The 139,094-nt window shown below is 47.3% G+C and overlaps 2 protein-coding genes and 1 non-coding gene across 3 annotated transcripts; 1 reads left to right on the top strand and 2 right to left on the bottom strand.

Annotated features, from left to right (window-relative positions):
• Positions 1–58,794: 58,794 nt before the first annotated feature.
• Positions 58,795–109,024, bottom strand: LOC144511464 (calpain-9). The gene is made up of 20 exons (XM_078241848.1): positions 108,707–109,024; positions 106,454–106,523; positions 105,160–105,278; positions 102,443–102,576; positions 99,904–100,072; positions 98,010–98,081; positions 96,513–96,598; positions 93,389–93,460; positions 91,806–91,972; positions 88,751–88,923; positions 87,376–87,584; positions 84,185–84,224; positions 81,860–81,937; positions 81,125–81,185; positions 78,940–79,004; positions 74,504–74,572; positions 72,015–72,093; positions 69,602–69,718; positions 62,659–62,717; positions 58,795–61,842 (listed from the first exon to the last, which is right to left on the bottom strand). The coding sequence occupies exons 1-20, from the start codon at positions 108,929–108,931 to the stop codon at positions 61,816–61,818; spliced, it is 2,091 nt and encodes a 696-aa protein (XP_078097974.1). The 5' UTR covers positions 108,932–109,024; the 3' UTR covers positions 58,795–61,815.
• A 2,967-nt stretch (positions 109,025–111,991) lies between these two features.
• Positions 111,992–132,386, bottom strand: LOC144511473 (eukaryotic translation initiation factor 3 subunit K). Its single transcript, XM_078241861.1, has 8 exons — positions 132,223–132,386; positions 127,912–128,010; positions 125,541–125,661; positions 122,785–122,859; positions 121,469–121,535; positions 119,880–119,957; positions 115,741–115,866; positions 111,992–113,673 (listed from the first exon to the last, which is right to left on the bottom strand). Exons 1-8 carry the CDS (start codon positions 132,279–132,281, stop codon positions 113,642–113,644), a joined length of 657 nt encoding a protein of 218 aa, XP_078097987.1. The 5' UTR covers positions 132,282–132,386; the 3' UTR covers positions 111,992–113,641.
• A 2,621-nt stretch (positions 132,387–135,007) lies between these two features.
• Positions 135,008–135,134, top strand: LOC144511614 (U6atac minor spliceosomal RNA). The gene has a single exon (XR_013500862.1). It is a non-coding gene; the product is annotated as a U6atac minor spliceosomal RNA (small nuclear RNA).
• Positions 135,135–139,094: the final 3,960 nt, after the last annotated feature.

Genomic DNA, 139,094 nt, shown 5'->3' with positions numbered 1-139,094 from the left:
ACCCTAGCCCAACAACAACATTAGAACAACCCCACAGTGGTAACCAACGATGGTTCACCACAGGGAGGGAACCGGCGCTCGAGTGGTTCGTGCTGGCCGCCCTCCACGCTGCGAAAAGGAAAATCGTCCCTTTGCGAAACAGGTTTGGAGCTAAAGCAAGATCAATTTGAAGGTGACAGTTGGGCAGGAGGCCATTCGGCCCATTGTGTCTGTGCCTGCTCTGCGAGAACAACGCCCACCCGCCCTTTCCACCTATCCCAGCAATTTGCTTCCCTCTTCAGATAGTTATCCAATTCTCTTTTGAGTGAATCCACCGCCCTCCCTCAACACTCTCAGGCAACACATTTCAGATACTAACCACTCGCTGCCTAAAAGGGTTTTTTCCCACGCCGCCATTGCTTCTTTTGACAATCATCTTCAATCGCTGTCCTCTGGTTCTCGATCCTCCTGCCATGGGGAACGGTTTCTCGCAATCTAATCTGTCCAGCTCCCTCATGATTTTGAACACCTCTATCAGATCTTCTCTCAGTCTTCTCCTTTCCAAGGAGAGCACTCCCAGCTTGTCCAATCTGTCCATCTTCCAACCTTCCTCTCAAGGCTGAGGAGGGAGATCGACGTCTTGAGTGGTTTGTTCTTGCCTTGTGAAAGATGAGAATAAATTCACTTTGCAAAACAAGTTTGGAACAAAACAGGACAACTTTGGTGGGGCAAGTTGGTAAACATGTATCTTTATCACAAAAAAGTACATGGCATTCTTGGCTTTATAAGTGGAAACAAAAAATACGAAAGCAAGGAAGTTGGTGCTAAACTTGTAAAATTATTTTTGGACCATTGTATCCAATTTTGCACACCAGGATGTCAAAGCCTTGGAGAGGGTTCAGGGAAGGTTTATAGAATGGTACCAGGTGGGAGGGACTTCAGATATGTGGAGACTGGAAAATATGGGATTTTTATTTCATTCCATCATGGAATGTGGGTACCTCGGGCAAGGCCAGTATTTATTGCACATCCCTAATTGCCCATGAAAAGGTGGGGTTGTCACCTTCTTGAACTGTGCTGACTTGGAAATATATCGCCATTCCGTTGAAGTCGCGAGTTCAAAATTCTGGAATTCACTACCTAACGGCATTGTGGGTCAGCCCACAGAACATGGGCTGCAGCGATTCAAGAAGGCAGCTCACCACCACCTTCTCAAAGGGCAACTAGGGATGGGCAATAAATGCTGGCCCAGCCAGCGATGCCCATGTCCCACGAATGAATAAGAAAAACCTGCTGCAACCCATGTGGTGTAGCTTTACCCATGTTGCTGTTGGGGAATTCCAGGATTTTTACATAGCAACTATGAAGGGATATAATTTTCAAAAATCTTTTTGAAAAGAAGAAAGCCTGTTGAGTCTTTCCAATATCTGTGATCTCTCACGTCTGGTACTATCTTGTAGCTCTTTGGGCAGGGTCTCTATTGCTTCTGTGTCCTTTCTATAATGTAGAGACCAGCACATAATTCCTTTGATTCAGCAGAAGTGGGCAAATTCTTACATTCAGAGCTCAGCCATTCAGGAGTGAAATCAATAAACACATTTTTGTGCGAAGTGTGGTGAAAATTTTGAAATCTCTTCCCCAATAGGGTGTGGATGCTGGATCAATTTCAATTTTAAGTCTGATCGACTTTTGTAATGAATCAGCAATGATCCAATTGAAATATGTCAGGACAGTCTAGAACATGTCCTTGGCATGTGCCTTTGTAAAGGCTGCATGTTATTTAATTGTTGTTGTTTATCATCCAAGACCATGCTCATGCATGCCTTTGTCACTTCTAAATTTGACTGTTCCAGCACATCCTGGCAGGTCTTTCACATTCTACCCTCCATAAACCTGGAGCATTCATGTCGAGAGGGCTAGAATACAAAAGCAGGGATGTACTTCTGAGGCTGTATAAGGCTCTGGTCAGACCTCATTTGGAATATTATGAGCAGTTTTGGGCCCTGTAGCTAAGGAAGGATGTGCTGGCCTTGGCAAGGGTCCAGAGGAGTTTCACAAGAATGATCCCTGGAATGAAGAACTTGTCGTATGAGGAACGGTTGAGGACTCTGGGTCTGTACTCATTGGAGTTTAGAAGGATGAGGGGGGGGGGTCTTATTGAAACTTACAGGATACTGCGAGGCCTGGATAGAGTGGATGTGGAGGGGATGTTTCCACTAGTAGGAAAAACTAGAACCAGAGGGCACAACCTCAGACTAAAGGGAAGATCCTTTAAAACAGAGATGAGGAGGAATTTCTTCAGCCAGAGAGTGGTGAATCTGTGGAACTCTTTGCCGCAGAAGGCTGTGGAGGCCAGGTCATTGAGTGTCTTTAAGACAGAGATAGATAGGTTCTTGATTAATAATGGGATCAGGGGTTATGGGGAAAAGGCAGGAGAATGGGGATGAGAGAAATATCAGCTATGAGTGAATGATGGAGCAGACTCGATGGACCAAGTGGCCTAATTCTGCTCCTATGTCTTATGATCTAAACTTGACATCATCCAAAACCCTGCTATCCAGATCCTTACACCAAATCTAGTTTACTCAGCTGCATTGGCTCCCAGTCAAGTGATATCTCGATTTCAAAGTTCTCAACCTTATTATTAGTTCCCTCCATGGCCTTCCCCTCCCTTTCCCTAGAATTGCCCCACCCTCCAAGATACCTGCGCTCACTTAATTCTGGCTTCTTGTGCTTCACTGACTTTAATTGCTAAGATGTGGAGATGCCGGCGTTGGACTGGGGTAAACACAGTAAGAAGTTTAACAACACCAGGTTAAAGTCCAACAGGTTTATTTGGTAGCAAAAGCCACACAAGCTTTCGGAGCTGCAAGCCCCTTCTTCAGGTGAGTGGGAATTCTGTTCACAAACAGAGCATATAAAGACACAAACTCAATTTACATGAATAATGGTTGGAATGCGAATACTTACAACTAATCAAGTCTTTAAGAAACAAAACAATGTGAGTGGAGAGAGCATCAAGACAGGCTAAAAAGATGTGTATTGTCTCCAGACAAGACAGCCAGTGAAACTCTGTGGGGGTTACAAATAGTGTGCCATGAACCCAATATCCCGGTTGAGGCCGTCCTCGTGTGTGCGGAACTTGGCTATCAGTTTCTGCTCAGCGACTCTGCGCCGTCATGTGTCGCGAAGGCCGCCTTGGAGAACGCTTACCCGAATATCAGAGGCCGAATGCCCGTGACCGCTGAAGTGCTCCCCAACAGGAAGAGAACAGTCTTGCCTGGTGATTGTCGAGCGGTGTTCATTCATCCGTTGTCGCAGCGTCTGCATAGTTTCCCCAATGTACCATGCCTCGGGACATCCTTTCTTGCAGCGTATCAGGTAGACAACGTTGGCCGAGTTGCAAGAGTATGTACCGTGTACCTGGTGGATGGTGTTCTCACGTGAGATGATGGCATCTGTGTCGATGATCCGGCACGTCTTGCAGAGGTTGCTGTGGCAGGGTTGTGTGGTGTCATGGTCACTGTTCTCCTGAAGGTTGGGTAGTTTGCTGCGGACAATGGTCTGTTTGAGGTTGTGCGGTTGTTTGAAGGCAAGAAGTGGGGGTGTGGGGATGGCCTTGGCGAGATGTTCATCTTCATCAATGACATGTTGAAGGCTCCGGAGGAGATGCCGTAGCTTCTCCGCTCCGGGGAAGTACTGGACATTGAAGGGTACTCTGTCCACTGTGTCCCGTGTTTGTCTTCTGAGGAGGTCGGTGCGGTTTTTCGCTGTGGCGCGTTGGAACTGTTGATCAATGAGTCGAGCGCCATATCCTGTTCTTATGAGGGCATCTTTCAGCGTCTGGAGGTGTCTGTTGCGATCCTCCTCATCCGAGCAGATCCTGTGTATACGGAGGGCTTGTCCGTAGAGGATGGCTTCTTTAACGTGTTTAGGGTGGAAGCTAGAGAAGTGGAGCATCGTGAGGTTATCCGTGGGCTTGCGGTACAGTGAGGTGCTGAGGTGACCGTCCTTAATGGAGATGCGTGTGTCCAAGAATGCAACCGATTCCGGAGAGTAGTCTATGGTGAGTCTGATGGTGGGATGGAACTTGTTGATGTCATCATAGAGTTGTTTCAGTGATTGTTCACCATGAGTCCAAAGGAAGAAAATGTCATCGATGTATCTAGTGTATAGCATCGGTTGAAGGTCCCGTGCGGTGAAGAAGTCTTGTTCGAACCTGTGCATGAAGATGTTGGCATATTGAGGTGCGAATTTGGTCCCCATGGCTGTTCCGTGTGTCTGGATGAAGAACTGGTTGTTGAAGGTGAAGATATTGTGGTCCAGGATGAAGCGGATGAGATGTAAAATTGCATCTGGAAACTGGCAGTTATTGGCGCTGAGCACTGAGGCCGTTGCAGCAATGCCATCGTCATGGGGGATGCTGGTGTAGAGTGCCGAGACATCCATTGTGACGAGGAGCGCTCCTGGTTCAACTGCTCCATGTGTGCCGAGTTTCTGTAGGAAGTCCGTCGTGTCGCGACAAAAGCTGGGGGTTCTTTGTACAATGGGTTTCAGGATGCCCTCGACATAGCCGGAGAGGTTCTCGCACAGGGTCCCATTGCCCGATACGATGGGACGGCCGGGTGTGTTTGCCTTGTGTATCTTCGGGAGGCAGTAGAGATCTCCAACGCGGGGAGTACATGGGATGAGAGCACGGAGGGTGTTCTGAAGGTCTGGACAGCCAATGAACCGGAACAGCCGACAGAGAGATCCGCAGTGCATCCGAAGAGGAAAGAGTCGAATTGGACTCCTCTGGAAGGCCACTGCCCTCGACTTGACATGTATGCCCAAGCCATCAGGAGGTGCGTCAACACCAAATTCATCAGCCGCACTCACAAGACAGCCCCGAACATCACCCAAGCACAACGTAACGCCATCCACGCTCTCAAGACCAACTGCAACATTGTCATCAAACCAGCAGACAAAGGAGGGGCCATCGTCATACTGAACAGAACGGATTACTGCAAAGAAGTGTACCGACAACTAAACAACCAGGAACACTACAGACAGTTACCTGCAGATCCGACCAAAGAACACACCCGTCAACTCAACACTCCGATCAAGACCTTTGATCCGGACCTTCAGAACACCCTCCGTGCTCTCATCCCACGTACTCCCCGCATTGGAGATCTCTACTGCCTCCCGAAGATACACAAGGCAAACACACCCGGCCGTCCCATCGTATCGGGCAATGGGACCCTGTGCGAGAACCTCTCCGGCTATGTCGAGGGCATCCTGAAACCCAGTATAATTTAGATACATCGATGACATTTTCTTCCTTTGGACTCATGGTGAACAATCACTGAAACAACTCTATGATGACATCAACAAGTTCCATCCCACCATCAGACTCACCATAGACTACTCTCCGGAATCGGTTGCATTCTTGGACACACGCATCTCCATTAAGGACGGTCACCTCAGCACCTCACTGTACCGCAAGCCCACGGATAACCTCACGATGCTCCACTTCTCTAGCTTCCACCCTAAACACGTTAAAGAAGCCATCCTCTACGGACAAGCCCTCTGTATACACAGGATCTGCTCGGATGAGGAGGATCGCAACAGACACCTCCAGACGCTGAAAGATGCCCTCATAAGAACAGGATATGGCGCTCGACTCATTGATCAACAGTTCCAACGCGCCACAGCGAAAAACCGCACCGACCTCCTCAGAAGACAAACACGGGACACAGTGGACAGAGTACCCTTCATTGTCCAGTACTTCCCCGGAGCGGAGAAGCTACGGCATCTCCTCCGGAGCCTTCAACATGTCATTGATGAAGATGAACATCTCGCCAAGGCCATCCCCACACCCCCACTTCTTGCCTTCAAACAACCGCACAACCTCAAACAGACCATTGTCCGCAGCAAACTACCCAACCTTCAGGAGAACAGTGACCATGACACCACACAACCCTGCCACAGCAACCTCTGCAAGACGTGCCGGATCATCGACACAGATGCCATCATCTCACGTGAGAACACCATCCACCAGGTACACGGTACATACTCTTGCAACTCGGCCAACGTTGTCTACCTGATACGCTGCAAGAAAGGATGTCCCGAGGCATGGTACATTGGGGAAACTATGCAGACGCTGCGACAACGGATGAATGAACACCGCTCGACAATCACCAGGCAAGACTGTTCTCTTCCTGTTGGGGAGCACTTCAGCGGTCACGGGCATTCGGCCTCTGATATTCGGGTAAGCGTTCTCCAAGGCGGCCTTCGCGACACACGACGGCGCAGAGTCGCTGAGCAGAAACTGATAGCCAAGTTCCGCACACACGAGGACGGCCTCAACCGGGATATTGGGTTCATGGCACACTATTTGTAACCCCCACAGAGTTTCACTGGCTGTCTTGTCTGGAGACAATACACATCTTTTTAGCCTGTCTTGATGCTCTCTCCACTCACATTGTTTTGTTTCTTAAAGACTTGATTAGTTGTAAGTATTCGCATTCCAACCATTATTCATGTAAATTGAGTTTGTGTCTTTATGTGCTCTGTTTGTGAACAGAATTCCCACTCACCTGAAGAAGGGGCTTGCAGCTCCGAAAGCTTGTGTGGCTTTTGCTACCAAATAAACCTGTTGGACTTTAACCTGATGTTGTTAAACTTCTTACTGTGTTTAATTGCTAAACCATGGTAGCTGTGCCTTCAGCTGCCTGGGTCCTAATCCCTGGAATTCCCTCCCTAAACCCCTGTGTCCCTCTATCTCTTTTTCCTCCTTAAGAATTTAATTTAATACCGACTCCTTTGGCCAAAAGCCTGACCTAATATCACCTAAATGGCTCAGTGTAAATGTTTGCTTAACAGTACGTCGGTGAGATGCCTTGGGATGTTTATTATTTTAAACTAGATAATGCCAAGCTTGGTTTTTAAGAGCCAGTAGGATTTCATTTTATTAGTTTCCCCTTGCTTGGATTATAATTTAATCCATGAAGCAGGATGAGACATGCTTGTGTATCTTCTTCCAAAATGTACACAAATAGAGAGCTCTGTGTTTAGCAGCCTGAAGAAAGAAGACAGTTAATGTTCTTGCAACCGGGCTTACAAGCAAATCTCCAAATCCTTTAATGCCAGGCTATACGATGTGGCTACCAAGTTGTTCATGTCCTCTATCTCAGAGGTTTTGGACAACAGCCAGCAGGGAAGTCCAGATTACCCACAAACAAGCTGATGAGACTGTCCAAAGCTGCAAGGTGAGTAAAAATCATGGAAGTGATTGTTTACCGGTTGAGCTATACTCAACTTTGTGCAAATGGTTTGATCTGGATTTGCCAAAAATGTGCAAGCCTATGCTTCTGGTCAGCAACAACTCAGAATTCACTTGGAATCATCACTTCACTTGGAATCATCTCCTCACCTAGGAGCAGAAGGGGGAGAGTGAAGAGGTCAGAAATACCTCAGCTGAACATGGACTATGTTGGAATCCTGTCCAAGGTGATTGTCAATTTGGTCAGGTCTGCTCTGGAGCTGCTGATCAACTCGTACCAGGCCTCTGCTGCATCCGGCAGGATGAGGGCCTCGTGCTACTCGGTGATATGGTTAACAACGTACAGGATAGGAGGGTGGACAACTGCTTAATTAACTTGGACCGGCGGAGGAGACCTTTAAATAGAACATTGCACACACACATGATGGACACAATCTCCAAGGTGGGGTTTGGGGAGGGAATTCACAGTTGGATCCAACTGCTTTTTAAAAATTTATTCGTGGGACATGGGTGTCGCTGGCTGGCCAGCATTTATTATGTGGAGATGCCGGCGTTGGACTGGGGCAAGCACAGTAAGAAGTCTCACAACACCAGGTTAAAGTCCAACAGGTTTATTTGGTAGCAAATACCATAAGTACCATAAGGCCATTTATTGCCCATCCCTAGTTGCCTTTGGAGGGCAGTTGAGACTCAACCATATTGCTGTGGCTCTGGAGTCACATGTAGGCCAGACCGGGTAAGGATGGCAGATTTCCTTCCCTAAAGGACATTAGTGAACCAGATGGGTTTTCTGACAATCGACAATGGTTTCATGGTCATCAGTAGATCCTTAATTCCAGATTTTTAAAAAAAAATCGAATTCAAATTCCACCAGCTGTCGCGGCAGAATTCGAACCCAGGTCCTCAGAACATTAGCTGAGCTTCTGGATTAATAGTCTAACAACAATACCACAGGCCATTGCCTCCCCATGGACTATGGATATTTACCTTTATTAACCAAGGCATAGATTATAAGAGCAAGAGGTTATGATGGAGCTGTATAAAATGCTCATTAGGCCACAGCTAGAGTAGTGTGCGCAGTTCTGGTCACCACACCATATGAAGGGTGTGATTGGCACCAGAGAGGGTACAGAGGAGATTCAGCAGGACGTTGCCTGGGCTGGAGTGTTTCAGCTATGAAGAGAGACTGGAGCTGCTGGGACATTAGTGAACCGATGGGCTTTTCCAACAATTGGCAATCGTTTCATGGTCTTCAGTAGATTCTTAATTCCAGATTTTTTCTTTATTGAATTCAAATTCCACCATCCACCATGGTGGGATTCGAATCTGGGTCCCCAGAACACTAACTGAGTTTCTGGATTAATAGTCTAGCGATAATAGCACTAGGCCATTGCTCTGCACAGATGTAATCAATAATTTGGAATCAGAAAGCTTGCTGTTCAAACCTGGAGTCAGGCAAGGCTGTTCTTTCTCCTCTGTCTTGTTTGTGTGTCACATCAAGTCCTTTGCCGAGCCCAACAGGAAGGGTTTGGGCATAAGTGGAGTGACGATTCCAAGGCAATAGAGGCACTCTGGTCAGTATCTCCCTGTAGACGCACGATGTTGCCGCCTTCTGCTCAGATTCATTGTGGGTTTGCAGATCAGTGAGCATCTGCAACTACAAATCTCACAACACCAGGTTAAAATCCAACAGGCTTATTTGGAATCACGAACTTTTGGAGCGCTGCTCCTTCATCAGGTGAGTGGAGAGGTAGGTAGGTACCTGATGAAGGAGCAGTGCTCCGAAAGCTCATGATCCCAAATAAACTTTTGGACTTTAACCTGGTGCTGCGAGACTTCTTAATGTGCCCACCCCAGTCCAACGCCGGTATCTCCACATCATCTGCAACTAGTTCGAGCTGGTCTCGAGGACAGAATAAATAACAACTAAAGTTGATTGGCGTATTTGAAATTTGGGAAAAGCAGAAAGAAAAGGGATTATGTTCATACTAATGTGACAAGGGCCTGTTTGAATCTGTGTGACTCATCTCTGACGGTACAAAATCACAGTTTGAAAACCTTTGTATGTCCCATCCTGGAATACAGTCAGTGGACAAAACAAATTGACTTTTATTTCAGAAATTTTGCCCTTTCCTCTCCGATGTCTGCCTTTTGCTGTGTGGTTTACACTTAAGAAATTTCTGAATATTTCATTATAGACTTAGCTGGCTGGACCAACCCCAAGTGTGTGGCAAACTTAACCCATTTATCAACTAAGACACCATAAAGGCAGATGCACATTAATAATACAAAATGGTTTTACATCTGTAATAATGACCTCCTTGTAAAATCTGATTTACATAAATATTTCACTACCGTGAGTGCCTGTTGTAATATTCATTTGCAAAAAATCTTGGCAGCATAATTGTACAGCCATCAGGTTTATTATGATTAAAGCTTCTGGTGTATAAACAGCCATGTATCAGTGGTTAATATCACCCTGTTTCTGTTTTAATCGTTTGTGCTTTTCTCACAAGAAGTTTCCAAGAACAATCTAATATGTCCACAATGGAACTGTCACTCAGGAGATTAAAAGAGTCTGTAGCTTGTGTGTGGTGAATACAGTTGGCAACTCTGGAGGTGTTCCAGGTAGTTTGACCACATGACTTCTGATCAAGTGATGTCTGATCATGTGACACCCACAACTGTCAATGTATTTACCTTATAACGGCAGTTGATTACCTTTGTAGGTTTGTGACAACTGTTCTACTAGAAGTTCCAAGAACTAGGAGGCTACCCATGCATTGGTGAAGCTGAGGAAGACTAGAAACCGAATGCAGGGGGGAAGGGATTCACAAGGAGGAAACAAGGGAGTCATTTTGATTCAACCAATACCTCACTGGAATTACGCCATTAACGTAGTAATTATGGTACCACCCAGATTCCATTCATAACTGACAACACAATAAGGCACGGCTTGGATTTTATGTTCGAGCACGGCCAAAGTTGGTATAAGCAGGAGCAGATGTGAAACCCGCTCTCGCCCGAGATCATGTTGTTAACGCGATATTACACTGGTTGGCCAGTTAAAGGTCATTCAGGGTGAAATGCGCTCTGTGAAAGGTTGAGCGCTGCAATGGGAGGGCGGGCATCGAGAAAAAGAAGCGTGCAGGTTGGTGCTTCTAATGTGCTTCCTCAGGGACAGCCACTGCGGAGCTGGCTTGTTTAAAATAAAACTCAGTGGAAAAACTATGCCATGAGTGTCTGGGCAGCGCAATTTAGACACAGACCTCCGTCCCCAGACACATTCGTGACCCACCCTGAACAAGGTTGCAGCTAAAACGTAAAGGCTGCCTTGCCAATAGATCCACCCGTCAACCGTGAAGGCAGACGGACAGCATAAAATCCCAGTCAATTGCTGCTTAATTAATTTAAATTGGCTTCTTGCTTGTTGGTGGGCACACTTCCGACCCACGCCCACCAACTGAAATATCATGCAAGGGCATGATGATGTCAGGACATATGTGCAATGTCTTCTCGCGTGATTTTATGTGCTTCTGGATCAGCTGCACACCTGCCCGAGCCATGTAAAATGCTGGACATAGTCTATATGTAATCGGTAGTGATGAGTGTAAGGCCCCAGCATCCTTTCTATAATTAGCAGTAATCATATAATCCACTGATACTCACCCTGCAACTTGAACCAGAATTCCTTTGGCATTGCACAAGGTGCAGTCAGGCTCCGCAGTCCATGCTACCTATAACAGGCCCCTATGTCCTTAGATGGGAGAAACAAGCAAGAAAATAATGGACATAGCCCAGAGCTGAAGTTGTATAACTTTGTTATGACTATCTAAACAGCACATAACATATCCCATACGAAGTTATCGCTTATCACTCCTATTCTCATTGTCTCACACTGGTTCTCTGTTCCCCAGCATATTTAGTTTGAGTTCCTTATTATTATCCCCAAATACCTCTACTACTTTATTCTCCCCTATCTCTGCTGCATTTTAGATTAGATATTAGGCCCAGTCTGCTCTCTCTTTGATGTGAAAGATCCCTGACACTTTATTGAAGAAGGTCAGGGAATTCCAGTGACATGGCCAACATTCATCCTTCAGCTACGTGTGTTAATTGTATCAATTGAGATTAAATACACATTGGTGGAGGACATTGATTGGATTGAGCACATATAAAGAGATACTTGCTGACATGGTTGTCGAGTGAAGTCAGAGGTTTTACACTATGCATAAATCCGTTCCATGTAAGGACTGGCTCTCATTTCTTCCTTCATTCACTAGCTATCAGGACCATAACAACATGCCATCTGAACTAAATTAACAGGTCATTCAACTCATTGCTGCTCTTGGTAGGACCTTGCTGGGTACAGATTGCCACAAAGCAATGAGCTACACTCGAAGGTAATTTATCTTTGCGAAGCATTTTGTGACGGGCAACAGACATAAAACGTTGTAGAAATGTAATCCTGCCCCCTGAGGAGCAGGAGGAGTGAGAATTGACGAGAAATAAAAGACAGAAACATGGTATACTGACCCGTATGAGATTGAGCCAAGTTTTAGCTTCAAATTGTAAACTGTAGTGTAGAAGAGAAAAACCAGACCTTGAGTTTGAAAACAAAGCAACCTGAGATGTTGTTAAACAGATTGTTTGGCATTAGTAGAACAGTTAAATTGTAGCTGGTCACACTTAAGCTATTAGACTTCTAACGTGAAACTATGTGGTGGAGCAGAGAGTTCTGCATTCAATCACAGTGTATCTGCGGCATGGTGGCACAGTGGTTAGCACTGCTGCGTCACAGCGCCAGGGACCAGAGTTCGATTCCCGGCTTGGGTCACTGTCTGTGTAGAGTTTGCACATTCTGCCTGTGTCTGCGTGTGAGTTTCCTCTGGGTGCTCCGGCTTCCTCTCAAGATGTGCAGGTTAGATGAATTGGCCATGCCAAATTCTCCCTCAGTGTACCCGAACAGGTGCCGGAGTGTGGCGACTGGGGTTTTTTTTCACAGTAACTTCATTGCAGTGTTAATGTAAGCCTTACTTGTGACTAATAAATTAACTTTACTCATTTCACAGGCTTAAGAAGTATTTCTGATAGGGCGGGTAGCCGGCAGCAATTAAAGTTAACTGCAGCAGCTTTTGTCTCATTTCACGGTGTGCTAATGCCACCAGCCCCCATTGCATGAGTATCCTACACTGGCGGCAAACTCACAGGAAGTTTGCTGGGTTTTCCAAACCTGGTGGTCAGCGTAACCCAATAAATAACATGTTTTGCCTGCTGTCAGCCTTGGTGAATTCAGAAAATTGCTTTTGGAGTTGCTATTAACTTCACGTCACTGGTCCATGAGAACTAACTGCTTAGTGTTCTTATCTAATTCACTGTATTTGTTTTTCCCAATTTCTCCACTCTTGTCCTGAAGGCAACAACTCAAAAGTCCACATCCACAGTTCTCAAATACCTCACCCAAAGCATCCATTCGGGACAAACTCTGTCGCACTATAATCAACATTCAGAAAAGTGCATTTCCATTTGGTAGTAACTAGGAGTGGGAAATTGGCGCAAAACTAAATTCTACCTTTACGGCTCTTCCGTTTGTTACTGCACATCACTCAGTTAATTAAAGTAATCTGCCTTCGGAACATCAAATGGTCCTGCCTCCATTTTTTTAAGCACCAACAGTTCCCCAGTGTCTCTCTCCATTTGCTATGGCATTGCTTAAAATTATAGAATACCATATAGTGCAGAAGGAGGCCATTCAGCCCATCAAGTCCGCACTGACTCTCTGACAGAGTATCTTACCCAGGCCCACCACCCCACCCTACTCCTGTAACCCCACACATTTACCATGACTAATCCACCTAACCTGCACATCTTTGGACTGTGGGAGGAAACCAGAGCACCCGGAGGAAACCATGTAGATACGGGGAGAATGTGCAAGCTCCACAGTCACCCAAGGCCGGATCTCGTGACACTGTGAGGCAGTATGCTAACCACTGTGTCACCGTGCTGATAGTGTGATGTCTGAAATACCCAGTGTGATGTTCAGTTGCTCAAGTGGAGCTGTGTTGATCCTGACCAGTCTCTTAAGATTTCTGCTCCAAAACTCCCCATAGGGAAGTGGCCCAAAAAGGCACAACCTGAGTCTTGGTTGAGATTAATTATCGAGAGCAGGTGCTTAATTGCAAGGTCAGAAGAAACAAACAGGAAGCGATTGGTTTCTTTTGTCAGAATGCTTTTCATACTTTGAAATAGTATACCAGAAGCGTAATCGATGTGGAGTGCGCACAAAATTTCGTAAGATAAGTAGCTTCTCAATTGCAGTAATGTGGTGAGTGACTACAGGGTTACTGCAGGCATTGTGATTCTATATTTTAGCACTTGTAATATAACATACTGCATAGATCTGTTTCCTTCCCACCACAACTTCTTCAAAGCGCACACCTCAAATGCGAAGAAATATAATTAACCAATGTAACAAAGATGTCTGACTAAGAGACCGTTCAGCTGTCGAGTCAAGTAACAGTCCCCAGTGTGAGGAGATGGGAGGCTACTTCCTACATTGGCAGTAGTTATTCTTGGGAGCTTAAACTGCCTCCTAAAGTAGGGAATATTTTATTGGTCTTTTCCAACACTTTCTTGGCTCATTGTCCAACTCTACAGAACTTTTCTCCATGTTATTCTCATCCTTTCAACTTCAAAGGTAGCATTCACATTACCTCCCTGTGTTTGAAGTATCTATTAGGCCTGCCGCATCCATTATGCCTGCAGGTGTTTCTTTGGTAGTAAAACATTCTTCCCTGAAGTTTAACTGTGTCATCACCCAACAGGTTCAATTTGTTCATCTCGGGCAAGAGCAACAGTAAAGTACTACAATTGGCCCTGGGTTAGAGAGAGAAAAATCGCCCAGAATACGTGCTCCTGATTACTTTCCTGTGGTTACCACTAAAGAATACACATGTGAGTATTGGAATGGGACAGTGGGTTCACTCATCTGTGTTGAGAAGCAGTCAAATTACTTCTTAACACTTCCTGCCATTGTTGACACTGAAATAATGGCTTTTTCTAATCGTTATAACTGCAAATGGGTGAATGATTGTGGTGTGGTGCATTGAGCAGCCTAAGCGGTTGAAAGGACAATGAATAAAATAATTCCTTTGCAGCTAGGTTTTTGGGGCTAGACCCCAAGCATTGATATTCTTGGCCACCTACTGCCTTTCCTTTTGAAGAATCTGTGTTGGTGCTTGACGCACCTACAGAAATATTACCTCCCACCTTCTGTCAACCTCCAACACTAAGGCCTTTGGAGCTTCACCTGTGGATCTAGGAGATTACAGATCATAGAATCCTACAGTGCAGAAGGAGGCCATTCAGCCCATCGAGTCTGCGCAAACCACAATCCCATCCAGGCCCTATCCCCATAACTCCATGCATTTACCCTAGCTCGTCCCCCTGACACGAAGAAGCAATTGAGCATGGCCAATCCACCTATCCCGCACATCTTTGTACTGTAGGAGGAAACTGGAGCACCCGGAGGAAACCCACACAGACACGGGGAGAATGTGCAAACTCCACACAGACAGTGACCCAAGCCCGGAATCAAAACCGGGACCCTGGCGCTGTGAGGCAGCTAGCCACTGTGCCACCCTCGTCCTTCCCTGGTGTTCCATTTGTGTAGCTTCTATATGCAACCAGTATTCAGCACAAGCAGCCAGCTGCTCCCTTCCAATGAGTGCAGTTCCCCTTTAAGAAAGACAGACTGCCTTTAAGAGGAGCAGGTTGGCTGCACCACATGCTATCAACGCACATTGCTCAATCCCCTGCTGAATGCTAAGGCAGCCAGCAGTGTGGACCCCATTCAGACCAAAACTACAATTAGCTGCATGAGGTGGAGCACCAAGTTTGTTTGTTGCCTGCCTCAATGGGTCTAGGCAGCCACAAATTGTGATCACTGCATCTAAGAATAAATGTACATCAATCTTTAGCCCTCAATCTTTGCTTTCTGTATTGCACAGGTTGAGTTTGCAGCCCCATGTTCCTTCCCTGTGTAACTCTCTAACAAACTCACTTGATATTTCTCTCTGAAGCTCATAGAAACTGAACACTTTCACCATGACTTCAACCTTCCTTCTTCTCCCTAATTCCCTTACTTCTCTTTGTGTCCATTTCATAAAATGTTTTGAGATTCTTATCGACTTAAGCCGTATAGAAAGGTGAGCTTGTATTGATTGGTGATCATGGTATGTTAACTGTGGTAAGAAGTCTCACAACACCAGGTTAAAGTCCAACAGGTTTATTTGGTAGCAAATACCATAAGCTTTCGGAGCTTGCTGCTCCTTCGTCAGATGGAGTGGTCTCCTCAGACCACTCCATCTGACGAAGGAGCAGCAAGCTCCGAAAGCTTATGGTATTTGCTACCAAATAAACCTGTTGGACTTTAACCTGGTGTTGTGAGACTTCTTACTGTGCTTACCCCAGTCCAACGCCGGCATCTCCACATCATGTTAACTGTGGCCAGGTCCTCATTTAGTCAGCGTTACTTAGAACTTGCTCTACCACACCAAGTTTCCTTCCTGTTTGTGAAACTAACATCCTATCAGTTAACACCATTTATAAGCAGCTCATTTTCTGCTTGAAGCCTCTCCCTTGTTGAGGGCTGTTTGCTGAACCCTTTCCCATTAGTCATAGATGATCTTGTCCACGATATTTGCACAATTTCACAACAATCCAAGTGCTCAGGTAGCCTGGCAAGTGGGTGTAAATTTGAAACTCACCACTTGTTTTTTATTAGTTTTCGTAGCTCCAGTCCACGGGGTTGGACTAAACCTGTGACAACACAGTGTAAACTTGCCAGATTTACTAAAGCTGGGGATCGGTTAAAAAGAAAACACGCTTTTCCAGCCCCTGGCCTTAGAAAGTTGATCACATTTACTTTGTTGTTGCTGTAGGTTGTATAATTGGTGCATGCTGGAACTAAGCAGCATTACTATATCACTAAACCAAAGTAAAATCAGCGTCTGTATGTTGTGTTTGTTTTATGCTCTGGCATATCCCAGTGACTAGAGATAATTAATTTAAATCAATGCATTCAATTCATCATTTGCAGTAGACATATAGATTTTCTTTGTTTGTTGTTCCTTTCCTGAGGGGAAATGGACTTAAAGCAATATTCTACCCCCTCCCTCAGTGGTTTTATGCTTCAATATGTTGCTGTATCAAAACCAATATTCTGAACCACAATCCAGTGATCCGTGAGTACCCATTTGTACCGATCACTAAAAGCTCACGAAAAAGGTACTCAAAAAGGCTAGTGGAAAGCTGGCCTTGTATCTCAAGGAAGCTTGAATACAAAAGTCAGTAAGTATTATTTCAATCACAGCGATTCTTGGTCAGATCTCATGTTCTTTCTTTTTTGATGATGTAACAAGCAGGCTAGATAAAGGGGAAGCAGTAGATGTAGTGTATTTGGATTTCCAAAAGGCATTTATTAAAGTCTCACATGAAAGAATTCTGCATCAGATAAAAGCCCATGGTGTTGGTGGTAATATATTATAATTGATGAATGATTGGCAAACAAACAGAAAGCAGAATTGGAATAAATGGGTAATTTTCAGGCTGACGAACTATAACTAGTGGGATCCCACAGAGATCCTGTGCTGGGCCTCAACTATTTACAGTCTAGAGTAATTACTTAGATGAAGGTACCAAGTGAGTTTGTTGTAAACAAATCTGTTGACAATACAAAGAAAGGTGGGAAGCAAAGAGGGTCCATTGTTGTTTGTCATCTATACCAATGATCTGGATGATAATGTGGTAAATTGGATGAGCAAATTTGCTGATGATACAAAGATTGGAGGTGTAGTGGACAGTGAGGAAGGTTTTCAAAGCTTGCAGAGGGATTTGGACCAACTAGAAAAATGGGCTGAAAAATGGCAAATGGAATTTAACGCAGACAAGTGTGAGATATTGCACTTTGGAAGGACAAACCAAAGAAGAACGTACAGGGTAAATGGTAGGACTCTGAAGAGTGCAGTTGAACAGACGGATCTGGGAATACAGGTACAGAATTCTCTAAAAGTGACGTCACAGGTGGATAGGGTTGGGGTAAAGAGTGCCTTTGGTACATTGGCCTTTATAAATCGGAGTATCGAGTAAAGAAGTTGGAGTGTTATGGTAAGGTTATATAAGGCATTGGTGAGGCCAAATTTAGAGTATTGTGTACAGTTTTGGTCACCTAGTTACAGGAAGGATGTAAATAAGGTTGAAAGAGTGCAGAGAAGGTTCACAAGGATGTTGCCGGGACTTGAGAAGATGAGTTACAGAGAGAGATTGAATAGGTTGGGACTTTATTCCCTGGAGCGTAGAAGAATGAGGGGAGATTTGATAGGGGTGTACAAGATTTTGATGGGTATAGATAGAGTGAATGCAAGCAGGCTTTTTCCACTGAGGCTAGGGGAGAAAAAAACCAGAGGGCATGGGTTAAGGGTGAAAGGGGAAAAGATTAAAGGGAATATTAGGGGAGGCTTCTTCACGCAGAGAGTGGTGGGAGTGTGGAATGAGCTACTGGATAAAGTGATAAATGCGGGGGTCACTTTTAACATTTAAGAAAAACTTGGACGGGTTCATGGATGAGAGGGGTGTGGAGGGATATGGTCCAAGTGCAGGTCAGTGGGACTAGGCAAAAAATGGTTGGGCACAGACAAGAATGGCCAAAAGGCCTGTTGCTGAGCTGTAATTTTCTATGGTTCTATGGTTTTAATATTAATAAAAGTAAAATACTGCGGATACTGGAAATCTGAAATAAGAATAGAAAATACTGGATAAACTCAGCAAGTCTGGCAGCATCTGTGGAGAGAGAAACAGAGTTAACTTTTCAAGTCTATATGACTCTTCTTCAGCACAGTTGTGTGGAGGAAACAAAATGTCTGCAAAGGGGTCCTCGTGCTGGCATGGACAAGATAGGCCGAATTGCCTCCTTCTGTGCTGTATCTTTTCTTATGGTTCTATGGATATCGATAGGTTAAGTGAGTTGTCAAACATTTGGCATGTGGTGTACAATGTGGGAAATTGAGAGGTTATCCATTTTAGTTGGAAGAATAGAAAAATAAATTATTATTTAGATGGAGGCGACAGAATGCTGTGGTACGGAGGGTGTTGGATGTCCTCATACATGAAATGCAAGAAAGTTAGCATGCAGGTCCAGTAAAGTAATTAGGAAGACAAGTGGAATTATGGCCTTTGTTGCAAGGAGGATGGAGTATAAATGTAAGGAAGTCTTGCCAAAAATCCACAGTGCTTTGATAAGACCGCGACTAGAGTGCTTCATGGTCTTCTTGTACAGGGAAAGATTTAATTCCATTGGAAATAGTTCAGGGGTAGATACTGAGAGGATGTTTCCCCTCATAGAGACATAGTTTCAGAAAGCAGCTCGCCCCTTTATGATAAAGGTGAGGAATAATTTCTTCTCATAAGATCATGAACCTTTGGAATTCTCTACCCTAGAGAGCTATAAAGGCTGATCCATTTGAATATATTCAAGGCTGAGATAGGTAGGTCTTGAACCATAGAGTAGTCAATGGTTTTGGCTTTTATATGGCTCAGAAACTTGGACTATGAATGGAAGTCACCTCAAGTCCCTGCAAAGGTATCATCAAAGCACCTCTGAAGAGATCAAAAATCTCTGCCAACTCGTGTGAGACCCTGACTTGCAACTGAACAAATGGAGAAGGCTTATCTGGGAAGTCACCAAACACTGACGCCCAGTTTGGGTTTTGCTGGGGTCACTGACCTATTACAGCCTTGGTTCAAAATATGGACATGAGCTGAATTCCAGAAGTGAGCTGAGAGTGACAGCCCTTTACGTCAAGGCCACATTGGACTGAGTGTGGCATCACACTCGGCAAAACTGGAATCAATGAGTATCAGGGGGCAAATTCTCCGCTGATTGGAGTCATGCCTGGCACATAGGAAGATGGTTGTGGTTGTGGAGGGTCAGTCGTCTCAGCTCCAGGACATCTCTGCAGGAGTCCCTCAGGGTGATGTCCTAGGCCCAACCATCTTCAGTAGCTTCATCAGTGACCTTCCCTCTGTCAAAAAATCAGAAATGGGGATGTTCACTGATAACTACACAATGTTCAGCATCATTCGTGACTCCTCAGATACCGAAGCAGTCCTTGTTCAAATGCAACAAAATCTGGACAATATCTAGGCTTGGGCTGACAAGTGGCAAATAACATTCACGCCACACAAATGCCAGGCAATGACCATCACCAATAAGAAACACTCTAATCACCACCCCTTGACATTCATTGGTGTTACCATCACTGAATCCCCCACTGTCAACCTTGGGGTTACCATTGACCAGAAACTCAACTGGACTCACCACATAAATAGAGTGGCTACAAGAGCAGGTCAGAGGATAGGAATACTGCGGCGAGTAACTCACCTCCTGTCTCCCCAAAGCCTATCCACTATCTGCAAGGCACAAGTCAGGAGCGTGATGGAATACTCCCCACATGCCTGGATGGATGCAGCTCCAGCAACATTCAAGAAGCTTAACACCATCCAGAACAAAGCAGCCCGCTTGATTTCAACCACATCTACAAACATCCACTTCCTCCACCACCGACGCTTAGTAGCAGCAGTGTGTACTATCTACAAAATGCACTGCAGCAATTCACCAAAGATCCTTAGGCAGCACTTCCATGACTACTTCCATCTAGAAGGACAAGGGCAGCAGATCATAGAAATCGTAGAAACCCTACAGTACAGAAAGAGGCCATTCGGCCCATCGAGTCTGCACTGACCACAATCCCACCCAGGCCCTACCCCCATATCCCTACATATTTTACCCACTAATCCTTCTAATCTACGCATCCCAGGACACTAAGGGGCAATTGTAGCATGGCCAATCAACCTAACCCGCACATCTTTGGACGGTGGGAGGAAACCGGAGCACCCGGAGGAAACCCACGCAGACACGAGGAGAATGTGCAAACTCCACACAGACAGTGACCCAAGCCGGGAATCGAACCCAGGTCCCTGGAGCTGTGAAGCAGCAGTGCTAACCACTGTGCTACCGTGCCGCCCATGGGATATATGGGAAGTTCCCTTCCAAGCCACTCCCCATCCTGACTGGGAAATATATCGCCGTTCCTTTGCAGTCACTGGGTCAAAATCCGTCCCTAACGGCATTGTGGGTCAACCCACAGCACAGCACGTGGACTGCAGCGATTCAAGAAAGCAGCTCACCACCACCTTCTCAAGGGCAATTAGGAATGGGCAGTAAATGCTGGCCAGCCACTCCTCGCCAGTTATGGGTGTGAACCTGTTATACATTCATTTTAATATATTAACATATTATTCAACACCCCCTGCCAGATATTAACCCCACCTCCACACCACAACCACCCCCCCCCCCGCCCCCCACACCACCAGTGCGTATATTCAAACTGCCACATCAGTGAGGTCTACAACAGGTTTACCCAGATGTGAACCTGTTGTGTGGATCCACCCAGGGGTTTAAAGGTGAGTATAGCCTCAGGGGGAGAGGGACATGACTGGGCAGTGGCCTGGCAGTGCCAACCTGTGCCAAGGGGCAATGCCAGGGTGGCTCCCAGTGGGAGCCTCATGGGGGAGGTGGGCAGGAGCAGATGTGGAAGCTGGGGTTCTGTCAATGCCGTTTGGTGCGGGAGAGGGGTCCGTGTTCAGGCGGAGGGGGGTTGCTGGCATCAACTGTTCGGTTGGGGGGAGGGGAAGGAATCCGATGCTGGCAATATTTGGGAGGGAAGGGAGAAAACGGCTCTGATCAAGTGGGGGGGGAGGGGAGGGGGGAGGGGGATGGTTGGATGCAGGGGAGCCTCAGACCTCCGTGGTGGGCTGGTGGTGTGGGGAGGTCATTGTTTGGTCCGATCAGGGTGCTCTTTAAACATGGTGCCCTGATCTCAATGGGCTTTGCCAGTGGGTCAATGATCCTTCCCCATCCCGCACCCACACACCTGACGGCGTGAAACATAGTAAGAAGTCTCATAACACCAGGTTAAAGTCTAACAGGTTTATTTGGTAGCAAATACCATAAGCTTTCGGAACGCTGCCCCTTCGTCAGATGGAGTGAAAATCTGTTCTCCAACCGTGCACAGAGACACAGAAATCAAGTTACAGAATACTAATTAGAATGCAAATCTCTACAGCCAGCCAGGTCTTAAAGGTACAGATAATGTGGGTGGAGGGAACATTAAACACAGGTTAAAGAGATGTGTATTGTCTCCAGACAGAACAGCTAGTAAGATTCTGCAAGATCAGGGGGAAAGCTGTGGGGGTTGCTGATAATGTGACATAAATCCACCCGAAAGCTTATGGTATTTGCTACCAAATAAACCTGTTGGACTTTAACCTGGTGTTGTGAGACTTCTTACTGTGCTTACCCCAGTCCAACGCCGGCATCTCCACATCGTGAAACATGCCCAGCTGCTTTGTTGTGGGAAGATCTGGAGAGAAGACTGGCGTGTTTCTCTGGAGAAAAACTCGCTGTTTTTCTCGCCAGAACCATCACTCCACCATTTCGTTTTTGGTAAGATTTCACCCAGAGAATCTTTTTTTTCCCAAATGGGGGATCCAGAATAGCAGGGCAATCTTAAAATGAGCATTCAGGAGTGAAGTCAGGCAGCATGTTTTCACACAAAGGATAATGATGATCTAGAACTCCCCCCCCCCCCCCCCCCCCCGCACTTCCCCCCCCTCCACACACACCCCCACGTCTGGTGGTGTGTCAATTTCATTTTTCAAGATTTAATGATTTTTATGAGGTAAGCTATTTTTAGTCAAATGATGTGGGGAAAAAGCTTGTAAATGGAGATGAAATATAAATTTGCCATGATCTAATCAAGGGGTAATGCTGACACAGTGGTTAGCACTGAGCACCAGGGATCCGGGTTCAATTCCGTCCTCTGGTGACTGTCTGTGTGGAGTCTGCACATTCTCCCCGTGTCTGCATGGGTTTCCTCCGGATGTTCCGGTCTCCTCCCACAGTCCAAAGATGTGCAGGTTAGGTTGATTGGCTATGCTAAACTGCTCCTTAGTATCAGGGGAGACTATCGGTAAATAAGTGGGGTTACGGGGATAGGGCCTGGGTGGGATTGTGGTCGGTGCAGACTCGATGGGCGAAATGGCCTCCTCCTTAACTTAGAGATTCTATGATTAGTAATCCAGAGGCCCACACTAATTTTCTGGTGGCACGGGTTTAAATCCCACCAATTTAAGTTCAATTAATAAGCTGCCCAGTCTCAGTAATGGTGACCATAAAACTCTCATTGACTGAACCATCTGGTTCATTAATGTCCTTTGGAGAAGGTAATCTGCCATCCTTACCTGTTTTGTTCACATGCCTACATGTGACTCCAGCCCCACAGCAATGTGGTTGACACTTAACTGCCCTCTGCAAAGACCTAGCAAAGGCAATTAGGGATGGGCAACAAATCCTGGCCTCGTCAGTGACACCCACATTGCATTAAAGGATACATTTTAAAAAAACAAATGGTGGAACAGACTCCAGGGACTGAATGGCCTCATCCTGTTTCTATGCTTCTGTGATCCTTAAGTGAATATTATTTAAGGATATGATTCAACTTGGTTGCGATGGTTTGATTGTCAAGGGTCACACGTGAAGGATAACCTCTCAGGTGAGACACAGGAGGGTTGCTGATGCCAACAAAACTTTACCCAAGAGAGAGTCAACACAGAGTTGCAGAAAAATGCAATAAAAATAAATATAACGCAAAAAGAATTCCAGACACTGCATCCCCCACACATTAAATAGTCTTTCATTGCAAAAACAATCTTTTCAAAAATGATTGTGATTTGCAATATAAACCTAATGTAGCTTTAAAGTACAATTATTGTATCACTTGAATATTACATCAAGCTTAGACATGAATGCGTTACTATCACACCCAAAGACACAATTATATAATAACCACCCTAAGTTGCTTAGATACCTGAATCCTAGCCCGGCTAACATCTGAAACAGCAATTGTATAATGTTTGGTACAGTTTGCTTTGTAGCAGCTGTATTATCAATACTCCGATAGCGTAAATAAGCGGAAACTGTTTCCATTGGCAAGAGGATTGGAAACCAGAGGATACAGATTTAAAGTAACTAGCAAATGAATCAAAAGGGAAATGAGAAGACATGTCCGTACGAGTTGTTATCAGTGGGAATTCACTGCCTGAAAGAGTGGTGAAAGCTGGTTAGACAGTAACTTTTAAAATAGAATGGAATATATGTTCGAGACGGAACAGACATTATGGGCCAAATGGCGGCCTCCTGTGCTGTAAGATTCTAAGGTTGACGAGAAGGAACAATGGAAAAGTAAACTTCAATAATTTTACAGAGTAAGAATGACCGCACCCTGGGTGTTGCATGCCAGCATGTTTCTTCCTGGGAGATTAGGATAGTGTGAGTGCATGTTTTAAGGTTGTTGTGATTGTTAACGAAGAGATCTCCTTCCTCTTGAGAAGGATTGGGCCTTCAAGAACATAAGATTTAGGAGCAGAAAGAGGCTATTTGACCTCTCAAACCTGCTCTGCCATTCAGTAAGATCATGGTTGATCTCATCTACACCTTTTCTCACTATTCCCATTTCCCTCAATTCCCTTATTATCTAGAAACGTATCAATCTCTGACTGGAATATACTCAGTAAGAAGTTTAACAACACCAGGTTAAAGTCCAACAGGTTTATTTGGTAGCAAAAGCCACACAAGCTTTCAGAGCCCCAAGCCCCTTCTTCGGATCTCACCTGAAAAAGGGGCTTGGGGCTCCGAAAGCTTGCGTGGCTTTTGCTACCAAATAAACCTGCTGGACTTTAACCTGGTGTTGTTAAACTTCTTACTGTGTTTACCCCAGTCCAACGCCGGCATCTCCACATCATGGAATATACTCAACAACATGGCATCCACAGCTCCCTGGGGTAGAGAATTCACAACCTTTTGGGGTGGCACTATGGTTAGAATTGCTGCCTCACAGCGCCATGGACCTGGGTTCGTCTGCGTGGGTTTCCTCCGGGTGCCCCAGTTTCCTCCCACAGCCCAAAGATTTGCAGGTTAGGTGGATTGGCCATGCTAAATTGCCCCTTGGCATCAGGGGGATTAGCTGGTTAAATACGTGAGGTTACTGGGATAGGGCCTGGGTGGAATTGTTGTTGGTGCACGCTTGATGGGCTGAATGGCCTCCTTCTGCACTGTAGGGATTCTATGATTCTGTGAAAATTTCTTCTCAGGTCAGTTCTCAATGGCCAGCTACTTATTCTGAATCTGTAACTGTGATGTTAGTGTATCTTTAAGAAAGGGTTTTTTGTAAAAACATGATTTCTGCAACCCACAGCTTGACGGCTTGACTGGAAATGTCCTTTTATTGCTACTTAGAGAAAGATCAACTTAATGCAAGGTAGGTCCATTCAGAAGTCTGATGGCAGCAGGGAAGAAACTGTTCTTGAGTCGGTTCATGTGTGACATCAGACTTTTGTATCTTTTTCCCGACGGAAGAAGGTGGAAGAGAGAATGTCCGGGCTGCGTGGGGTCCTTAATTATGCTGGCTGCTTTGCCGAGGCAGCGGGAAGTGTAGACGGAGTCAATGGATGGGAGGCTGGTTTGTGTGATGGATTGGGCTACATTCATGCCCTTTTGTAGTTTCTTGCGATCTTGGGCTGAGCAGGAGCCCATACCAAGCTGTGATACGACCAGAAAGAATGCTTCCTATGATGCATCTGTAAAACTAGACTCTGCAGTCAGGGAAATCAAACCTCTGAAGAATTTTGCATGTTGCAATGATGCCACATCCAATTCTGCTAAACACTTAAGGTATATAGAACATAGCAGCGCAGTACAGGCCCTTCGGCCCTCGATGTTGCGCCGACCAGTGGAACCAATCTAAAGCCCCTCTAATCTACACTATTCCAATATCATCCATATGTTTATCCAATAACCATTTGAATGCTCTTAATGTTGACGAGTCCACCACTGCTGCTACGTTTACTCAATCTCTACTCATGGAATCCCCCCCATGACAAGATCAGTCTGGTGAATCTTCATTGCTCCGTTTCTAAGGCACGTCTATAGTTCCTTGGGTCAGGAGGCTGACTTGGTTAATTTTCCTGACCCCAGGTTTCTTCACTGCCCCATCCCATCTGAGATTTTGAGTAACCCAGAGGAACCAAGTCATGTGCCAGTAGAGCTGATGATTCAAATCTGGAGATTGTGTAAACAGAGGCCAACGACTCTGTTACCAAAGCTACAGCCCTGGCTCGGATGTCACATTACAGCGGGTAAAAAGAACTTGACCTTCAAAAACAAATTTTAAAAGGCATTTCCTGTTTTCAATATTCCCCTTTTTGTTTTGAACTTCTGTAATTTAACAAGAAACCGCCACTTACATTTGTCACATGTGGCTTTTTATTCACACGTTCAGCAATATTTCTTCCCCCTCCTTTTTTTTTCAGTGCTGCTACTTACAGAAGCGGGATTATTCTGAAAGCGAAAAAGGGTTTTGCTGCAGTTTTTAGTTTGTTTTTCCCTGTCCTGGAATAAAAGCCCCGGACTGTTTACTCAATGCTTGTGGTCTGTGGCATAATGTTGCAGCACCAGACGCTGGAAGAGCAGGGTGGGGCCTTCCTTTAGCAAGGCGCCCAGAAAGGAATGGGCAGATTCCTGTACTGCTGAAGCAAGTTCCAACAGCCTCCTGTAAGACAGCTGAGGATTCTCCACTCAGTGTCGGTCTTCTAACTGAATTACATCCATTTGTTATTAATAGCGAGGCGGGGAGAGGGTGGGGGGGGGGGGGGGGATAATGAGGGGGAAGCACAGTGTTTGGAACACTAAAAACGTGAGGAATTTTGGCGTTTGCTGTTGGATGTTACGCATTCAACCCAAGACACTCTGCCCTCAGACTGCAACCTGAAATGTTTATTCCATATTTGGGACAGTTATTATCTGTGCCAGGCACTTTTAACAACTTACCAGAGCACTTTTCCCACTGGCTGCCCTCTAATTTTGCATCTATGTTTGGCTTGTGTGTAATGTGGATTTAATTTTCTTTAATCAACCCATGATTTTTTTTGCAGAAAATCACAAAGTTACTGTAAACTGAACAAAGAACAGTACAGCACAGGAACAGCCCTTCGGCCCTCCAAGTCTACGCTGATCATGTTTATCTATCCAACCAACCGCCTATATCCCTCTATTCCCCATCTGTTCATATGCCTATCAAGGTAAGTCTTAAATGTAGCGAGTGTAACTGCCTCAACCACCTCACTTGGCAGTGCATTCCAGGCCCCCCACCACCCTCTGTGTAAAAAGACTTCCCCCCCCCCCACCCCCAACACATCTCCACTGAACCTTTCCCCCCCCCCCCCCCCCCCCCCCCCTCACCTTGAACCTGTGCTCCCTTGTAATTGTCATTTCTGCCCTGGGGAAAAGCTTCCAACTGTTCACCCTATCTATACCTCTCATAATTTTATAAACTTCTAACTGATCGTCCCTCAGCCTCCGTTTTTCCAGGGAGAACAATCCCAGTTTATTCAATCTCGCCTCGTAGCAAATACCCCCCCATAGCAGGCAACATCCTGGTAAACCTTTTCTGCACTCTCCAAAGCCTCTACATCCCTCTGGCAGTGTGGTGACCAGAATTGGACACAGTATTCCAAATGTGGCCTAACCAACGTTTTATACAACTGTGACAGTTTATACTCGATGCCCTGTCCACTGAAGGCAAGCATGCCGTCTGCTTTCTTCACCATCTTTTTCACCTGTGCTGTTGCTTTTAAGGATCTGTGGACCTGTACTCCCAGATCTCTCTGTGTGTCTATGCTCCTACCTGATTTGGATCTAAAGAAGCTTAGTTTACAGCACAGAGGCAATTCAGTCCATCTGTGTCTGTGCCAACTCCAGACTAGAGCAATTCAAAGCTAATCTCAAGATAAAAGCAAAATACTGCGGATGTTAGAATCTGAAACAAGAACAGAAAATGCTGGAAAATCTCAGCAGGTCTGACAGCATCTGTGGAGAGAGAAGAGAGCCAATGCGCAGCATGGTGGCACAGTGGTTAGCACTGCTCAAAAGCCTACAGCGCCAAGGTCCCAAGTTCAATTCCGGCCTCGGGTCACTGTCTGTTTGGAGTTTGCACTTTCTCCCCGTGTCTGCCTGGGTTTCCTCCGGGTGCTCCAGTTTTCTCCCACAGTCCAAAGATGTGTGGGTTAGGTTGATTGGCCATGCTAAATTGACCCTAGTGTCAGGGGGATTAGCAGGGTAAATGTGTGGGGTTATGGGAATAGGGCCTGGGTGGGATCGTGGTCGGTATAGACTCGATGGGCCAAATGGCCTCCTTCTGTACAGTAGGGATTCTATGAGTCTGGATGACCCTTCATCAGAGCGCTCTGACGAAGGGTCATCCAGACTCGAAACGTTGGCTCTATTCTCTCTCCACAGATGCTGTCCGACCTGCTGAGATTTTCCAGCATTTTCTGTTTTTGTTTCAAAGCTAATCTCACTGCTTTGCTCACGCCACGTAACCCTATATTTTCCTCTGCTTCATAATTTGAGACCATGAATTTATTATCAGACAACAATAGGGTGATTGGGGAGGGGGGAGAGAGTAGTACAGGAAGCTATTGCTTCATTCCTGAAGGTGTTCAGACATGTTGGGCTATAGCCAGAGGTACAACTGAAACGCAAGTGTTCGGAGGACGTCACAAGAAAAATTGCAACAGGAGAATAAGGGCGAATAAGCTCTCACTAAAGTGGATTTTTGGGGGCAAGGCATTGCGCAAAGCCAGTTTACCACCTTAAGTCACGATAAGATGTTTGCTTTTCTGAAACTTCATGGCTATATTGTGAATACATTTTTAGCAGTGTAATTATTGGCATAGTTAGAATGTTGTTAATTACCGCACAAGTAACCCAGAGGCACCAGTTTAAATTCCAGCATGGCATACGATAACATCGAATTAATTAGGCTTTTGAGTCCAACTAGTCAATGCTGGCGTTAATGCTCCACAGAATCCCAATCAGCATATCCTTCGATTCCCTTTTCCCTCGTGCACTTATACGGATTCCTTTTTAAAATGGAGTGATTGTGTAATTTAACTCAGTGAGTTTGTGGGCTCGCACCCACGGTGGCACAGTGGTTAGCACTGCTGTCTCACAGCGCCAAGGACCCGGGTTCAATTCCCAGCTTGGGTCACTGTCTGTGTGGAGTCTGCACGTTCTCCCCGTGTCTGCGTGGGTTTCCTCCGGGTGCTCCGGTTTCCTCCCACACTCCAAAGATGTGCAGGTTAGGTGGATTGGCCATGGTAAATTGACCCTTGGTGTCAGGGGGATTAGGCAGGGTAAATACGCGGTTTACGGAGATAGGGCCCGGGTGGAATTGTTGTTGGTGTTGGCTTGATGGGCCGAATGGCCTTTCTGCACTGTAGAGATTCTATGAAAATGCTCATGAAAGCTGCCGAGTGTCACTAAAATCCCAACAATTCATTAATGTCCTTCGGTGAAGGGAAGCGGCTTCTTCTACATGATCTGGCCTGCAGCAGGCATGATGTGGTTAATTCCAACACGTCAATGAAGTGACCCAGCTACTCACCCACTCATTGCAAAAGGCCCACCAACCAGCACCCTCTCTGGGCAGCTGGAATTGGCCCATATAAATATAGCCTTACCAGCATCACCCACATCCTGAAACATGCTGAGTTCCAGTGAAGGTGAAACAGGGTGCTTGATGTGCTTTTTAAAGTGGGACAATTATTGTTCAGAATGAGAGAATTAAATGTTACATTCAAAAGAAACAGTTTTCATGACACAAAATATAAAGATACTTTTGAGCTGGAAAATATTAGGTTTAACATGTCATTCAAATGTATCAAAATGCTTCATGCGGTGACTGTTGTTATGCCGGCAAACATGGTAGCCATTGTTCACCAGAATGTCACACACAAAGTGGTGAGACAAACAGGACTGTAACATGATTTTTTTTTAATAATGGGGTTGTTGGTTGAGGGAGCACTGTTGGCCAGTACACAAATAAAAAAGTCATTCTTCAAATTGGCCTCAATTTAAATTCTCAACAAGCACCCAGCCAGCCAATTGCGCTAAGGTTAGAACCTTAACCCCTGCTGTGCTAGTTAAACTCATGTATTTCCCCAGCCCCACAACATTTTTTTTTAAAAAAATTGCCAGCTGCTGTACTGTAAACCTGCCAAGACCAGAAATCACAATTCCGGATGCTCTCCGAGGTATTTGTAATGTAAATAAAGCTTCCTGCAAATCTGAAACATTCAGGCACATTCCATGTTACTCTCCAGAAACGGGGAAGTTTATCAGGAGGTAGGAAGGAGAATCTGGAGAAGGGAAAAGTCATTTGAATTCACTCTTTTCAGATCATTCAGTCATGGACTTTCACCCCAATCCTAAAGCAACAACTCCCACACACTGGAACGCAAAGTACTTGCATTTATATAGCATTTTTCACAAGGTCAGGACAGAAAAATATACTGTTTTCATAAAATTTGTGAAAGTACATGACTTAACAGTTCAAATTTGACAATACATAAAGTGCAGTACACTTACTTCCAGTACAGTACGCAAGGTTCCTCACTGCACTTGCCGTTACAGGTTATATTTAGAGTGTACATTTATTTTTCCTCGCAAATGTTCTCTGGTGGTTTCCAGCCCCACAGTATCGAAACATAGAAACTCGAAGTAGGAGTAGGCCATTCGGCCCTTCAAGCCTGCTCCATCATTCATTTCCATCATGGCTGATCATCAAATTCAATATCCTGATTTCCCACCCCTTCCTCACATATCCCTTGATCCCTTTAGCCCCAAGAGCCCCAATCTAACTTCTTGAAATCAGATGTCTTGGCCTCAACTGCTTTCTGTGGTTGTAAATTCCACACATTCACCACTCCTATGGATAGAGGCCCTTATAGTGCCTTCTCCCCACTGAACCTTTGTGCCAGGGTAGGATTGTGGTTGGTGCAGACTTGATGGGCCGAATGGCCTCCTTCTGCAGTGTAGGATACTAAGTTTTAGTGCAACCGTCAGCACATAGTTTTGGACCTTGGAATGTGCCAGTCTGCAACACTCAGTCATCAATAGCTCATTGCCCCAAAAGGCCAGCAAGTTTCGGGCAGCCCACAGAGTGTCTTTCACCCAGTCGATGGTCCTCCAGCTGTGGTTGATGTTTATCTCAGTGTGTCTCGCTGGGACCGGCATGTAGAGTACAGAGCTGCTTGGGATGAACATCAATAAAAACCGCTGCATCTCCCTCCAGACCCCTGCTTTGTGAAGGCACATTCCAGCAGGAACTGGGCAACTGTCCCAAAAATGTTTTACATTGAATGAAGGAGAGATGGTGGGAAAAGGCAAACTTCCCTATTTCAGGCAGCCACCGTTTGTTGAAGGTGGTCCCAGGTGGCAATAGGATCCAGAGTAAAGCTCAGATTAGAGGAGCCAAACTAGTGGAAAATATGTTTTCAAGTTGCACTGGAACAGTATAGAGTTTTAGAAATTGGGGTGGACTCAGGTTATTGGTTCAGAGTAGAGGAGACTAATCTACATCTACCTGTTACTAAGGTGTATATGTTGACACTGGAAGGCCAGAATTATGAGGCACCTATGCTTGAACCTAGCTAGACACAAGCAAGTTGGACAGCACAGCGGCACAGTGGTTAGCACTGCTGCCTCACAGCGCCAGGGACACGGGTTCGATTCCCGGCTTGGGTCGCTGTCTGTGTGGAGTTTGCACGTTCTCCCCGTGTCTGCCTGGGTTTCCTCCGTGTGCCCCGGTATTCTCCCACAGTCCAAAGATGTGGGGGTTAGGTGGATTGGCCATGCTAAGTTGCCCCTTAGTGTGAGGGGGACTCGCCAGGGTAAATGAATGGGGTTATGGGGATAGGATCAGGGTGGGATTGTGGTTGGTGCAGACTCGATGGGCCGAATGGCTGCCTTCTGCAGTGTAGGATTCTAAGTTTGGAGATAAAGCTTTAATACTTTAGCTTAATTCTCCCAGTCACACTTTGTATTCGTGAGGGCCATTGTGTAACGTATAACCTCAGCCTTTGCCGCCTCAAATGGGAAATACTTTGGTCACAGAAAAGATCATTGTTCCAGCAGAGCAGGCAGAGAGGCGATTCTTATGAGGAGAGCTGGAAGGTAAGAGTGTTTGATTTTTAACTTATTTTTTTACCAAACTTTTTCCAGAGCAGCAGAAGTAGAGAACCGGAAGTAAGCTGTAGAGAGACCTGGGAAGGTTTTTGTTTTGCCCAATAAATTTGAACGGTGAGGAAACCTGAGACACTACACATGTAATGTTTCCCACCCTCTACACGTGTAGTGTCTCCCACCCTCCACCCTCCTCTAACCTAAAAAAAAGACTCAGTGTGAGAGCAGGTAAGCTTTTTTTCTTTTCTTTTTCATTTCTTAGTAAGGGAAGTTATCAGGGATGGCAGTGCAGGCAGTGCAATGTCCCTCCTGTGGGATGTTTGAGGTGAGGGACACCATTAGTGTCCCAGCTGAGTACACCTGCAGGAAGTGCACCCAATTCCAGCTCCTTGAAGACCGTGTTAGGGATCTGGAGCTGGAACTGGATGAACTCAGGATCACTCGGGAGGCAGAGACAGTTACAGATAAAAGCTACAGGGAGGTAGTTACTCCTAGAAATGAAGATACTTGGGTGATTGTTAGAAGGGGTAAGAAGCAGTCAGTGCAACGATCCCCTGTGGCCGTTCCTCTGTATAACAAGTATACCATTTTGGATACTGTTGCGGGGGGGACTTACCAGGGGTAAGCCATGGGGTACAGGTCTCTGGCACAGAGTCTGCCCCTGTTGCTCAGAAGGGAAGGGGGGAGAGGAGTAGAGCATTAGTCATTGGGGACTCCATAGTTAGGGGGACAGATAGGAGATTCTGTGGGAACGAGAGAGACTCGCGGCTGGTGTGTTGCCTCCCAGGTGCCGAAGTCCGTGATGTCTCGGATCGTGTTTTCGGGATCCTTAAGGGGGAGGGGGACCAGCCTGAAGCCGTGGTCCACATAGGCACCAAAGACATAGGTAGGAAAAGGGATGGGGATGTAAGGCAGAAATTCAGGGAGTTAGGGTGGAAGCTTAGAGCTAGAACAAACAGAGTTGTTATCTCTGGTTTGTTACCCGTGCCACGTGCTAGCAAGGAGAGGAATAGGGAGAGAGAGCAGTTGAACATGTGGCTACAGGGATGGTGCAGGAGGGAAGGATTCAGATACCTGGATAATTGGGGGTCATTCTGGAGTAGGTGGGACCTCTACAAACGGGATGGTCTACACCTGAACCAGAGGGGCACCAATATCCTGGGGGGAAAATTTGCTAATGCTCTTCGGGAGGGTTTAAACTAATTCAGCAGGGGGATGGGAACCTGAATTGTAGCTCCAGTGTACAGGAGGTTGAGAGTAGTGAGGTCATGAATAAGGTTTCAAGGTCGCAGGAGTGTACCGGCAGGCAGGAACATGGTTTGAAGTGTGCCTACTTCGATGCCAGGAGCATCCGGAATAAGGTGGGTGAACTTGCAGCATGGGTTGGTACCTGGGACTTCGATGTTGTGGCCATTTCGGAGACATGGCCATTTCGGAGTCCAAAGATGTGCGGGTTAGGTTGATTGACCATGCTAAAATTGCCCCTTAGTGTCCTGAGATGCGTAGGTTAGAGGGATTAGTGGGTAAAAGGTGTAGGGATATGGGGATAGGGCTTGGGTGGGATTGTGGTCGGTGCAGACTCGATGGGCCGAATGGCCTCTTTCTGTACTGTAGGGTTTCTATGATTTCTATGATTCTACATGAATAGAGCAGGGACAGGAATGGTTGTTGCAGGTTCCGGGGTTTAGATGTTTCAGTAAGATCGGGGAAGGTGGTAAAAAAGGGGGAGGTGTGGCATTGTTAGTCAAGGACAGTATTACGGTGGCAGAAAGGACTTTTGATGAGGACTCGTCTACTGAGGTAGTATGAGCTGAGGTTAGAAACAGGAAAGGAGAGGTCACCCTGTTGGGAGTTTTCTATAGGCCTCTGAAAAGTTCCAGAGATGTAGAGGAAAGGATTGCAAAGATGATTCTGGATAGGAGCGAAAGTAACAGGGTAGTTGTTATGGGGGACTTTAGCTTTACAAATATTGACTGGAAAAGCTATAGTTCGAGTACTTTAGATGGGTCAGTTTTTGTCCAATGTGTGCAGGAGGGTTTCCTGACACAGTATGTAGATAGGCCAACAAGAGGCGAGGCCACATTGGATTTGGTACTGGGTAATGAACCAGGCCAGGTGTTAGATTTGGAGGTAGGTGAACACTTTGGTGATAGTGACCACAATTCGGTTATGTTTACTTTAGCAATGGAGAGGGATAGGTATATACTGCAGGGCAAGAGTTATAGCTGGGGGAAAGGAAATTATGATGCGATTAGGCGAAATTTAGGATGCATAGGATGGGGAAGGAAACTGCAGGGGATGGGCACAATTGAAATGTGGAGCTTGTTCAAGGAACAGCTACTACATGTCCTTGATAAGTATGTACCTGTCAGGCAGGGAGGAAGTGGTCGAGCAAGGGAACTGTGGTTTACTAAAGAAGTTGAATCTCTTGTGAAGAGGAAGAAGGAGACTTGTGTAAAGATGAGACGTGAAGGCTCAGTGAGGGCGCTTGAGAGTTACAAGTTAGCCAGGAAGGACCTAAAGAGAGAGCTAAGAAGAGCCAGGAGGGGACATGAGAAGTCTTTGGCAGGTAGGATCAAGGAAAACCCTAAAGCTTTCTATAGGTATGTGAGGAATAAAAGAATGACTCGGGTAAGATTAGGGCCAGTCAAGGACAGTAGTGGGAAGTTGTGCGTGGAGTCCGAAGATATAGAGAGGCGCTAAATGAATATTTTTCGTCAGTATTCACACAGGAAAAAGATAATGTTGTCAAGAATACTGACATACAGACTATTAGACTAGACGGGATTGAGGTTCATAAGGAGGAGGTGTTAGCAATTCTGGAAAGTGTGAAAATAGATAAGTCCCTGGGCCAGATGGGATTTATCCTAGGATTCTCTGGGAGGCTAGGGAGGAGATTGCAGAGCCTTTGGCTTTGATCTTTATGTCGTCATTGCCTACAGGAATAGTGCCAGAGACTGGAGGATAGCAAATGTTGTCCCCTTGTTCAAGAAGGGGAGTAGAGACAACCCTGGTAATTATAGACCAGTGAGCCTTACTTCTGTTGTGGGCAAAGTTTTGGAAAGATTATAAGAGATAGGATTTATAATCATCTAGAAAGGAATAATTTGATTAGGGATAGTCAACACGGTTTTGTGAAGGGTAGGTCGTGCCTCACAAACCTTATTGAGTTTTTTGAGAAGGTGACCAAAGAGGTGGATAAGGGTAAAGCAGTTGATGTGGTGTATATGGATTTCAGTAAAGCGTTTGATAAGCGTATTGCAGAAGATACGGAGGCATGGGATTGAGGGTGATTTAGCGGTTTGGATCAGGAATTGGCTAGCTGTAAGAAGACAGAGGGTGGTGGTTGATGGGAAATGTTCATCCTGGAGTTCAGTTACTACTGGTGTACCGCAAGGATCTGTTTTGGGGCCACTGCTGTTTGTCATTTTTATAACTGACCTGGATGAGGGTGTAGAAGGATGGGTTAGTAAATTTGCGGATGACACTAAAGTCGGTGGAGTTGTGGACAGTGTGCAAGGTTGTTGCAGGTTACAGAGGGACATAGATAAGCTGCAGAGCTCGGCTGAGAGGTGGCAAATGGAGTTTAATGCGGAAAAGTGTGAGGTGATTCACTTTGGAAGGAGTAACAGGAATACAGAGTACTGGGCTAATGGTAAGATACTTGGTAGTATGGATGAGCAGAGAGATCTCGGTGTCCATGTGCATAGATCCCTGAAAGTTGGCACCCAGGTTGATAGGGTTGTTAAGAAGGTGTACGGTGTGTTAGCTTTTATTGGTAGAGGGATTGAGTTTCAGAGCCATGAGGTCATGTTGCAGCTGTACAAAACTCTGGTGCGGTCGCAGTTGGAGTATTGCGTACAGTTCTGGTCGCCGCATTATAGGAAGGATGTGGAAGCATTGGAAAGGGTGCAGAGGAGATTTACCAGGATGTTGCCTGGTATGGTGGGAAGGTCTTATGAAGAAAGGCTGAGGGACTTGAGGCTGTTTTCGTTAGAGAGAAGAAAGTTAAGAGGTGACTTAATAGAGGCATACAAGATGATCAGAGGATTAGATTGGGTGGACAGTGAGAGCCTTTTTCCTCGGATGGTGATGGCTAGCACGAGGGGACATGGCTTTAAATTGAGGGGGTGATAGATATAGGACAGATGTCAGAGGTAGGTTCTTTACTCAGAGAGTAGTAAGGGCGCGGAATGCCCTGCCTGCAGTAGTGGACTCGCCAAAGTTAAGGGCATTTAAATGGTCATTGGATAAACATATGGATGATATTGGAATAGTGTAGATTAGAGGGGCTTTAGATTGGTTTCACAGGTCGGCGCAACATCGAGGGCCGAAGGGCCTGTACTGCGCTGTAATGTTCTATGTTCAAGGTGGCACAGCGGTTAGCACTGCTGCCTCACAGCGTCAGGGACCGGGCTCAATTCCAGTCTCGGGTGACTGTGTGGAGTGTCTGTGTGCGTTTCCTGTGGATGATTCAGTTTCCTCCCCCAGTCCAAAGATCTGCAGGTTAGGTGGATTGGCCATGGTAAATTGCAAATTAGCGTTGGGGGATTAGCAGGATAAATACATGTGGTTATGGGGATAGGGCAGGATTGTTGTCAGTGCAGGCTCGATGGGCCAAATGGCCTCCTCCTGCAGCGTAGGGAGTCTGTGATTCTAAAAGGAGGCTGAAAGGCCGCAGTGCCAGATGCAGCCTCCCTAACCCAAGCGCCATGAAGCCAATTGCGGCACCTGTACTAAAAAAGTCCAGGGTTTCCATAGTGACTTGGCCCAAACTAAGTGACAAACCTAGGGCGCTCCCGTGAAGCATCAGGAAGCCCAGTGTCATCTGCACAAGCCTCTGATCTCAAATACATTCCACCAGTGATACCCGAGAAAGGCACGGTGGTTACTGACAGCAATTATCACTGTTGCTGTTTTTTTTGCAGGCGTTGTCAGAAGAACGTCATCATCTGAGTCAAGAATGTGACAAAAGAACTGTTCTAATCTCAGTTCAGAGTGTTACAACCAGGATGGGAGGAGTACACTGTCTCAAGTTCCACTATTCCATGGGTCACTACACATAGTTAAATGATTCCTCCAGCTTGCTATGTGATCACTAAATGCTCCGGTTTCTTCAATAAACAACAACATTATTGGTTTATTATAAAACCAGATTGGCCAAGTGGAAAGGCAAAGTCTATTAACGTACTGTATGAGATATAAAAAGTATAATAATTACTCTTTCGAAATATCCTAACTCAGACGCACACACATACCAATAAACAAATAAAATAGAGGAATTCTGCCAAATAGTTAAAAGTCAATGGTTCAAGGGAAAGGATAAATGGGGAAGTCCTTGAAATGGATCCGTGGTATACAGTTGGTTTTCTCAGCACTGACCACTGATCAGCACTGATCAATGACTTTTGCGCCACATTTTGGGCGGACTCGAGGACACCTCGCAATCAGTCAACTTCAGAATGTAGAGTGATTTTTGGAGGAACTCGCATTCACTTCTGCTTTGAGACTGGGTCTGGAGCTGGTGTGTCCTTTACCCAAGCAGTCGACCCTTCTTGTTTTCTTCCCAAAAACCAGCCTAACAGGTTTGAAAACGCAGGCCGGAATCTTACCACCGTTCACACCGATGGGATTTTCCCATTCCTGCCGCAGTGAGCGGAGATTTGGCTGGTTGCCAACTCAGATGATGACGTTCTTCTGACAACGCCTGCAAAAAAAACAACAGTGATAATTGCTGTCAGTAACCACCGTGCCCTTCTTGGGTATCACTGGTGGAATACTTTTCACTGTATATTAATACATGTGACAATAATGAATTAAAATCAAATCAAGTTACTGTGAAAATCCCCCAGTCGCCGCACTCCGGCGCCAGTTCGGGTACACTGAGGGAGAATTTTGCATGGCCAATGCACCAAACCAGCATGACTTTTGGGAGGAAACCAGAGCACCCGGAGGAAAGCCACGCAGACTCGAGGGAGAACACGCAAGCTCCGCACAGACCCAAGCCGGGAATCGAACCCAGGTCCCTGGCAGGGTGAGGCAGCAGGGCTGTGTTTAGTCATACTAGTCCAGTCAGCATGGTGTGGGGCAACTTGATGGGCAGCTAGCCTTTGCTTGGCCATCAATATAGCACCGTTGTATATTACAGGTGTCCACACGTCAGATTGAAAAAGTGTTCCCACAGAACATACTGAAGTATTGCAATACTAATTGAAGCCAGATTTTAGGAGCACAAAGGAGTTATTATTTCGGTGCGAAGATGAGTAGAACCTGGGAGTTTCTGGATTACTTAAGGTGCGTGCTGCTGCACTGGTTTGGCACTTAATTATGTCATTTGCAGCTCCTTGATCACCAAGGAAGGTGTGGCCACTGAGACAAAATGAAATATTTCACCCACCCTCGTCATGAAGATTCCTGTTATATGAATACTTAAGACTCCTGTTATATAAACACGAGGCCCTTTTTTTTAAGGCTTTCTGATCCTGGGAAAACGCGAGTTATTTTTTTGAATATCACGGGGATCTCATGCTTTAGATCCTGGGTGGAAAAAAATAATAACTTGCATTTACATAGCACCTTTAACGTCCTCAAGGCATTCCATCTGGAAGCAGGGGAATTAATTTTGAAGTGCATTTACGTTCCTGCTCACAGGACGGTCCCAGAAACAGCAAAGAGGTAATGATCAGTTTAATCTGATTTATGGGGTGGGATTTTATGGCCTCGCTCATCCTGAAACCGTAAAACCCCAACCAAGGTCAAAGGACCTTCCCATCGTCCGCCCCTCGCCCACTCTGATTCCCATGGCGGGCAGGGCAGTAAAATTCCAGCCATGGTGCAGATTGAGGGATAGAAGTTGGGCAGGAAACTGGGAGAATTCTTCAAATAATTGCTAGGAAGGCAGAATCTGCACGTTCTCGCCGTGTCTGCGTGGGTTTCCTCCGGGTGCTCCGATTTCCTCCCACAGTCCGAAAGACATGCTGGTTAGGTGCTAAATTCTCCCTCAGTGTACCCGAACAGGCGCCGGAGTGTGGCGACTAGGGGATTTTCACAGTAACTTCATTGCAGTGTTAATGTAAGCCTACTTTGTGACATGAATAAATAAACTTAAAACACGGCCTCGTTTAGGGTCTTGGCCAAAGGATGGCACCTCCGGCAGTGTAGTACTCCCATAGTATTGAATCATAGAATCCTACAGTGCAGAAGGAGGTCATTCGGCTCATCAAGTCTGCACCGACCACAATCCCATCCAGGCCCTATCCCCATAACCCTGTACATTTACACTAGCTAGTCTCCCTGACACTAAGGGGCAATTTAGCAAGGCCAATCTATCTAACCCACACATCTTTGGAAGGTGGGGGGAAACCGGAGCCCCCGGAGGAAACCCACACAGACACGAGGGAGAACATGCAGACTCCCCACAGACAGTGACCCGAGGCCGGAATTGAATCCGGGTCCCTGGCGCTGTGAGGCAGCAGTGCTAACCACTGTGCTACCGTTGAACCTAAAACCTGATGCAGAGACAGAAGTGCTACCAACTCAGCAAAGCTGACACACTAAGTTTGTACTTTAATAATTAAAATGACTATTTTTACAGTTAAGTGTAGCAAGTGGGAATTTTATTTAATTTAACACAATCAGTTCTCGGGTCAAGAAACTGCCCCTAAAATTAATGGTATATTTTCAGTGGCGTTACTTGAGCAGACTGCTGTCCTTCCAACAGAAAGGTCACAAGATGTTAATGTTTCCTGTGTTCAAAACACTGACATTATCACAACTGCTCAGCTTCTGCTGTAAGTCATGCAAACAAAACACTGGGGTTGATTTTTTTTCCTTCCCAAGTGGGGAGGGTTCACTGCTGAAGTAGAAATGGTCGAAAGCTTCAAGTTTTTAGGTGTCCAGATCACCAACAACCTGTCCTGGTCCCCCCATGCTGACACTATAGTTAAGAAAGCCCCACCAACGCCTCTACTTTCTCAGAAGACGAAGGAAATTTGGCATGTCAGCTGCGACTGTCAGCAACTTTTACAGATGCACCATAGAAAGCATTCTTTCTGGTTGTATCACAGCTTGGTATGGCTCCTGCTCTGCCCAAGACCGCAAGGAACTACAGAAGGTCGTGAATGTAGCCCAATCCATCACGCAAACCAGCCTCCCATCCATTGACTCTGTCTACACTTGCCGCTGCCTCGGCAAAGCAGCCAGCATAATTAAGGACCCCACGCACCCCGGACATTCTCTCTTCCACCTTCTTCCGTCGGGAAAAAGATACAAAAGTTTGAGGTCATGTACCAACAGACTCAAGAACAGCTTCTTCGCTGCTGCCATCAGACTTTTGAATGGATCTACCTCGCGTTAAGTTGATCTTTCTCTGCACCCTAGCTATAACTGTAACACTACATTCTGTACTCCTTTCCTTCTCTATGAACGGTATGCTTTGTATAGCGTGCAAGAAACAATACTTTTCGCTGTATGTTAATACATGTGACAATAATAAATCAAATCAAATCAAATCAGACTGTCCTTTCAACCAGATTCTGTTCATTCCTTTCTCTTCCCAGTGCAAAATTTTATCAGAAATGTAATATTTTTACACCAGAGAAGGAGTAATTCACTACTGGTGGATGAGAAGGATGTTGTGCAGTTTCTGTTTGCTTTCAAGTTACGGCACAACTTTGCATTATCTCTATTTCCATCAGTGATCAACAATGGATACTGGGAGTGGTTAAAACATAACAACTTGCATTGATATATCAGCCACCACATGGAAGTGTGATTTGTAAGGGGACACAGGAAAGTTTTAGAGGGAGGGTCTCTGAACAGGCAATCAAGGAAGTAACTTTTTCAGAGATTTCCCAGAGAAGGCAAAGTGGTTTAAGGTGAGAACTCAGCAGATATGGAAATCCAAGATATTCACCATGCAGCCTGGAGCTGTCAGTGGCCTGTCACCCCTTTGCCTATCAACTCCCTTATGTCTCTGCCCCTCCATTCATAAAGTGCCTGTCTCTGGAATGTTCGCTGAGCTAGGATTCAGTGACCATCCATTCCTTTTTTTGGCAACCACATCTACAAGTACCCACTCCCCCCATCATCGACGCTCAGTAGCAGCAGTGTGTACCATCTACAAGATGCAGCAATTCACCAAAGATCCTTAGATAGCACCTGCCAAACCCGTGACCATCTAGAAGGACAAGGGCAGCAGATACATGGGAACACCACCACCTGCAAGTTCCCCTCCAAGCCACTCAGCATCCTGATTTGAAAATATTCCTTCGCAGTCGCTGAGTCAAAATCCGAAATTCCCTCCCTAATGACATTGTGGGTCAACCCACAGAACATGGACTGCAGCTTTTCAAGAAGGCAGCTCATCCCCACCTTCTAGAGGGCAACTAGGGATGGGCAATAAATGTTGGCCAACCAGCAACCCTAATATGCTACGAATGAATAAAAAAAAGATGATACTTGGATCAGGATTGTTCCCTATTCCCATACAGCAAGTGACATATCCTGGTCAGTAATGGTGAGGAGACAGATGCAAAGTAAACTGGGATGGAAATTGGGAATGGGAATATGTATCCGCGGTGGTCACCTTAAAGTTGGATGAGGCAATGAAAGAGATTCTTCAACAAGGGCAGGCAGGTTTAAGTTGTGCGCTGGCATGGCACAGCACAGGATGGCACAGTGGTTAGCACTGCTGCCTCACAGCATCAGGCACCTGGGTTCAATTCCAGCCTTGGGTGACTGTGTGGAGTTTGCACATTCTCTCCGTGTCTGTGTGGGTTTCCTTCCACAGAGCCCAAAGATGTGCAGGTTAGGTGGATTGGCCATGCTAAATTGCCCCTTAATGTCCAGAGATGTGCAGGTTAGATGGATTGGCCATGGTAATTTGCCCCTTAGTGTCGCAAGATGCATAAGTTAAGTTGATTGGCCATGCTAAGTTGCCCCTTAGTGTCCCAAGATGTGTGGGTTAGGTGGACTGGCGATGCTAAATTGCCCCTTAGTATCCCAAGCTGTGTAAATTAGGTGAATTGGTCATGCTAAATTGCCCCTTAGTGTCCCGAGATGTGTAGGTCAGGTGAATTGGTCATGCTAAATTGCCCCTTAGTGTCCCAAGATGTATAAGTTAGGTGGATTGGCCAAGCTAAATTGCCCCTTAGTGTCCCAAGATGTATAAGTTAGGTGGATTGGCCAAGCTAAATTGCCCCTTCGTGTCCAAAGATATATAGGTTAGGCAGATTGGCCAAGATGGATCTGTGGGGTTGTGGGGATGGGATGGAGAGTCGGGCCTGAGTGGGATGCTCTTTCGGAGCATCGGTGCGGACCCTATGGGCCAGGTAGCTTCCTTCTGCACTGTGGGAATTCTATGGATTCGATGGAGTAGGGATTGTGCTGATCGGGATGCGAGACTTTGTGCTTGAGTGGGTTTGGGTGGCAATGTTTTGGGTTAGCCTGTAAGGAGAAAACAGTGAGCAGAGTAACTGGAAACTTACATTTATTTATCAGTGGACAGAAAGACCTGCATTTATATAGTATCTTCCACAAAATAAAAGTATAGGAAAGAGGAGCTGGGGGGACCATTTTGTCCTAGTTTGTTCACCATTCAATAAGGTCATGGCTAATCTTCCACCTCAACTCCATCTTCCTTCACTTCCCCAATTCCCTTAGTTTTCCTGAGTGTCCAAAATCTATTGACCTGTTTTTGAATATACTCAATGACTGAGCATCCAGAATCCCAAAGATTCACATCAGTCAGCCCAAAGCACGTTACAACCAATGAGGTATTTTAGACATACACTGTTGTAATGTCAGAAACACGGCAACCAATTTGCAAGCAGCAAGCTCCTACAAAGAGCAATGAGACAACAACAAGATAATCTGTATCAGTGATGTTAGTTTCGGGGTAAATATTTGCCTTGACATGAGGGAGAATTCCTCTAATCTTTAATCAATGTTGTGGGATATTTTACCTCCACCTCAGAGGGCAAATAGGGCCTTGGATTAATGTCTCATGCGAAAATGGCACTGCCAAAAGTTTTGGACTGCCTTAGTGCCGTCCAGAAGTGTCAGCCTGGATTATGTGCTCATGTTGCTGGAGTGGGAATTGAACCCACCACTTTTGGCTCAGAAGTGAGAGTCGTACCCACTGACACTTGAATATCCAAGGGCACTGCAAATAATCACTCGATTGCAGAGGTGGTGAAACATGAATTAATGTTTTGGCTCAAAAAGAAAGGGAGGTCGGGACGGCACAGTGGTTAGCACTGCTGTCTCACAGAGGCAGGGACTCAGGTTCAATTCCGGCCTTTGGTGACGATCTGTGTGGAGTTTGCACGTTCTCCCCGTGTCTGCATGAGTTTCCTCCGGGTGTTCGGGTTTCCTCCCACAGTCCAAAGATGTGCGGGTTAGGTTGATTGGCCATGATAAATTGCCCCTTAATCATAGAATCTACAGTGCAGAAGGAGGCCACCCGGCCCATCGAGTCCGCACCGACCACAATGCCACCCAGGCCCCTTCCCCATAACCCCATGTATTTACCCTGCTAATCCCTATGACACTTAATGTCAGGGGGATTAGCAGGGTAAATATGTGGGGGTACGGGGATAGGACAGGACCTGGGTGGGATTGTTGTCAGTGCGGGCTCGATGGGCCAAATGGCCTCCTTCTGCACTGTAGATTCTATGATTCTATCTAGGTGGACACTTCTGTCGGTGATAAGTGACAGAGAATCTCTGGGTTAAACAGAACACGACCTGGCTAAGGCTGGGAGAGCAGCTGGTAGGGTGATGAAACTGGAGGTACAAAGGCATAAACTGAACAGAATTAAAGGCTGCAATCTAATGAAGAGGTTTACGTTTATATGGATGATGGATACCTGCAAATGATTAAAGGGCTGAAATCTAATTGAAAGGTACGGGTGATTTATGGGGAGAATAATGGGAATGCGCGATATTTACCATGCAGCCTGGAGCTGTCAGTGGCCTGTCACCCCCTCCTCACCTCTCGATTTCCTTGTGTCTCTGCATTCATAATATGCCTGTCTATGGAATGTTTGCTGAGGTGGGATTCAGTGACCATTCATTCCTTTTTTTTTGGCAAAGGAGACACTTGGAACAGGACTGTTCCCAACTCCCAAACAGCAAATGAAATATCCTCTCTAAAACAGAACCATAAAGACTGTGTTCTTGGCTCCAGACCTTACTCAGTAGAAGGGGTTTCAAACCTGGCCAATTCATCCCATCTGGTTCCTGTTCTCCTACTGAGCAGGGTTAGGCACTGGAAGCACCAGCTAAATGAATTCACCCTGTACTTCCTTTAGCTCCTTTGGGGCAATGTCTGGATCCCACTTGGCCATATTGAAGAACCTTCATCCAATTAGCATCATTTATGATTTAGGCTACCCCAGAGTTTTTGAAGTGTCATCTGTATTAAAATTTAGTAAAGGTGACAGCCAATTAGCACACAGCAACTTAGAGTCATAGAATCATAGAGGTTTACAGCATGGAAACAGGCCCTTTGACCCAACTTGTCCATGCCACCCTTTTTTTGTAAACCCCTAAGCTAGTCCCAATTGCCTGTATTTGGCCCATATCCCTCTATACCCATCTTACCCATGTAATTGTCTAAACGCTTTTTAAAAGACAAAATTGTACCCGCCTCTACTACTACCTCTGGCAGCTTGTTCCAGACACTCACCACCCTCTGTGTGAAAAAATTGCCTCTCTGGACACTTTTGTATCTCTCCCCTCTCACCTTAAACCTATGCCCTCTAGTTTTAGACTCCCCTACCTTTGGGAAAAGATATTGACTATCTAGCTGATCTGTGCCCCTCATTATTTTATAGACCTCTATAAGATCACCTCTCAGCCTCCTACGCTCCAGACAAAAAAGTCCCAGTCTATCCAGCCTCTCCTTATAACTCAAACCATCAAGCCCCAGTAGCATCCGAGTAAATCTTTTCTGCACTCTTTTCTAGTCTAATAATTTCATTTCTATAATAGGGTGACCAGAACTGTACACAGTATTCCAAGTGTGGCCTTACCAATGTCTTGTACAACTTCAACGAGATTTGATTTGATTTGATTTATTGAGCGGAATTCTCCCAAAAAATTCTAAATGTTGAATTCGCGGGAAAACTGGAGTAATTCACGCCGGTTTTTTCAGTGGGAGTTCGCACTAGAATCTCCCACACTCTGTGCAATGCAGAGGCCACCAGCGTGAATATCATTAGAAACAGGGGGCGTTCTCACCCTGAAACCAGTGGAACTCTGCGCATGCACAGTGGCCCCGAACTGTCAGCCTCCTGTTTGCTGGCCAGCTCGATTGCTGGCCAGCCCAGAAGCCCCACAATGCTGCCCCCCAATCCCCTCATGGCCCGATCACGGCCCCCCCTGACCATTCCTGGGCCAGCCTCGACCCCCCTTCTGGTCTCAGCCTGCCCCTGATCTCCAGCCCTCTCCCACCCCTCCACAGTGCAGACACCCCTGCAGGGAGACCCCGAACCCCCCCCACCCAGGCAGAACACCACCCCCCCCCCCCCATCACTGTCCCCCCTCTTCCCCCATCGATCCCAATGCAAAGTGGCAGTGGGACCCCTCCACCCCCACCAATTGCCTCCTAGACCCTGCCCCCCATCACCTTTTGTAGTTCCTTGCGGTCTTGGGCAGAGCAGGAGCCATACCAATCTGTGATACATCCGGAAAGAATGCTTTCTATGGTGCATCTGTAAAAATTGGTGAGAGTTGTAGCTGACATGCCAAATTTCCTTAGCCTCCTGAGAAAGTAGAGGCGTTGGTGGGGCTTTCTTAACTATAGCATCGGCATGGGGGGACCAGGACAGTTTGTTGGTGATCTGAATGCCTAGAAACTTGAAGCTCTCGACCATTTCCACTTCATCCCCGTTGATGTAGACAGGGGCAGGTCCACCACTACGCTTCCTGAAGCCGATGACTATCTCCTTCGTTTTACTGACATTGAGGGAGAGATTATTGTCATCGCATCAGATTCTCTATCTCTTCCCACAAACAGCAATGTGTTCACGGTCAGATAAATTTGTATTTTGATGAGATTGGCTGAGCAAATATTGTTCCAAGGCTCTGGGTGAGAATGCCTCCTCTTGTTCGAAGTAAACTGAATGGGATCTTTTGAATTCGCCTGAAAGAGCAAAGCCCCTTGCGGATTATCACTTGACCTGTGACACTGCCAGGCAGTGGGACTTGATGAGTGTAGAGCAAGAGGGTTGCCATAATTGACTTTAGCATCTTGAGGTCATGAAGGTGGAAATCCAGTTACTCAAAGGTTCAGGTGTAAAGCAGGAGCCGTGATGTCCTTTGTGATTGAATAACAGAGACGTGTACCAATGGAAATTGGACCATGCTTGAATTGAAGAGGAATCTACACTCGACATGCGCTGCTCACTCTCCTGGACTGCAGCTAATTGTTCAATGTAAACCGGCAGACTGTAATCACCGGTCAGAGCCTCAGGCACCACTTCAGCTTTTTCTTCCTCTTTGTCTTCTCTTTCTTCCTCTTCCTCTTCTCTTTCTCTACACCCTAGCTATGACTGTAACATTACATTCTGCAGCCTCTCCTTTCCTTCTCCCCTCTGTACTCTATGAACAGTATATTTTGTCTGTATAGTGCGCAGGAAACAACACTTTTCACTGTATCCCAAGACAAATGTGGTTAGCACTGCTGCCTCACAGTGCCAGGGACCTGGGTTCGATTCATGGCTTTGGTCACTGTTGGTGTGGAGTTTGCACTTTCTCCCCGTGTCTGCGTGGGTTTCCTCCGGGTGCTCCAGTTTCCTCCCACAGGCCAAAGATGTGCGGGGTTAGGTTGATTGGCCGTGCTAAATTGACCCTAGTGTCAGTGGGACCAGCAGGGTAAATATGTGGGGCTATGGGATAGGGTGAGATTGTGGTCAATGCAGACTCGATGGGCCAAATGGCCTCCTTCTGCACTGGAGGGATTCTATGTGACAATAATAAATGAAATCAGATACCTCTTGCCAGTCATAGCAGGGTAACAAGATCCGCTCGAGGTTTGAGTGAACAGCAACCCGCTGTTATGATGAGACTGGAAACCGCACTCCTCCTCATCTTGAATCCACAGTAGAATCATACAGTGTAGAAAGAGGCCGTTCAGCCCATTATGCCTGTGCCAGCCCTCTGTCCAATTAGTCCCACTGGCCAGCTCTTTCCCTTTCACCCTGCAAATGTTGCCTTTTCAAGCACTTATCCAGTTCTCTTTTGAAAGTTGCTGTTGATTTTGCTTCTCTTAGACTTTCAGGTAACACATTCCAGATCATAACATTCAGACGGTAGCTTTTAGTAAAAGGATGTTAGGGATGGCACGGTGGGTCACTGTCTGTGCGGAGTCTGCACGTTCTCCCCGTGTCTACGTGGGTTTCCTCCGGGTCCTCTGGTTTTCTCCCACAGTCCGAAAGATGTGCTGGTTAGGTGCATTGGCCATGCTAAATTCTCTCCCCGTGTACCCAAACAGGCACCGGAGTGCGGCTACTAGGGGATTTTCACAGGAAATTAATTGCAGTGTTAATGTAAGCCTACTTGTGAAACTAATAAATACACATCTTGAGACATTAAGGGGCAATTAACATGGTCAATCCACCTAACCCAGACATTTTTGGAGGTGGGAGGAAACTGGAGCACCCGCAGGGAACCCACGCAGACACAGGGAGAACGTGCAAACTCCACACAGACCAGTCACCCAAAGTCGGAATTGAACCCGGGTCCCTGGCGCTGTGAGGCAGCAGTGCTAACCAAAAGTTTTAGTTTATTTATTAGTGTCACAAGTAGGCTTACATTAACATTGCAATGAAGTTACTGTGAAAATCCCCTAGACGCCACACTCTGGCGCCTGTTCGGGTTACACTGAGGGAGAATTTAGCACGGCCCAATGCACCCTAACCAGCGCGTCTTTCGAACTGCGGGAGGAAACCAGAGCACCCGGAGGAAACCCATGCAGACCCGGGGAGAACGTGCAGACTCCACACAGACAGACACCCAAAGCCGGAATTGAACCCGTGTCCCTGGCGCTGCGAGGCAGCAATGCTAACCATTGTGCCACCTGAAAGAGAGGAGAGGATCGGGGGAGAAAAGATCTGAATGTGGATGAAGGAATGAAAAGCTCCTCAAGCTTGCTGCTGATTAACGCACAGTAACTGTTGACACAGTGGGCATGATGGAATATTTATGAGTGGCAGATGCAGCCCGTGAAATGTGCAATTAGCTGTTTGGGTTTCAGTGTACTCATTTTACTCTATATTGCTGCTAAGTACACAGGCAGTAATTGGGCGTTTGGAGCATTGTAAATTTCGGCGACACACCTTGGTGCAGTCTAGCTGAATTAAATAGACTGTAAAAAGAATCCACACTGAATTTTTAAAAAAATTATCCTTTGAACACAGGCAAAGCTGGTAAGCCTACATTACATTCTCATCACTCCATACCCTGAGGTAGCAGAGGCCTCCTTGCTTTGTGGCAATTTTGTTTTTATTTTTACAACTGAGTGGTTTATTAGGCCACATCAGAGCACATTAGAATCAACTCGGTAGAGTGGGACTGGAGTCACGTAGAGGCCACAGCAGCTGGGAGCGGCAGATTCCCATTCTGGAGTGACAGTAAATCCACCAGCTGGGCTTGTAAAGCAACCCCAGGTGCTTTCCTCAGTTATTCTTTCTGGTGAGAGGCCATTAGATTTATTTAATTCATTTTTGCGATTTGTCTGGATGGAATTTGAAGTTCTGGGGCTGGGATTGCTGGTCTGAGGCCAACTCCCTGGGCATCTATCGGAGGGCGAACGAAACTTGTTTGTAGTTTGGACTCGTACTTGATGCCAAGCGTCATAGAGATTTACAGTTAAAGTTATTAGTGTCACAAATAGGCTTACATTCACACTGCAATGAAGTTACTGTGAAAATCCCCTAGTCGCCACACTCCGGTGCTTGATCGGGTACATTGAGGGAGAATTTAGCATGGTCTCCACTGTCTGTGTGGAGTTTGCACATTCTCCTCGTGTCTGCGTGGGTTTCCTCCGGGTGCTCCGGTTTCCTCCCACAGTCCAAAGATGTGCAGGTTAGGTGGATTGGCCATGCTAAATTGCCCCTTAGTGTCCTGAGATGCGTAGGTTAGAGGGATTAGAGGGTAAAATATGTAGGGATAAGAGGGTAGGGCCTGGGTGGGATTGTGGTCGGTGCAGACTCGATGGGCCAAATGGCCTCTTTCTGCACTGTAGGGTTTCTATGATTTCTATGAATTCTGTGATGGTCAATTCACCAAACCTGCATATCTTTTGGACTGTGGAGGGAAACCGGGGCACCCGGATGAAACCCATGCAGACATGGGGAAAACGTGCAGACTCCACACAGACAGTGACCCAAGCCAGGAATCGAACCTGGGTTCTTGGCATTGTGAGGCAACAGTGCTAACCACTGTGCCACCATGCCGCAGCATGGAAACAGGCCCTTCAGCCCAACTTGTCCATGCTGCCCTTTTTTTTAAAACCACTAAGCTAGGCCCAATTGCCCGCGTTTGGCCCATATCCCTCTATATCCATCTTACCCATGTAACTGTCTAAATACTTTTTAAAAGACAAAATTGTACCCGCCTCTACTACTGTCTCTGGCAGCTTGTTCCAGACATTCACCATCCTCTGTATGAAAAAATTGCCCCTCTGGACCTTTTGTATCTCTCCCCTCTCACTTTAAACCTATGCCCTCTACTTTTAGACTCCCCTACTTTTGGGAACAGATGTTGACTATCTAACTGATCTATGCCCCTCATTATTTTATAGACCTCTATAAGATCACCCTTAAGCCTCCTGCGCTCCAGGGAAAAAAGTCCCAGTCTATCCAGCCTCTCCTTATAACTCAATCCATCAAGTCCCAGTAGCATCCTAGTAAATCTTTTCTGCACTCTTTCTAGTTTAATAATATCCTTTCTATAATAGGGTGACTAGAACTGTACACAGTATTCCAAGTGTGGCCTTACCAATATCCAAGATGGACATCTTGCCTCATGGCTGTGCCATCACATCTGTAACGTTGCCCGACTCCACTCCTGCCTCAGCTTACCTACAGCAATGGCCTAATGGTGTGATTGTTAGGCTATTAATCCAGAAATTCAGTGAATGTTCCGGGGACCCGGGTTCGAATCCCACCACGGCAGATGGTGGAATTTGAATTCAATAAAAAATATCTGGAATTAAGAATCTACTGATGACCATGAAACCATTGTCGATTGTCGGAAAAACCCATCTGGTTCACTAATGTCCTTTAGGGAAGGAAGTCTGCCGTCTTTACCTGGTCTGGCCTACATGTGACTCCAGAGCCACAGCAATGTGTTTGACTTTCAACTGCCCTCGGACAACTAGGGATGGGCAATAAATGCTGCCCAGCCAGCGACGCCCATGTCCCACAAATGAATAAAAAAGAATCTGCTGCTGAAACTCTCGTTACCTCTGGATTTGACGTCCAACTCATTCTCGGATGGCCTCCCACATACGCCCCTCCATAGATTAACATCACTCCTGTGCTCACTGACCTACACTGGCTCCAGTTCAGCAAGGCCTCAATTTTAAAATTCTCATCCTTGTTTTCAAATCTCTCTGTGGCCTTGCCCGCTCCCCCCCCCCCCCCCCCCCCCACCCCGCCGTCTCTGTAACCACGTCCAGCCCCAAATCCCTCAGCAATCGCTGGACTCATCTCATTCTGGCCTCTTGTGCATCCTGGAGTTGAACTGTTCCACCAGCCTTCAGGTGCCCAGACCCTAAGCTCTGGAATTCCCTCTCTAAATTTCTCTGCCTCTCTGTACCTCCTTTAAGACATTTCTTAAAACATTCTTGTATGACTAAGCTTTTGGTCTTTAACCCCCACTGTCTCCTTATGTGGCTTGATGACTGTGGTGAACCATAGTTGGTTACCACTACGAGTGCTGAGCCATGGATGGTCAGCACCATGGGTGTTTGTAGATATGTTACTGTAGTTACTGTTGGTGTTAGGGTTGGGCTGTTCTACCTGTTGATATTGTTCTGTGGTACACTCCAGTTGGCTCCGCCTACCAGGGGAAGTATAAAGGTCACTGCACTGCCTGGTGACCCTTTAGTCTGGGATTGTATTGTATATAGTGTGCTCCATTCTTGTCAGTAATAAAAGCCTTTATTTCCCGGGTACGATCTAGCTTCCCGAGTGATTTAATCGTGCATCAATGACAAATGTTGCATCATAACGCTGCTGTGAGGTAACTTTTGATGCTTTATTATGTTAAGTTGCGAGATAGAATCGCGACAGTGTAGAAGAGGCCATCCGGCCTATTGAGCCTGTATAGATACAGGTTGTTATTATTAAGTGCCACACCGCTAGCACTCTTGCCTCAGTGAAAGGTTTATTTATTATTGTCACAAGTAAGGCTTGTAAATCCCCTAGCCGCCACACTCCGGCGCCTGTTCGGGTACACTGAGGGAGAATTTAGCACGGCCAATGCCCCCTAACCAGCATGTCTTTCAGACTGTGGGAGGAAACCGGAGCACCCGGAGGAAACCCACGCAGACACGTGGAGAATATGCAAACTCCACACAGACAGTGACCCGAGGCCAGAATCGAACCCAGGTCCCTGGCGCTGTGAGGCAGCAGTGCCACCGAAACGGTATGATAGTTGCATAATAAAACAAATAATTTTACGGTAGGGGTTGGCATGTATTAGCCATGCTAAATTCTCTCTCAGTGTATCCGAACAGGCGCCAGAGTATGGCGACTAGGGGATTTTCACAATAACTTCATTGCAGTGTTAATGTAAGCCTGCTTGTGACACGAATAAATATACTTGAACTTTAAAAACTTCAGTGTTCAAATTCTGCTTTTTCCCTTCCCCCCTCCAGTTCTATTTTATACAAAGTCATATTTCCTCAGCTGCCTTCCGGAAGCTAAATCTCCATATGAGTTCAGTCAAATGTATGAACAAGCTATTTTTCCATGAGGTGCATCGTGGCCAAGCCTGATTCTATTCCACTTGATGACTCCATGCCTGTGCAATCATTAGAAAACGATTGCCCTTGTATTGGTCACATGGCCCCATTCTACCCCAAGGAATTGGGGGTTTTCTCCTGACTAAAAGTTATAAAAGCTCCTAAACCACACAGCATTGGATCTCTCAGCAATTCTGTCAACATCCTAGCAGGCAAAGGAACTGCCTAAAGTAATGCTGAGCCAGACCAACCCGGTTGATTGCTGGTCTGTACTGAACGACCACATCTCAAGCAGGGCAATAGTGGAGGATTATGCTCGGCTGCTGCTCCCAGAGTGCCTGCGTTGACTCTAAGTGAGGGCACAATTAGCCTTGGCCATGATGTCCTCCACATCTTGCTGGGCTGGAAGTTCCTTCAGGTCAACGGTCAAGAGTTTCTAGGTGTCCAGTTCACCAACAACCTGGCCTGGTCCCCCCATGCCGACACTATAGTTAAGAAAGCCCACCAACGCCTCTACTTTCTCAGAAGACAAAGGAAATTTGGCATGTCCGCCACGACTCTCACCAACTTTTACAGATGCACCATAGAAAGCATTCTTTCTGGTTGTATCGCAGCTTGGTATGGCTCCTGCCCTGCCCAAGACCGCAAGGAACTGCAAAAGATCGTGAATGTAACCCAATCCATCACGCAAACCAGCCTCCCATCCATAGACTCTGTCTATACTTCCGGCTGGCTCGGAAAAGCAGCCAGCATAATCAAGAACACCCCGGAAATTCTCTCTTCCACCTGCTTCCGTCGGGAAAAAGATACAAAAGTCTGAGGTCATGTATCAACCGACTCAAGAACAGCTTCTTCCCTGCTGCCATCAGACTTTTGAATGAACCTACCTCGCATTAAGTTGATCTTTCTCTGCACCCTAACTGTGACTGTAACACTACATTCTGCACTCTCTCCTTTCCTTCTCAATGAACGGTATGCTTTGTCTGTATATTGCGCAAGAAACAATACTTTTCACCGTATACCAACACGTGACAATAATAAATCAAATCAAATGAAGAGTTATAAAACTGACATTGGCACCCTTTCCACAAAGAATGAGAATGGAAACACTGAGGTCTAATTTTCATAGAGCTGTAGAATGCACTCTTAGCACAGGAGGAGGCCATTTGGCCCATCATGTTTGTGCCAGCTCTTTGTAAGAGCAGTCCAATTTAGTCCCACATCCCAGCTTTTTCCTCATAACCCTACAAACTAGTCCTTTTTTTGACTCCGACACCAATGCCCACTCTGAAGTCAGTTAATTCTGTCATTATCAGACCTGGTACAAATTTACTTCTTGGTTCCATTATCTACTTAATGCAAACCAAATCCAGGGTTGAGAGCAATAAATAATGGGCTTCCTATTCTGCGGAGCTGTGGGAAAAGTAAGTATGACTTTTGGGAACAATCTGGTTTTGTCGGAGTTGCGTGCAAACCGGATTCTCTCCTCGTTAGATGTCCACAAGTGCACCTCAAGTAGGTGTCATCGGATAGGATCCGGGATGGGACATCGAACCAGCTTTCTCTTCCCAAACACAGAGCGAATGTCTTCCCTAACACAGAGCGAATGTTTACCAGGCTAATTCCTGGGATGGCAAGTCTGTTGTTTGAGGCACTAAGGTCACAACCTGAGTCCAACTAACCTCAGCACCAATTGTGGATTAGATCTCTGCTTCATAACAGAAGTTAGAGTTTTATGGAACCGTTCAAGTCGGTAGGACTTTCCAAAGCACTTTGCAACCAAAGGATTAATTAGCAAGTCTAGTCACTGCTGTTACAGATATGGTAAGAAGTCTCACAACACCAGGTTAAAGTCTAACCTGGTGTTGTGAGACTTGTTACTGTGTTTACCGCTGTCCAACACCGGCATCTCCACATCGTTACAGATATGGCCAGCAAATTATGCAGAGCAAGTTATCAAAACGTCAGATGAACTATAGAAACATAGAAAAATAAAAGCAGGAGTAGGCCATTCGGCCCTTTGAGCCTGCTCTGCCATTCATTTTGATCATGGCTGATCATCAAATTCAATATCCTGATCCTGCCTTCCCCCCATATCATAGAACATAGAACAGAACAGCACAGAACAGGCCCTTCGGCCCCCTGGATTCCTTTAGCCCCAAGAGCGATATCTAATTTCTTCTTCAAATCACACAACGTTTTGGCCTCAACTACTTTCTGTGGTAGTGAATTCCACACATTCACCAGTCTCTGGGTGAAGAAATTTCTCCTCACCTCAGTCCTAAAGGTTTACTCCTTATCCTCAAACTATGACCCCTAGTTCTGGACTCCCCTATCATTGGGATCATTCTTTCTGAATCTACCCTGTCTAATCCTTGTTAGAATTTTATAAGTTTCTATGAGATTCCCTCTCACTCTTCTGAACTCCAGTGAATATCATCTTAACCGACTTAGTCTCTCCTCATATGACAGACCTGCTGTCCCAGGAATTAGCCTGGTAAACCTTCGCTGCACTCCCTCGATAGCAAGGACATCCTTCCTCAGATGAGAAGACAAACTGTACATAATAATCCAGGTGTGGTCTCACCAAGGTCCTGTATCATTGCATCAAGACATCCCTTGATTTGATTTGATTTATTGTTGTCACATGTATTAACATACAGTGAAAAGTATTGTTTCTTGTGCGCTATACAGACAGAGCATACCGTTCATAGAGAAGGAAAAGAGAGAGTGCAGAATGTAGTGTTACATAGCTAAGGTGTAGAGAAAGATCAACTTAATGCGACGTAGGTCCATTAAAAAGTCTGATGGCAGCAGGGAAGAAGCTGTTCTTGAGTCGGTTGGTACATGACCACAGACTTTTGTATCTTTTTCCCGATGGAAGGAGGTGGAAGAGAGTATGTCCGGGGTGCGTGGGGGTCCTTGTTTTTGCTGGCTGTTTTTCCAAGGCAACAGGCAGTGTAGACGGAGTCAGTGGATGGATGGGAGGCTAGAACAAAGAACAGTACAGTACAGCACAGCACAGCACAGGAACAGTACAGCACAGGAAACAGGCCCTTTGGCCCTCCAAGCCTCCAGCTAGTTTGCGTTTGTACTTGAATCTGTTGCAACTGTGATGTTAGTGTCCTTTTAAGATAGTTTTTTGTTCAAATCCTGCTTAGGTGATGTCATTGGTGGGAGGGAAAAAAAATGTCTGCTGGTCAGGTGACAAGGGTTGTTTTTGGATTTGTTTTGGCTGCAGTGTTAGAAGCAATGCTGAAAGAAGTCTCCCTCGGTTTTGCTTTGAAAGTTTTACCAGTTAGCTGAATAGAGTCAAGAATCTATGTTTTTGGTTTTGGGGAGCTGAAGACTACAAGCTGCTCTGAGTTTTCAAGATCGTTTGAAATCAGTATTCAACCCAGGGAACTGGATTCCGGTATCATGTGAGCTTTAGCCTCTGCAGTGATAAATCTGTTTAAAGGGTTTTGTTTATTGGATTTTGGTTTCAATTGGAACATATTAGAGATATTCATTAAGAGTTATATATTATAGTGGTTGTTTTGTTTGTAATTGATAACAGTTATTACTAATTTTCTTACTATACATGTTAACTATATTCTTAAATAATCTTTGTTAGATAAAAGCTCCCCACTGGGTCATTTGAATCACACCTGAAGTGCTTATCCTAGTCAAATTCAAAATGCAAAACTTATGATTCATGTGGGCTCCATACAACACCTTGGAGTTTTTGACTTTGATTTTGATTTGATTTATTATTGTCACATGTATTAGTATACAGTGAAAAGTATTGTTTCTTGCGCGCTATAGACAAAACATACCGTTCATAGAGAAGGAAAGGAGTGCAGAATGTAGTGTTACAGTCATAGCTAAGTTGTAGAGAAACATCAACTTAATGCGAGGTACGTCCATTCAAAAGTCTGATGGAGCAGGGAAAAAGCTGTTCTTGAGTCGGTTGGTACGTGACCACAGACTTTTCTATCTTTTTCCCAACAGAAGAAGGTGGAAGAGAGAATGTCCGGGGTGCGTGGAGTCCTTGATTATGCTGGCTGCTTTCCCCGAGGCAGTAAGAAGTGTAGACAAAGTCAATGGATGGGAGGCTAGTTTGCAAGCTGGACTGGGTTACGTTCACGACCCTTTGTAGTTTCTTGTGGTCTTGGGCAGAGCAGGAGCCATACCAAGCTGTGATACAATCTGAGCCATAACACAACGAGTGACAGGTCATGTGTTTCTGATGGTTTGGGCTGAGTGAAGAATATTGGCCACAACACCAGGAGAGATTTCTCCTTTTGAATAGTATTTATATACATCTGAGGAGAGACAGGTTTAATATTTTAGCCAAAATGGTCAGGTTAGATTATATGCTTCTCATTGTAGTTTACTGTTAAGTTCAGTCGCTGACTGGATAGCTTCGTAACCTTACAGACCAGCTTTAAATTATAGTTATTATTGGTGACATTTCACAATCGAATTTCTACCAGAACGGAATTACTGACCTTTCTCCTGCTGGGTTAAGTGTGAAAGCTTAATGCAGCTATGCCAGTCAGCCAGAGAGAATTCCACACAAGGTTTGTTAGAGAGGTTGCTAAGGAAATTGCTAGTTAAAGGAGCTTTCACCAAGAGGTCAAATAAAGAGGGAACTTGCATCCATCGTGTCTTCAGCAAGTCCCAAAGCACTCCAGTTAATGAGTATTTGTTGGAATGTAATCACATCCAATTTTCACAGGGTAAGCTTTCCTTCAACAGCAGTGAGTGGCTGGGTACACTGTTGTACTGATAATGGTTGAGGGATAAATGTTAGCTGGGGTTCTGCGGGACCCCTGCACTTCTTCCATAAGTTCCATGGGATCTTTTATTTGATTTGATTTGATTTATTATTGTCACATGTATTAGCATACAGTGAAAAGTATTGTTTCATGCATACTATACAAAGCATACCGTTCATAGAGAAGGAAAGGAGAGAGTGCAGAATGTAGTGTTACAGTCATAGCTAGGGTGTAGAGAAAGATCAACTTAGTGCAAAGTATGTCTATTTAAAAGTCTGACAGCAGCAGGGAAGAAGCTGTTCTTGAGTCGGTTGGTACATGACCTCAGACTTTTGTATCTTTTTCCTGATGGAAGAAGATGGAAGAGAGAATGTCCGGGGTGCGTGGGGTCCTTAATTATGCTGGCTGCTTTCCCGAGGCAGTGGGAAGTGTAGACAGAGTCAATGGATGAGAGGCTGGTTTGCGTGATGGATTGGGCTACATTCACGACCTTTTGTAGTTCCTTGCAGCCTTGGGCAGAGCAGGAGCCCATACCAAGCTGTGATACAACCAGAAAGAATACTTTCTATGGTGCATCTGTTGGTGAGAGTCGTAGCTGAAATGTCGACTTTCCTTAGTCTTCTGAGAAAGTAGAGGCATTGGTGGGCTTTCTTACCTGTAGTGTCGGCATGAGGGGACCAGGACAGGTTGTTGGTGATCTGAACACCTGAAAACTTGAAGCTCTCTACCCTTTCCACTTTGTTCCCATTGATGTAGACAGGGGCATGTCCTCCTTTACGCTTCCTGAAGTCGATGACAATCTCCTTCATTTCGTTGACATTAAGTCCACTCGTGAAGGTAGGTGGAACTTCAGTTTGATGTTGCATCTAAACGCGCTGACGGTGCAGCACTCCCTCAGTCAACGGGATCTGGGATTGTTAACCTACTTTGTGATTCCAACTCACAACCTCCTAATTCAGACTGGGGCAGAGGGGGGTCCGCAATTCTCCGACCTCTCCACGCCTGGCGCAGATCGCGCCGATCCCAGGGAATAGCGCGGGGCCTAAAAATCAGTACTGCGCCCAGCGGTAGTTTGCGATTCTCGCAATATATTATATTATATCCAGTGCGTAATGGTGGCACAGTGGTTAGCACTGCTGCCTCACAGCGCCAGGGACCCGGGTTTGATCCCCGGCTTGAGTCACTGTCTGTGTGGAGTCTGCACGTTCTCCCCATGTTTGCGTGGGTTTCCTCCGGGTGCTGCAGTTTCCTCCCACAGTCTGAAAGACATGCTGGTTAGGGTGCATTGGCCATGCTAAATTCTCCCTCAGTGTACCCGAACAGGCGCCGGAGTGTGGCGACTCAGGGATTTTCACAGTAACTTCATTGCAGTGTTAATGTAAGCCTACTTGTGACACTAATAAATAAACTTTAATCAAGACATGAACTGCTTTCTGACTGAGCAGAGGGATGTCTGCACAGACCCAGTGCGTATGCGCACATGGCCATATAGCATTGGCAGGAGATAGTGCAGGGCAATTGTAGTTGGAAAATAAAATGCTAAGCTTGCCGACGAGGCTTACTTTCAAGAATTAATATTTTTAAAGAGTCAAAAAAAGAGCTTTGTTAAAATAATACAACTTGATTTTGGTGCTTTTTATTCAATTTTCTTTGGTATAGTTACAATCTGTTACTCAAATAAAAACATCAATGCAAACATCTGAACAATGCAAAATGAAGCATGGGTTTTATGTTTGATCACTTATAGCCATGAGGTGAGAATTTGTTAATTTCCTGTGGTTTCACATAGATTTGCTGCAGTTTTTAACCCACTGAGATTGTAAACACTTACTGGCTGTGTGGAAACTAACGCACACTGGAAAGTACAGAAGCAAAGGATTGTGGATGCTGGAAATCTGAAATCAGGTGGCACAGTGGTTAGCACCGCTGCCTCACAGCGCCAGGGACCCGGGTTCGATTCCAGCCTCGGGTAACTGTCTGTGTGGTTTTTCTCTGGGTGCTCCGGATTCCCCCCCCTCAGTTAATGTAAGCCTACTTGTGACACTAATAAATAAACTTTAGGGTGGCACGGTGGTTAGCACTGCTGCCTCACAGCGCCAGGGAGTCGGGTTCGATTCCCGGCTTGGAGTTTGCACGTTCTCCCCGTGTCTGCATAGGTTTCCTCCGGGTGCTCCGGTTTTCTCCCACAGTCCAAAGGTGTGTGGGTTAGATGGATTGGCCATTGTAAATTGACCCTCAGTGTCAGGGGATTAGTTAGAGTAAATGCATGGGGTTATGGGGATAGGGCCTGGGTAGGATTGTGGTCAGTGCAGACTCGATGGGCCGAACGGCCTCCTTCTGGCACTGTAGAGATTCTATGGTCTATTCTCCAGTCCAAGGATGTGCGGGTTTGGTGGATTCATAGAAACCCTACAGTACAGAAAGAGGCCATTCGGCCCATCGAGTCTGCACCGACCATAATCCCACCCAGGCCCTACCCCCATATCCCTACATATTTTACCCGCTAATCCCTCTAATCTACGCATCCCAGGACACTAAGGGGCAATTTTAGCATGGCTATTCAACCTAACCCACACATCTTTGGACTGTGGGAGGAAACCGGAGCATCCGGAGGAAACCCACACAGACATGGGGAGAATGTGCAAACTCCACACAGACAGTGACCCAAGCCGGGAATCGAACCCAGGTCCCTGGAGCTGTGAAGCAGCAGTGCTAACCACTGTGCTACCGTGCTGCCACGGTTAATTTGTGTGGGGTTATGGGGATAGGGTGGGGCAGAAAGCCTGGGTAAGATACCCTGTTGGTGCAGACTCAATGGGCTGAATGGCCTCTTCTGCACTGTAGGGATTCTGATTCTATTGTTCTATGATGTTGCCTGCTTGAGCTGCTAAGTATTTCCTGCATTTTTTAAAAAAATCACACACAGGAATGTTTTTATGTTAATGTGATGTGTATGTCGCTGGCAAGGCCAGCATTTGCTGCCTATCCCTAATTATCGTGAACTTAGTGTCTCGCTCAGAAATTTTGGAAGGAAGTTAAGAGTCGACCACATTGCTGTCAGTAATGTGTGGGCCAGATTGGGCAAAGGAGGGGGAATTTCCTTCCCTAAAGCATATTAGTGAACCAGATGGGTTTTTACAACAATCAAAGATAGTTACCATTACTGAGCCGAGCTTTCATAGAATCATGAAATCCCTACAGTGCAGAAGAAGGCCATTCAGTCCATCGAGTCTGCACCAACAACAATCCCACCCAGGCCTTTTCCCCATAACCCCATGCATTTACCCTAGCTAGTCCCCCTGACACTAAAGGGGCAATTTAGCACGGCCAATCCACCTAACCCGCACATCTTTGGACTGTGGGAGGAAACCGGAGCACCCAGAGGAAACCCACACAGACACGGGGAGAACATGCAGACTCCACACAGACAGTGACCCGAGCCAGTAATTGAACCCGGGTCCCTGGCGCCGTGTGGCAGCAGTGCTAACCACTGTGCCACCGATTGATTAATTAATAAGTCTCACCAACTGGCCTGGTGGGATTTGAAACTGTGGTCCCCACCCCCAAGAGCATTAGCCTGAGTCTCTGGGTGACTAATCCAGTGAAGCCATTTTCTTCCCATTGGTGCATTCTTTACCCAAGACGCTGTTATTATGTCACTGTTATTATGCAGGAAATGAATCAGCCAATTTACATACATAATTGTGATAATGTTCAGATAATCTGCTTTGATTTAGTGATGTAGGTTGAGGGATGATTATTGATGAGGATACCAGGAAGCAATGTGGAATAATGGGATCTTTGATATTGTGATGTTAGTGTACCTTTAAGAGTTCTTTTTTTAATTCATGCTCACAGCCTGAGGTGATGTCATTGTCGGGAGGAAAAAAAACTGTAGGCAGGTCAGGTGACAGAAATTCATTTTCCAGGTTGGAGCTGCAGGTTTTGAGTTTTAGAAGGGACAGCAAGCTAAAAAGAAGTGTTTTCTCTCTCTCTCCCTGTTCTTTTTCCCTTTGGAAATTCTCTGAATCCCTGAAAGGTGTAAATCTGTTGTTGTTGGGGCCGGACCAGGGTCTCTCTGGTGTTTTGGGAAGCTGCCCTGTCTTTAGAGTGAATCCGGAGAACTGCAGGATTCATCCAGAGGTCCCAAGTCTAGTACCATGTGAGCCTTAGTCGGTGCTGTTAAACCTGTGAAAAGGGTCTTTTGTCTACGGCTTTGGTTTGATTGGAACATATTAGATATATTTGTTAAGGGCTATGTCTGTGTTCATATAATTCTGGCTTCTTGAGTATCCCCAATTTGAATTGCTCCATCACTGAGAGGCGGTAGACTTAAAACTGAGATGAGGAGGAACTACTTCTCGCAGAGGGTGGTGAATTTGTGGAACTCGCTGCCCCATCGCGCGGTGGAGTCTGAATCATTGAATGGTTTCAAGAAGGAGATGGATATATTTCTGATACAAAATGGGTTAAGGGGATATGGGGAGCAGGTGGGGAGGTGGATTTGAGACCAGGGAGAGATCAGCCATGATCTGACTGAACGGCGGAGCAGTCTCGAAGGGCCGAATGGTCTACTTTTGCTCCTAATTCCTATGTTCCTATGTACCATTGGCAGCCATAGGCCCCAAAGCTCTGGAATTCCCTTCCCAAATCTCTCCTCCTGTTCTCTCTCTCACCTCCTTTAAGTCGCCCCTTAAAATCTCTCTCTTTGACCAAGCCTTTGGCCACCTGTCCTTGGAGGGCTCAATGTCAAATTGTCTTTGAAAGTACTTTTCTGAAGTGACTTGGAATGTTTTGCTATGTTAAAGGTTCTATATTCCAGAGATGAGGGGTTTGTCGTATGAAGAGAGATTGAACAGTTTAGGCCGATACTCTCTGGAATTTAGAAGAATGAGGGGAGATCAAATTGAGGTATACAAGATGATAAAAGGTCTGGATAAAGTAGACGTGGAGCGGTTGCTTCCTCTTGTGGGGCATTCTAGGACGAGAGGTCAGAGTCTGAGGATAAGGGGTCGCAAATTTAAAACAGAGTTGAGGAGAAACTACTTCTTCCAAAGGGTTGTGAATCTGTGGAATTCGCTGCCCCAAAGTGCGGTGGGTGCTGGGACAGAGTAAATTTGAGGAAGAGTTAGACAGATTTTTAATTGGGAATGGGTTGAAGGGTTATGGGGAGAAGGCAGGAAAATGGGGATGAGGAACATATCAGCCATGATCGAATGGCGGAGCAGACTCGATGGGCCGAATGACCTCATTCTGCTCCTATATCTTATGAACTTATGAAATGCAATTGTTTGTTGAGTCACAGCCTCTACAAATTTAGATGAACTGACACAAAACTTGAGTTATAAAAGCAGCAAGGCAATGTTTAAATGAATATAGGAGATCGGTGAATAAGTGACTTGGAGAAGTACCTTGGATGCTGGAATATCCCTGTGGTCACAGTATCTCCGAGTGCGGTAATACCCCAGGCAATCACTAAGGATCTACTATCTATTCAATGGGTATGCCAGGATGTGTCAGGTTAAATGGGTCATATAACCCCTCCTTGCCACCAGGCTCCGGGGACCCAATGCTTTTCTGAACCTCCTTGTGCGAGAGCTCCTTTTCCAGTTGAGTGACTGGGTCATAGAATCCTAGCCGTACATTGTCACCTGGAGCCACTACAGGGAAAGGAACAGAAAGATCATGTTTCAGGAAACCAGATTGGGAAGTGATAATTCCACATATGTAAACACAATGATACAAGATAAAGGCACCATAGTCCCAGATAATCATAGAATCCCTACAGTGCGGAAGGCCCATCGAGCCTGCACCGACCCCACACCCACCCAGGCCCTTTCCCCATATCCCTATTTACCCTTGCTGGTCGCCCTGACACTATGGGGCAATTTAGAATGGCCAATCAACCTAACTCGCACAACTTTGGAGTGCGGGAGGAAACCGGAGCACCCAGAGAAAACCCACGCAGACACAGGGAGAACGTGCAAACACCACACAGACCTGAGGCCGGGATCGAACCCGGATCCTCGGCGCTGTGAGGCAGCAGTGCTAACCAATGTGCCACCGTGTTGCCCAAATAACCCAGACAACCGTAGACTGCTTTCCCCTTTGAGGGGTGGGGGGAGAGAAATGACTGGTGGTGATTTAACCTGAGGGTCACCGCACCTCAGGCGAGTGGCAAGGTGGAGAAGGCCACCCACTTCATGAATAACCTCAGCCGGTACGGGAATCGAACCCGTGCTGTTGGCATCGCTCTGCGTCACGAACCAGCCATCCACCCCATTGCGCTAACCAAGTCAGACCGTGGATATCTGGGCGAGCAGAGAATAACCATCAGGACCTAGCCCAGCATGATGTTTCTGACAGTGAGGAAATGTATCTGCATTTATGTCAAGACTTCGACTGGCAAAATAAACCTTCTGGAAATATACTGATGCATGTTGAAGTTAGGGAAGAGAATGAGTCTCCTAACTTACCTCTTTATAGTTGATGTTAATCGCTCCTGTTCCAAACTTGTCCATAATTTTGAACGTTCCTGGAACAGAATCAAATTCCATTATCTTGGATCAATGTTTACAATTGATTAGATGTGTCACATTTGCAGTTACTGAAATAGTCTTGGATTCCATGAATAATGAGATGCCATCAATATAAAGTAGTCATCAAGAAATCAAACGGAGCTTAGAAAAATCTTCTTTGGCCAAAGGGTGGCGAGGATGTGGATATCTTCGTCAGAGTGAAGTTGAAGTGAACGGTACTGATGCATTTAAAGGAGCAGTTAGAAAAGTATATGAGAGGTCTTAGAATTCATAGAATGCCTACCGTTCAGAAGAGGCCATTTGGCCCATTGAGTCTGCACCGACTCTCTGACAGCATATCTCACCATTTACCATGGCCAATCCACCTATCCCGCACATCTTTGGAGTGTGGGAGGAAACCGGAGCACCCGGAGGAAACCCACACAGACACGGGGAGAACGTGGCAGTATCCACATAGACACTCACCCAAAGGTGGTATCGAACCCGGGTCCCTGGAGCTGTGAGACAACACTGCTAACCATAGCACAGTAGATTAGTGTCTGTCCACCCAACCCCGGGCCAGAACCCCAGGGCTTGATGGCCATGGAAGGTGGATTCATAATGCGGTCAAACAAGTTAAGTGGTAAGTGTGTCTCTGGGTTCGATTCCCGGCTTGGGTCACTTGTCTGTGTGGAGTTTGCACATTCTCCCCGTGTCTGCGTGGGTTCCCTCCGGGTGCTCCGGTTTCCTCCCACAGTCCAAAGATGTGCGGGTTAGGTGGATTGGCCATGCTAAATTAATCCTTTAGTGTCAGGGGGATTGTGGTCGGTGCAGACTCAATGGGCCGAATGGCCTCCTTCTGCACTGTGGGATTCTATGATTTAACCAAGCATCTGATGTAATATTTCTTACGTGGCCCAGTGCTGTTTTTATAATGCTCTTGTGAAGAGACTTAAGACGTTTTAAAGGCAGCACACACAAACATCAGTTGTTTTTGTCACCTCCTCCCTAACAATTATCTTCCCAAGGCTGTGCAACTCTGTCATTTCAAAACCCATGCTGGCAACAACGTAATCAATACCTCTCCAACTATCTCAACTTTGCTTCCTAACCTTGGTGCTATCCTTCACTGAGGGTCATGACCCTTCAACTCCCTGCAAGATAAACATTTTTTTCTTGGCGTTACAGCCGGTATTGGTCGGGTGTAGAACTATGCACAGCATCCAACCTGACCAGTCTTGGGCAACTCTGGGTGTGTACTTGCTATCTTTTGTCTGATTGGCGGTCATTGCTATGCTTTTGTTGTTTATTGAGATTCAAAGATGCTGAATTAATAAAGGATGAAGGAATGTCAGGTCTGTACGAAACAACATCTTTCAGGGACAGTGAGAAACAAAAATGAAAGAGATCGGCTCTCACAAAGGTAAAAATGGTAAGGTCGCCACAATCCCAGGTGACCATAAGCTGCTCCCTCCTTTGAGCTGACTGGTGGTGATTTATCCCGAGGAACACCACACCTGACGAGGGCGGCACGGTGGCACAGTGATTAGCACTGCTGCTTCACAGCGCCAAGGACCCAGGTTCAATTCCAACCTTGGGTGACTGTCTGTGTGGAGTTTGCACGTCCTCCCCATATCCGCGTGGGTTTCCTCTGGGTACTGCGGTTACCTTCCACAGTCCAAAGATGTGCAGGTTAGGTGGATTGGCCGTGGTAAATTGCCCCTTAGTGTCTAAAAATGTGTAGGTTAGGTAGATTGGCCGTGCTAAATTGCCTCTTAGTGTCCAAAGATATGTGGGTTAGGGGGATTGGCCATGGTAATCTGCCCCTTAGTGTCCCAAGATATGTAGATTAGATGGATTGGCCATGCAAAATTGCCCCTTAGTGTCCAAAGATGTGTAGGTGAGGGGAATTTGCGGGGGAAATATGTGGGGTTATGGGGATAGGGCCTGGGTAAAATGCTCCGTCGGAGGGTTGGTGCAGACTCGATGGACTGAATGGCCTCCTTCTGCACTGTAGGGATTCTATGATTCTCAGCTTGAGAAGGTGGGGCCTTCATGAAAACTTCAGCCAGTATGGGAATTGAACCCAAGCTGTGGGCATCGCTCTGCGGCACGAACCAGTTGTCCACCCATCTGAGCTAACTGGACCCCCAGCCCGAAGTGAGCACAACCCTGTCAGGAGCTGCCATCATTCAGATGAAACATTAAATCGAGGCTCGATCTGCTTTCTCAAGTGGATATAAAAGATCCCACAGCACACCTTTGAAGGAGGACACGGGTGCTTCCTCCAGTACTCTGGTCAATATTTATCCCTCAATCACGGTGGAACAGCGATTGGCACTGCTGCCTCACAGAGCCAGGGATCCGGGTTCGATACCCGGCTCGGGTAACTATCTGTGAGGAGTCTGCACGGTCTCCCAGTGTCTGCGTGGGTTTCCTCTGGGTACTCCGGTTTCCTCCCACAGTCCGAAAGATGTGCTGGTTAGATGCATTGGCCATGCTAAATTCTCTCTCAGTGTACCCGAACAGGCGCCAGAGTGTGGCGACTACGGGATTTTCACAGTAACTTCATTGCAGTTAATGTAAGCCTACTTGTGATAATAAATTTAAACATTAAAGCTATTATCTGGTCATTTATCTCATTGCTTGTGGGAGCTTGCTGTGCACAAACTGGTTCCCAGATTTCCTACATTATAACAGTGGTTCAGAAAGTACTTAATTGTAGAAAGTTTGGGACATCCCAAAAGCAGCTATAGAAATGCAACTGGATAGAATACATAGAGTACAGAAGGAGGCCATTTGGCCCATCAAGTCTGTACCAACCACAATCTCACCCAGATCCTATCCCCATAACCCCAAACATTAACCTGCTAATCCCCCTGACACTAAAGGCTGATTTAGCATGGCGAATCCACCTAACCCACACGTCTTTGCAGTGTGGGAGGAAACCCAGAGCACTCGGAGGAAACCCACGCAGACACGGGGAGAACGTGCAAACTCCACACAGACAGTGACCCGGGGCCGGAATTGAACCCGCGTCCCTGACGCTGTGAGGCAGCAGTGCTAACCACTGGGCCACCGTGCCGCTCTGCTAAACAGAGATCTCAAATTCTAAATGAAAGAGAGAGTGGTCAACGGGGAAGGAAGGTATTTGAACCGACAGAGACAGCGTTCCTGTGTCATTTCAGAAGCTCAGGTTCCTGCCCCGGTCACGCACCTTGGAATGGAATTTAATCCTTTCTTTGAACACACCTTGTGAATACGGAGGGCCAGAAACATGTCGGAACATTGTCATTGGAGATTTCTTCCCTGGGATAATACTGACATGAGTAATAAAAAGGAGGCGGATTGTCTCCCCATTGGCTGCTTCTGAAGGAACGCCCTCCTGTGAACTGAGTCAAACAGGTCAGGAAGGTAACACAGGGCTAGGTCGAGCACTCCGAGGATTAGGCAGAGCAGCAGTCCCACGGTTATCAAACTGACCCAGAAATCAGGATTTCAAATCCCACCAGGGCAAAAGAGTTTGAAAATAAATTCAGTCAATCTGTGGCTGGAAAATCCATTTCAGAAAAGTGACCGTAGAATCGTTTAAAACGAAACCAATTGGCTCACCCAATGGGGGCAGGAGTTCAGAACCAGGGGTCACAATCTGAGGATACAGGGTAGACCGCTCAGGACAGAGATGAGGAGAAATTTCTCCACCCAGAGAGTGGTGGGCCTGTGGAATTCGCTATCACAGAAAGTAGTCGAGGCCAAAACATTGTGTGATTTCAAGAGGCAGTTAGATATAGCACTTGGGGGCCAAGGGGATCAAAGGATATGGAGGAGAAAGCGTGATTAGGCGATTGAGTTGGAAGATCAGCCATGATCAAAATGAATGGCGGAGCAGGCTCAAAGGGCTGAATGGCCTCCTCCTGCTCCTAATTTCTATGTTTCTATGTAACCAAGAGCTGGCAACTTGACTTTAATCCCGTCCTTTCTGAATCCAGTTTATTCCGATGCCCTCAGCTCAACTAAGGATAGACAATGAATTAAGCCTTGCTACATCCCTGGAGTAAATATGTATAGAATCACAGAATCCTACAGTGCAGAAGGAGGCCATTCAGCCCATTGAGTCTGCACTGACTGCAATCCCACCCAGCCCCTATCCCCATCACCCCATGCATTTACCCTAGCTAGTCCCCCTGACACTAAGGGTCAATTTAGCACGGCCAATCCACCTAACCCGCACATCTTTGGAGTGTGGGAGGAAACCGGGGCAACCGGAGGAAACCCACGCAGACACAGGGGAGAATGTGCAAACTCCACACAGACAGTGACCCAAGCCGAGAATTGAACCCGGGTCCCTGGCGCTGTGAGGCAGCAGTGCCCCACCACCGTGCCACTCATATATATTATTTGATTTGATTTATCATTGTCCGATGTATTGGCATACAGTGGAAAGTATTGTTTCTTGCGCATTATACAGGCAAAGCATACCGTTCATAGAGAAGGAAACGAGAGAGTGCAGAATGTAGTGTTACAGTCACAGCTCGGGTGTAGAGAAAGATCAACTTAATGTAAGGTAGGTCCATTCAAAAGTCTGACAGCAGCAGGGAAGAAGCTGTTCTTGAGTCAGTTGGTACGTGACCTCAGACTTTTGTATCTTTTTCCCGACCGAAGAAGGTGGAAGAATGTCCGGGCCGCGTGGGGTCCTTAATTATGCTGGCTACTTTGCTGAGACAGCGGGAAGTGTAGACAGAGTCAATAGATGGGAGGCTGGTTTGCGTGATGGATTGGGCTACATTGACGACCTTTTGTAGTTTATTGCGGTCTTGGGCAGAGCAGGAGCCATACCAAGCTGTGATACAACCAGAAAGAATGCTTTCTATGGTGCATCTGTAAATGTTGGTGAGAGTCGTAGATGACATGCCAAATTTCCTTTGTCTTCTGGTGGGTTTCTTAACTATAGTGTCGGCGTGGGGGGGACCAGGACAGTTTGTTGGTGATCTGGACACCCAAAAACTTGAAGCTCTCGACCCTTTCTACTTCGTTCCTGTTGATTTAGACGGGGGCATGTTCTCCTCTACACTTCCTGAAGTCGATGACAATCTCCTTCGTTTTGTTGACATTGAGGGAGAGATTATTGTCACCGCATCAGATTCTCTATCTCATCCCTGTCCTCTGTCTCGTCACTGTTTGAGATCCGACCCACTACGGTAGTGTCGTCAGCAAACTTGAAAATCGAATTGGAGGGGAATTTAGCCACACAGTCAGAGGTGTATAAGGAGTATAGTAGGGGGCTGAGAGCACAGCGTTGTGGGGCACCGGTGTTGAGGATGATCATGGAGGAGGCGTTGTGGCCTATCCTTATTGATTGAAGTCTGTGAGTTAGGAAGTTCAGAATCCAGTCGCAGAGGGAGGAGCCCAGGCCCAGGCCACGGAGTTTGGAGATGAGTTTCGTCGGAATAATAGTGTTGAAGGCTGAGCTGTAGTCAATAAATAGGAGACTGACATAGGTGCCCTTGTTATCTAGGTGTTCCAGGGTTGAGTGCAGGGCCAGGGAGATGGGGTCTGCTGTGGACCTGTTGCGGCGGTAGGCAAACTGTAGTGGATCCAGGTAGTCCGGGAATTGGTTCATGCCATGACTAACCTGTCAAAGCACTTCACAATGATGGATGTCAGAGCCACCGGACGATAGTCATTGAGGCACGCTGCTTGGTTTTCCTTTGGTACCGGGATGATGGTCGTCTTCTTGAAGCAGATAGGGACCTCAGGTTGTTGTAAAGAGAGGTTGGAGATGTCTGCGAATACCCCCGCCAGCTGATCCGCGCAGGATCCGAGTGCTCGTCCGGGTAGCCCATCCGGGCCAGTCGCTTTCCCGTGGGTTGACCTTCGAGAAAGCTCGAAGGTCTTGCACGTTGTTTTATGTCAATAAAATGTGAAAGAAATCCAAATGTTGTACGTCAAGCTTTCTTCCTTTTATTAAATGGACTTTTTTCCTGAACCACAATATGGCTGCTACAGGTCACATGACCTACAGGTTTGGCCATCTGCTCTGGAAGCCTCTGAACAGAGATCACAAATTCTACTCTCATGCTTGTGGAATCTCACACCTCATTGCAATTACCAATGAGATTGACTAACACACATTCCTCCAGCCAGGACAATAACAAATACAGAGACATCAAAGCTCCTTCTACCTGAAGAGATGTGAATGGCCAGAATTTCGCTCCTGAGGGGGAAAAAATGGGCTAGAAGCTCAGAAACTGCTTGTTGAGGCTGCAACACTATAGTTAAGAAAGCCCCACCAACGCCTCTACTTCCTCAGAAGACTAAGGAAAATTGGCATGTCCGCTACGACTCTCACCAACTTCTACAGATGCACCACAGAAAGCATTCTTTCTGGTTGTATCACAGCTTGGTATGGGGCTCCTGCTCTGCCCAAGACCGCAAGGAACTAAAAGGGTTGTGAATTAAGCCCAGTCCATCATTCAAACCAGCCTCCCATCCATTGACTCTGTCTACACTTCCCGCTGCCTCGGAAAAGCAGCCAGCCTAATCAAGGACTCCCCGGATATTCTCTCTCCCACCTTCTTCCGTCCGGGAAAAAGGTCACGCACCAACCGACTCAAGAACAGCTTCTTCCTTGCTGCCATCAGACTTTAGAATGGACCTACCTCGCATTAAGTTGATCTTTCTCTACACCCTAGCTATGACTGTGACGCTACATTCTGCACTCTCTCCTTTCCTTCTCTATGAACGGTATGCTTTGTCTGTATAGCGCGTAAGAAACAATACTTTTCACTGTCTGTTAATACATGTGACAATAATAAATCAAATCAAAAGCTGCCACCCCGTGTTTCGACCCATCCAGTAGCAGGATGGCCTTCAGGGGCAGGAAAAAGTGAAAATGACTCACGGATCATGGCGTCCAACCTGGTCAGGCAGCAAATGAAGTTCACGTAGCTGAAGGTCAGATCGGGGTCAGTGTACCGGAGCCCAATCAACTGCATCAAGAACTCATCTACTTGGAATCCTAGAAAAAAGCAATTAAACCGGGAGATAAAACATTGGCCATAGCATCAGCAGAGCAGGTCAGCTCCAAATCTATTACACTGAGGTTTAAAGATTTGATACAAGGAACAAGAACTCAATGCAGTTCACTCTGCAATCCCTCCCTCAGTGGGTGGCACAGTGGGTAGCTGCACTGCTGCGCCTCAGCGCCAGGGACCTGGGTTCGATTCCCGGCTTCGGGTCACTGTCTGTGTGGAGTCTGCACCTTCTCCCCGTGTCTGGGTGGGTTTCCTCCGCACGCTCCGGTTTCCTCCCACATTCCGAAAGACGTGCTGGTTAGGGTGCACTGGCCATGCTAAATTCTCCCTCAGTGTAACCCGAACAGGCGCCGGAGTGTGGTGACTGGGGGATTTTCACAGTAACTTCATTGCAGTGTTAATGTAAGCCTTACTTGTGACACTAATAAATAAACTTCAAACTAAAATGAAGGAGATAGTCATCGACTTCAGGGGGCGTAGTGGAGAACATGTACCTGTTTACATCAATGGTGTTGAAGTGGAAATGGTCGAGAGCTTCAGGTTTCTAGGTGTCCAGATCACCAACAACCTGTCCTGGTCCCTCCACACTGACGCTATAGTTAAGAAAGCCCCACCAACGCCTCTACTTTCTTATTAGGCGAAGGAAATTTGGCATGTCCGCTACGACTCTCACCAATTTTTACAGATGCACCATAGAGAGCATTCTTAGGGGGCACAGTGGTTAGCTGCTGCCTCAGAGCACCAGGGACCCGGGTTCGATTCCCGGCTCGGATCACTGTCTGTGTGGAGTTTGCACATTCTCTTCGTGTCTGCGTGGGTTTCCTCTGGATGCTCTGCTTTCCTCCCATAGTCCAAAGATGTGCGGGTTAGGTGGATCGGCCAATCTAAATTGCCCCTTAGTGTCAGGGGGACTAGCTAGGGTAAATGCATGGGAATAGGACCTGGGTGGGATAGTGATTGGTGCAGACTAGATGGGCTGAATGGCCTCCTTCTGCCTCGTAGGATTTTATGATTCTTTCTGGTTGTATCACAGCTTGGTTTGGCTCTTGCTCTGCCCAAGACGGCAAGAAACTACAAAAGGGTCGTGAATGAAGTTCAGTCCATCACACAAACCAGCCTCCCATCCATTGACTCCGTCTACACTTCCCACTGCCTCGGAAAAGCAGCCAGCATAATCAAGGACCCCACGCACCCCGGACATTCTCTCTTCTACCTTCTTCCATCGGGAAAAAGATACAAAAGTCTGAGATCACTCACTAACTGACTCAAGAACAGCTTCTTCCCTGCTGCTGTCAGACTTCAGAATGGACCTACCTCGCATTAAGTTGATCTTTCTCTACACCCTAGCTATGACTGTAACACTACATTCTGCACCCTCTCCTTTCCTTCTCTATGAACAGTATGCTTTGTATAGCATGCAAGAAACAATACTTTTCACTGTATCCCAATACACCTGACAATAATAAGTGAAATTAAAATCACACCAGCAAACCGGTTGATCCATTCTTGCTCGGTAAACCAAGTAAAGTACCTTGAAAGACTTCACTGGGAAAGAAATGGAAGTAAATTAGAAATTAAGCTGCAGAGCAGGCTCCCTGACACCAGTTATCATCAAAGGATGTCCCGAGGCACGGTACATTGGGGAGACCATGCAGACGCCACGACAATGGATGAATGAACACTGCTCGGCAATCACCAGGCAAGACTGTTCTCAGGCAGGAGTGTTCCCTTCCTGTCGGGGAACACTTCAGCAATCACAGGCATTCAGCCTCTGATCTTCGGGTAAACGTTCTCCAAGGCGGCCTTCAAGACACACGGCAACGCAGAGTCGCTGAGCAGAGACTGATAGCCAAGTTCCACACACATGAGGACGGCCTCAACCGGGATCTTGGGTTCATGTCACACTATCTGTAACCCCCCACGACTTGCCTGGGCTTGTAAAATCTCACTAACTGTCCCGGCTGGAGACAATACACATCTCTTTAACCTGTGCTTAACCCTCTCTCCACTCACATTGTCTGTACCTTTAAGACTTGATTACCTGTAAAGACTCACATTCCAACCATTATTTTGTAAATTGAGTTTGTGTCTTTATATGCCCTGTTTGTGAACACAACTCCCACTCACCTGATGAAGGAGCAGCGCTCCGAAAGCTTGTGGCTTGTGCCACCAAATAAACCTGTTGGACTTGAACCTGGTGTTGTGAGACTTCTTACCAGTTACCTTGCACATTCCTACAGCATATTGCTCACAAGACTGAAGTTAGCTCGATAGCCCCACCTGCTGCTTGCAAGGCGCTGAACATCTCTTGACTGTCCATGGTCCCTGATCCATTCCTGTCAAACTGACTGAACACTCGCTGGAGGAAATGAAAATAAAAACAAGAGGTTATTTAAACAAAGAACAATACAGCATAGGAACAGGCCCTTCGGCCTCTCTAGCCTGTGCTGATACGCGGTTTCTATCCCTCTGTTTGCCTCCCTTTCGTGGGTCTATCAAGATACACCTTAAACATTGCTATTGTGCCTCTTCCACCATCTCCACTGTTAAAATGTTTATTTATTATTGTCACAGGTAAGGCTTACATTAACAGTGCGATGAAGTTACTGTGAAAATCCCCTAGTCGCCACACCCCAGCACCTGTTCTGGTACACTGAGGGAGAATTTAGCACAGCCAATGCAGTCTTTCGGACTGTGGGAGGAAACCGGGGCACCCGGAGGAAACCCACGCAGACACGGGGAGAACGTGCAGACTCCGCACAGACAGTGACCCAAGCTGGGAATCGAACCCGGGTACCTGGCGCTGTGAGGCAGCAGTGCTAACCACTGTGCTGCCGTGCCGCCCATATCTTGGCAGTGCATTCCAGGCACCTACCACCCTCTGTGTGAAAAACTTTCCCTGCACCTCTCCTCTAAATTTACCACCTCTCACCTTTAACCTGTGCCCTCTTGTAGTTGCCCTTTCCACCCTGGGGAAAAGCCTCTGACTATCCACCCATTTGTTACAATAGTGGTCAACTTTATATCGCAATTTCTTTGTGCTATGCAATTAATTAGAGGCGCCTGTTTCATTAATTGCTTCCATTAATTATTTTTTCCTGAGCTAAACCTCTGAGATTAGATATTAAAACACGACTTGCTATTCGATAGTCGCCTCGCTTTCCCTTTTATTCTCTCTCCCTCTACATCACAGCCCTTCTCATCTCTTATTTCAATCCTACCACTTTCACGGAGTGTTACAGTGCAGGAGAGGCCCTTCGGCCCATCGAGTCTACACCTACGCATGAAAGGCCCTGACCTGCCCACCTAATCCCATTTACCAGCACGTGGCCCATAGCCTTTGAATGTTATGATGCGCCAAGTTCTCACCCAGGTACTTTTTAAAAGATGTGAGGCATCCCCTCTCCACCACCCTCCCAGGCAGCGCATTCCAGACCCTCACCACCCTCTGGGTAAAAAAGTTTTTCCTCAAATCCCCCCTAAACCTCCCACCCCTCACTTTTAACTAGGGTCCCCTCATAACTGACCCTTCAACTCAGGGGAACAGCTGCTCCCTATCCATGTCCCTCATAATCCTGTACACCTCGATCAGGTCGCCCCTCAGTCTTCTCTGCTCCAACAAAAGCAACCCAAGTCTATCCAACTTCTCTTCATAACTTAAACGCTCCATCCCAGGCAGCATCCTGGTGAATCTCCTCTGCACCCCCTCCAGTGCAATCACATCCTTCCTATAATGTGGCGACCAGAACTGCACACAGTGTTCCAGCTGTGGCCTCACCAAAGTTCTATACAACTCCAACATGACCTCCCTGCTTTTGTAATCTATACCCTGATTGAGAAAGTCAAGTGTCCCATATAAGGAATAGAATGTAAAGCCAAGGAAGTTTTGTTGCAACTAAATAAGGCATTGGTGAGGCCGCACCTGGAGTATTGTGCACAGTTTTGGTCCCCTTATTTGAGGAAAGATGTAGTGGCATTGGAGGCAGTTCAGAGGAGGTTCACTAGATTGATTCCAGAGATGAGGGGTTTGTCATATGAAGAGAGATTGAACAGTTTAGGTCAACACTCTCTGGAATTTAGAAGAATGAGGGGAGATCAAATTGAGGTATACAAGATGATAAAAGGTGTGGATAAAGTAGACGTGGAGCGGATGCTTCCTCTTGTGGGACATTCTAGGACGAGAGGTCACAGTCTGAGGATAAGGGGTCGCAAATTTAAAACAGAGTTGAGCAGAAACTAGAATCATAGAAACCCTACAGTGCAGAAGGAGGCCATTCGGCCCATCAAGTCAGCACCAACAACGATCCCACCCCAGGCCCTATCCCCACATCCCCACACATTTGCACCGCTAATCTTCTAACCTACACATCCCCGGATACCAAGGGGCAATTTAGCATGGCCAATCAATCTAACCCGCACATCTTTGGACTGCGGGAGGAAACCAGAGCACCCGGAGGAAACCCACGCAGACAAGGGGAGAACGTGCAGACTCCACACAAACAGTGACCCAAGCCGGGAATCGAACCAGCTATCAAACTTTCAACCATTAATTGGTAATAATGTTTCACCTCTACTAAATCTTCCCTTACCCTGCTCTGCTCAATCCAGAACAATACAGACCAGGAAAGTGCCAGGTTCCGTTCCCTGCCCAGTGGCGCACATTAAGGGGGCTTCTGGAGACCATGTCCAGTGCCTCCAACCAGCTCCACTTGATCACTGACTCTCCCCTGTACAGCGACGTTCAACTCTGCTGTGCCTTTTACACTCACCGTCCACTGGCAGACTTTACTCCAGAGATGACCGAATTCCGTGAATTCCATCTTTCCAAATCCACGTCTCTGAGTTTGTCCCACGTTAAAGAAGCTACCGAGAGTCAGACTTAAGATTTGACAACAGCCAGCAACCCTCCGCAGACAGGGTAGGGGTGTCCAAACTCGAGGGCATGGGTTAAAGGTGAGAGGGGAAAGATTTAAAAGGGACTGAGGGGCACCTTTTTCACTTACAAGTGGTTCTTCAATCCACAGAAGCTATTCCAGTGTAAAGATGCACCTGATGTCCAGTCTTTTCCTGAGCTGAAACCTGCTGTTTCTTTGAGTTGTAACTTGTCGTTTGCAGGGCAAATAATGATATTAGCTTGTTCCACACAGAGGGTGGTGCGTCTGTGGAATGAGCTGCCAGAGGAGGTTTTAAAGTTTTTAAAAAGTTTTTTAAAAAGTTTTAAAGTTTATTTATTAGTGTCACCTGTAGGCTTACATTAACACTGCAACGAAGTTACTGTGAAATTCCCCTAGTCGCCATACTTGGCGCCTGTTCGGGTACACTGAGGGAGAATTTAGCACGGCCAATGCACCCTAACCAGCACTTCTTTCAGACTGTGGGACGTAACCGGAGCACCCGGAGGAAACCCACGCAGACACGGGGAGAACGTGCAGACAATGACCCAAGACTGGGAATTGAACCCAAGTCCCTGGCGCTGTGAGGCAGCAGTGCTAACCACTGTGCCACCCCACAGGTGGTAGAGGCGGGTACAATTACAACATTTAAAAAGACATTTGGACAGGTACATGGATGGGAAAGGTTTAGAGGGATATGGGCCAAACACAGGCAAATGGGACTAGTTCAGCTTAGGAAACCTGGTCGGCATGGAGGAGCTGGGCGGAAGGGCCTGTTTCCGTGCTGTATATCCCTACAACTCTAAACAATAACACTGTGCTTGTATTCAAATCAATTTCCAATAAAATGTGCTGATTTCATTTTTGAAAATAGATATTTGCTTTCCCCTGCGTCTCAGGTCACCCATTCCCCCCGGGGACAGTCAGGCTCCAGGTCTCAGGTCCTTGCAGCTCTACAGTTGGCCACTGGGAGGTGCACAAACTCAGTCTGCGGCATCTCTGTTGTCTGATTTCCCCTGTAAACTACGTGGAATTCACCAATGGCAGCAGAGCACCACTGAGGCAAGCCAGGTAGTCAACCTTGGAAAGGTACTGAGCCAAAGGCTGGGCAAGCACTTTGGCCCAGTGGTTAGCACTGCTGCCTCACAGCGCCAGGGACCCGGGTTCGATTCCAGCCTTGGGTGATTGCCTGTGTGGAGTTTGCACGTTCTCCCCATGTCTGCGTGGGTTTCCTCCGGGTGCTCCGGTTTCCTCCCACACTCCAAAAATGTGTAGGTTGGATGGCTTGGCCATGCTAAATTGCCCCTTAAGTGTCCAAAGATGTGCAGGTTAGGTGGAGAGACTGAGCAGATTGGGTTTGTACTCGTTGGAATTTAGAAGGCTGAGGGGGATCTTATAGAGACCTATAAGATAATGAAGGGGCTGGATAGGGTAGAGGTGGAGAGATTCTTTCCACTTAGAAAGGAAGCTGGAACTAGAGGACACAGCCTCAAAATAAAGGGGGGTCAGTTTAGGACAGAGTTGAGGAGGAACTTCTTCTCTCAGAGGGTGGTGAATCTCTCGAATTCTCTGCCCACTGAAGTGGTGGAGGCTACCTCGTTGAATATGTTTAAATCATGGATAGATGGATTCCTGATCGGTAAGGGAATTAGGGGTTATGGGGATCAGGCGGGTAAGTGGAACTGATTCGCTTCAGATCAGCCATGATCTTATTGAACGGCGGGGCAGGCTCGAGGGGCTAGATGGCCTACTCCTGCTCCTATTTCTTATGTTCTTATGGACCATGCTAAATTGCCCCTTAGTGTCCAAAGATGTGTAGGTTGGGTGGACTGGTCATGCTAAATTGTCTTTTAGTGTCCAAAGATGTGTAGGTTGGATGGTTTGGCCATGCTAAATTGTCTTTTAGTGTCCAAAGATGTGTAGTTTGGGTGGACTGGTCATGCTAAATTGCCCTTTAGTGTCCAAAGATGTTTGGGTTCTTGGATTGGCCATGCTAAATTGCCCCTTCGTGTCAGGGGATTTGCAGGGTAATATATGGGGTTACAGGGATTGGGCCTGGCTGGGATTGTTGTCGGTGCTGGCTCAATGGGCCGAATGGCCTCCTTCTGCACTGTCGGGATTCTATGATTCTCCCCCCCCCCCACTCCAGAGCCCTACTTTTATCCAATCCGCCCGTTTGAAATTTCCTGTCGGGATTGAAAAGTTTTGAATGCCAAAAATGTCATTACAGATTATAGAGAAAAAATAATGTGAAAATGTCTCACACAGGATGCTGCAGCACAACAACAGGATCTTAAAATAAGCGGTCAGCCATGTCTGCTGTGGGCAAAGTGCCCATGTTTGTCTAAGGAAATAATCTGTCTCTCGTTACAGGCCCAGACAACAGTTCAAATTCCAATCTGGTCACGTGGGAAGGGGAGTGCGGAGTGGGAAGCATCCCATCTCTTGTGAACTCCACATCATGTAACCATAAATGCCTCCTAACGCTGTAGAAATCCATCTGGATTATCAGACATTTATCTCAGCCCCATCTCTGTAACTCAGAGTTAGAACTCTGCAGGGACACGTATCTCTCCTATTCATTCACAGAGCCTGAATGTGCTTGTCGTGCGCACCTGCTGGTTTCTTTCTTTGTACTGTTGAGTCTTAGATCAAAAAAATATTTCATTTTGAAAGGTTGTTAGTCACTACAGTTGGTTACAACGCCCCGAGGGCAGGAGAGATAAAAAACATTAAATCAGCCAGCATTCCTTCCCATTCCTAGCTGCTCATCAGCACCCCTTGCTGGAAGTTGTGTGTAAAGACAGGGCCAGTGTCATTTGCACTGCATTCACAGTTAACTTATAAGGAGATCCATAGAGTCCCTACAGTGCAGGAGGCGGCCATTCGGCCCATCGAGTCTGCACCGACCATTATCCCACCCAGCCCCTATTCCCGTAACCCCACATATTTACCCTGCTAATCCCCCTGACACTAAGGTTAATTTAGCACGGCCAATCAACCTAACCCGCCCATCATTGGAGTGTGGGAGGAAACCGGAGCACCCGGAGGAAACCCACGCAGACACGGGGAGAACGTGCAAAGTCCACACAGACAGTCACCCGTGGCGGAATCGAACCCGGGTCCCTGGTGCTGTGAGGCAGCAGTGCTAACCACTGTGCCACCGTGTTGCCTGGATAGACGGGATAGAACTGGATAGAGGCTGGATAGACTCGGACTTTTTTCCCTTGGAGCATAGGAGGCTGAGGGGTGATCTTATAGAGGTCCATAAAATAATGAGGGGCACAGATCAGCTAGATAATCAACATCTTTTCCCAAAGGTAGGGGAGTCTAAAACTAGAGGACGTAGGTTTAAGGTGAGAGGGGAGAGACACAAAAAGGTCCAGAGGAGCAATTTTTTCACACAGAGGGTGGTGAGTGTCTGGAACAAGCTGCCAGAGGTAGTAGTAGAGGCGGGTACAATTTTGTCTTTTAAAAAACATTTAGACAGTTACATAGGTAAGATGGGTATCAAGGGATATGGGCTAAACGCGGGCAATTGGGACTAGCATGGTGGTTAAAAAAAAAGGACGGCAAGGACAAGTTGGGCCGAAGGGCCTGTTTCCATGCTATAAACCTCTATGACTCTAATTACCCGTAAGCCCTCGACCCGGTTAAAGTAACTGGGCCACTGCCAGCACTATCTGGACTGACATGGAGAGAGACTGGATCGACTGAGCTTCCACTCACTGGAATTTAGAAGAATGAGAGGGGATCTCATAAAAACAAATAAAATCCTGATGGGATTGGACAGGCTAGATGCGGGAAGAATGTTCCCGATGTTCTGGTGGGGGTCCAGAACTAGGGGTCACAGTCTAAAAATAAGGAGTAAGCCATTCAGGACTGAGATGAGGAAGAACTTCTTCACTCAGATAGTTGTGAACCTGTGGAATTTTCTACCACAGAAAGCTGCCGGGGCCAGTTGGTTAGATATGTTCAAGAGGGAGCTGGACGTGGCCCTTGTGGCTAAAGGGATCAAGTGGTATGGAGAGAAATTGGGAGTGGGATACTGAAAGTGCATGATCAACCGTGATCATGTTGAATGTTGGTACAGGCTCGAGGGGCTGAATGGCCTCCTTCTGCACCAATTTTCTATGTTTCTAATGTGCAGACTATTTAAATTTCTAGTCTCGTGTGTGAGACTTGTGGCCCCTTAACCTCCTCCTGAGGAATCAGACCCCAGCCTGAGGGAGGGAGAGTAGTAAAAGGAAGAGCATGGACGGAAGAATTAACCATCACCACAAGCAGTGCCGCTACACGGGACAGCAGGATACATCGGTCAGGGAAATGAGGCTCTTGCAGGCATCCAGACCAAACTCATCCCACTTCTCATTAAGACCTAGAAGGAGAACACATCAACAACAACAACCCGTATTTATATAGCACCTTCCACATTCGGAAATAGCCCAAGTCACTTCCCAGCAACTTCACAAAGCAACACAGGACACTGAGCCACATAAGGCGATATTAGGACACGTAACCAAAAGCTTGGTCAAAGAGGTAGGGCTTAAGGAAAGTCTTAAAGACCATACGATATAGGAGCAGAATTAGGCCATTCTCTTGACTTTTCCCAGTAATCTTTTGATCCCCTTACTGCGGGGTGGCACGGTGTGCTGCCTCACAGCGCCAGGGATCCGGGTTCGATTCCCAGCTTGGGTCACTGTCTGTGTGGAGTCTGCATGTTCTCCCTGTGTCTGCGTGGGTTTCCTCCGGGTGCTCCGGTTTCCTCCCACAGTCCGAAAGACGTGCTGGTTAAGTGAATTGGCCATGCTAAATTCTCCCTCAGTGTACCCGAACAGGCGCTGGAGTGTGGCAACTAGGGGATTTCCACAGTAACTTCATTGCAGTGTTAATGTAAGCCTACTTGTGACACTAATAAATTAACTTCAAAAACTTAAAAAACTTTAAACAATCAAGAACCTATCTATCTCTGTCTTAAATACACTCAATGACCCGGCCTCCTCTGTGGAAATGGAATTCCACAGATTCACCACCCTCTGGCTGAAGAAATTCCTCCTCATCTCGGTTCTAAAGGGTCACCCCTTTACTCAAGGCTGTGTCCTCGGATCCCAGTCTCTCCGACTAATGGAAACATCTTCCCCGCGTCCACTCTATCCAGGCCTTTCAGTATTCTGGAAGTTTCAATGAGATCCCCCCTCATCCTTCTAAACTCCACTGAATACAGCTTGATGGGGAGAGGGGTGCGGGGAAGGGGGGGGTTTCAGCAAGAGATTGCTAAACCATAGCTTTAACTTAAGGGGTGAGAGATATAGGACAGATGTTAGAGGTAGGTACTTTACTCAGAGAGTAGTAAGGGCGTGGAATGCCCTGCCTGCAGCAGTAGTGGACTTGTCAACATTAAGAGCATTCAAATGGTTATTGGATAAACATATGGATGATATTAGAATAGTGTAGATTAGAGGGGCTTTAGATTGGTTCCACTGGTCGGCACAACATCGAGGGCCGAAGGGCTTGTACTGCGCTGTAATGATCTATGTTCTAAACTGGGGAAGAGAGTTTCAAGTCTCCGTTATCCTTTAGGTGAAGATGGACATCTCTACTGAACTTCACGTTTAGGTACCCTTGCTCTAGACTCTGGTAGGAGGGAGAGTCGATAGACTCCTTCAATTATCCTAAATGTCCAAATTAGATCATTCCCTAATCTTCTATACTCCGGGGAATACCACCCCAGTCTATACACCCTGTCCTTGTAATGCAATCCTCTCAACGCTCAATCATTCTGGGGATTAGAATCATAGAATCCCGACAGTGCAGAAAGAGACCATTCGGCCCATCGAGCCTGCAGCGATAACAATCCCACCCAGACACTATCTCCGTTACCCCACATATTTTCCCCGCTAGTCCCTCTAACCTACACATCCCAGGACACTAAGGGACAATTTAGCCAATGCACCTAACTCGCACGTCCTTCAGACTGTGGGAGGAAACCAGAGCACCCGGAGGAAACCCACCCAGACACGGGGAGAACGTGCAGACTCCACACAGACAGTGACCCAAGCCGGGAATCGAACCCAGGTCCCTGATGCTGGGAGGCAGCAGCGCGAACCACTGTGCTACCGTGTCACCTGAGGGTAACTGAGTGTCTCATTATTTTGACATGTATTTTTTTAAAGTTTATTTATTAGTGTCAGAAGTAGGCTTACATTAACACTGCAGTGAAGTTACTGTGAAAGTATTCTAGTCGCCGCACTCCGGCGCCTGTTCGGGTACACTGAGGGAGAATTTAGCACAGCCAATCCACCTAACCAGCACGTCTTTCAGACTGTGGGAGGAAACCGGAGCACCCGGAGGAAACCCACGCAGACACGGGGAGAACGTGCAGACTCCGCACAGACAGTGACCCAAGCCGGGAATCGAACCCGGGTCCCTGGCGCTGTGAGGCAGCCGTGCTAACCACTGTGCCACCATGCATCACTCCAACAATGAAAGATCTTTTACCGGTTTTCTGCATGATTTCGGCCAGAAGTTTCTGTAGCTCCAGCGCTGAAATAGCTTCATCCTGAAAGAACGATCAGATCTCAGTAAAGCGTACCGGTTATACAACCCCACCTCCCAGTCTCCTAAATACTTAGAATCGAAGAAGAATCATAGAATTCCCGCAGTGCAGAAGGAGGCCATTCGGGCCATCAAGGGATTGACAACAATCCCAGCCATGGCCTATCCCCATGTATTTACCCTAGCTAGTCCCCCTGACACTAAGGGGCAATTTTTAGCATGGTCAATCCACCTAACCCGCACATCTTTGGACTGTGGGAGGAAACCGGAGCACCCGGAGGAAACCCACGCAGACACGGGGAGAACGTGCAGACTCCACACAGACAGTGACCCAAGCCGGGAATCGAACCCGCGTCCTTGGCGCTGTGAGGCAGCAGTGCTAACCGCTGTGCCATGGTATCGCCCCCCCCCACGTTGACACACAAGATGATGAACTTGTCTTTAATTGTATCACTCTTGCTGAATCTGGGTATACAGAGTCCTGAAGGTTTCATATTGTGATTTCCCATTTTCCCCTCCCAACGTTCCCAGCTGGTCAAATAGCCTCGCTGAGAAATAAACGTGGCTGATGCCCCCCGCACGAGCCATTCACCTGCAAGCGTAAGGAGCCCAGCAAAAAGTCCACATCCTTGTGAGAGGGCAGAGGAAAGCTCTGGAGGTGAACAAGTGCAAACTCACCGATCCGCAGAACTTGTCAAACAAATCCTTGGATTCTGCAGCAGAGGGGAGTGGACAGGGTGCGAGAGCCGGGACAACCTGAAGGTAAAGCGTGCACACGCTCAATATTTACAGATCAGTTCTTAGAATATCATAGAATCCCTACAGTGCAGAAAGAGGCCATTCGGCCCATCGGGTCTGCACCAACTACAATCCCACCCAGGCCCTATCTCCGTAACCCCTCATATTTACCCTGCTAACCCCCCTGACACTAAGGGGCAATTTATCATAGAATCATAGAAACCCCTACAGTGCAGGAAGAGGCCATTCGGCCCATCGAGTCTGCACCGGCCACAATCTCACCCAGGCGCCATTCCCGTAACCCCACATATTTACCCTGCTAATCCCCCTGACACTAGGACGACCAATCAACCTAACCCGCACATCTCTGGACTGTGGGAGGAAACCGGAGCACCCGGAGGAAACCCACGCAGACACGGGGAGAACGTGCAGACTCCGCACAGACGGTGACCCAAGCTGGGAATCGAACCCAGGTCCCTGGCGCTGTGAGGCAGCAGCGCTAACCACTGTGCTACCGTGCCTGTTCACTGAGAGCCATTGTGGTGGTTCAGCACCACCTTTAGGCAATAAATTCTGGCGTTGTCAGCAATGCCCACATCCCAACAATGAATGCACACACAATACCATTGCCTCAGGGGAGGCGATAGCCTAGTGATATTACCAGTAGACTATTAATCCAGAAACTCAGCGAATGTTCTGGGGACCCGGGTTCGAATCCCGCCGCAGCAGATGGTGGAATTTGAATTCAATAAAAAATATCTGGAATTAAGAATCTACTGATGACCATGAAACCATTGTCGGAAAAACCCATCTGGTTCACTAATGTCCCTTTAGGGAAGGAAATCTGCCGTCCTTACCCGGTCTGGCCTACATGTGACTCCAGAGCCACAGCAATGTGGTTGACTCTCAACTGCCCTCGGGCAACTAGGGATGGGCAATAAATGCTGGCCCAGCCAGCGACGCCCATGTCCCATGAATGAATTTTTTAAAAACTTGCACATGCGCACAGACATGCATGTACATGTGTATACAATACACACACACGCACACACGCGTGCAAACACACACACGCGTGCGCGGCACGCAAACGCGCACACGCGCGCGCAAACGCGCACACGCGCGCGCAAACGCACGCGCGCGCGCAAACGCACACGCGCGCGCAAACGCACACGCGCGCGCAAACACACGCGCGCGCAAACACACGCGCGCGCAAACACACACGCGCAAACACACACGCGCAAACACACACGCGCAAACACACACGCGCAAACACACACGCGCAAACACACACACGCGCAAACACACACACGCGCAAACACACACACGCGCAAACACACACACGCGCAAACACACACACGCGCAAACACACACACGCGCAAACACACACACGCGCAAACACACACACGCGCAAACACACACACACGCAAACACACACACACGCGCAAACACACACGCGCAAACACACACGCGCAAACACACACGCGCAAACACACACGCGCAAACACACACGCGCAAACACACACGCGCAAACACACACGCGCAAACACACACGCGCAAACACACACACGCGCAAACACACACACGCGCAAACACACACACGCGCAAACACACACACGCGCAAACACACACACGCGCAAACACACACACGCGCAAACACACACACGCGCAAACACACACGCGCAAACACACACACACGCAAACACACACACACGCAAACACACACACACGCAAACACACACACACGCAAACACACACACACGCAAACACACACACACGCAAACACACACACACACGCAAACACACACACACGCAAACACACACACACGCAAACACACACACGCAAACACACACACGCAAACGCAAACACACACACACACGCAAACACACACACACACGCAAACACACACACACGCAAACACACACACACACGCAAACACACACACACACGCAAACACACACACACACGCAAACACACACACACACGCAAACACACACACACACGCAAACACACACACACACGCAAACACACACACACACGCAAACACACACACACACGCAAACACACACACACACGCAAACACACACACACACGCAAACACACACACACACGCAAACACACACACACACGCAAACACACACACACACGCAAACACACACACACACGCAAACGCAAACACACACACACACGTAAACGCAAACACACACACACCCGCAAACACACACACACGCAAACACACACACACACAAACGTGTGTCTATACTTGCCTGAGGAATCTCAGTGGATGATGTGTTCCTCTCCGCAGGCCTGGAAGAGAGAGACATTAGTCAGTCGTGGTTCCCTGCCCATGAAAACCTGGGCGTTTTCTGTAATTTATTTCATTTCATTGTCCATAACTCAGGTGTTTGGAAGTCAGGCTGTCCCCTGATAAATGGCAGGGAGTTTGGCAAAGGCTTTCCTACGTTTATTGTCTGCTTTCAATTAATTTCCACTTCACGCTAGTGATCATAGAATCTCTACAGTGCAGGAGGTGGCCATTCGGCCCATCGTGTCTGCACTGACCACAATCCCACCCAGGCCCTATCCCCATAACCCCGTGCATTTACCCTAGCTAGCCCCCCTGACACCAAGGGGCAATTTAGCATGGCCAATCCACCTAACCCGCACACCTTTAGACTGTGGGAGGAAACCGGAGCATCCGGAGGAACCCATGCAGACACGGGGAAAATGTGCAAACTCCACACAGACAGTGACCCAAGCCAGGAATCGAACCAGGTCCCTGGCGCTGAGAGGCAGCAGTGCTAACCACTGTGCCACCATGCCGCCCACAACTGCAATGGACAGGCCGTGACCTGCTCGTGAGCTTTGGCTCGAGTTGGCATCTGATGGCCTCGAGTTGGCATCTGCTGGCCTCACCACCAATGGTTGAGGACTCCTGCGGCCTAGTTTAAAAACAGAGAAGAATCTGACTGACTTTCACACAGGCAAGTTCAGTTCTAGGTTGTGAGAAAGAACTTTTATTTGACCAATTGGATTCTAGCAAAGACTGCCCTCGCGCCCACCTCCCCTCCAATCCTTGGGGTTTCAATACAATCTTGAAAAATGTGTTAACTCATACCACACTCCTTCCCGATTTAACCTCCTGTGGGAGGTGGATTTCCTCAACAAAAAAGCATCTGAGGAACTAAGTCTTGGCTTCTTCAATGTCTCGGTGGTCAAACCGCCATCTCTGACCCAAACAGGCCCCAACACCCCAGGTCGAAGCCCACTGGAGTTGAAACATCTGGGCAAGCACACAGATGTCAGGCCTTTGGAGCAATACTCTACAGCTGGGTTCCAAGACCACAAGACCGTCCAACAATTCTCCCTCTTCCCATCATGTCTTTCGATGTTCATAGAATCTTACAGCACAGTAGGAGGCTATTCTGCCCATCGTGCTGGTGCTGGCTCTTTGAAAGAGCTATCAACTTAGTCCATGACACTTTGAGTCCCAATGCCTTAATGATGCGGCAGAGCGATGGCAGAGAAAGAAAAGGATCCCACTGCATTATGGGACATCCTGCCCAATGTGCCCAAAGCTCTATGGGTCGAGAATTGGCCTGTTCAGTCACATGACAACTCATGGCAAAACCCTGAGTAGACATTACCCTCAAACTGAGGGACAGCCAACATGATGGCCAATTAATCCCACTCTCCTGCTCAGTGGTTAGCACTGCTACCTCACTGCGCCAGGGACCCGCATTCAATTCCGCCCTTGGCTCACTGTCTGTGTGGAGTTTGCACGTTCTCCCCGTGTCTGCATGGGTTTCCTCCGGGTGCTCCAGTTTCCTCCCACAGTCCAAAGATGTGTAGGTTAGGTTGATTTTTTTAAAAATCATTCATGGGACATGGGCATCGCTGGCTGGCCAGCATTTATTGCCCATCTCTAGTTGCCCTTGAACTGAGTGGCACTCCAGGCCATTTCCGAGGGCAGTTGAGAGTCAACCACATTGCTGTGGCTCTGGAGTCACATGTAGGTCAGACCGGGTAAGGACGGCAGATTTCCTTCCCTGAAGAACATTAGTGAACCAGATGGGTTTTTCCAACAATCGACAATGGTTTCATGGTCATCAGTAGATTCTTAAATCCAGATTTTTAAAATTGAATTCGAATTCCAATATTTGCCGTAGCGGGATTCGAACCCGGGTCCCCAGAACATTAGTGGAGTTTCTGGATTAATAGTCTCGCTATAATACCACGAGGACATCACCTCCCCGACTGACCATGGTAAATTGCCCCTTAGTGTCAGGGGGATTAGCAGGAGAAATACATGGGGTTACAGGGATAGAAAGAAGTCTCACAACACCAGGTTAAAGTCCAATAGGTTTATTTGGAATCACGAGCTTTCGGAGCGCTGCTCCTTCATCAGGTGAGTGGCTAGGCTAGGTGAAGGAGCAGTGCTCCGAAAGCTCGGGATTCCAAATAAACCTGTAGGACTTTAATCTGGTGTTGTGAGAGTTCTTACTGTGCCCACCCCAGTTCAATGCCGGCATCTCCACATCATTACAGGGATAGGGATTGTTGTCAGTGCAGGCTCAATGGGCTGAATGGCCTCCTTTTGCACTGTAGGAATTAGACCCATAAGAAGTAGGATCAGAATTAGACCACTCGGCCCATCGAGTCTGCCCCACCATTCAATCGTGGCTGATATTTTTCTCATCCCCATTCTCCTGCCTTTTCCCCATAACCCCTGATCCACTTATTAATCAAGAACCTATCTACCTCTGTCTTAAAGCCACTCAATAATCTGGCCTCCACAGCCTTTTGCGGCAAAGAGTTCCACAGGTTCACCACTCTCTGGTTGAAGAAATTCCTCCTCATCTCTGTTTTAAAGCATCGTCCCTTTAGCCTGAGGTTGTGCCCTCTGGTTCCAGTTTTTCCTACTAGTGGAAACATCCTCTCCACTCTATCCAGGCCTCGCAGTATCCTGCAAGTTTCAATAAGATCCTTCCTCATCCTTCTAAACTCCAACGAGTACAGACCCAGAGTCCTCAACCATTCCTCATACGACAAGCTCTTCATTCCAGGGATCATTCTAGTGAACCTCCTCTGGACCCTTTCCAAAGCCAGCACATCCTTCCTTCGATATGGGGCCCAAAACTGCTCACAATACTCCAAATGGGGTCTGACCTGAGCCTTATACAACCTCAGAAGTACATCCTTGCTCTTGTATTCTAGCCCTCTCGACATGAACGTTAACATTGCATTTGCTTTCCTAACTGCCGTCTGAACCTACATGTTAACCTTCATGGCCTTATGATTCTTTCCCCCAGAGCCCTGCCAATTTCTCCTTTTATCCAATTCCCCTTTTGAAAGTTCCTGTTGAATCTGCTTCCAACCCTCCCCTTTCTAGACCACAACTCGCTGCCTTGTCGCGCCCAGGTTATTTACATTCTCGGACAGAAAAACTCCTGCTTACGCTACAGAGTTGCCCTTCTCAGTGAAGACTCGCAGAAGGAATTCTCCCTCCTCGTTGGGGTTTGCGGTTGACGGGATGATGATGTAATGACCTGGCGGGAGACGGCCGCGCATCATGACCTCCGTGCTGTTTCTGTGCTCCTTCACCGACAGGATGGGCGCCGATTTCTGCAAATCCTCGTAGGTCAGGTAAGCTTTAGTCGGGTCTCCCTGTGAAAGAGAAGAGGTACAGCAGGGGCTGTAGTTATTGATCCAGAGACAGAGATTGCTGGTGGAAGAGAGTCGAGACCACACGGTGAGTCGAGGATTAACCAGACAATGCACAGTGCCATTCGGGTCATCGCGTCTGCACCGACCACCATCCCACCCAAGTCCTATCCCCATGGATTTACCCTAGCTCGTCCCCCTGACTCTAAGGGGCAATTTAGCACGGCCAATCCACCCAACCCGCACATTTTTCGGAGTGTGGGAAGAAACCGGAGCACCCGGAGGAAACCCACGCAGACACGGGGAGAACGTGCAAACTCCACACAGACAGTGACCCGAGCCGGGAATCGAACCCGGGTCCCTGGTGCTATGAGGCAACAGTGCGAACCACTGTGCCACCCCTGCTAGCAAGGAGAACAAACACAGCGAATTTCACTATGGTGTCCGAACCGAGTTCCCGCCGTGTCAGTTATAGCACTTTTTATCCAATGAGAGTTAAAACACCAATAGCCTTACAGTTTGGGGTGTACTTTCAACCAATAGAATTTATAATCCTTCATTTGCAGACATAGTCCACCAATCATAGCATAGCTTTTTGCCCTTTCTTATCCAATAGAAAACCGTCTCCTTCATTAGCATAATCATAGAATCCCTACAGTGCAGAAGGAGGCCTTTCGGGCCCATTGAGTCTGCACCGACCACAATCCCACCCAGGTCCCATCCCTGTAACCCCACATATTTACCCTGCTAATCCCCCTGACACAAAGGGGCAATTTCTCATGGCCAAATCCACCTAACCCGCACATCTTTGGAGTGCGGGGGGAAACCGGAGCACCCGGAGGAAACCCACGCAGACACGGGGAGAAGGTGCAGACTCCACACAGTGACCCAAGCCGGGAATCAAACCTGGGGCCCTGGTACTGTGAGGCAGCAGTGTTAACCACCGTATTACCCTAATATGTCAACATATCTTGTTTTTTGGTATTTGTCATGGTGACTCGTCTTTGTTTCATCCTGTGGCCAAGGCCGGGAATGCAGTGTTTATGAAACTGACACAAGGTTTAGATTAGTCTCTTTCCTGAATGTGCAACAGCTGACCTCAAATGAAGCCTTGTATGACTTGCTGACAGAGTTGCCTTGTTGTTGTAACTTAATTTCCGCATTCTCACCTTAAAGATGTCAAACCCCACGTAGAGGAAGTTGACCCCCATAAGCCTCATCCTCCGCCTGTGCTTCTGCATCAAGACCACGAGGAATGTGCAGGTCACCTCAGGGTCATCAGGGTCATCATCCTCTTCAAACAAGGCCAGTTTGAACTGCGGATTCATCCAGTAGTACTTATCTGAAAGTAGCGGATGAAAAAGGGTCACGCAGATACTCTCTCTGCCCCACTTGGTCTGGGACATCAGAAAGAGCTCAACACACAAATACTCTCATCCCCTCAACACACAAATACTCTCATTCCCTGGTCCCCAGAGCACAATACACAGCCACTAACTCCAGGGCAATCCATTGCACATTGGGATCGAGGGACGTTACAATGCTCCTTAATCTCTCCACGCTGTGACTCGCTAACAATGCACATGCACCGTAAAATCAGCACTAATCAAATAAAATTAAAGACTGAGCCACATAAACATAGAAACATAGAAAAACTACAGCACAAACAGGCCCTTTGGCCCCACAAGTTGTGCCGAACACATCCCTACCTTCTAGACCTACCTATAACCCTCCATCCTATTACGCTCCATGTACTCATCCAGGAGTCTCTTAAAAGACCCTATTGAGTTCGCCTCCACCACCACTGACGGCAGCCGATTCCACTCGCCCACCACCCTCTGTGTGAAAAACTTACCCCTAACATCTCCCCTGTACCTACCCCCCAGTACCCTAAACCTGTGTCCTCTCGTAGCAGACATTTCCACCCTGGGAAAAAGCCTCAGAGTCCACCCGATCTATGCCTCTCAACATCTTATACACTTCTATTAGGTCTCCTCTCATCCTTCGTCTCTCCAAGGAGAAAAGGCCGAGCTCCCTCAGCCTATCCTCATAAGGCATGCCACTCAATCCAGGCAACATCCTTGTAAATCTCCTCTGCACCCTTTCAAGCTTTTCCACATCCTTCCTATAGTGAGGCGACCAGAACTGAGCACAGTACTCCAAGTGGGGTCTGATAAGGAGATAAACAGTTCATAGAATCCCTACCCATGCCCTCTCCTCCACCCTATACCTCATCGACTTCAGGAAGCGTAGTGGAGAACATGCCCCTGTCTGCATCGACGGTGAAGAAGTGGAAATGGTCGAGAGCTTCAAGTTTCTAGGTGTCCAGATCACCAAGAATCTGCCCTGATCCCTCCACACCGACACTACAGTTAAGAAAGCCCCACCAACGCCTCTACTTTCTCAGAAGGCTAAGGAAATTTGACATGTCCCCTACGACTCTCACCAACTTTTACAGATGCTCCATAGAAAGCATCCTTTCCGGATGTATCACAGCTTGGTATGGTTCCTGCTCTGCCCAAGACCGCAAGAAACTACAAAGCACTGTGAACGAAGCCCAGTCCATCATGGAAACCAGCCTCCCATCCATTGACTCGGCAAAGCAGGACCTCACGCATCCCGGACATTCTCTCTTCCACCTTCTTCTTTCGGGAAAAAGATACAAAAGTCTGAGATCACGTATCAACCGACTCAAGAACAGCTTCTTCCCTGCTGCTGTCAGACTTTTGAATGGACCGACCTTATATTAAGCTGATCTTTCTCTATACCCTAGCTACGACTGTAACACTACATTCTGCACTCTCTCCTTTCCTTCTCCCTTATGTACTCTATGAACGGTATGCTTTGTCTGTATAGCGCTCAAGAAACAACACTTTTTCACTGTATCCCAATACATGTAACAATAATAAATCAAGTCAGACTTTTACCATGGATAATCCATCGAACCTACACATCTTTGTGACACTAAGGGGCAATTTAGCATGGCCAATCCACCTAACCTACACATCTTCGGACTGTGGGAGCAAACAGAGCACCCGGAGGAAAAACTGGTCAAAGAGGAAGGTTTTCATGAGCATTTTAAATAAGGAGAGGTTTAGAAGGGGAATCCCAGAGCTTAGATCCTAGGCTGCTGGAGGCACAACCGTTAATATTGAGGGTGAGGAAAATGAGGAAATCGCAAGAGGTCAGAAATCGGAAGCGCGCAGAGATCCCAAAGGACTGTGAGGCTGGAGGTGATTTCAGAGTAAAAGTGTGAACACGGCATGAGAGTTTTTAAACTGAGGTGCTGCCAGATGGGGAGCTAAGGCAGATCAGTGAGTGTCGGTGGGGTGGATGAACAGGACTTGATGCGAGTTAGGATCAGGGCGGCAGAGCTTTGGATGGGCTCACGTTTGCAGTACAAGGTGGGAGGATGTGCACTTCTGAATGACAACAGCATTGAACTTGGCCGTGAAGCTCCTCAGAGTCAAACATCCTGCTGACATTAGCTCAATTTATAACAAAGTACTTTGGAAAAATACAGGGTGGGACAGGGGAGGCTGCAGGGCACCAGCACCCATTTAACTGGAGCAAAGAGTGAGTTAGGGTAGCCAAGAAGAAGCTGAAGATTGGCAGTGGGGCGGCACGGTGGTGAGCACTGCTGCTTCACAGCGCCAGGGACCCAGGTTCGATTCCCGGCTTGGGTCACTGTCTGTGTGGAGTCTGCATGTTCTCCCCGTGTCTGCTTGGGTTCCCTCCGGGTGCTCCGGTTTCCTCCCACAGTCCAAAGATCCGTGTGGGTTAGGGGGATTGGCCATGCTAAATTGCCCCTTAGCATCCAAAGATGTACAGGTTTGGTGGATTGGCCATACTAAATTGCCCCTTAGTGTCCAAAGATGTGCAGGTTAGGGGGATTGGCCATGCTAAATTGCCCCTTAGCATCTAAAGATGTACAGGTTTGGTGGATTGGCCATACTAAATTGCCCCTTAGTGTCCTAAGATATGTAGGTTAGGTGGATTGGCCATGGTAAATTGCCCCTTAGTGTCCAAAGATGTGTAGGTTAGGTGGATTGGCCATAGTAACTGTGCAGGATTATGGGCATAGGGAAGAGGAGGGCCTGGGTGGGATGCTCTTTCGTAGAGTTGCTGTAGACTCGATGGGCCAAATGGCCTCTTTCCACGCTGCAGAGATTCTATGGGGGGAATTGGATGAGAAGCATTTAATAAAGTTCGGTTGTGTTCTACCTTTATAACGCAAGTTGCCTCCAGCTGAGAAGCCCCGGATCCAACGCCCCTCGTACACCATCTGTAGCCAGGGTTTCAGCTTCCCATCTGGATTGGACAGCTGCTCCAGGCTCAGGTGACAAAGCTCCACACACTCAAAGTTTTCCCTGAAATCCTCAATGGACATCCTGATTAAAACAAACATGGAAAATAACCGGATTAATGAGCTACAACTCACACCCGTTTGCAACCATTATTGATGCTCTCAGCTGTGGCTCAGGGACTCTCTTGCCTCCGTGTCGGGAGGTTCACTGGGTTCAGGTCCCATCCCAGCGACTTGAACCCATCGTCTGGACTGACATTGCCAGTGGAGCACCGGGGGGGAAAGCTGCTCTGCTCTCTTTCAATAACAGAAACTTGCATTTTTATAACACCTTTGATAGAATAAAATGAGCCAAGGTGCTTCAGTGGAATGTTATGACACACTGGGCTACAAAAGGCAGTATCAGGGCAGACTCCAAATGCTTGGTTTTAAGGAGATCTTCAAAGGAGAAAGAGGGTGGAGAAGATTAGAGAAGGAACTTAGGCCCGAGGCAGCTGAAGGCACAGTTGCTAACGGTGACACAGTAATCCCATGGTGCCATCTGCCCTATACCTAAACTTAGTGGAGGAGACGATGGAAGGAAAGAAGGATGTGAAGATAAAAATGATGATCATAGGTGATTTTTAAAAAACTTTTCATGGGACATGGGAGTCGCTGGCTGGACCAGCATTTATTGCCCATTCCTAATTGCCCTTGAACTGAGTGTCTCACTCGGCCATTTCAGAGGGCAGTTAACCACGTTGCTGTGGCTCTGGAGTCACATGTAGGCCAGACCAGGTAAGGACGCCAGATTTCCTTCCTTAAAAGGACATTAGTGAACCAGATGGGTTTTTCCGACAATCGACAATGGTTTCATGGTCATCAGTAGATTCTTAATTCCAGATTTTTTTCACCAAATTGAAATTCTAGCCATCTGCCATGGTGGGATTTGAAACCGGGTTCCCAGAGCATTACCCTGGGTCTCTGGACTCCTAGTCCAGCGACAATACTAGTACGCCACCGCCTCATCCTATCCATGGAGTGTTTCAGCCTGCCCACCTCACAATATCTCACAATGGGCGGCACGGTGGTACAGTGGTTAGCACTGCTGCCTCACAGTGCCAGGGACCCAGATTCAATTCCTGGCTCGGGTCACTGTCTGTGTGGAGTTTGCACGTTCTCCCCGTTTCTTCGTGGGTTTCCTCCGGGTGCTCCGGTTTCCTCCCACACTCCAAAGATTTGTGGGTTAGGTGGATTGGTCATGCCAAATTGCCCCTTAATGTCTAAAGATGTGCAGGTTAGGTGGATTGGCCATGCTAAATTGCCCCTTAGTGTCCCAGGATGCGTAGGTTAGAGGGATTAGCGGGGTAAATATGTGGGATTAAGGGGAATGGGCCAAGGGGGGATTGTTGTTGGTGCAGACTCGATGGGCTGAATGGCCTCCTTCTACACTGCTGGGATTCTATACCTGTATCTCAAAGGAGGGAAGATGGGGGAGATTTATAATCTATCAGCCACCTACCAAAACTCTCCATCTTCCAGGTGCCCCATCTGAGGAAAGTTTTCGTCAGTGACTTGGTTCCATTCTGAAGACCTGTACAAAAACATTCAGCTGTAATCAAACATCTTACTGCTCAAGATACAACCCCGAGAACAATGGCATTGAGGTAGGACTAACAGAACAGGGCGTGTCATTAGTATGGAACAGCCCAGAATATCAGTCACAGTCCTGTCCAGTAACCTGGAATAGGGCAAGTAGCAGAGGCTGGGGCAGTGAGACAAGCGCATGTTCTGCACAGTCCCCAAGACTAATAACTCCTTCCAATAAGAGGCATCAAAATCAAACACAAATGTCAGGCTTCTTGCAATCCTCCTTGCATTTTATATATACCTGCATCAAGTCATTTTAAATATAATAATATGTTGTGAGGCACTTCACAGGAGAATAAGCAAGGGGCTGGATGGAGCAGATAGGGAGAAACAGTTCCCGCTCGTAAAAGGATCGAGAACGAGAGGGACACGGATTTAAAGTGATTTGCAAAAGAAGCAAATGTGATGTGAGAATAAAGTTCTTCACCCAGTGAGTGGTTGGAGTCTGGAATGTTCCGCCTAGGAGTGTGGTGGAGGCAGGTTCAATCGAGGCATTAAAGGGGGCGTTAGATGATTATTTGAGTAGAAACAACGTGCAGGGATACGGGGGGAAAGGCAGGGGGACGGTACTAAGTCACAATGCCTGTTTGGAGAGCCGAGAGGACTAGCAGGGCAAATACATGGGCTTTGTGGGATTGTTGGTGTAGGTTCGATGGGCTGAATAGCCTCCTTCTGAACCGTAACAATTCTGTGAAATAATCTGACACGAGGGAAAATCAGGACAGATGCTCAAAGGCTTGGTCGAAGATTTGAGCAGCATCTCAAAGGGAGAGAGAGAGATAAGGGCGGCACAGTGGTTAGCACTGTTGCCTCACAGCGCCAGGGACCCGGGTTCGATTCCCGGCTCGGGTCACTGTCTGTGTGAAGTTTGCACATTCTCCCCGTGTCTGCATGGGTTTCCTCCGGGAGCTCCGGTTTCCTCCCACACTCCAAAAGATGTGCTGGTTAGGTGGATTGGCCAAGCTCCATTGCCTAGGAGGACTAGCAGGGTAAATACATGGGCTTGCGTGGGATTGTTGGTGTAGGCTCGATGGGCCGAATGGCTTCCTCTTGCATTGTAGAGATTCTTTGTTTAAAAGGTTATTTATTTAAAGTTTATTTATTAGTGTCACAAGTAGGCTTGCATTAACACTGTAATGAAGTTACTGTGAAAATCACCCAGTCGCCACACTCCGGCGCCTGTTCGGGTACACTGAAGCCTTTGTGTGTCTTTACTGCCAGTCTCACATCGCTCCAATTCAAACAAGCCATTCACTCCGAGAGAACGCAGTCTCACGTTAAGACCCGGTACTCACCAACCAGCTGCACAACAACCACACAATTGTTCCAATCCAAGAGGCTGCCATTTGGCCCATCATGTCTGCACTAGCTCTCTGAATGAGTAATTCACTCAGTACAATTCTCCTACCTACCACCCGTAACCCTGAACATTTTCAGATAACAGTCTAATTCCCTTTTGAATGCCTCCACCACTTTGCCAAGCAACGTGTCCCCATACCTCACGCACTCGCTGTGTGAAGAAGGTTTTTCTCATATCACTTTTGCTTTGTCAATTCCATTAAATCTGTGCCCTCTCGTTCAAGATCCTTTCGCAAATGGCAACAGTTTCATGGGAATTAGGAGCAGAAGTGGGCAAATGCAGCCCTTCGAGCTTGCTCCGCCATTCAATCAGATCATGGCTGATCTCTCCCTGGTCTCAAATCCACCTCCCCACCTGTTCCCCATATCCCTTTTTTAAAATCAGAAATATATCTATCTCCTCCTTCAACGATTCAGACTCCACCGCGCGATGGGGCAGCGAGTTCCACAAATTCACCACCTTCTACAAGAAGTAGTTCCTCCTCATCTCAGTTTTAAATCTACCGCCTCTCAACCTGTACCTGTGACCTCTTGTTCGAGATTGCCCCACAAGGGGAAACACTTGGTCTACATTTACTTTATCAATCCCTTTTAAAAATTTTTATACCTCGATCAGATCCCCGTCCTCATCCTCCTAAACCCCAGCGAGTCGAAGCCCAAACTGTTTAATCTCTCCTCATACGTCAACCCTTTCATCCCCGGAATCAATCTGGTGAACCTCCTCTGAACTGCCTCCAATGCCACCACATCCTTCCTCAAATAAGGAGACCAAAACTGGACACAATACTCCAGATGTGGTCTCACCAACACCCTGTACAATTACAGCAACACTTCTCTACTTTTATACTCCAGTCCCTTTGCAATAAATGCCAACATCCCATTTGCCTTTTTTATTACGTGCTGCACCTGCATACCGACTTTCTGTGATTCATGAACACAGACACCCAGATCCCTCTGCCCCGATGCATTTTGAATCTGCTTTCCAGTTAGGTAATAATTTGCTTTTCTATTTTTTCTGCCAAAATTTCAACCTCACATTTACCCACATCAAACTCCATCTGTCAAATGGAGAAATGAAATCTCTCTCCCTCTCTGCTCTGTCCAGGCCTTCTTCTTAGAAACCATAGAAACCCTACAGTGCAGAAAGAGGCCATTTGGCCCATCGGGTCTGCACCGACCACAATCCCACTCAGGTCCTACCCCCACATCCCTACATATTTACCCACTAATCCCACTAACCTACGCATCTCAGGACACTAAGGGCAATTTTAGCATGGCCAATCAACCTAACCCGCACATCTTTGGACTGTGGGAGGAAACCGGAGCACCCGGAGGAAACCCACGCAGACACGAGGAGAATGTGCAAACTCCACACAGACAGTGACCCAAGCCGGGAATTGAACCCAGGTCCCTGGAGCTGTGAAGCAGCAGTGCTAACCACTGTGCTACCGTGCCGCCCAAGGAGAACAGTCCAACCTTTTCAAATCTATCCCGGGACCATTCTCGTGACTCATTCCTGCACTCTCTCTCCAATGCCCTCACATCTTCCTAAAGTATGGCGCCCAGAACCGGACGCAATACTCCAGCTGAGGACTGAAATGGATGTTCAGACGGCTCCCTCGCTGTCTCTCCCTCACCTGTCACTCCAAGGCCCGTTCCACTCCACTCTTCCCCACGGATTGCGAACCCGTACCAACTCCACTCCGCCCGCCTTGAGCTGAACCTACACCGCAAGCAAAAGACAAGTAAAGTCACTGAGTCAGGACAACATAGCACTGAAAACTGGCGGTGACCTCAATCCGGGGAACTGACTGTCAAAGAACCAGCACTGAGTGCAATAATTAAAAACAAAATATATTTTCTCCCAAGGGAGGGTGTCAAAGTGTTGGAGAGGACACGGGGGAGATTTATCTGAACGCCACCATCCAGGGCTTCAGTTATTGTGGAGACTGCAGGAGCTGAGATTGTTCTCCTCAGAGCAGAGAAGGTGAATTATAGAATCATAGAATCCCTACAGTGCAGAAGGGGCTATTCGGCCCATCGGGTCTGCGCCGACTCTCTAACAGAGTGTCTTACTCAGGCCCTCTCCCCTTCCCTATCCCCGTAACCCCATACATTTACTATGGCCAATTCCCCCTAACCTGCACATCATGGAACACTAAGGGGCAATTTAGCATGGCCAATCCACCCAACCTCCACATCTTTGAACACTAAGGGGAAATTTAGCATGGCCAATCCACCTAACCTGCACATCATGGGACACTAAGGGGCAATTTAGCATGGCCAATCCACCTGACCTGCACATCTTTGGACACTAATGGGCAATTTAGCATGGCCAATCCACCTAACCTGAACATCATGGGACACTAAGGGGCAATTTAGCATGGTCAATCCACCTGACCTGCACATCTTTGGACACTAAGGGGACAATTTAGCATGGCCAATCCACCTAACCCACACAACTTTGGACACTAAGGGACAATTTAGCATGGCCAATCCCCCTAAGCTGCACATCTTTAGACACTAAAGGGCAACTTAGCATGGCCAATTCCTCCTAACCTGCACATCATTGGACTGTGGGAGGAAACCGGAGCACCCGGAGGAAACCCACGCAGACACGGGGAGAACGTGCAGATTCCACACAGACAGTGACCCAAGTCGGGAATCGAACCCGGGTCCCTGCTGCCCAAATTGATATTGAAGGATTGATATTGGCCGGGATGCTAAATGGGCCTCCCCCACTCTTTAAAATACTGTCCTGGAATCCTTCACATCCGCCCGAATGGACAGACATGTCCTCGGATTAACATCTTATCCAAAGGATAATGGGACAGGTGCATCCCTATCAACAAGGAACCAATCCCTTGGAGGGATTGTGGGAAGGTGAGGGAAATCAGGAAGACGTGGAATTCGGTTCTTCACTGCGTCACGTCTTGGGACACCCACTCAGCCCGCAAGTTCAAAGTTCACTGCTGCTGTGTTCCAGGTCATGAAAGACCTCCCCGAGATTGGCGACAAGCCAGAGGAGGGCGAAGCTCAGCCATCTCATTCCTTCAGCCAGCAAGGATTCACACACCTTGTCAAAAACAAGTCAATTAGAGAAGGATACAGTTCACATCACAGCAGCGGCTCACCTGGTCCACACCAGTCACTGAGTACGCATGTCCGGTTACAATGCCACGTTCATTCAAAACACCCACTGGACCCTGGACAGACAATGTGACAGGTCAGGTTACAACATAATACAGTTGCTAAACTATTCTCAGCACAGTTATTGACTAAAGTCATTCACAATAATATTGACAATCGAAAGTAATTGATTTCTGCACATTTATACGTTTTATAAGAGGCACATCTACTGGGATTTCATTTATTTGCCACTGTGTTAGGTTTAACAAAAACACTGAAGGATTTACCCCACAGTAACACACACACGGGTATATCCCACTCTCCCTCAGTGTAACACACACGGGTATATCCCACTCTCCCTCAGTGTAACACACACGGGTATATCCCACTCTCCCTCAGTGTAACACACACAGATATATCCCACTCTCTCTCACTGTAACACACACGGGTATATCCCACTCTCCCTCAGTGTAACACACACGGGTATATCCCACTCTCTCTCTCACTGTAACACACAGGTATATCCCACTCTCCCTCAGTGTAACACACAGGTATATCCCACTCTCCCTCAGTGTAACACACACGGGTATATCCCACTCTCTCTCACTATAACACACACAGGTATATCCCACTCTCCCTCATTAACACACATGGGGTATATCCCACTCTCTCTCACTAACACACATGGGGTATATCCCACTCTCCCTCACTCACACACACGGGGTATATCCCACTCTCCCTCACTAACACACATGGGGTATATCCCACTCTCTCTCACTAACACACATGGGGTATATCCCACTCTCTCTCACTAACACACATGGGGTATATCCCACTCTCCCTCACTCACACACACGGGGTATATCCCACTCTCCCTCATTAACACACATGGGGTATATCCCACTCTCTCTCACTAACACACATGGGGTATATCCCACTCTCTCTCACTAACACACATGGGGTATATCCCACTCTCCCTCACTCACACACACGGGGTATATCCCACTCTCTCTCACTCACACACATGGGTATATCCCACTCTCTCTCACTAACACACATGGGGTATATCCCACTCTCTATCACTAACACACACGGGTATATCCCACTCTCTCTCTCACTCACACACATGGGTATATCCCACACTGTCATTGTTACACATACATAACATTTTTTAAAGTATGAAACATCACAAGGCAATTGACAGAGAAATATACAAAACAAGGACGCTGGCCTCGAGGAGGAAATGTTAGGGGGAACAACCAGAGGGAGGTCTTAGAAAGGGTGGGGGTCGAAGTGGTTCCAGGAGCCTGAGGCCTGGGCACCAGCTAGCACAGCCTCCAACATCAGGGTCACGAATTTGGGAAGAACAAAGAGGCAAGAGTCAGAGGAATGGAACTTTTGTACGAGGAAGTGGAAGAGATTAATGAGATAGGAACGGGAGAGATTTAAGCAAGAGCTATTATGTCTTTATAATGTAAAAAAATTATCCCAAGGTGCTTCATAGAGTTGCAATTAAAGTTAGAAGACTGGTTTGGATCCAACGTAGATCAGTGAGGCATGAGGTAATGGGTGAATGGTCCTCTCCTGAATTACACTTGGGCTGTGGCACAGTGGTTAGCACTGCTGCCTTACAGCGCCAGGGACCCGGGTTCAGTTCCCGGCTTGGGTCACTGTCTGTGCGGAGTCTGCACGTTCTCCCCGTGTCTGTGTGGGTTTCCTCCGGGTGTTCCGGTTTCCTCCCACAGTCTGAAAGACCTGCTGGTTAGGGTGCATTGGCCGTGCTAAATTCTCCCTCAGTGTACCCAAACAGGATTGTGGCGATTGGGATATTTTCACAGTAACGTCATTGCAGGGTTAATGTAAGCCTACTTGTGACTAATAAATAAACTTTAAACTTACGGGTTTAGCACAGCAAATTATCGAGCCTTTCTCGAGCAGCTTCCTGAGGAACTTCCAAAGATCCTTCGGCATCTCACTGATCTGAAAGGATTCAGGGGCTCCCCCTGTGAGATCGACCATCGCTTCTAATGGGTAACCGATGTAAAGAGACTCATAGCAGCCCTTCAGCCTGAGAGGACAAGGAAAGAAATAACTCATTAAACAAAGTCATCTTATTGATTCTTTAATGGGATGTGGGTGTCACTGCAAAGGCCAGCATTTGTTGCCCATATCTAGTTACCCTTGAGCTGATTGGCTTGCTAGGCCATTTCAGAGGGCACTTAAGAGTCAACCACAATGCTATGGATCTGTCCCATATAGGCCAGACCAGGTAAGGATGGCAGATTTCCTTTCCTAAAGAGCATTAGTGAACTAGATGGGATTTAAAAAAAAATAAATGACATTGGGTTCATGGTAGACCAGCTTTCAATTTCAGAGTTTTAAAAATGAACAAGCATGCAGGTGCAGCAGGCAGGAATAAAAAAGGCGAATGGTACGTTGGCCTTCATGTTGAGAGAATGAGTACAGGAGCAGGGATGCCTTGATACAATTATACAGGGCCTTAGTGAGGCCACACCTGGAACACTGTGTTTTGGCCTCCTTACCTGAGGAAGGATGCTCTTGCTCTGAACATATAAAACGTTGGTTAGGCCACATTTGGAGTACTGTGTTCAATTCTGGTCGCCACACTACCAGAAGGATGTGGAGGCTTTGGAGAGAGTGCAGAAAAGATTTACCAGGATGTTGCCTGGTATGGAGGGTATTAGCTATGAGGAGAGATTGAATAAACTGGGATTGTTCTCCCTGGAAAGACGGAGGCTGAGGGGCGACCTAATAGAAGTTTATAAAATTATGAGGGGTATAGATAGGGTGAACAGTTGGAAGCTTTTTCCCAGGGCAGAAATGACAATTACAAGGGGGCACAAGTTCAAGGCGAGGGGGGGAAAGGTTCAGTGGAGATGTGCGGGGGAAGTTTTTTTACACAGAGGGTGGTGGGGGCCTGGAATGCACTGCCAAGTGAGGGGGTTGAGGCAGTTACCTTAGCGACTTATCTGGATAGACACATGAATAGACAGGGAATAGAGGGATATAAGCGGTTGGTTTAGATAGGTAAACGTGATCAGCGCAGGCTTGGAGGGCCTCTTCTCGTGCTGTACTGTTCTTTGTTCTTTGAGTGCAGATAAGGTTTACCAGGCTGATTCCTGGGATGCGGGACTGATGTGTGAGGAGAGATTGAGTCAGCAAGGATTGTATTCGCTGGAATTCAGAAGAATGAGGGAGGATCTCATAGAAACCTATAAAATTCTAACAGGACTAGACAGGGTAGATGCAGGGAGGATATTCTCGATGGTGGCGGTGTCCAGAACCAGGAGTCACAGTCTGAGGATACAGGGTAGACGGTTTAGGACAGAGATGAGGAGACATTCCTTCACCTCGAGAGCGGTTAGTCTGTGGAATTCATTACCACAGAAAGTAGTTGAGGCCAAAACATATAGCACTTGGGAGCGAAGGGGATCAAAGGATATGGGGGGTGGTGGGGGAGGGATCAGGCTATTGAGTTGGATAATCAGCCATGATTGTAATGAATGGTGGAGCAGGTTCAAAGGGCCAAATGGCCTCCTCCTGCTCCTATTTTCTATGTTTCTATGAATTCCATCTACTGCCATGGTGGGATTTGAACCTGGATCCCCAGAACATTAAAATACTGCGGATGCTGGAAATCTGAAATAAAAACAGAAAATGCTGGATAGACTCAGCAGGCCTGGCAGCATCTGTGGAGAGAGAAACAGAGTTAACGATTTGAGTCCACATGACCCTTTTACAGTTCTATGGAGAATTGCAAAGCTTCACAAGGAGTTGAGTGAAGAAATTTCTCCTTTTCTCAGTTCTAAACAACCACCTTATTCTAAGATTGTGACCCCCTTATTCTAGATTCCCCCAACCAGGGGGGAAACAGCCTCTCAGCATCTACCCTGTCAATGCTTCAATGAGAATGCCTTTCATTCTTCTCAACTCCAAGGGATATCAGAGAGGTATAGAATCCCTGCAGTACAGGAGGCGGCCATTTGGCCCATCGAGCCTGTACTGACCACAAACCCATCCAGGCCCTATTCCCGCAACTCCATGCATTTACTCTGCTCATCCCCCTGACACGAGGGTCAATTTAGCACGGCCAATGTACCTAACCGGCACATCTTTGGACTGTGAGAGGAAACCGGAGCGCCTGGAGGAAACCCACGCAGACACGGGAAGAACGTGCAAACTCCACACAGACAGTGACCCGAGGCCGGAATTGAACTGGGACCCTGGCCTGTGAGGCAGCAGTGCTAACCACTGCGCCACCGTGCCGCCCACATCGACCTCATCTACTCAACTGCTCAACTGCTCTTCAAAGGGCAATCCCCTCATCCCAGGCCCAGCTCCTCAGCATGGCTACCCTCGATTTGGTCGTAATCATTCCCCCAGCATTGGCACTGCGCCATTCTCGGGTCACACTTACTTGGCGTAGGCTTTTTCCAGGAGTGGGCTCCAGAACTCGTTGTTGTCCTTGGAGTAAAGGAATGCCAGCTTATTGTTAGTGGTGGGGAGCCGATCGTCCACCACTACCTCAACCCACTGCCCATACTGCCAGAACTTGGAAAGAGACAAAAAGGGACAAAATGTTAGGAATGTCGTTGGCGGCACTGACCCGATTCTCTCTCACGGGTGTGATGATACTATGCCTTTAAAAAAATGTATTTTAATCTGTTCCTCTGCAGGTTTTTCAAGCCAGTCCAAGCATTTTATTGGTGCCGCGATGTCTGCAACTGGTGTCCGTTAACTGTCACTGAAACAATACAATGGACATGATGCTGATTTTAATCTGGACTAACACAGTGTTTTGGGGTTTAATGGTCTTTGGGGATTGCTGAGTGAGGCTTGATTTCACAGAATCCCTACAGTACAGGAGGAGGCCATTCGGCCCATCGAGCCTGCACCGACCACAATCCCATCTTATCTCCGTAACTCTACATATTTACCCTGTTAATCCGCCCCGAAACTAGTGGCAATTTAGCATGGCCAATCAATCTAACATGCACATCTTTGGACTGTGGGAGGCATATATGATAATGAATGGGCTCGATAGGGTAGAAACATCGAGATTGTTTCCACTTACAATGGAAACAAGAACTAGGGGGCGTAGCCTCAAAATACAGGGGAGTCAATTTAGAACAGAGTTGAGGAGGAACTTCTTCTCCCAGAGGGTAGTGAATCTTTGGGATTCTCTGCCCATTGAAGCGGTAGAGGCTACCTCATTAAATGTTTTTAAGTCGCAGATAGATAGATTTTTAACCATTAAGTGAATTAAGGGTTATGGGGAGCGGGCGGGTAAGTGGAACTGAACCCACTATCAGATCAGCCATGATCTTATTGAATGGCGGAGCAGGCTTGAGGGGCCAGATGGCCTACTCCTGCTCCTATTTCTTATGTTATGTTCTTAAATCTTTGGAGTGTGGGAGGAAACCGGAGCATCTGGAGGAAACCCACGAAGAAACAGGGAGATCGTGCAAACTCCACACAGACAGTGACCCAAGCCGGGAATTGAACCCTGGTCCCTAGCGCTGAGAGGCAGCAGTGCTAACCACTGTGCCACCAGGTTTTAATCTGGACTAACACAGTGTTCTGGGGTTTAATGGGGATTGCTGAATGGAGCTTGATATTGGGATGATTGACAGGTCAGGTCCTACACCTGGGGACAGCTACGCTTCAGAGAAAAGTCCAGTTTTGGTGTTCATTTCTCAGTTGCTGCTAGAAGTTGGTGGGAGCAGGCAGTGTCTCTGTCTCTCTCTCTCTCCAGAGGTGTGCAGAAAGTTCCAGGGCAGGGAAGCCTCAGAGAATCGATCCAACATTCAAAAGGACCAACGCACAGCAGGAATTACAAAGCTGAAAACCCAGCATCATGTGAGCAAACTCGTTTTTCTGTGCCAAGTCTGAAGAAGGATGTGTGTCTGTGGGATGATGTTTTACTTGGAACAACAGAGATAGCCAACTGTTAACTTTATTCATTCATGGCACATGGGCGTCGCTGGCTGGGCCAGCATTTATTGCCCATTCCAAGTAGCCCGAGGGCAGTTGAGAGTCAACCACATTGCTGTGGCTCTGGAGTCACGTGTAGGCCAGACTGGGTAAGGACGGCAGATTTCCTTCCCTCAAGGACATTAGTGAACCAGATGGGTTTCGACGATGGTTTCATGGTCATCAGTAGATTCCTAATTCCAAATATTTTTTATTGAATTCAAATTCCACCATCTGCCGTGGCGGGATTCGAACCCGGGTCCCCAGAACATTAGCAGAGTTTCTGGATTAATAATCTAGCGATAATACCACTAGGCCATCACTTCCCCAGTTAGGAGTTATACTGTGTCATATTTAGTTCTTGTAATTGGAGAGACTGAGCTATACTCATTGGAATTCAGAAGAATGAGGGGAGATCTTATAGAAACATATAAGATTATGAAGGGAATAGATAAGATAGAAGCAGGGAGGTTGTTTCCACTGGCGGGTGAAACTAGAACTAGGGGGCATGGCCTCAAAATAAGGGGGAGCAGATTTAGGACTGAGTTGAGGAGGAACTTCTTCACCCAAAAGGTTGTGAATCTGTGGAATTCCCTGCCCAGTGAAGCAGTTGAGGCTACCTCATTGAATGTTTTTAAGGCAAGGATAGATAAATTTTTGAACAGTAAAGGAATTAAGGGTTATGGTGAGCGGGCGGGTAAGTGGAGCTGAGTCCATGAAAAGATCAGCCATGATCTTACTGAATGGCGGAGCAGGCTCGAGGGGCCAGATGTCCTACTCCTAGTTCTTATGTACAAGTTATGCTAATCCGTTTTGTTACATTTTAACGGAGTTCTTAAATAAACTTTGTTTGATTAAAGCTCCCTAGTGGGTCACTTGAATCATACCTGGAGTGAAACATCTAATGCCAAACACCCTAATGCCAAAATCAAAAGTAAAACTTAGAGTTTAGGCCAACTTCAGAAAACACCTTGGAGTTTCTGACCTGGGTGTTAACACGGGGTTGCATTCAAAGTGTTGGCCTAGATTTTAGACTCAGGATTTGAGCCTCCAACTTTCTGACTCAGCGGTAAGAGTAATGGCTGTCACCCCCTGGCATGGAACAGAAAACTTACATTGAACAATGGCACCCAGGAGACATCGGGCATAACCGAGGCTTACCTTAAAGAGGAATCGTCCTGTGTAACCTTTCCCGAAGCCCTGGCCGGGGGGTATGACCTTTTCCATCACGTGCTTGTTGAGACTGAGACAGGCAATGACGGACAGAAACCAGCAGTCACCTGACAACAAGGACGGGCATGTGTTAAACCTTTACCCTGACCGCTGTCCGCTAACCTGGGCACAGATGGAAGCTTTGAGTTAGCCCCCCCCAGTACTGCTGACAAAGTTTGCAAGAGGTGCTTAGAGTCAAACGTTTCACTGTCGCTGCTCTCCTGTCCACATGTCCGTCCTGGGCCTTTTCCAATGTTCCAGTGAAGCCCAATGCAAACTGGAGGAACTGCACCTCAGCTTCCGAATGGGCACTTTACAACCTTCTGGACTGAACATCGAGTTCAACAACTTCAGAGCACGAACTCTCCCCTCCACCTTCACCCCATTCCCATTTATTTTATTTCATTCTGTTTCTTCTTTCCACCTCCATCCTCCATTTTTACCATCCTTCTTTCTCACTTCCATTTTTCCACTGCTCTCCATCTTGCCCCCTCCCCTTCCCCTCCTTCAGGGCAACTGCGTTAATCCTCTGTCCCTCTGTTCTGCCATTCACGCATTCTGATCACCTGATGAAGGGGCAGCGCTCCGAAAGCTCGTGCTACCAAATAAACCTGTTGGATTTTAACCTGGTGTTGTGAGACTTCTTACTGTGCCCATCCCAGTCCAACGCCGGCATCTCCACCTCATGATCACTTAATGGGCACTCTTAGCACCTTTCTCAGCCTCCTTCGTAGAACAGAATAGAATAGAATCCCTACCGTGCAGAAGGAGGCCATTCAGCCCATCGAGCCTGCACCGGTGACAATTCTACCCAGGCCCTATCCCCATAACCCCACGTATTTACCCTGCTAATCTCCATGACACTAAGGGTTATTTGCAACGGCCAATCGACCTAACCTGCACATCTTTGGACTAATAACAAATCATCCTCATTTACATTCCCTTTATCCAATTACAGCCGCACCCTCATAGTTTAAATCTCTTCTGATTTTCTTAGCTCTGACGTAGGGTCATCCAGACTCGAAATGTTGGCTCTATTCTCTCTCCACAGGTGCTGCCAGACCTGCTGAGATTTTCCAGCATTTTCTGTTTTTGTTACACTGTCATGCTTCCCTTTGCGAACCCATTATCCAGTCTACAGCATCCCAGGACTCATTTTCCAAACAAAAACACTCTCCCTCTCCCGAGTGTCACCCCATAAGTAGAAATATATTCAGTTTGAACCCAGAACATTGGTTCTCACCCAAAGCTCCCTGGCAGATGTCCGTTCTGGTGGTTCCATCAACAATGAACTCAGGGTTGGCACAAATTTCCTGTTGAAAGTGAAACATGTTAGAAATAACTTGCGGCAATTTACAGTTGTGTTAATTTAGAATTGTAACACACGCAGTGAGTGATCCTGTGGGATCTCACCAGACGCAGTACCAGAGGACCTGGTTGAAGCCACTCAGGCTAGAATATTTCAGCAGAACATTCTGGCCTTCCCGACTGGCAGAATGGTTTGTTCTTGGGGTGGTAAACTGGTGCATTTTGCTTCTGAACATGTTTTGTTTGTCAGAATTTACAATCTCTGTATAAATAGCGGAATATATTAAAACTATTGGCCACATTTCATGTTCTGGAGGAGTAAGTGGATTTCAGTGGTCCTTTACTGAGGTGGCATGGTGGCACAATGGTTAGCACTGCTGCTCACAGCGCCAGGGACCCGGGTTCAATTCCAGCCTTGGAACGGGGTCAGTTAGAATCATAGAATCCCTACAGTACAGAAGGAGGCCATTTGGTCCATCGAGCCTGCCCCAACAACAATCCCACCCAGGCCCTATGCCCGTAACCCCATGTATTTACCCTGCTAAGGGTCAATTTAGCATGGCCAATGCACCCTAACCAGCACGTCTTTTGGACTGTGGGGGGAAACCGGAGCACCCGGAGGAAACCCACACAGACACGGGGAGAATGCGCAAACTCCACACAGACAGTGACCCGAGGCTGGAATCGAAGCCGGGTCCCTGGCGCTGTGAGGCAGCAGTGCTAACCACTGTCCCACCGTGCCACCCTTAATGTTTGGGGCATGCCCCTTTAAGAGAACAGGTCAGATGGCCCAGGACTCAAGCTCCACCCTGAAACTTGTCTAGCCAGTCTTATGCTGACTGTGTTAGGATAAAGACGTGCTAATAAACTGTTCCAGTTAGTTTACTATGACTGACTTCCAGTTTATTATTAGTCCCTATGTCAGACCACGAACATCTAACCCAGTATTATCCAATAACTCCTCCTGTGGATGTCAGATGATGACAGGTTGGATCTCACTCAACCCTGTTGAGGAAATTCAGCCAGTACATAGTGACTCCCCCTAGAGGTGCTGTTGCATAGAGACCAAACGCAGTGCAAAATATTCCCGAATACATTTCCTCAACTAATACCCCATCCACAGAACAGAACCACAATTATCGTTACATCATCCAAATTATAAGATTCAAAATACTCTCTCCAGAAACAACTCAATTTGGAAATAAATAATTTTCATTTTATTAGTTTGAGTACAATAAACAAGGAGCAGTGGTTAGCACTGCCGTCTCACAGCACCAGGGACCCGGGTTCGATTCTGGCCTCGGGTGACTCTGTGTGGAGTTTGCACGTTCTCCCAGTGCCTGCGTGGGTTTCCTCCCACAATCAAAAGATGTGCAGGTTAGGTGGATTGGTCATGCTAAATTGTCCCTTAGTGCCCAAAGATGTGCAGGTTAGGGGGATTGGCCATGCTAAATTGCCCCTTAGTGTCCAAAGATGTGCAGGTTAGGGGGATTGGCCATGCTAAATTGCCCCTTAGTGTCCAAAGATGTGCAGGTTAGGTGGATTGGCCACGCTAAATTGCCCCTTAGTATCCTAAGATGTGCAGGTAAGGGGGATTGGCCATGCTAAATTGCCCCTTAGTATCCAAAGATGTGCAGGTTAAGGGGATTGGCCATGCTAAATTGCCCCTTAGTATTCAAAGATGTGCAGGTTAGGGGGATTGGCCATGCTAAGTTGCCCCTTAGTATCCTAAGATGTGCAGGTTAGGGGGATTGGCCATGCTAAATTGCCCCTTAGTATCCTAAGATGTGCAGGTTAGGGGGATTGGCCATGCTAAATTGCCCCTTAGTGTCCAAAGATGTGCAGGTTAGGTGGATTGGCCATGCTAAATTGCCCCTTAGAGAAGTGTAGGTTAGGGTAAATGTGCAGGGTTACGTGACTAGGATGGGGGAAAGGGCCTGGGTAAGATACTCTTTCAGAGAGTCAGTGCAGACTAGATGGGAAAATGGCCTCCTTCTGCACTGCAGGGACTCTGTGAAGAATTTGATCCACTCAAATCTATCAAAATCCCTTCTAATAACTCTGTAAATGAGGAAAGAGACCAGTGCAAAGCCAGTCTGAGAAATACAGTGAATTGACAATGCAAAGGGGTTGGAGTTTGGCTGCTTTAGTCCCCACACCCAACACACTCCTTGCAGATTAGTCTTACCCGGGGCCTGAGCCACTGTGTGATGTTGAGCTGCGAGCTCCCGGCTGGGCCATGGACAGAGGAGCTGGCTGCGGGGAACTGCGGATCCTCAAACAGGGCAGTGCCGGAGAGCGGGGCCGCAGCGGTTCCGGGACGGGGGTAAAGGGCTGCGTTCCTCCGTAATACCGAGCTGCTGTCGTAGAAACCGGGAGGGTGCTCCCCTCCGCTCCAAGGCATGGGGTACATGGTGCAAAACTGAGACCCCCGCAACAGCAGCGGGGGAGAGGGGCTGAACGGCCGGTAACTTTCCCAATTGTCCCTTAACCAGCCTGTTCTACAGGAAACTCATCAGACTGGGGATAGACTAAACGTCACAGTGAAGGTGGAGTCCAAGGGAAAAGGTGTACGTTTAAAGTTTATTGATTGTCACAAGTAGGCTTACATTAACACTGCAATGCAGTTAATATTGTGTTGGGATCTAATTACCTAAGAACCATCCCCAATATTTGTAATCTTATCAAATGGGCGAACCTCACATTGGGCGTGGCTTATTTATTAGTGTTACAAGTAGGTCCCAACACCATAAAATCCCACCCAAGGTCGACGGACCTTTCCATGGTCCACCCCTCGCCCACTCTGGCCGGGGGGGGCGGGCGGGCGGGTGGGGGACGATAAAATTCCACCCATTGAATCTTAAAAAAAGAAGTCTCACAACACCAAGTTAAAGTCCAACAGGTTTATTTGGAATCACGAGCTTTCGGAGCGCTGCTCCTTCACTAGGGGTTGTGAGACTTCTTACTGTGTCCTTCCCAGTCCAATGCCGGCATCTCCACATCATAAAGAGGGTCCAGCACAGGAAGCCTTTCAGCCCATTAAGCCTATACTGGCCCTTTGAAAGCACTAACCAGTCTCGCTCTCCCCAATCGCCTTGTTATTAAAGCTTAAAGTTTTTAAGCTTATTTATTATTGTCACAAGTCGATTTACATTAACACTGCAATGTAGTTATTATGAAATCCCCTAGTCACCACTTTCCAGCGCCTGTTCGGGTATACCGAGGGAGAATTTCGCATGGCCAATGCACCTAAGCAGCACATCTTTTGGACTGTGGGAGGAAACCCACGCACACAGACACGGGGAGAATGTGCAGATTCTGTACACAGTGACCCAAGCCTTGGATCGAATCCAGGTCCCTGGTGCTGTGAGGCAGCAGCACTAACCACTGTGCCACCATTGGAGAAGGTGTCCACGGGGATGGTGCCAGAGGACTGGAGAATGGCAAATGTTGTTCCTCTGTTTAAGAAAGGGAATAGAAATGACCCGGGTAATTATAGACTGGTTAGTCTTACTTCGGTGGTTGGTAAATTGATGGAAAAGGTCCTTAGGGATGGGATTTACGACCATTTAGAAAGATGCGGATTAATCCGGGATAGTCAGCACGGATTCGTGAAGGGCAAGTCGTGCCTCACAAATTTGATTGAATTTTTTGAGGAGGTAACTAAGTGTGTTGATGAAGGTAGGGCAGTTGATGTCATATACATAGATTTTAGTAAGGCGTTTGATAAGGTCCCCCATGGTCGGCTTATGATGAAAGTGAGGAGGTGTGGGATAGAGGGAAAGATGGCCGATTGGATAGGTAACTGGCTGTCTGATCGAAGACAGAGGGTGGTGGTTGATGGAAAATTTTCGGATTGGAGGCAGGTTGCTAGCGGAGTGCCGCAGGGATCAGTGCTTGGTCCTCTGCTCTTTGTGATTTTTATTAATGATTTAGAGGAGGGGGCTGAAGGGTGGATCAGTAAATTTGCTGATGACACCAAGATTGGTGGAGTAGTGGATGAGGTGGAGGGCTGTTGTAGGCTGCAAAGAGACATAGATAGGATGCCAAGCTGGGCTGAAAAATGGCAAATGGAGTTTAACCCTGATAAATGTGAGGTGATTCATTTTGGTAGGACTAATTTAAATGTGGATTACAGGGTCAAAGGTAGGGTTCTGAAGACTGGAGGAACAGAGAGATCTTGGGGTCCATATCCACAGATCTCTAAAGGTTGCCACTCAAGTGGATAGAGCTGTGAAGAAGGCCTATAGTGTGTTAGCTTTTATTAACAGGGGGTTGGAGTTTAAGAGCCGTGGGGTTATGCTGCAACTGTACAGGACCTTGGTGAGACCACATTTGGAATATTGTGTGCAGTTCTGGTCACCTCACTATAAGAAGGATGTGGAAGCGCTGGAAAGAGTGCAGAGGAGATTTACCAGGATGCTGCCTGGTTTGGAGGGTAGGTCTTATGAGGAAAGGTTGAGGGAGCTAGGGCTGTTCTCTCTGGAGCGGAGGAGGCTGAGGGGAGACTTAATAGAGGTTTATAAAATGATGAAGGGGATAGATAGAGTGAACGTTCAAGGACTATTTCCTCGTGTGGATGGAGCTATTACAAGGGGGCATAACTATAGGGTTCATGGTGGGAGATATAGGAAGGATATCAGAGGTAGGTTCTTTACGCAGAGAGTGGTTGGGGTGTGGAATGGACTGCCTGCAGTGATAGTGGAGTCAGACACTTTAGGAACATTTAAGCGGTTATTGGATAGGCACATGGAGCACACCAGGATGATAGGGAGTGGGATAGCTTGATCTTGGTTTCAGATAAAGCTCGGCACAACATCGTGGGCCGAAGGGCCTGTACTGTTCTATGGTAGCAGGGAATTCTTGACTGCCCGAGTTCCCAGGTAATTCAAAAAAAGGTGCAAGGCTTGAACGTATTCCTTTTGTTTGCAGGGAACAGGTTCCTGCTGGTGGCTTCTAGCAGGTGTGAATGAGCCATGTAACAAGCTGGACTGATTATCACAGATGGGTTGTTAGTATAACTATTAGCACACACAGAATTGTTCAGCACACTCTGGATTGTTCCACAAGTGCTGCCCAATCACCGAATCACAGTTTTGTTTTGGATTTTGCAAGTACAGGCTGATTGAGTACAGTCTGCCTATTATGAACAACCGAAGGAAAAGGATATTACTGCCATCCCTTCAATGCCTTTGTCTTGGAAACATAAAAGGAATTCGCTCCTGGGGCCTATTCCACCATTCAATGGCCTACAACCTAATTCCATATACACACTGTTGCCCTATATCCATTAACACTATAACAATCTATTATTACATATTTAAATTGATTTAATATTAATTGCGGTTTGTGAAAGAGTTCCACATTCCTACCACCTTTGTGTGTTTCTTAATTTCATCCTGAAGGGTCTGTCCCTACGTTTTAGACACTGCCCCTTAGCCCCAGACACACCAAGCAGCAGAAATAGACTCTGTGAAGTAAAGTTTATTTATTAGTCACAAGTAAGGCTTACATTAACACTGCAATGAAGTTACTATGAAATTCCCCTAGTCGCCACACTTCCGTGCCTATTTGGGTCAATGCACCCTAACCAGCACGTCTTTCAGAATGTGGGAGGAAACCGGAGCACCCGGAGGAAACCCACGCAGACACGGGGAGAACATGCAAACTCCACACAGAGGAAACCGGAGCACCTGGAGGGAAACCCACGCAGACACGGGGAGAGCGTGCAAACTCCACACAGGAAACCGGAGCACCTGGAGGGAAACCCACGCAGACATGGGGAGAACGTGCAAACTCCACACAGTGACCCAAGCCGGGAATCGAACCCGGGTCCCTGGCGCTGTGAAGCAGCCGTGCTAACCACTGTGCCACCCTAAGTATAAATACAACAGCTCAAAGCAAGCTGTTCTTCCTCCCAGTTTTGAGCAGATGGCTTGTGTGTTAGAATACTTTCCACTCGCTTTCAATTTCATTAAATTCCTCATCCACCAAAATCTGAATCTGTCTTTGCTCTCAGAAATGCTGATTGCCTTTATTTCTTTTTCTTCCAGCTACATTTCTGGAATGTCTCATGCTGTTAGCAGCTTTGGTTCCCACCGCCCCTGGATGAATTGTAGTTCAGTGCTCGAAAGGTTTTTATTACGTTATGCCAGCACAACTCCATCACCATCTATCACATACTTAATGTGTTGTTGCAAGTCTGATTTACAGGACCCAACACAGTGCACCTTTCATAATAATTAATTATCCTATATTCGAATCGGTGGAGGTCACACAAGGAGATATTCAGAGAGGTGATTAAAATCTTGCTCGAGGAGCTAAGTTTTAACAACCTTTTAAAGTTTTAGTTTAATTAGTGTCACAAGTAAGGCTTACACTGCAATGAAGTTACTGTGAAAATCCCCGAGTTGCCACTGTCCGGTGCCTGTTTGGGTACACGGAGGGAGAATTTAGCATGGCCAATGCACCCTAGTAAGAAGTCTCACAATACCAGGTTAAAGTCCAACAGGTTTATTTGGTAGCAAAAGCCACTTTTGCTACCAAATAAACCTGTTGGACTTTAACCTGGTAGTTGTGAGACTTCTTACTGTGTTTACCCCAGTCCAATGCCGGCATCTCCACATCAATGCACCCTAACCAGCACGTCTTTCAGACTGTGGGAGGAAACCGGAGCACCGGGAGGAAACCGGAGCACCGGGAGGAAACCCACACAGACACGGGGAGAATGTGCAGACTCCGCACAGACAGTGACCCAGGCCAGGAATTGAACCCGGGTCCCTGGCGCTGTGAGGCAGCAGCGCTAACCCACCGTGCCTTCATGAAGAAAGTAAGAGAGGATTTAAGGGAGAGAATTGCAGAGCGTAGAACCCAGGCAGTTGATGATGTGAGAGCCGATGGCAGAGTGACTGCAGTAGGTGATGTACAAGGCGTTGTTTGAAAGAACATTGTGGATGTGGGAAAACAAAGCAGCCATTACAGGCGAGCAGAGAAAGGGAGGTGTCGGCTCCTGTTCATCGACTCAATCTGATCACACAATGCGAGTTATTACAATATTTTATTGACGAGTTATGGAAATTTTGCTTTGGTCAGAAAGAAGTAGACTGGGAGCTGTGATCGCAGTTCACTGTGATGACGCCATGATGCTCGCCACACCTAGAAACAAAAGAGAAAACACTCATCAGCTCCACATTCTCAATGAGAATTTGAAAAACGCACGCATCGTAAGGGTATCGCCTGTCTTTATCCGCAGGGGAGCCAGTGACGTAGTGGTATTGTCACTGGACTAGTAATCCAGACACACAGGGTCATGCTGGGCAGCACGGTGGCACAGTGGTTAGCACTGCTGCCTCACAGCGCCAGGGACCCGGGTTCGATTCCCGGCTTGGGTCACTGTCTATGTGGAATCCGCACGTTCTCCCCGTGTCTGCGTGGGTTTCCTCCGGGTGCTCCGGTTTCCTCCCACAGTCCAAAGATGTGTAGGTTAGGTGGATTGGCCATGCTAAATTGCCCCTTAGTGTCAGGGGGACTAGCTAGGGTAAATGCATGAGGTTATGGGGATAGGGATGGGGTGGGATTGTGGTCGGTACAGACTCAATGGGCCAAATGGCCTCCTCCTGCACTGTAGGGATTCTATGATCTATGCTCTGGTGACCCAAGTTCAAATCCCACGGCAGGTGGTAAAATTTGAATCCCATAATAATCTGGAATTATAAGTCTAATGATGGCCACAAAATCCATTGTCGATTGTTATAAAAACTACTGTCCTTCAGCACTATTAACTGCCCTCTGAAATGGCCTAGCAAGCCACTCAATTCAAGGGCCACTAGGGACGGGCAATACATGCCGGCCCAGCCAGCAACACCCACATCCCATGAACGAATAAAAAAAATTCAGACTTGTGTATATCCAATATCTGATATATAGCCTGATATCTCGGACTGGAAGAAACATTCTGTAAATTTGTTTGACTGGGGAGGCGATGGCCCAGTGGTATTATCGCTAGACTATTAATCCAGAAACTCAGCGAATGTTCTGGGGACCCAGGTTCGAATCCCGCCACAGCAGATGGTGGAATTTGAATTCATTAAAAAATATCTGGAATTAAGAATCTACTGATGAAACCATTGTCGATTGTCGGGAAAACCCATCTGGTTCACTAATGTCCTTTACGGAAGGAAATCTGCCCTCCTTACCCGGTCTGGCCTACATGTGACTCCAGAGCAATGTGGTTGACTCTCAACTGCCCTCCAAGGGCAACTAGGGATGGGCAATAAATGCTGGTCAGCCAGCGACGCCCATGTCCCATGAATGAATTTTTTAAATTGATCAGCGTGGTAATTAGTTGTTCTTAGCCAGAGCTGTAGTGGGATACTACAACAATGTTCATTTCTGTACTGCCTTTGATGTGGAAAAATGTCCCAAAGTGCAAACAAATGGTCTAGTTGGACCAATGAGCGGCACCGGCTTGGAGGGCCTGTTTCCTGTGCTGTACTGTTCTTTGTTCTTCTTTGTTCTTTGCATCAAGAGGCCATTATCAGATAACATTGTGACCAGCAGCTACTTCATTGCTGGGCTAGGGAGGGCGAGAGGGGAAACCTGACTTATATCCTGCTCCCAATAATAATCCAGTGACCACTATCCCTCCAACTCAGAGAGCTTGGGGGCGTGACTATCGTCTGAGGGTGTGACTGGTCTGAGCAGTGTTTCTCTCTCTCTGCTCCCCTGCCCAACACAATAGGCAGCCAGTGCTCACATTTATACAATGGACAGACCACGTGTCATTAGAAACACAACCTCATCAAGTCACTTGCACGCAAAAGGGGATTAAATCCTTTATTATCCCAAAAAACTGTGCTCATCCTTAGGGTGAGGGATTGCTTCATAGAATCTACAGTGCGGAATGAGGCCATTCAGCCCATCGAATGTGCACCGACTCTGCGAGAGAGCGTTTCACCCAGGTCAACCACCCATCCTCTCCCCACAACCCAATGTATTTACCCCACTAATCCCCTAACCTACACACCTTGGGGCTCTTAAGGGGCGATTTAGCATGGCCAATCCACTTAAATCTGGACTGCGGAAGAAACCAGAGCACCCGGAGGAATCCCGGGGAGAAGGTGCAGACTACATCGACAGTCACCCAGGTTCGAACCTGGGTCCCTGGCGCTGTGAGGCAGCAATGCTAGCCACCGTGCCATGCGTCGATTATATAAAACTCACTGTCAAAATCGATCTTTTCCACAATGTTTTTCGGTTTGATACTTTCTTCTTGGTTGCAGATGAAGATTTTTTCTGGCTCGGCCTCTGTCCAGCCGTACTTACTCATCCAAACCTGCAACTGTGCATCTGAAACAAAAATAAATCACACATTGGGGATCATTTCACTTTCAAAGACAAATTAAAACCCATATGGACAGAGTGTAGCCATCTAATCTCAGGGACTCTGTGCAGTACCAGCAGTGAGTTCAGACTCTGAATCGGACCATTCCCCTACACACAGGGGCTGCCTGAAGGTCAGGTGCTGTTACAGGGAAAAGGGAGATTCATCTCTGTGCGTTCCCGCTGGCCCCTCACAAGTGTTGACTGACTAGTTTCAGAATAAGCATCTGCACGCAATTTTTTCTTCATTCATTCGTGGGACATGGCGCGTCGCTGGCTGGCCAGCATTTATTGCCCATCCCCAATTGCCCTTGTTCAGAGGGGCAGTTGAGAGTCAACCACATTGCTGTGGCTCTGGAGTCACATGTAGGCCAGACCGGGTAAGGAGGGCAGATTTCCTTCCCTAAAGGGACATTAGTGATCCAGATGGATTTTTTTTCCAACAATTGACAATGGGTCATCAGTAGATTCTTAATCCCAGATTTTTTTTATTGAATTCAAATTCCACCAGCTGCCGTGACGGGATTTGAACCCGGGTCCCCAGAACATTAGCTGAGTTTCTGGATTAATAGTCCAGCCATTATACCACTAGGCCATTGGTGCCAGATTGGCACCAGTAAGAAGATTGTGTTCAGCTGTATCAAGTTCCTAAACTCAACATGATAAGAATGGTTTCTTAAAAGCTCATTGAGATATTGCATTGCTGGGAAAACCAGCAGTTATTTTAAAGCCTCCCCCCACCCCCCTCCCCTCTCCCCTCCCCCTGTGAAATATATGACGACTGAGCAACTCCTGAGGGTGGGTTAGGAGTCAACTATTGGTGTGAGACTGAAGTCAGGTGTAAGACAGACCAGGCGAGTTTCCTTCTGTAAAAGACATTAATCAGTTGATGTTTTTTTTAAGACAATCAAATAGCTTCATGGTCATTTACAGATATCATATTTTTAAATTTGAATTTAAATACTCAAACTGCCCTGCAGAGATTCAACCTCTGGTTAAAGTAAAGTTAAAGGTAAAGTTTATTTATTAGTCACAAGTAAGGCTTACATTAACACTGCAATGAAGTTACTGTGAAATTCCCCCAGTCGCCACACTCTGGCGCCTGTTCGGGTCAATGCATCTAACCAACACGTCTTTCAGACTGTGGGAGGAAACCGGAGCACCCGGAGGAAACCCACGCAGACACGGGGAGAACGTGCAAACTCCACACAGACAGTGACCCAAGCCGGGAATCGAACCTGGGTCCCTGGCGCTGTGAGGCAGCAGTGCTAACCACTGTGCCACCCATTATTAGAGTCATACAGGTTTACAGCATGGAAACAGGCCCTTCGGCCTAACTTGTCCATGCCGCCTTTTTTTTTAAAACCACTAAGCTAGTCCCAAGTGCCCACATTTGGCCCATATCCCTCTATACCCATCTTACCCATGTAACTGTCTAAATGCTTTTAAACTGGAGTTTAGAAGAGTGAGAGGGGATCTCATAGAAACTTATAAAATTCTAACATGGTTAGACAGGGTAGATTCAGAAAGAATGTTCTCGATGGTGGGGGGAGTCCAGAACTAGGGATCATAGTTTGAGGATAAGGGGTAAACGTTTTAGAACTGAGGTGAGGAGAAATTTCTTCACCCAGAGGGTGGTGAAAGTGTGGAATTCACTCCCACAGAAAGTAGTTGAGGCCAAAACGTTGTGTGATTTCAAGAAGGAAATAGATTTGGCTCTTGGGGCTGAAGGGATCAAGGAATATGGGGGGGAAGGGGGAATCATGATATTTAATTTGATGATCAGCCATGATCAAAATGAATGGCAGAGCAGGCTCGAAGGGCCGAATGGCCTCCTCCTGCTTCTAGTTTCTATGCATGTTATCAGTCCAGTAATTTAACTACTGGCTCAGTTTAGCTCAGATGGTTAGAGTGTGGTGGTGCAGATTAACACCAACAGCGGTGGTTCAATCCCTGGGTGGACTGAGGCAGTTCTTGGGCCTGCCTTCCCATCTCGCCCCACGGTGAAATCATGGCAGGAGCAGGATTAGCAATGCTCGGACAATGAGGACACGACAGAGGGAGAGAGAGAGATTGAGAACTTAAAACGCAATGCTACCATGTCCTAGGAAACTATACTGGCATTCAATCGACTCAGAGTGAAAAAGCAATCTATTACACAAAAGACTGGCACCATTAAACTGACTCAGCCTTATTTTGAGTACGAGGTGTTTGATATCCTGCATTTTCATCTATAATTTTGTAGTGAGGCTGGTGAAACACAAGAGGTGAGAAGCACTGTGTATAAAAGATTTGTCGAGTCTGTTTGAATGTGGAGCTGTGAGCAGGCTACGCTGTGGCAAAGAATGAACAGGAAAGAATAAATTCAGGTTTAGCTACCACAAGTTGACGGTTTGTTGGTGCGTACGGAAATACCCAAATTATTGGCATGGATTGTTCTACATGTTGCAATGGGATATCCTCAATTGATCAACAGGAACTGCAGCCTCACAGCGCCAGGGACCCGGGTTCGATTCCCGGCTTGGGTCACTGAGTCTGCACGTTCTCCCCGTGTCTGCGTGGGTTTCCTCCGGGTGCTCCGGTTTCCTCCCACAGTCTGAAAGACGTGCTGGTTAGAGTGCATCGGCCGTGCTAAATTCTCCCTCAGTGTACCCGAACAGGCGCCGGAATGTGGCGACTAGGGGATTTTCACAGTAACTTCATTGCAGTGTTAATGTAAGCCTACTTGTGACACTAATAAATAAACTGTACCAGGGCTTTTTAAAAATGGAAACCAAAATGTAACTTTTAATTGATGGCAGGTTTCAAGTTTAGGTTCCAAGCATGAAGATTTTAACTGTCTGATGATGCAGCTGGAATAGTAACTGTTTCCTTCTCTTCCCTCCCATTCGTCCTGATGTAACCCCTGCGGCCACTCCTGCGTTCAAGTCCCGTTACCTGCAAGAGGCTCTCCCAGGCAGCCAGCCTTCGTATGCAGGTTGGTCAAAAACAAATACTGGGGTTTATTTAGATTGCAGGGAAACCATCAGATGGCACTTCATAAAGAAACAAGAGGTTCAGAGGTCAAACCACGAGAGGGGTCAAGGTGGTCCGGCTCACTCCGGAGCACAGCAAGATCCAACTGAGGAAAAACTGAATCAAACTGGGGGAAGCCTGAATCAAACTGGGGATATTCTTTTGTCTATGCCATCCCTACCCATTACAGCGCCCCCCCCCCCTCCCCTTATATTATATATCTTGTGCTATTTTCTTTGCCTTCAGCTCTGACGAAGGGTCATCCAGACTCGAAACGTTGGCTCTATCCTCTCTCCACAGATGCTGTCAGACCTGCTGAGATTTTCCAGCATTTTCTGTTTTTGTTGGGGATATTCCTATGTTTATGCCTAAATTACACAATGCCTTTTGCTTTTGCTTAATTATTTATTAGTGTCACAAGTCAGCTTACATTAACACTGCAATGTGAAAACCCACTAGTCGCCACACTCCGGTACGCTGAGGGAAAATTTAACATGGCCAATGCACCCTAACCAGCACGTCTTTCGGACTGTGGGAGGAAACCGGAGCACCCGGAGGAAATCCATGCAGACACAGGGAGAACGTGCAAACACCGCACAGACAGTGACCCAAGCCGGGAATTGAACCCGGGTCCCTGGCGCTGTGAGGCAGCAGTGCTAACCACACTGTGCCACCAGAAAATGTGAGCAATGCCAAGCATAGTTTTAAAAACTTGTAGATCACAAAGAACAGAACACTGAGCAACAAGTCCCACAGCTTCGAAAAGAACAAATCAACAGAGGATAATACAATGATTTTGATTCAAACACGATGGTGATGGTGAAAGTGAACCTGATTTCTGACTACACAATGTGTTACATTTATATTAAATTAACTAGCCGTGCGTTTTATGATTGCACCTCAGTGAAAACCAGCCCCATGCAACAGTCCAGGGCAGATCCATCTTAGTCGGCATTAACCCTTACCTGTCAGATCTCCTAACATTTCAGCCAGCAGCCATTTCTCAATTGTTTGATAAGTGATTCCGACGACGTGACAGATAACTGCAGGAAGAATTGCAACACATTAGGAGCCTTCCCAGAGAGAACAGTTTGAGCATTCCCCACAAAACGCTGCTTTTGCTTCAGACACCTGGTCTCCTGCACAAAGGAAACAACCAATAGGCCCTTCTGGCAATTGAGTCAAACAAGTATCTAGTAAGAAAGTTAAGAAGTCCCACCAACGTCTCCACTTTCTCAGAAGACTAAGGAAATTTGGCATGTCCGCTACGACTCTCACCAACTTCTACAGATACACCATAGAAAGCATTCTTTCTGGTTGTATCACCGCTTGGTGTGGCTCCTGCTCTGCCCAAGACCGCAAGAAACTACAAAGGGTCGTGAATGTAGCCCAATCCATCACGCAAACCAGCCTCCCATCCATTGACTCTGTCTACACTTCCCACTGCCTCGGAAAAGCAGCCAGCATAATTAAGGACCCCACGCACCCCGGACATTCTCTCTTCCAACTTCTCCCGTCGGGAAAAAGATACAAAAGTCTGAGGTCACGTACCAACCGACTCAAGAACAGCTTCTTCCCTGCTGCCATCAGACTTTTGAATGGACCTACCTCGCATTAAGTTGATCTTTCTCCACACCCTAACTATGACTGTAACACTACATTCTGCACTCTCTCCTTTCCTTCTCTATGAACGGTATGCTTTGTCTGTATAGCGCGCAAGAAACAATACTTTTCACTGTATGTTAATACATGTGACAATAATAAATCAAATCTATTTTATGCAAAAACTCATCAAATGGGAGCATTACAACAAACGGGTCAAATTCTTCTGAAAAAGATGCCACTTTTTAAGACCTCACAAACGACACCTAACATGTTTTCTCACAGACCAAATTTCTACACTGAGAGAATGGTAGAATAGTTACAGCACAGAAGGTGGCGTGCAATCATAATGCAGGATCCTTTTATAAGCAGGTTCCTGTGACTATAATTACAGATGTCGAGAAGCATCTTGGATCATGTTACTGATAAAAGTATCACAAGTTGTCATTATGGCCAGCTGGTGGTGACGCCCCCCCCCTTATCCTCTTGTCTCACTGAACAATACCATCGGAGATCATAGAATCCCTATAGTGCAGAAAGAGGCCATTCAGCCCATCGAGTCTGCACCGACCACAATCCCACCCGGGCCCTATCCCCATAACCCCACTTATTCACCCTGCTAATCCCCCTGACTCTAAGGGGCAATTTAGCATGGCCAATCAACCCAACCCTCTTTGGACTGTGGGAGGAAACCGGAGCACCCGGAGGAAACCCACGCAGACACGGGGAGAATGTGCAGACTCTGCACAGACAGTGACCCGAGGCCGGGAATCGAACCCGGGTCCCTGGCGCTGTGAGGCAGCAGTGCTAACCACTGTGCCACCGCAGTTTTACTGTGGTTTAAAACCCACATTCTGTCAGTACATGCCAGGTATAATATGAACGCCTTGCCTGGTTCCGAATCCATTTACAGGTAAGTCAAAGCAATTTCCCAATGCTGACGGGTACTTACATTTTCGAACGGAATCTTCAAAGCTTGTTATGCCATCAATCAGCTCAGAATTTTCTTCCAGGTTGCGCTGGACAGAGAAGTACATTGAAATTAAAAAACTGCTGTTCCACAGGGTAGTGAATTATCAGACCACCATCTTATACTAGCTGGGTAATCTGCAGAAACCCACTGTCCCAATCAGTCAGGCAGCAGCGAGTGGTTTGGGTCTGGAATACAATTGCTGGGAGTGTGGTGGAGGCAGGTTCAATCGAGGCATTCGAGAGAGCGTTAGATGATTATTTGAGTAGAAACAATGTGCAGGGGTGCAGGGATAAGGCAGGAGAATGGCACTAGGTCACGATGCTTGTTTGGAGAGTTGGCACAGACACGATGAGCCGAATGGCCTCCTTTCGCACCATAACAATTCTGTAATGTGTTTCACCAGACAGAAGGAGGGTTTGATACAGAAATTATACTGTGTGATACGAGTGGCACAGTGGTTAGCACTGCTGCCTCACAGCGCCAGGGACCCGGGTTCAATTCCTGCCTCGGGTGACTGTCTGTGTGGAGTATGCACATTCTCCCCGTGTCTGCGTGGGTTTCTTCTGGTTTCCTCCCACAATGATGTCTAGATTAGGTGGATTGGCCATGGTAAAGGCACGGGGTTAAGGGGATAGGACGAGGAGGGGGCCTGGGTGAGATGCTCTTTCGGACAGTCGTCACAGACTCGATGGGCTGAATGGCCTCTTTCTGCACAGTATGATTGGATTCTATGGTCCTCTCCCTCCCTCCTCCCAATGCACAATGACAGCATATGTTAAACCTCGGTAATTTGCAAAGCTGATGCTAACTAATGGATGAGGACTTCAATAGAAAAATACAATAGAGGGGCAAACAAAACCAGATATTTTAATCTCTCTGCCAAGGATGTTAGTGTACCATATACTATCCCCTCGGACCCCAGCACTGTCTCTTTATATAGCCAGTCACTAGACAACGCGATTGTGGCATAAAGTGACTGCTCTATAATCTTCCCTCCATCTGTAGGATACCATTTAACCTCCACATGGCAGCAAGGATGGCATCAGAAAATTAGCACGTACGGGGAGCTGCAGTGGCAAAACTTTGTGCTGCCACACCAGGTTGAAGTGCAGCGAAGCATCGCAACGCTACAACACAGCGGCCCCACGCCTGGGGCCAAGCCGAACAGAATGCAACACTGCAGCCACATTTTAACCCGCACAGCTCCAGGGGATTCTGCTGTCTTGCACCCAGGAATAAGGTACATTTTACTTGGGAGCCTCTTGGCACAACACGACCCGGGACCCTTTACTCACCCAGAAATCCTGGAAGTGGCAGGTCTCCAGCAGATCACCGAGATTCAGGATCTGTTGGATCGGTCGCTCCTCCTGCTGTTTACGATTCGTTAAGGAAAGTGGATTTCAAAACTTTAAGCAACATTCTGAGCCGTGATTAAGGAGCACGGGTTACTTTTAAAACATGTCAATCCTACCACTCGTCACTAGCTGCCCCCTACATCGGACAGCTGGAACTAGCCATCCAGTCCCTCAAGGGTTTCAAAGATAAAGGTGCCGGTTTTATCAGACAATTCTTCACACCCTATTAACCCCGCACAATATTTAACAGAGGGCCCCAGGAAGCTTTGGAGCTCCCTTGCCTCTCTTATGTGCGGGCGGCACAGTGGTTAGCACTGCTGCCTCACAGCGCCAGGGACCTGGGTTCGATTCCCGGCTTGGGTCGCTGTCTCTGTGGAGTTTGCACGTTCTCCCCGTGTCTGCGTGGGTTTCCTCCGGGTGTTCCGGTTTCCTCCCACAGTCCGAAAGACGTGCTGGTTAGGGTGCAATGGCCGTGCTAAATTCTCCCTCAGTGTTACCCAAACAGGCACTGTAGTGTGACGACTAGGGGATTTTCACAATAACTTTGTTACAGTGTGAATTGAAGCCTACTTGTGACTAATAATTTTTTTATAAATAAACTTTAAACTGTTAATTTTGATGAACAGGCACCTGGTAACAGAAGCTGGGGCAAGTCAGTTTTCAACATAGGGTTTTGACCCAGTGTAACGTAAGTGCAGATTCCACAGTTTCTCCCCCACATTGGTGGAAACTGAATGTGCCCTAACATTTTGTTTTGTGCTGTAGTTTTTCTATGTTTCTATGTTTAACATTTGTCCGAGTGGTATGACTGAATCACAAGTACAGCATGCACTCAACTGTCATAGCATTTGCAACATCAACACTGTAGCACTCTGTACAGTCAGCACAGGAAACAAGAGTGGGAGCTGTGACCTGGACCATTTGATATTGTACTGAGCAGCAGAGCACAAGCATCGTACCAAAGGCTTTATACTTCCCCCCCCCCCATCCATCATACTGAATCAACTGTGTTGACACCAATACGCTCGCTACTGTAAGTGGCAGAGACTGTGGGGGGAATCTTCCCGTCCCGCTCGCCACGGGAATCGGAGTGGGCGGCAGGGGGCACGGATCGTGCAACGGTCCGTTGGCCTCGGGCAGGATTTTCCGCTTTTGGGGTCAGCACGGCCGGAAAATCCCATCCTGGTGTCTCAAAACACAGTAAGAAGTCTCACAGGGACTGTTGGACTTTAACCTGGTGTTGTGAGACTTCTGACTGTGTTTACCCCAGTCCAACGCCGGCATCTCCACATCATCTCAAAACACAACCATCGTCAACGTGGATGGAATGAAGAGCGCAGTGAGGGAGGACAGTGTGTAAATCACACGGTGAAGATTACCGCAGTCGCTCGAAGCGGGAAGAGAAGTGGAATCAGTGCAACTTCTCAGAAGCCAGAACTGGCGGAGAATTGCAAAGCCAGTCTCACAGTAAGTGTCAGAATGGTACCAGACTGAGCTTTTCTGGATGGTACGCTGGATCGATACAATAACAGGTACACAAAACTGTACAGAATCATAGAATCCCCACAGTGCAGAAGGAGGCCATTCGGCCCATCGAGCCTGCACTGACAACAAAGAAAATTACAGCACAGGAACAGGCCCTTCAGCCCTCTAAGTCTGCACCGACCATGCTGTCCGACTGAAATAAAACCCCCTACCCTTCCGGGGACCGCATCCCTCTATTCCCATCCTATTCATTTATTTGTCCAGACACCCCTTAAAAGTCACTATCATATCCGCTTCCACTACCTCCCCCGGCAGCGAGTTCCAGGCACCCACCACCCTCTGTGTAAAAAAAACTTGCCTCGTACAATGATCCCACCCAGGCCCTAGCCCTGTAACCCCATACCCCGCTAATCTTCCTGACACTTATGGACAATTTAGCACAGCCAATCCACCTAACTCACACATCTTTAGAGTGTGGGAGGCAACCGGAGGAAACCCATGCAGACACGGGGAGAATGTGCAAATTCCACATAGTGACCCAAGCCGGGAATCGAACCCGGGTCCTTGGCGCTGTGAGGCAGCAGCGCTAACCACTGTGCCACTCAGAAACAAAGCTTATAGTGGGACTTGAACCTGCAACCTTCTGGTTTAGAGGCGAGATTACAACCCAGTAAGCCATAGCCAAGGAGAGCAAAAAAACTCCAAGAGCTATGAGTACAGTGGCACCAAACTTGGGTCTTAAAGCCAAAGGAAGACCCAAGGAAGGTAAACCGTCCCATCTTTTAGAAGCAAGTGGGAGGTAATCCTGGAAAGAACTGCCCCTTCCACCAGGCTTGGCTTTTTATCCACTTAGTGGTTAGCACTGCTGCCTCACAGAGCCAGGGACCCGGGTTCGATTCCCGGCTTGGGTCACTGTCTGTGTGGAGTTTGCACGTTCTCCCCATGTCTGCGTGGGTTTCCTCCGGGTGCTCCGGTTTTCTCCCACAGTCCGAAAGACGTGCTGGTTAGGGTGAATTGGCCGTGCGAAATTCTCCCTCAGTGTACCCGAACAGGCGCCAGAGTGTGGCGACTAGGGGATTTTCACAGCAACTTCATTGCAGTGTTAATGTAACACTAACAAATAAATTTTAATTTTAACTGGGAGATGGAGGCCTGGCTGCAGCAGTAAACCCCCCCCCAGGCTGAAGCAGCTGCCTGTTTTGCAAGGATACGTGCGTCTGGTCGATCATACATTTGCAGAGTGTGAAGTCTGTGTGTGGCAGGTTAGTCAGTGCTTTCAGCAAGATCTGTGCAGTGACGGTGGTCTGGAAGAAAGCAGGATTGAACTGATACCTGTGGAGAGATAAAGAGAGGCAAAAGGATCACTATGAGAACCATTTTTTGCACAGGGCGTTTTAAACTCAAGGGAACTCCTTTTCTTCGCATTTCCTTTCAGTCAGTCTCCCAGCATCACAGCTCACCACTGACTGAGAAGCAGAACAGCCAAACTGAATGAAAAGCTTGACGTATGAGAAGCGTTTGAGGACCCTGGGTCTGTACTCGATGGGGTTTAGGAGGATGAGGGGAGATCTTATTGAAACTTACAGAATACTGCGAGGCCTGGATAGAGTGGATGAGGGGAAGATGTTTCCATTAGTTGGAGAGACTCGGATCCGAGGGCACAGCCTCAGGAGTAAAAGGACGACCCTTGTTGTCGACAATTGTCTTGCTGCAATTGTACAAGGTACTGGTGAGGCCGCAACTAGAGTACTGTGTGCAATTTTGGTCCCCTTGTTTGCGAAAGGATATACTGGCCTTGGAGGGAGTACAGAGAAGGTTCACCAGGTTGATACCGGAGATGAGGGGGTTAGCTTATGAGGAGAGATTGAGTAGATTGGGCCTGTACTCGTTGGAGTTTAGAAGGCTGAGGGGAGATCTTATAGAGACATATATGATAATGAAGGGGTTAGACAGGGTAGAGGCAGAGAGATTCTTTCCACTTAGAAAGGAAACAAGAACTAGAGGACACAGCCTCAAAATAAGGGGGAGTCAGTTTAGGACAGAGTTGAGGAGGAACTTCTTCTCTCAGAGGATAGTGAATCTCTGGAATTCTCTGCCCAATGAAGCAGTGGAGGCTACCTCGTTAAATATGTTTAAGTCACAGGTAGATAGATTTCTGATCAATAAGGGAATTAAGGGTTATGGGGAGCGGGCGGGTAAGTGGAACTAAACCACTATCAGATCAGCCATGATCTTATTGAATGGCGGGGCAGGCTCGAGGGGCTAGATGGCCTACTCCTGCTCCTATTTCTTATGTTCTTATGTACTTTAGAACCGAGGTGAGGAGGAATTTCTTCAGCCAGAGGGTGGTGAATCTGTGGAATTCATTGCCACAGAGGAGGCCGGGTCATTGAGTGTCTTTAAGACAGAGATAGATAGATTCTTGATCAATAAGGGGATAAATGGTTACGGGGAGAAGGCAGGAGAATGGGGATGAGAATCATATCAGCCATGATTGAATGGTGGAGCAGACTCGATGGGCCGAATGGCCTAATTCTGCTCCTATATCTGATTATCTCAGCTCTTGGTCAACGCTGCGCCTGGCAGATCATCAATTATTTTTGAAAAAAATCAAACCTCAAAGCAGGAATGTGTGAAGAGTTTAAATAGAGTAAATAAGGAGGAAGTGTTTGAATAGACAGGCGGGTTGGGAGCCAGAGGGTGTAAATTTAAGGTAATTGGTCAAAAACCGATGGTGACATGTGGAAAACTTTTTTTTCTGCAGTGAGCGGTTAGGATCTGGAACGCACTGTCTTTAGTGTGAGTCACGGGCAGGTTCAACTGTGGCATTATCTGGGCTAGCAGGGAAAAGGCAGTGGAGTGGCACCAGGTAAATCACTTATCAAAGGGCCAGCAAGGACACAATGGGCAGAATGGCCTCCTTCTGTTCTGTCCACTGGGGGCAAATGGGATCAATGGTTATGGGGAGAAAGCAGGATGAGGCTATTGAGTTGGATGATCAGCCATGATCGTGATGAATGGCGGAGCAGGCTAGAAGGGCCAAACGGCCTCCTCATATCTTCTATGTTTCTATGTAATCGTCCAATGATTGTCAAGTTAGCTGGTTTCAGGCAGAGTTGCTACGACTGACCTCTGCAACCGGAGGTTAGTGGAAGGGTAACCAAAACGCTGGAAAATCTCAGCAGGTCTGGCAGCATCTGCAAGGAGAGAAAAGAGCTGACGTTTCGAGTCCAGATGACCCTTTGTCAAAGCTGATGGGAGGGTAATCAGCCAGTGTTGGGTTTGGTCTCCACAAGATTACCTTGCAGGAATTCTATGTTCATAATGGTGAGATTCTATGAATAATGACGGTACCAAGTCACTAGAACTGTGACCATAATCCAACAATGGGGCAGTGTGTGTCTTCAATAACAGAGAAGAAAATGGGACGGGGATCAAAATATTCAGACTTTCAAAGTTAAACCAAATCCAGTTGAAGGGGGAAAGAAAACAGAAAATGCTGGAAGCAGTCAGCAAGCCAGGCAGTCTCTGTGGAGAGAGAAACTGTTAACATTTCAGGTCAATCTGAAGAGATATACGTACAGTTTAAGAACTGCCAGATTGGCTTCCAGATCATATGCGTTCTCCCTGGCCTGTGTCTCCACGTAGCGTTCCAATGTTGAGAGGTTCTCTGGATTATACCTGCGGGGTGGGAAGAGGTCACAACGGAAGTTAGCATCTTCTCACAGTAATTCAGAGGCCCGCATTAATAACCCAGAAAACAGGAGTTAAGTCCCACTGTGATAGTCTGAGAATTTGAATTCTGTTAAAATAATTTGAAAATAAAAATCAGAGATTCCACACAGCTGCTGTATTGTTATAAAAATCCGACTGACTCTTCTTCAGGGCTGGTAACCAGTTATTCTTAACAGGCCTTAACCATAGTAAGAAGTCTCACAACACCAGGTTAAAGTCCAACAGGTTTATTTGGTATCACGAGCTTTCGGAGTGCCGCTTCTTCATCAGGTGAGTGTGAGTGAGTTCATCATTTACCTGATGAAGGAGCAGCGCTCCGAAAGCTTGTGATACCAAATAAACCTGTTGGACTTTAACCTGGTGTTGAGACTTCTTACTGTGCCCACCACAGTCCAACGCCGGCATCTCCACATCATGGCCTCAACCATGGTTTGGCACAGTGGGTTAGCACTGCTGCCTCACAGCGGCAGGGACCCGGGTTCAATTCCGGCCTCGGGTGACTGTCTGTAGAGATTGCACGTTCTCCCCATGTCTGGATGGGTTCCCTCCAGGTGCTCCGGTTTCCTCCCACAGTCCAAAAATGTGAAGGTTAGATGGATTAGATGCTAAATTGCCCCTTAGTGTCCCATACAGGTTAGGGGATTAGCAGGGTAAATACATGTGGTTACAGGGTCCAGTCGGTGCAGACTTGATGTGTTGAAAGGCCTCCTTCTGCGCTGTAGGGATTCTATGATTTATGGTTGACCCTTTACTGTTATCAGCTGTACAAAGGCCCAACTCCACCTCATCTGCATAGCAAGGGATGAGCAATATATACTCTGTCTACACTTCCCGCTGCCTCGGGAAAGCAGCCAGCATAATTAAGGACCCCACGCACCCCGGACATTCGCTCTTCCATCTTCTTCCGTCAGGAAAAAGATACAAAAGTCTAAGGTCACACACTCAAGAACAGCTTCTTCCCTGCTGCTGTCAGACTTTTGAATGGACCTACCTCGCATTAAGTTGATCTTTCTCTACACCCTAGCTATGACTATAACACTACATTCTGCACCCTCTCCTTTCCTTCTCTATGAACGGTATGCTTTGTCTGTATAGTGCGCAAGAAACAATACTTTTCACTGTATGTTAATACATGTGACAATAATAAATCAATCTTGCCAGCGACGTTCAAAAACAGTGAGAAACAAAAAGCAAATAACCTGTTTTCAGTGAGATTGACGAGGCCTTAATGGTGGCCAAGAAGCCAAGGGGGACGTTAATATTTTCAACAGTGCCGTGGGATCTGTTACATTGACCTCAACAAGCAGACCTAACCTCACTTTAACAGACTCCATTGGTAGCACTCCCGCATCAAGGTAGATAAATCCCCGGGACCTGATGAAGTGTATCCCAGGATGTTGGGGGAGGCTAGGGAGGAAATTGCGGGCCCCCTAGCAGAGATATTTGAATCACCGACAGCCACGGGTGAGGTGCCTGAAGATTGGAGGGTGGCAAATGTTGTGCCTTTGTTTAAAAAGGGCTGCAGGGAAAAGCCTGAGAACTACAGGCCGGTGAGCCTCACATTTGTAGTGGGTAATTTGTTAGAAGGTATTCTGAGAGACATTTAGAGACACAAGGACTGATTAGGGACAGTCAGCATGGCTTTGAGAGTGAAAAATCATGTCTCGCAAATTTGATTAAATTCTTTGAAGGGGTAACCAAGAAGGTAGATGAGGGCAGTGCAGTTGATGTTGTCTACATGGACTTTAGCAAGGCTTTTGACAAGGTACCGCATGGTAGGTTGTTGCGTAAGATTAAATCACATGGGATCCAGGGTGAGTTAGCCAAATGGATATAAAATTGGCTTGATGACAGAAGATAGAGGGTGGTTGTAGAGGGTTGTTTTTCAAACTGGAGACCTGTGACCAGCGGTGTGCCTCAGGATCGGTGCTGGGTCCACTGTTATTTGTCATTAATATTATTGATTTGCATGAGAATATAGGAGGCATAGAGGACAGTGAAGAAGGCTATCTAGGATTGTAACGGGATCTTGATCAATTGGGCCAGTGGGCTAACAAATGGCAGATGGAGTTTAGTTTAGAGAAACGCGAGGTGATGCATTTTGGCAGATCGAACCAGGGCAGGACTTACTCAGTTAATCGTAGGGCGTTGGGGAGAGCTACAGAATGAAGAGATCTCGGGGTACATGTTCATAGCTCATTGAAAGTGGAGTCACAGGTGGACAGGGTGGTGAAGGAGGCATTTGGCATGCTTGGTTTCATTGGTCAGAACATTGAATACAGGAGTTGGGACATCTTGTTGAAGTTGTACAAGACATTGGTACGGCTACACTTGGAATACTGCGTACAGTTCTGGTCAACCTATTATAGAAAAAATATTAAACGAGAAAGAATGCAGAAAAGATTTACTAGGATGCTACCGGGACTTGATGGTTTGAGTTATAAGGAGAGGCTGGATAGACTGGGACTTTTTCCTCTGAAGTGTAGGAGGCTTAGGGGTGATCTTATAGAGGTCTATAAAATAATGAGGGGCACAGATCAGCTAGATAGTCAATATCTTTTCCCAAAGGTAGGGGAGTCTAAAACGAGGGGGCATAGGTTTAAGGTGAGAGGGGAGAGATACAAAAGGGTCCAGAGAGGCAATTGTTTCACGCAGAGGGTGGTGAGTGTCTGGAACAAGCTGCCAGAGGTAGTAATAGAGGCGGGTACAATTTTGTATTTTAAAAAGCGTTTAGACAGTTACATGAGTAAGATGACTATTGAGGGATATGGGCCAAACGTGGGCAATTGGGACTAGCTTCGCCGTTACAAAAAAGGGCGGCATGGACAAGTTGGGCCGAAGGACCTGTTTCCATGCTGTAAACCTCTGTGACTCACTCCCCTGAAGTGTCAACTCATTATGAGTTTGAATCCTTGGTCATCGCTATTCCAGTCACGATCCCAGAGGGGGAAATCAGCTGTGAAATCAATGGGTAGCATTTTGAGTTTAGAGTAACAATGTTGCAGATTTAGCATGTCGTGCAACACTGAGGGAGTGCTGCCCTGTCAGAGGCACCGACTCAAGAACAGCTTCTTCCCTGCTGCTGTCAGACTTTTGAATGGACCTACCTCGCATTAAGTTGATCTTTCTCTGCACCCTAGCTATGAGTGTAACACCACATTCTGCACTCTCTCCTTTCCTTCTCTATGAACGGTATGCTTTGTCTGTATAGCACGCAAGAAACAATACTTTTCACTGTATGTTAATACACGTGACAATAATAAATCAAATTTTAAAAAATCAAATGTTAAACCAAAGCCTCAAGCTTCGAAAGAGAGCAGGGACCCTAGCCAATCAACATCACAGAAACATTATCTGTGTCATTGCCAGGTTGCTGTTTGTACCGGGGTGACCAACCATGCCGGATTTTACGGTTAAGGTCCGGTGATAGGGTCAGGTGCCCCGGCTCGCTTGTGGCCGGGACTGTCTCCCCCTGTGACTGCGATGGTGGAGCTTTGCGCGGTCCGTACCTGCGCTTTCCTCTTCCATCGAGTGTCTGCTCTGGGAGTTAAAGCACCCACCAGCACCCTCCCCTGCCCCGGCAATGCCCCCTCCGCCACCCCCCCTGCCCCGGCAATGCCCCCTCCGCCACCCCCCCTGCCCCGGCAATGCCCCCTCCGCCACCCCCCCTGCCCCAGCAATGCCCCCTCCGCCACCCCCAGCAATGCCCCCTCCGCCATCCCCCCCCTCCCCAGCAGCCCCCCCGCCATCCCCCCCTCCCCAGCAGCCCCCCACCCTCCGCAACCCCCAGTAGCCCCCCCGCCATCCCCCCCCTCCCCAGCAGCCCCCCCGCCATCCCCCCCCTCCCCAGCAGCCCCCCACCCTCCGCAACCCCCAGTAGCCCCTCCACTCCCAACACCCCCTCAACCCCCAGCAGTCCCCCCTCCCCCTCAATGCCAAGTGTCCCTCCAATGTTGCCCCTGGTTTGTAGGATCTTGCTGTGCGCCACTGGCTGCTCTGTTTCCTACATTACAACAGTGATTACAGCTCAGAAAGGGCTGCACTGGCGGGGGGGGGTCCTGCTGCTGTGCCAGGCGCTAGACAAATGTAGGTCGGTGTTGCTGCGGCTATTGTCCCCGCGGCTGCCGGGCTCCGGTCCCCCGCTTTCCCCCCTCTCACCGGTCGATGCCTTTCAGCAGCTTGCCCACGTTGGCCCTCATCTGCTCGATGGCGCTCATGGCTGGGTGCCGGCCCCACTCTCGCCGCCTTTGGGCCTGGAACAAACAGTGACGCTACGGCACACGCTGCACCAGAAAGGTCAAAGGGGAAAGCCGTGTGAGCGCATGCGCAAATCCAGCCAGGCCGCCTCCGCTGTTTGGCTACAAGTGTGACGCATGCGCACCTCCAGCCGGACCGCCGTCCGTGCGCGTGCGCAGATTAGCCACAAGTGTGAGAGCGTGCTTTACTCCAACCAGACCGCCATCATTTGCGCGAGCGCGGATTGTCTACAAGTGTGACGCGTGCGCAGCTCCAGCCAGACCGCCGTGTCTTTTGCGCGTGCGCAGATTGGCCACAAGTGCGACGCTCACGTAACTCCGGCCGGCCCGCCGTCTCCCGCGCGTGCGCAGACTCGATCAATTGGCCACAAGTGTAGCGCATGCGCCATTCTTAAACCACTTGCTGGAAATGGGCTTTTGTCTCTGACAATCCATCTTCCTCCAAAACGTGGAGGAACTGACTTTTATAATCTATAATTCTTGATAATCAGTCCCATTATTTTATAATGAGGAAGTAAGACTTACTCTAAGAACACAAGAAGAGGAACCCCTCAAATCTCTTCTGCCATTCAGTGACACAATGTCTGATCCACCACCTAACTCCATAAAGCCACTTTTGCTCCATATCCCTTCACACCTCTGGATCTCTGTCACTCTCCCTTTAGCCTGGACAGGGCGTTGGCGATCATGGGTCTCTATGTTAATCTTGCTCTGGAGGTGTGGGCCATCTTCATCACCGTGGCACAGTGGTTAGCACTGCTGCCTCACAGCACCAGAAACCCAGGTTTGGTTCCCAGCTTGGGTCACTGTCTATGTGGAGTTTGCACGTTCTCTCTCTGTGTCTGCGTGGGTTTCCTCCCACGCTCCAAAGATGTGTGGATTAGGTGGATTGGCCATGCTAAATTGCCCCTTAGTGTCAGGGGGATTAGCAGGGTAAATGCATGGGGTTATGGGGATAGGGCCTGGGTGGGATTGTGGTCAGTGCAGACTCGATGGGCTGAATGGCCTCCTTCTGCTCTTTTGGATTCCATGTTCTAAGATTTCATAGAACACAAGGTAATTTGTATAATCACACCTTGTAACTTAACTCTGGTCTCATTCTGGTAAATCCACGCTCCGCAATAGCTGCGTCTTCCATCACCACCTCCAAGGTCAATATATCATTCCTGATGTGTGCCTAGTTGAAGCAAGCTTTGTATAGCTGAAGCATGTGTAGGCACAGTAGCTAGCACTGCTGCTTCACAGCTCCAGGGACCTGGGTTTAATTCCCGGTTTGGGTCACTGTCTGTGTGGAGTTTGCACATTCTCCTCGTGTCTGCGTGGGTTTTCTCCGGGTTCTCTGGTTTCCTCCCACGGTCCAAAGATGTGCGGGTTAGGTTGATTGGCCATGCTAAAAAATTGCCCTTAGTGTCCTGAGATGTGTAGGTTGGAGGGATTAGTGGGTAAATATGTAGGGATATGGGGGTACGGCCTGGGTGGGATTGTGGTCGGTGCAGACTCAATGGGCCAAATGGCCTCTTTCTGTACTGTAGGATTTCTATGTATTCTGATCTATGTATTCTGACCCTTGAGATATAAAGGCTGACATTCCATAAGCATTTTTGATCATTTACTAAGGGGCTAAATTGCCCCTTAGTGTCAGGGTGATTAACAGGGTAAATACAAGGGGATAGGGCCTGGGTGGGATTGTGGTCGGTGCAGACTAAGTGGGCCCAATGGCCTCCTTCTGCACTGTAGGGAGTCTATGAATTCCAAAGAGCTAGGAGCAGCCATGATGGGCTGAAAGGCCTCCTTCAATGCTGTGTATTTCCATGATAGCGGAAGTAGCATTTACAGCAATAATTTCAGTTTTCATGAGGCAGGTTTATTTTAAATATATGAGTATCCAGTGCTGTCCTGTTTATTCATTCTGCTAGGGTGGCACAGTGGTTAGCGTTGCTGCCTCACAGCGCCAGGGACCTGGGTTCAGTTCCTGGCTTGAGTCACTGTCTGTGTGGAGTTTCCTCGTTCTCCCCATGTCTGCGTGGGTTTCCTCCGGGTGCTCCAGTTTCCTCCCACAGTCCGAAAGACGTGCTGGTTGGGGTGGATTGGCCGTGCTAAATTCTCCCTCAGTGTACCCGAACAGGCGCCGGAATGTGGCAACTCGCGGATTTTCACAGTAGCTTCATTGCAGTGTTAATGTAAATCTACTTGTGACACTAACAATGAATAAACCTTAAACCCATTCATTAGAATGGGGCATGGAGCTGCTCATGCGCAGTCCACTGAAGGGGGGGGGCTGTTGGAGGTCACATGACAACCAGCCATTGAGGTTTTGCTCTTCTCCAGCCCCTTCTATCTAACTTTTAGTCACATTTTCCCCCTTGTACCGGGCTGTACAATCAGCAGACACATTTCCCTTTGGTTTCGTGGAAACTTTAAACGACACCCTGAAGCCAAAGCATGAAGTGAAAGGCAATTGGCTGGGATGCTGCATAAATTAACATAATTAGGTTTCCATTGCATAAATGCAAAATAGATAGGTTAGAAAGACCGATCTATTCATGTTAACGTTGATAAGATTTTGTATTTCACACTCTGTGGGAATTCAATATGATATATAGACATAATCATAAATTGGTCACATCCATAGTAATAGGTATCCACATCACGGATTATAAATAGTGCTCGCTACAAACAAAGTAGATGTGTTGTATGAAAGGAGAGAAGGTTAGCACTCCCCTTGATAAGGATGGAAGGGGCCCTAGTGGCCTTACAACACACAAATGGTTAAGGCATTGCCATCTACTTAGTGGCATCTAACCATGTTTTTCTCCAAGCACTCTTTGTTTTCCCTGTGGTTTTTTATGCTCCTGCGCTTTACAGGTTGCTGTTAAATCTGCAGCCAGTCAATGTTCTTTTGCATCAATAGAAAGTGCATCTCCTTAAATTTCCCCCACCCTCCCCCTTTCCATTCCCCACAGTCTCTTTGCCTTATTTGGGATAATAGAATAGAATCTCTGCTGGGAGGGATTCTCAGAAGGAAGCCATTTGGCCCATCGAGCTTGCACCGACAACTATCCCACCCAGGCCCTATCCCTCTAACCCCATGTATTTACCCTGCTCGTCCCCCCTGACGCTAAGGGTCAATTTATCATAGAATCCCTACAGTGCTAAGGAGGCCATTCAACCCATCAAGTCTACACAGACCACAATCCCACCCAGGCCCCTAACCCCATACATTTACCCCAGCTAGTCCCCTTGACACTAAGGGGCAATTTACCATTGCCAATCCCACCTAACCTGCACATCTTTGGACTAAGGGAGGAAACCGCAGCAAACCCATGCAGACATGGGAAGAATGCTGATTCCACACAGACAGTGACCCAAGCCAGGAATCAAACCTGGGCCCCTGGCGCTGTGAGGCAGCAACACTAACCACTGTGCCACCGTGCCGTCCACAATACAGTTCAGCATTCCAACTGTTAGTTTGAGTTTATTGATCAGTGTCACCAGTAGGCTTACATTAACACTGCAATGAAGTTACTGTGAGTGCCCCGGTTGCCCCCTGTGTGGTGGTGCCACACTCTGCAATGTTCCTGATTACTGTGCTAAGTAAGTTTTATAAATGTTTAATTTTTATTCCTCCCCCCCTCACTCCTCTCCCCACCACCCCCTTCCCAAAAAAATTCTTGTCAAATCCAGAACATTATGATTTTGGCGAAGTGTTGAATGAGTGGGGGTTATTTCTGCAAACAAAGTGTAGACCTAGCAAAACTGCAACCTCAGTGACAGAACATTATGTTTCCACACCCAGCACCAGGGTAACAAGGTCATTTGTGACCTCAGATCGTCAACGCTGCCCTTTGAGAATCATAGAAAATACAAGCAGGAAGAGGCCATTCGGCCCTTTCAGCCTGCTCCACCATTCATTACGATCATGGCTGATCATCAAATTCAATGGCCCCACAGGCTCAGGTGAGGGGACCATTCCCAGGGCTATGAGCCTTGGCCAACAATGGAACCAATAAATCATCATTTGCGATGGCTAGTAAATGCAAGGACAATGGCTGCTACAATCAGCTCATTCTTTGTGAAGGGAACCTGTGTTTCCTTTAAACCATAGAATCCCCACAGTTTAAGTTTATTTATTGTCACAAGTAGGCTTACATTAACACTGCGGTGAAGTTACTGTGAAAATCCACTAGTCGCCACACTTCGGCGCCTGTTCGGGTACACTGAGGGAGAATTTACCATGGCCAATGCACCCTAACCAGCACGTCTTTCGGACTGTGGGAGGAAACCAGAGCACCCGGAGGAAACCCACACAGACACGGGGAGAATGTGCAGACTCCACATAGACAGTGACCCACCAGGGATCAAACCCGGGTCCTTGGCGCTAAAGCTAAAGTTGATTTATTTGTCACAAGTAGGCTTACATTAACAGCACAATGAAGTTACTGTGAAAATCCCCTGGTCACCACACTTCACGCCTGTTCGGGTACACTGAGGGAGAATTTATCATGGTCAATGCACCGTAACCAGCACGTCTTTCGGACTGTGGGAGGAAGCCGGAGCACCTGGAGAAAAGCCACGCAGACACGGGGAGGACGTGCAGACTCCACACAGACAGTGACCCAAGCCGGGAATCGAACCTGGGTCCCTGGCGCTATGAGGCAACAGTGCTAACCACTGTGGCACCGTGCCACCCAGTGCAGAAGAAAGCCATTAGGCCCATTGAGCCTGCACCAAATCCCACCCAGGCCCTATCCCCTGTAACCCCATGTATTTACACTGCCAGTCCCCCTGACACCAATGGGCAATTTTAGCCAGGCCAATCAATCTAACCCTGCAGATGCCTGCGGGTTGGCACGGTTAGCACTGCTGCCTCACAGCGCCAGGGACCCAAGTTCGATTCTGGCTTCCAGTGGCTATCTGTGCAGAGTCTGCACATTCTCCCCTCATCTGCGTGGGTTTCCTCAGGGTGCTCCGGTTTCCTTCCACTGTCCTTCACAGTAACTTAATTGCAGTGTTAATGTAAACCTACTTGTGACACTAATAAATCTTTGGACTGTGGGAGGAGACCGGAGCACCCAGAGGTAACCAACGTAGACATGGGGAGAACGTGCAGACTCCACACAGACAGTCACCCAGGGCTGGAATTGAACCCAGGTCCCTGGGTTCTTCTACCTCTACCCTATCACAGACCCTTTGTCCTTTCTACACGTCCATTCCTTTTCCCTGACTCTGCATTTCCTCATAAGTGATAAAATTTCCAACTTCTCCCAGTTCTGATGAAAGGTCACCAGCCCCAGAATGTTAACTCTGCTTCTCTCTCCACGGATGCTGTCTGACCTGCTGAGTATTTTCATGTTTCAGTTTCATGTTTTTACCTCAAATTCAATCAATGATCTCAACCGAGACAGCAATTGGGTTAACTCAGTGTGGTTCAGTGGTCTGGCTCAGTGGCGTTTAGCATCAGCCAGGGTTCCTGCTTTTGGTCCCCAATGATGGTTGTTGGACAATGTGTGGAATTTGAATGAGGGGGGACAGAATTGGTGTCCACTGTGACTCCAAGAAGCAGAAACACCCAAGTGCCTTGACTCACAAATTAAAAACAATACCTTGGAGGCTGGCATTGTATATCAACCATAAAGTATGTTAAGGCCCAGATCAGAAACTCCAAGGTATATTATGCAGTTAGCCGAGACCTCAACTTCTACATTTGATTTTGGCATTTGGGCGAGCATAGGGTTTCATCCCAGGTATGATTCAAGTGACCCACTAGGGAGCTTTAATCAAAACCAACTTTACTTAAGAACCCAGTTAGAATATAACCAAAAGAATTAGCATAACTTTTACCAATTATAATACTTAGACATGGCAAAGTACAGCCTTAAGATTTCAAGAAGAAATTAAATAAAGCTCTTGGGGCTAAAGGGATCAAGGGATATTGGGGAAGGATATTGAATTTGATGATCAGCCATGATCAAAACGAATGGCAGAGCAGGCTCAAAGGGCCAAATGGCCTACTCCTGCTTCTAGTTTCTACACTTCTATGTTAACAGCTAGCTATCTCTGTTGTTCCAAGTTAAAGCAATGCCCATAGACATACACCCTCCTTCAGAATTAGTTAGCACAAAAACAAGTATGCTCACATAAGGTTGGATGTTCTGCTTTTTAAACACTTCTGGACAGAGGTCCAGACAGCAATTTTCAGAGAAGGATATATCCTCAAAACAGCCAAACCTCAACGAGGTAAACTTAGTCTCTGGCAGCTCCCAGTCTCCAGACTTCAGAGAGGGGAAAAGAGAAGCACTCCTCTCTATGATTCTATGAACTCCAAAGGCAGCACCTAAGCTTGAATATTCTGTACAAGCCCAGCATCCCCATCATAGACCATCCCTGCCAATCATCCCAATCAAGCCCCACTCTGCAATGTCCCAGGGGAAAACAGCAGAACAGCATTAGTTCAGATTAAAACCAACATTCTAGCCATTAGAATATGGGCGGCACGGTAGCACAGTGGTTAGCACTGCTGCTTCACAGCTCCAGGGACCTGGGTTCGATTCCCGGCTTGGGTCACTGTCTGCGTGGAGTTTGCACATTCTCCTCGTGTCGGCGTGGGTTTCCTCCGGGTGCTCCGGTTTCCTCCCACAGTCCAAAGATGTGCGGGTTAGGTTGATTGGCCATACTAAAATTGCCCCTTAGTGTCCTGAGATGTCTAGGTTAGAGGGATTAGTGGGTAAATATGTAGGGGTAGGGCCTGGGTGGGATTGTAGTCGGTGCAGACTC

Source organism: Mustelus asterias, chromosome 24 (genome assembly GCF_964213995.1).
Source record: "Mustelus asterias chromosome 24, sMusAst1.hap1.1, whole genome shotgun sequence".
Lineage (NCBI taxonomy): Eukaryota > Metazoa > Chordata > Chondrichthyes > Carcharhiniformes > Triakidae > Mustelus > Mustelus asterias.
Note: the sequence above shows the minus strand (reverse complement) of the source record. Positions and strands in the feature narration are given on the sequence as shown.

Coding starts and splice junctions, on each gene's coding strand:
- LOC144511464 (XM_078241848.1), bottom strand. CDS start 108,931: ATGTACCCCATGCCTTGGAGCGGAGGGGAGCACCCTCCCGGTTTCTAC. Junction 93,461..96,512: donor AACGGGCCTTGGAGTGACAG/GTGAGGGAGAGA, acceptor GTTTTTGTACAG/GTCTTCAGAATGGAACCAAG. Junction 69,719..72,014: donor CAGCGCCTTGCAAGCAGCAG/GTGGGGCTATCG, acceptor GCTTTTTTCTAG/GATTCCAAGTAGATGAGTTC.
- LOC144511473 (XM_078241861.1), bottom strand. CDS start 132,281: ATGAGCGCCATCGAGCAGATGAGGGCCAACGTGGGCAAGCTGCTGAAA. Junction 119,958..121,468: donor TGAAGATTCCGTTCGAAAAT/GTAAGTACCCGT, acceptor TTCTTCCTGCAG/TTATCTGTCACGTCGTCGGA. Junction 113,674..115,740: donor GGAAAAGATCGATTTTGACA/GTGAGTTTTATA, acceptor TTTTGTTTCTAG/GTGTGGCGAGCATCATGGCG.